Here is a 137,670-nt window from a genome sequence, read left to right as displayed (position 1 = left end):
TAAATACCATAACATTAGTGAATAAAGGAATAAATGTTGAATTTTCAAAATGGAGTTTGAAGATCTAGAAGGCATTCAAAGAAAAGGTAAAAATAGAAACTTGTTTTCAGAGAATTTGGACAAATATTTATATTTCAGAAGAATTTTTAAAATTTAAATAAAGGTAGCAAAGAGGGGGAATTCAATCAGTTATTACTAAGTAATGTTATTTCTATAATTATATATGTATACAAAAAGACTATTTGATAAACTTTTAAAAATATGAAGGGGCACCTGGGTGGCTCAGGCTGTTAAGCCGCTCAGGTCATGATCTCAGGGTCCCAGGACTGTGTCCTTCATTGGGTCCATGCTTAGTGGGGAGTCTGCTTGAGGATTCTCTCTCCCCCTACATCTGCCCCTCCCCCTTGCTCGTGCTATCTCTTTCTCTAAAATAAATAAATAAATCTTTAAAAAAATAAATAAAAATAAAAACATTTAAAACAGTTCTTAATATCCATAAATCCGTAATGTGATTCAAACTTACTTCTCAAAAACTTTATTTTATGCTTTCTTTATAAAGGCACAGGTTAAATGCTGAATTTCATTAATATCTCCTCCCTAATAGTTTGAGTATCCTATGCTTAAGAAAAAAATATTTCTTTCGTATCTATAGCAATATGTTTTATTAAACTGATGCTGAGCAAGGAAGAAAATGGCTAGGAAATTCCAAGAAATAAAAATATTGTCCTAGGATATATGGATTCAATTTGTAGGGAACTTTATCCTACCTCCTACTTTAAAAAGTTTTATAGGCCAGGAAGACATCTAAAATTAAAAAGAAAAAAAAGTTGACCAATGAAAGAAAGAAGGCCTACAGGTTTTTCCAACTCTGCTTGGTCCATAATAAAAACGAAGCGTAGAAATGAAGTGTAAGTCATTCAGGTGTGGAGAAAAATAGAAGCTAAAAACAAAACATGTTTTATTGAAACTGTCAACATTGTAATGTGGAAGATTATGGTTCATTTTGTTTCAGCCTAAACACTGATAAAATATTTATAGAAAGATTATAATTTTCTTAATTTTTTATATGTATATATATGTTGTGTTAAGATAGCCATAGACAAAGGGAAGAATGCCTAAATGAGCAACTGCAAAAATGAAAAAAAAAAATCCTTCTTTTCAAAGGGAAATTCCTGCTACAATTTTCTTAAGATAAAGACTTCAGTAATAGGTAAAAAGTGACTGAGATCTTTACATAAGAGATTCAGAGCAAGGCCAGCAGTCTGTTTGGGGAGAATAAAAAGGTACAGAGATCAGGAATGTTACCAGAGCGAGAAATTCAGCACATCTATAAACTTCTGAAGAACTGGTTTCCCTAAATATGAGTCTCTTCCCAGGTAAGGTGTCATTTCCTACTCGTGTTATTTAGCTTAACAGTAGAATTTTACCTTAATCGAAAGTGAAGTAGGCTTACTAAAATGCTTGAGTGTTTTGTTTTGGTGAATTCCGTAGTTACTATGATGCTGATTCAAAGGAGTCTGACATAAATGATACATAATGCTAGAAAATTGAGTTTAAAACACACTTCTCTTTTATATTCTCATTCCCATAATAGAATAGAAAATCCAGTCTGATGCTGCTGTGTTACTGACACTTCAAATAAGATTTAATTAGTTTCTCTGACAAAGCAGTAAATCTTTAAATTAAAGAGTTCAGGAGTGCTTAGCCCCATAAATTCTCTAAGGAAATTTAAATAGGAATAATAAGTTTCAAACACATCTTTCTTGGTGCTTTCCATGAGCCAGCCAATGTTGGTCCTTGACAAATGGCAAGAATAAATATACCTTGAATCTGTAAGAGTCCATTTTAGGCATTCTGTAAAATAAAGCTCCAATGTTAGGAAATTAAAAGTCAACTTCCAGAGAATGATATTGACAAACTATCAATTAATAAATGTCATATTCTTCTATAACAATAGCCAATATTTACTAAGTGCTTACGAAATGCTATGGCCTGTTTTAAGTGCTTTACATGGATTTAATATTTCTTTAATTCTTCTATCAACCTACGTATTTGGTGCTACTATAATTTCCATCTTAAAGATGAGGAAACAGGGGCATAACCAGGTTGAGTGACTTCCTAAGAATACAGTGCTAGAGGATGTCTGTAGCGAAGGTTGTGGATATGGCAACTCTATCCCCTTGGGTCTTATCAGTGTAGTGCACACCGAAGCCTCGCTTCTCACTTCCAGGGCCTGCAGCAGCCCACTTTGTGTTACACGCAAGACAGGCCAGAAAATCCAGAGCTAGAATCTGCACTGACCTCCTCCTGGGAGCCCTCAATCTGTGATGGGTTGGGATTTGGTATAAAATATCCCAGACAGGTCCCTCACTCCTCAGGTAGGGTAACTCAGAAACACAAGTGCTCTATTGGCTACTGAGAGTTCCCAAGGAGGATTAACCTTTTGGTACACACGTCATAACTTGCTTGAAAATTTATTATTTACAGGCGGTTTTCCCTCTCCTTTTTTATTTCCTCAACTCTTACTAGTGATTACTGGGATTACCTCCCAAATGAACTATTTTCACTCATATCTTTATCTTAGAGTCTGTTTCTGGGGGAACTCAAAATAAAAGAGGATTTTAACCTAGACATTCTGGCCACAGGGTCTATGTGTTTAATCACTATAGTATACGGCTCATTCTCCCAGAAAATGGCATATGTTTTATAAAAAATGGTCTCAAGATATGATGGGAGGTAGAATCTTTGTTTTCATTTTGCATCCCAACTTCTTGTCAAGAACTGTGAAGGGTCTGAGATTTTACTTTCCTTGCCAGCAACCAAGCTGGCATGTCTTTATATGATGAAGGCTGGTAGAAGACACGAGGCTCCTGGGTCAGAGACAAGAGACTGTATTACATACAACAGGAGCTAAAGAATTCACATTTGTGCCAGGTTCCTAAGGTTCATTACCCACCAGGCAACATGGACAAGCCCAGATAGATAATTGTATGTGCAGAGGGCACCTGGGTAGCTCAGTCAGTTAAGTGTCTGCCCTCAGCTCAAGTCATGATCTTGGGATCCTGGGATCCTGCATCGAGCTCCTTGCTCAGCAGGGAGCTGCTTCTCCCTAAGCCCCTCTCCCCTGCTTGTGCTCTCTCTCTCTATCAAATAAATAAATAAAATCTTTAAAAAAAAGAAACTCATAACTGTGCACATAGTGGACTGTGTTATGGGAGAAAACCACTGGGGTTAGGAACCCAAGTTTTTCATAGTAGACAATCAATATGCCTGCTCTTTGCTCCAGAGACACCATCTCTGTCTTTCAAGGCTATTAACTATACAAAAATCTTTGAAAGCATAGTCCATAGTAAAGGCAATCAATAACTCACTTGAAAGGTATGCAATATGCAAGCGACCCAGGGACAGTTGTCTTCTATGTTTTGAAATTAAAAATAAAAGTTCATGATTTCATCACCCAATGGAAACATGATTATACCTTACAGAAAATGGCAAAAACAGACAAATGACAAAATTTTAAAAATTGTTTATTGTGTCGTTCTTAGTTTTTATGTCTTTTCTTATTCCTCTGTCAAGTCCTAACTACATTTTCCTTTGATGTCCACACTAATCCTGTCAGGTAACTATTTTATAGCTGGTGGAAAAATGACTCAGAAGATAAGGAGCTTCACTGACACTCATCTAGTCAGTGCTGGAACCAAAAGTTACACTGAAGATTTCTAAACTCAAAGCTGCCAAACATTGGACTAGTAGCACTAGAGTAGATGGACAGCTGCCTGGAGCTCAAAACCTAAAAGATTTAGTGGATCCCTTCATTTCTTCAATGCCACACACACCCTTGCCAGAATTTTGGGAAAAGTGTTAAAGACATGAGCCAGGGTAAAGGGAGAGGTGCAAGCAGAGGAGAGGACATAAATACATCCTTTTTGTTTTTTAATGTTCAACTTCCCTTTTCTACATTTGTGTTTTTTTTTTAAAGTGGTTTGCACTGTGTAAATCAGTCACTGCTAACCTTAAAAATAAAAGTTGCAGAAAAGCCGTGGGTTTGGAATTGAGCTGTGAAAAACAAAATTCCAGAATTATCAGTATGGTAGCACTTCAACTCAAATGGATGCAGAATTTCATGTCTTTTTCCCACCAGGGAAACATGCATAATTTAAGTGCATTCAAAAGCTCAAACTAAATTGTTGGACATACTGTTTATTGCATCAGGGTGCCGTTGGTTATGACACATATGATACTTGAAAAAAAGTATATAGATCAAATTCTACTACATCAAATTACAATTAAAGTGCATTATGGACATTTGTTACTTAAAGGAATCCTATAGTGAATCCATTTTGTAACAAAAAACAAAACAACAACTGTTCTTAGAGAGACATTATGTTTAGAGGCAAAAGGTTTGGCCAAGAGTAGAAATTCTGGGATTCTAGTGCTACCGAGCCTTTGTGTCATTTATAGCACAGGGTGGGGAAATTAAACCAGATAATCTCTAAACATCCCCAATTCAGATTTCCCTTTCATGGAGCTCAGTGACTCAGAGACATGTGGTCTGACTCCCAGTTGTGCCGCTTACTGGATACACACTCTACCGCAAGTTAGGGAAACTTCTTACACTTTTTCCTAACCTGTAAAATAAGGATAGTAATACAGACTTCAAACAATACTTATGAGTATTAAATTAAATAGATAACACTTATTAAACACTTTGTCCACAGCCTGGCACATACTAAGCACTTAATAATTTGCAATCAATATCATTGTTAATTCTACAATTTCTCTCTCTCTCTCTTTTTAAAGATTATATGTATTTATTTGACACAGAGTAGGGGGCACACAACAGGGGGAGCAGCAGGCAGAGGGAGAGGGAGAAGCAGACTCTCTGCCGAGCAGGGAGCCTGACTCGGGGTTTGATCCTAGGACCCTGGGATCATGACCTGAGCCGAAGGTAGACGCGTAACCGACTGAACCACCTGCCCCTAATTCTATATTTTCATGTATCAAATTCGCTTCCTGTGTGACCTCCTGAACCATTCTTTTAAATAAAGTCTGACTATACCTAATTTAATCCACACATTCATGTTTTTCCAAAGTTTTATTGAAATTTTTCAAATCTGTTATAAAGTTGATAAAACTATGCAGTGACTATCTAGTTACCCACCACCTAGATCCTATAATTAACATTTCACTAGAGTGTTCTCACCTATCTGTCTGTCCATTCTTATAGCCTTCCAACAAACCTTTTTAATGCATTTCAAATGCAGTGGAAAGGATCAGTACACCTCTCTCCTAAATATATCAGCCTGCGTATTGTTAAACAGAGTCCAGGATTTGTTTGTGACCCTTTTTTTCCATTCGAGGTAAAACTCAACATATAATAAAAATAGGCATTTATTTGTATATTTTGGGGTGATTTAAATTTCCGAATTGACTCGTGTGGTGACTTCAATATTCAAAATCAAATCACCAATTATATTTGTTATAATCTGTCACATAATGCATGAGACAGAATTGTTGGGAAGACAAAGTGAGAAAAACTGAGTAGTGAACCAGACATGCAGTAAATGTTCAACGGTAGCCCTTCTTTCCTCTGTAAAAGTGCATCTGATTAGAACACCTGGAAAATGTACTTTAGATATTTTTTTTACTTTTAGTAACTTAATGAATGTAAAAAAAAAAAAAAGGCAATAAATTATGAAGAATAGATCTGACCTAAAATAGGAACTTCTGTCCCCAAAGAGAAGTCTCCTTGTTACACCATCTCTTTACATCTTTGGATATACACACACCTTTACTATCAAATAGTGAAGATGGGATCAAGAGCTTGGAAGGTTCCAGAATGATCAATAAATATTTTTTTCATCAAGTATAAACATTTCTCTCTCTCTTTTTTTTTTTTTTAAGGATTTTAGTTATTTATTTGACAGAGAGAGAGACAGCCAGCGAGAGAGGGAACACAAGCAGGGGGAGTGGGAGAGGAAGAAGCAGGCTCCCAGAGGAGGAGCCTGATGTGGGGCTCGATTCCAGAACGTTGGGATCACGCCCTGAGCCTAAGGCAGACGCTTAACGGCTGTGCCACCCAGGCGCCCCAAGTATAAACATTTCTGAGCTAAAAATCCCAATACAAAGTTCTCACATACCCACTCATTCCCTTGAGGAGGGGCTAAAATGAACCCCAGGCTATAGTTCATTCTTAGGAGATGTCTTTATTACTTTCCACTGCAACGTAGAGAGGAGCCATCCTCTTGTTCACAAGCAGATCATGGAGTGAAGAAAAGACTCTCAGGATCCCCGTCAGGAGCCAGGCTAGGAGAGGAGGAGCTCCCAGAGGGCCACACAGGCCCCTCTCCCTAGAGTTTTAATTTGATGCTTTCTTCCCCATCTATTGGCTCAAATAGGGCATGTGTGTGAATCCATTGGTCACATTACCTTCCTGTGTGCTTTATATAGAGATGCTTGTCTTGTTGGGAATACAGGCAAAATGATAAAGAAGTTGCTTTTCCCTGTTAAAAAGATCCTGCCTCTCTAGGGAATTTGCTTGTTTCCAGGTACACTTAGTTTCTATGATGTAATAATTAATGCTAAGGTGTTGGAGGTTTAATGTAGTCTTCTTCCCACAGCATTTACTTTTGAAAAGACCTCAGAGCCTAATGCTTTTAAACGATAGTGGGACTGTTTGTTGGCTTTGGGGCTCAGAGTGGAGTGTTATCAGGTTCAGAGAGACGACTCGGTGCCTCTCACACAATATTCCATGTCTAACTGTCTTGCCCACCTAAGTGGATAGCTAGTTTAATCCGTGTTTTTTGTCCATTTGACTTGCTTCATTTTGTTTTTAGCGGGGGGAGTTTGGAGGGTAACGGGGCCTCTTCATCACCTGTCAGATTGGCTTACGTGGACAACCACCTTGTCTTACTTGCCGGTGGCTACCCTTGTCTATAGATCTCACGAGGTAGGGAGCAAAGAATAAGGTTTCTCCAGCCCCCCCGAAAGAGAGCTTACAATCCCTGAAAGGAGTGTGCGCGTGTCTGTGCAAATGTGCACGCACATGGAATCTTTATGAAACAAGCTGCACCTTCCTGTGGGTCCCTCGCTCTGACGTTCTGTTTGATCTCCTTATCTGTGTTTAAGGTCTAGTTTTCCAGTATATTTCAGGGCCTGAGATTATGCTCCCTTGCCCCCCTCATTCACCAAACACCCTATTATTCACACACACACACACACACACACACACGCTCCCTACTGTACTTCCTCAAACACATTAATTTCCATGTAAAATCTCTTCAGAGATAACAAGTGTGCTCTGTACCAACAGGTGGTAGTAGTCGACTCCCAAGATCTATTCTACCACCCATTTGCCCTTTCCATGGTGTTGGTTAAAATGGACATGTAAGTCTTGGCCAGTGAGCCATGAGAGGGTCTCCGGGACTGGCTCTGGGAATAGTGTCCTAGCTGGTAACACAGAGCCCTAAACAAAGAGACAGTCTCTCCTCTTCTTCTAGTCTGGACTTTGTTGCATCTGGTGAAGAAATACCCACAATGCCTACAGCTGCTTTCCCCTGCCCTAGGCCAGGGCCCTGTTGGACTATGCCTGGGACCCATACAAATGCTGGACTGCTTTTATGTGAGATAATGGATTCGATTACTGCTGACGCCAATTTGAGTTAGGTTTTCTGTTACTGGAAGCAAAAAATAATTTAGCTAATTCAGATGCACTATTTTTATGAACAATTTTAGTTGTTAATAGTCATCTAATTTGATATATTTCCTCAGATGCTCACCTGCTTGATTGCTTTGATATAACCCTATGATAATTGCTAATCTTTGAGTCCAAACTACACGCCGGGTATGGATATAGAGGAGAGTCTGCTGGCTTGTTTTAAAAGGTCATGTTGCTTACACTCAGTTAATGTGCAATCCTTCCCTATTCCTACCCATAGTTACTCACTCCCATATATCACTGGTTAGTGTCACATTAGGTGGTAGCTGTGTAAATTCACCAAAAGCTGATGGTGAATGAGTTGATCCAGTAAGAGCCACATGGCCCATTTCTTTGGCTTCTAAAAGTCTGGACACAAATTATGGAAAGGGCTGCCTTCTTATCAGTAGACATAAAAATATTTCAGATAATACAGCATCATACTTTGATCAAAATCTCAAGGATGAATTTAATTTGCCATGTACTTATTTTTCAGTTATTGTAATGATGTAAGGCCCAGCTCAGCTGTCCTCTTGTGTATGACAAAAGTGATATGGCAGTGGGGAAGGGAATACCAAAGCACAAATGATAAATTGGACCCTATGTGATTTATAGATCCAAAATTTATCGTTTGTATGTTTTAGCAAGAGAGAACACAGTATAAGAAAGATCATGAGAAGTGACAGTCAGGATACATTGCTTTGTGTGTTTATTTTTAAAACTCCCTTATTTAACCTTAAAATAAACTTAGTAGATTAAAAGTTTTCATCCTAGCATTGTGGTGAAACCAAATCTCAAAGCGCCGAGAGGGTGTCTTAATAATTAAAAGCTTGTTGAAGATGCTGACCTGGTTTGAAAGCCAGAGTTCCCATCATTGCTTCTTCTTTTCATTTGTTTTTAGGGGCCTTGCTACTCCTAAGTCTATGAGGACAGTTAACTCGGGAACTTCCTCCACAGATAAGAGAAAGCTAGTGAATTGGCCAAAGGAAGCAAAAGTTGAAGGGGAGATGAATGCAGATCGGAAAATGATGCGATTGAGGGTGGAAGTGTAGGTACCAGATAAGGGTGATAGGGAGGCCCTCATGTAGGAGGTGATGGGGTTGGGCACTGGGGAACAGATGGAGCAAACCGGGTGTTGCGGTGACTGCATGAATGCAGAAACTAGTAAACACGTGTCTGTCATTTACCAAACCTAGACTAAAGGGTCAAAAATGGTATTAGTGGGGCACCTGAGTGGCACAGCCGGTTGAGCGTCAACTCTTGGTTTCAGATCAGGTCGTACGATTTAGGGGTCATGAGATCAAGCCCCACATCAGGCTCCATGCTCAGCATGGAGTCTACCCCTCCCCCTCATGCTTTCTCTCTCTCTAAAATAAATAAATCTTTTTAAAAAAATGGTATTAGTAATTAGCCATAAAATAATCATTAATATTCCTTGGATTCAAACTATGCGGCCAGTGTTATACAAAATACTTTATCTACATTATTCAATTTGATCCTCACACCAGCCTCATGAAGTTGGCACTACTATTAACCTAATTTTACCGATGAGAATAAATGGCACTGACTTGTTACATTGCAGAACTCAGATTAGAATCCAGGTAGTTTGATTTCAGAGCTGGCACTCTCACCCATGGTTCTGTATTATTTCACAGTCTAAAGTATTGGGAATGCACAGACACTGCTAGTGTATATGATGGTTTTCATGTGAATTAGAAAAGACCAAAGAACTCTGGCTACCACCCAGAGAAATCCAGCCCCATTCCCTCACAACTTAGAGGGCAGTTGGCATCTTTGACCAAGGAAACAGGTGCTCTTTCCATCAGGTAATGACAGCACTTGCCAGGGTACCTGTCTTGGATATCAGCCTCCATTTATTTCCTCAGCAAGTAAACTTCCTACAGTGTACTGATTCTATGACTATATGAGGGGCTTTAAACAAATTAATGTATAGGTCTATTTTACTTTATCAACCAAAAGTTTGTTTGCAAGCACTCTACATGGATATTCCCTGTTTGTCTCTCCAGATCTATTCTCACCCTTCTTTACTCTGCTCTGTGTCTTGGAAGGCTGACCTTTATGGGCTCCCTTGCCTTCTGGCTTCCTGTTAAGTTTATCCAATGGAAGCCACCAGCCAGAAGTCCAGGGGAAGCGAGGCTGAGGTATTTTCTCCCCTGGTTGTCTCCCTACTGTGCCAGTACCCTGGTTCCTCTCCTAAAGCCCCAGCTTGTTAGGCAGTCCTATGCCATAGCTACAGAGAGAATTCTCTCTCCAAGTCTGGTGGCCACTTCCTCTCGTAGCCCTTCTAACCTAGAAGTGCTGCAAGGTTCCTGACTGCTACTAGTCCTAGGATGCTTCATCATCCCTTGATCACTCCCTAACTCTGCCCGCACTTCTGTAAACAGACCCTGAATTAAACTCGCCTCAATTTCCCTGTTTGAGTGAGCCATCTGTTTCCTGTCAGGACCCTGACTGATACACAGCGGAAACAAATTTTGACTATTTTAAGCAAAAATGGAATTTGGAGAAGGCATGTTTGGAGTTACAGATATGAGGGGAGGTAGTAAAAAACAAAGGAATAAACAAACAAAAAGCAGAAACAGACCCATAAATACAGAGAACAAACTGATGGTTGTCAGAGGGGAAGACGGCAGGGGATGGGCAAAATGGTTGAAGGGGAGTGGGAAATACAGGCTTCCAGATATGGAATGAACAAGTCATGGGGATAAAAGGTCCAGCATATGGAATATAGCCAGTGATACTGTAACAGCATTGTATAGTGACAGATGATATCACACTTGGGGTGAGCATAGCATAACACGTCGACTTGTTGAATCACTACACTGTACACTTGAAACTAACATAGTGTATCAACTATACCTATATTTTAAAAATGTATAATAATGATAATAAAGAAATGAGGGAAGGTGGGAGGACCAGGGTTGGAGAACAAATAGGAACCAGGGGCCTGCTGGAAAGCTGAGGAGCAGGAATGACAGCTAGTCATTCAGGAGGAAGAGCCTACACCACCCATTGCCACTGTCTGCATGCTCACCAGCTGTCCCTGTGTCCTTCAGTCACCTACTCAAGAGTTTCTGGGAGAGAGGGTCTGACTGCCTGGGTCTATCTTATACCTCCCCAGGCTCAGCTGGGAAGTAGGCAGGAGCGGCTATTGTGATAGGAAGTGAACACCACTACCTACTAAGACCATACCCAATGGGTGAAACCTTTAAAACAAGAAATCAAGGTGGTAAGAGAAAGCACCCCCCCCAACAAAAGGACAAAAGTCATTACAATAATTAATTTTAAAGATGTGGAAGTGCCTTAACAATCCAGGCATCTAAGGCAACCTTTCCCCAAAGATAAAGGCTCATGAAGAGATAGGCGCTCCTCAGCAAGGATTTCAGTAGTAAAGAAGTACTACTTCTAAAGGTTTAATAAATGAAAATTCTTTAAAAGATTTTCTTTTTTTTAAAATAATAATATTTTTTATTATATTATGTTAGTCACCATACAGTACATCCCTGGTTTTTGATGTAAAGTTCCATGATTCATTACTTGTATGTAACACCCAGTGCACCATGCAATACGTGCCCTCCTTACTACCATCACCGGCCTATCCCATTCCCCCACCCCCCTCCCCCCTGAAGCCCTCAGTTTGTTTCTCAGAGTCCATAGTCTCTTATGCTTCATTCCAAGATTTTCAACTCGATTACAGTTGCTGGTTTCATTTTAACAAGGCGTTCATGTTGTCCCTTTCTCAAAACTGCCCATTCAGTGGGTCTTCTGCCCAATAACCAGCCACTCAAGAACTAGAAGATTCAGAAACCAGTAACTTCAAATCAACTTCTCTCTAGGAACTAATTCATTATATCAATATGCAGTGAGAAATTGGCCCAAACAATTTTTTTCTTATTTTTTAGTCTCTTAAAGGTTATTCTTCACCTCTACCAGTACTCCTTTGCTTTATCGTAGTTCAAGATATAGTAAAGAATACCATTTAACTATGAACTAAACATAGATAGCTTATTCAACAAGTCTGAAGATAATGCTATTTTATTACATTTACTGACTGTTGACTGTTGTATTTATAACTCACGCAATTACTATATCTAGCATAAAATTTAAACTATTTACTTTTATAGCTTCTTTGGAACCATGCTTTATCTCAACTCCAAAATTAACTTATTTCACAAAGACAAAGCTGATGAGTTATAAAATTCAACATATACTCTACTTATCTGAAGGAGAGCAATACATATTCATAATTGTCCCCTGGAGGTTTCTTGACACAGTTACTGCTATCGGTAAGAGGAAATTCTTTTTCCTCAAAATAAATTCTTTTTCTTCAAAATAAAATTACAAAATTGCATGCAATACCTATAATTTTAAATCGAGAATTTATATTCTGTTAAATTCAACTGGCTGTATAGATTATTTTTATTCCAAGATATTAACATACTTGATAAATGTGGAAGACAGAACACTGTCCAGGCTAACTACAAAGTTTCCAGAGCTGCCAGTGAGATGATTTTATTTAGCATGACAACGTGATGAAGAATGGAGATGGGTTTTTATGATATAACAGACATTTAAGATTTTTCTTTAATTCAAGATGTAACTTTTCTCATACGCCCTCACATCTTATATGCCTCTTGTTCTGAATATATACATATATTGGGTGAAGGGGAGTAAATACATATACTGTATACGTATATACTATTTATAGTGTATATGTATGTATATGTATATATATAGTAAATAGTAAGGACAAAGTAGAAAAGGTACATACAGAAAATCTACAGTTTTCATATATGTAAGTGTCTGGGATTACATTCTCAATGGGATACTCCTATAACATGTCCTCTTACAAGGCACATACGAATGCTACTACTCTAAATACATATAAATCTAGCGGCCCACAATACTTACTGGGTGCCTAGTGGAGACAAGCAAGAAAGTAGAGGAACTAGCCCTTATTTTCAAAGATGTGATAATATCTATAAATCTTCTCCTTCCAATTTGAAAAACATACATCTTTCCCTAACATGGTCTTTGTCTCTTCAAAACCATTGAACTGGTCTTTCTAATTGAATTGGTAGGCTGTCAGCTGTTTTAATAACCAATATCTACACAATCAAATCAGTGATGAAAGTGGGTTGGCATCCTGGATACCTAGAAACTCATGGTCAAGAAGAGGCTATTCCCTTTCGCTGGCTTCTCACAGCCTGTGCTGTCCATTTTAGACCGGGATGTAGAAAAGGCGCTGGCCCACTCAGCCTCCTGGCTTCTCTGTCTGCACGTGTTCCATACAAATAAATGGAAATGGGGCCACTGTTCTCCTGTGTCAGGACATGGTCAGCATAAGTAAGAACACCAACCGGCAGGCATGCAACATCCAGTGAGTTCCTATTGCAGCCCTGCTTTCTCTGCTAGATCAGATGGCAGTTGACAGAAAAGCTAATATTTTGAAAGTTCATTTCCTACTTGCAAATCAGGGAATACCCCTAGGTACAGAACAGTCTGCTGCTTTAGAGAATATTTCATACACGTTTTGAGATTGCTGGTTTTCTAGGCAGGAAAATCTCTGATTTCTGGACTGGGGTGTATAGGAAGTTGTTGCCGAATCCAACTTGGGTCTGTGGTTTCCAAATTCTGAGATGTGAAAAGGACTCTATGTTCAGTGATGGCAGGTCTCATGTGTCTTATTCCCCTTAGTGACTGACATCTAGCAGCCTTAAATAAACAGTTCTTGAGTAAATGATCAAATAAATTAGCAGATTTCTTAGTGTCAGTGGCAAATTCAGTTTGAAGCGTTTTTCTTGGCCTATTGTGGTTAAAAGCCTAACAAAAGATGCAGTTGACAGTGATTCTTTTAAGATGCAGCCAAAATTTGCTTGAGCAAAACCAGCATATGAAAAAATCTGGGTTCACAAAACAAATACTGTAAATTAAAGGGTGATTATATGCTTCACAATTACATGGAACTATTCCTTAATTCAGAAGGTTCCTAAATGCTGGCTCACGATTCTTTCTCAGGTTCACGAAGAAATAAGAAAAATCAGCTCACTGTATTATTTTTCATAAGGCTAAATTAATCAATTTAAAGAACCATCCTTTATTCAAAAATTACCTTCTCTTGTTTCCGTGGCTAAAATACTTCTTAAAAAAATAAGATAATGAGGCTAGTCTATGCTAATTATTCTTTTTTAATGCCCTTACTTGCCAAAGTAAAGTTGCCAACCCTGTATTAGTTCCCCAGCATTTTGAAAAATATTTTATTGGTTTGTGAAATCCAAGTGTTGGAGGATGACTTAGATTTAAAATAAGATTCATTTTAAAAGGATACAAGTATTTTTAAAAAAAAATGCACACTGAATGAAGGAAGATAGTACACCCTTGGCCTTAATTACCCATGATAATAGCCAACCAATGTTGAGTGGCTACTCTCTGCTGAGCACTGCTCCTAGGGCTTTTAAAAATGTGTTAATCATCTAAATTTCGTGGTAGCCCAAGAAGGAAGTATTATTTTTTCCCCACTTTACAGATGAGGACTCTTTCCCCCAAAGACAAAAAATACAGCTAGTAAACTGATACAGCTGGCTCTAGAATTTATGGTCTTATATTACAAAGAAACTGGGCCATATGACAGTGCAACCAACAGAAAAACATCAGTTGTTATTATATTCTGATGATTATGGAAATGGAGGTCCAATCAGCATACGGATTATAAACTCCTATCCAAGACTCCTACTATCTTATATTTAAATCAGAGCCCTTCCCAATCTTACCTTATCAACCCAGTTCTTGATGACCTATTTTTAGCTTCAGTATTTACAGAGGTATTGCTTCAAGCAATATCCTTATTTCTTAAACTCAAGTTTTAATTAGCAAATATCAGAAAACAAAGCAAAATACATTTACAAAGGGGTATTCAACCAAATAGAGGATGAAAGCATAACATTCCTAAATTTAGTCATCACGATTAAGTTAACTCAGGGCAAATTCAACCTTTACAGTACACAAAAAAGTTTGTTTACTTACTTAAAGAGTATAAAACCCCAGCTTCCAAACGAGATGAAAAAGTATTAACACCCTAGCTTTTAAAAAGGTATTAAAAAGTATTACAATAAGCAAATAAAGTATTAAAACCTCATGTAGATATCCATCCCAACAATAGGTTCTTATTTAAAAGATTACAGACTTTGGTGGGAACTCAGATATTTCTTTGCAGTGTCAGAAGTCCAAATACAATATTAATTCGGCAAAGAGGTAAATTAGGAAGTAAGATTCATAATAAATAAAAAGAAAAAAGGCAAAACTGATGAATCCAACTAGACTTCCGACTACAATGACAAAAACAAACAAAAAACTTCCAAAATTACAGCAAACTGGAGTCACAGACAAAAATTTTGGCTTTCATAACCGACAATACTCTTGGTAATGGTAAAAGTGATTTGGCAGGTTAAGACCGGTCTCTATCACCCTATCGTCTATTTTTCACCACTTACCAAAATATTGCATTACATGAAGGGAGTTGTCATTTTACTTCAATGATAACGAAAAAGAGATTTTAGCGCTATTAAGAAAGATCAATGAATCAAGAGGTCTGGGGCTTCTGCAGTTTAAGGAAATTCTGTTAATTAACATCTCCACCCCTCAGTCCTGAGAGGTGGGATGTGCACAGCCAATCCGAATACCTTGTATACATACAGCGCTCTAACTTCTAACAACTGCAGGTAATTCCTGCACAAACTCTTCTTTCAACTTTCTGGCTTCTGCTCAATTACCCCTCCCTAGCTCACATGCCCTAGAAAAGCACAGAACCAGTTCTAGGACTTAGCTATCCACCTAGCACCCCTAAGCTCCTCCCCGAGACTACCCTTCTCCCTCCCTGGCCCGGCCTCGGCCCGGCCCCGGCCCAACCCGGCCCAGCCCGGCCCAGCCCAGGAAGACCCACCCCACTACTGTCCCGCTCCGGCTCTCTGAACTTCCCCGCCCACTCCGTCCACGTGACCAGGACCCCCTCACCCCCTCTTTGCGATCCACCAATCAGCAACCACCTCCGCCCATAGTCCCGTCTCCGACGCTCCCCTTTCAAAAAGGCAGCTTTCTCCTCCCGCCTTCAGCCCCGCCCCTTTTCCAACTCCCCGCCCCGCTGGTCCCTCCCACTTCCCCAACTCCCCATTCCCCTCCTCCCCTCCTATTGACCCCTCCCGCTCCTAGGCTTCGCCCCGCCCCACTCGGGGCCCCGCGCTCGCCCTCTTCTCGCGAGATCTGAGCGTCCCCGCCGCGGCCGCCCGCCTCCCCCTCCCGTCCTCCCACCCCCCTCCCCCCAATCTCTCCACTCTCCGGCTCTCCTCCCTCCCTCCTCCCCCCTCCACCCTCTGGGCCGGATCTCGTCTCGCTGAGGCGGAGGAGGAGAAGGAGGAGGAGGACGTTCGGCCTGCGCAGTGAGATGTTTGTCCGTCGCCGCCGCCGCCGCCATCGCGGAGGAGCGCGATAAAGGGAGCCGAGCCGGGCGTGAGGGGGACCCCGCGGAGCCGCCGCGCCAGCGCAGCCCCCAGCGGAGCCCGAGCCGCCGGAGCCTGAGCCGCCGCCGCCCCCGCCGCGGCCACCCAGTGGCCGGCCAGCTCCCCAGCCCAGCCCGGGGGCCGCGCTGCCGCCGCCCCCAGCGTAGCCCCTCGCCTGCCCGCCCGCCTTAAATGTGACACCGGCGCCTCGGAGTGCGACCCGAAGCCGCCGCCGGGGAGGGGACGAGCACCATGTCGAATCTGAGCAAAGGCACGGGCAGCCGGAAGGACACCAAGATGCGGATCCGGGCCTTTCCGGTGAGTGTCTCCTCGGCGCCTCGGACCCCAGGGCCGGGGGCCCGGCGGAGAGCCGCACGCGAGGCCCGGGCTGAACTCCCCCAACAGGCCTCAGGCCCGGCCTCCCCTCCCCCACGCCGCCGGCCGCGGGGCGCGAGCCTTCCCGGCAACGGGGCGGCGCGGGGCCCCGGCGCGGCCGCCCTCCCGGGCCGTTCCCCGCGCCCAAGCCCGGCGCCGCGCACCGGCCCGGGAGCTGCTTCTCCGGCCAACCAGCGGGTGTCGGCTGCGGCCGGGGCCCCTTGGCCGGTCCCAGCACCTTCGCACGTTCCTGGGGTGTAGGCCCGGCCCCTAGTACACCTCTCCCTGCTCGTTTCCCGCAACCACCAGACCTGCAGGGACGAGGACTGTGGAAGTCCTCCGTGTATTGGGCGTGTGTGTAACTTTTCACGTGTGGTCTCGCTGCGGTTTAAAAAATAACCGAGCCTAAAAGATGGCCAGCCAGACCTTTAGGATGATGAAGGGGACTGTCCTCTCCCTCTCTCTCCGAGTCCTCAGGAAGGGTTTTGCCACCAACCTACCCCCGACGCAGTGACAGTGGTTCCATGTAATGCTCAGTAGTAACGTACTAACAACATCGGCTGTATTTATAGCCTCTTTCATCCACAGGCTTCCAAAGCACTTTACAAACTCTCTTGTGCAGGAATTGCCTCGCCACTCGTAAGGGTCAAGGGGAAGCAAGAGAAAGCAAATTGGACAATTGTTTCTCCATCTCTTAGCCATGGAAGCCCAAAAGAATGAGTAGTCACTACCCCGAGTTGCTCTACTCTATAGGTTTTAGTGACAGCAAACGTGTTCTGTTTAGAAACTTTCTTTTTTAGCATTACGTTGAGTCATATGCTTGCAGTATTTGGTGTATAGAGTATAACTTTGGATGTCATACCTGATTCAGATAGCCAATGGCAAGCAATTAAAATGTACTGTTGTAACAGAAACTGGACATACTTGCTCACGTCGCTACAGTAACAGGTATACGTCAAGATAGACAAACTAGCAATTGAACAGAAGGTTTTAAAACAGTAAAACTAGAGAAAGGTCTTGAATGTCTTAGAATCATAAACATATATCTTACGAAGGGATAAAGATGGGGTTTGAATTCACTTTTTTAAGCATTTTCTAAAGTGTAATTTACAGTGAGGGAAGACAATACAGAAGAGAACTAATGAAATCGATAAGCACGTTTTCCCTTAAAATGAAGTGAGCTGGGTTTATGAATTTTTGAGTAATGTTAGCTTTGCTACTAAATCAGTTGTGAACATTTTTACCAGAATTTAGAATTTTAAATAGTTTTATACAAGTTTTCTAGGAAAATTTGCTATTCTTGAAGTCTGAGTTCTTCTAATTCAGATTTATTACTAAAATGTGGGATAGCTCACATTTGACATTAACTCGCTTTTGTTGATACTGTGATTAACGTTGTACCTTTAAGTGCAATCAGCTTTTTCATCTCTTTAGGTTTACCTGTTTCTGCCTGGTCTTCATTCCCTCATTCATTCAGTAAATACTGAGTACTGTGTGCCAGGCGCTGTTCCAGGGGCTTGGAATAAGTACAGCTTGAAGAGTCAAGATCCCTTCTTTCTGGATGTTGTGTATTACTGGAAGAGGCAGGAGAGAATTTCATTATTTCTTTAGTGAAAGAGTATGATAATATGATAGATTAGCACATAGTGCTGAAAAACTGATTTTTTTTTTTAAATAGTGTTTATGATTGTGAGCTAATTTGGATCTTTTCTGTCCATAACTTGTTGCCATCTAAGATTTTCAAAATCTTTCAATGAAGTTTGTAAATAACAAGTGTTTGATACTCAGTTTAATATCTCCTAATTTTTAAAAGCATAGTTTTTCATTATTTTGTAAGTAGTAATCTTCACAAGTAGTTTCCACTGAAAACCGTTACATTTTAATATATAAATTTTTAAGTCCTAGTTCTTTGAGCCCTCATTAAGAATAGATATATGCCTCAGTGGTATGCTATTTCCCTGACTTACCCTTTGGTAAATGTCTGAGTACTTACAGACCTTCAGAGTTTCTCTATTCTTCCAGGTTAGCAGTCTTCTAATAGTAAATGTGTAGTATTCCCTAAAGAAAAAATAGTGTTTATGTGTGTACATACGTATAATATTTACAGCTATAGTATTTTGCATTAATCTTTGGACGTACTGTGTAGGTACTGTAGTTGCAGAAAATTGTAGTTTAACCAAATTCTCAGGTTCTGTTTTATGAAATTGATGTGTAAAAATATGTTTTGAGATTGTTTTGTTTTTATTGCAAAATAGAGTGGTAAGTGAACTTACAGGGTATTCTGTAGATATGTTAGCCTATTCCAGATATAGTCCCATCAGTAAAATCAGGTTCTTTTTAGCGTTTTGAGTACATATCCTAAGTGTGCCTTTATCATTGTTCACAAGAGTAAAAGTTATGCCATACCACAGTTCTATGCACAATTTGCATTTTAAGTAGAACTTTTCATAAAATTTTAAGAGAAATCAGTTCTTTTTAAGCTGGAAAACAATAGGGACTTTCTGGATTGAAAAATTGTTGATGGAGTTAGAGTTTATCCCAGTTTGTAAGCTTTCCTGCACTGCACAAAATAATGTCATTTTACATCTTTTTTTTTTTCCTTTGGTACCCAAAATTAACAGCAAGGGCCACAAAACTTATTTTAAGGAAGGAGGCTGTAGTTGCGAAACTCCTGGAAGCTATATGGATTTGGATCAGAGTGCTGCCCCAAGAAGTTCCTGCTCTGCTTTCTTTGCTGTTGCCGAATGTCTCACTCCTGAGCTTTTGTTCCTCTATGTAGGATTAGTTGCTGTCAGGTGAACCTTTTGTCCTTATCTTTGAAAAGCCATTCCTCACCATCTGTACTTTCCACATGGGCTTGAAAAACTTGATTGAATTGGAGGGGATATGTTTGAAAATACTCATCTCTGTTCTGATATTCCTTTCTTGACTTAGCCTTCAGAGTTTAGGAGTCATATTGTGGAACTAATTGTCTTTAGAGTGTGATCTGGAGAGGGTTTCAGTTATAGAAGCATGCTAAATTATGATGAAGAATCTTTGGTTCTGATGTCCACTCCATAATCCTAGATGAGCTTCACGGAGCTCCACCTGTGTGGCATGGACAGTGAGTGATGTGGAGGTTATTGTTAGATGGAAACCAGAGTGAATGACATTAGAAAGAGATGAGTTTAAAATCATTTGTGATGTACGTAAGAACACAAGAGTTTAATGACAATTGGGGACAGTTAATGTTTTTCTTTTTCCTACCTATAGTAAAATTTGCTAGATTTGGGGGAACAGCTTTGATCTTCATAATAGATTTCTCTTCCTTAGAGAAAGTAATTGTTGCCTAGGACTACCTGAACTATCTACAGGAAAGCTGAATAATAGTCTTGCAAATCACACAGGGTGGGGAATTAACTATATTTATTTTTCATTCTCTAACACAGAGAAATTGTGGAGTAAGGTATAACAGATTCATTAAAGTGTTGCTTGCACTTAGACTGATTCTGTTTAATAGTTTCAGGACAGCCAGCTATGTTGTAACTGTTAGTACCTCTCTCGCTTTAGAAGTTAAAAGTGTAAAGTAGTTACCTATAAAGTATTTATATTTTGCATTATCGTCCTAGATAGCAGTTCAGAGGAGCCTAGAAAATTACTACCAGTTTTGAATTTGAAAGTATTTTAGAGTATAAAATGTAATGTAGAATTTGGCCTTTTAAATAAGGTCAGTTCATTGAGACAAGATAGAGAAAGCTTCATTTGTTTGTAATCATTCATTCATTAGGTATAGCTAATAACAGTGTTTTTCTAGTTCATGAAGATTATATAGTGAAGACTTAAAAAAAAGTAGTATGCCTTCCCTTTGTATTCTAAATTGCTCCCAACAACAGATAATTTTTGCTCTTATTTTCACTGAAGATCATCTGATGTTCGTTAGCAATTTTGTTAAATTTTTGTGAAAGTTACTGGACAATCTGTAGTTTCAAATATGCAACTTTGGAAGTAGATCTCATTTATGCTTTGTAAATGCAGCAAAAAGGTAAAGGTGTTACTAGTAAGCACAAATCACTGAGGTATAATAAGAATTGCAATTAGTGTATCATTGTATTGTGAAAACTATTCCCATAATCTGTCAAAGCAATGAATTCATTTTAATAGATTTTCTAATAAAAATAATGCATATTCATGGTAGAAAACTTAAGTATCTAAATTTATAAATAAGGAAATAAAAATCAACTCTAACCCTGCTGCTTGGAAATAAGCAATATTTACATTTTGATGTATTTTCTTTTAATCTTTCATACACTTGTGAGCACCCAGTAAAATTGAGGTACTATGTCATTTTAAAAACTGCTTTTTAAAAACGTAGTATTCTCACATTAAATATATTAACAATATGATTTGTAAAGACTAGTACTCTATGGCACCTCAGTTTGCTTAACCATTTCCCGACTGCCAAGTATTTTGATTGATTCCAGTTAATTCGTATTTCCTCTGTTATAGATAATGCAACTGTGATTATTTAGGCACATAAATATTTGAGCCTATCCATGATATGTAGTTACTAAGCCAAACAAAATTGATATGTATTGCCAATTAACCTCCAGAAAGGTAGGAATAATAATAGCTAACACTCGGTGAGTGCTTATCATGGGCTACACACACTATTCTCTGTGCTTTGCATGTGTAAATTAATTTCATTTCCACAGCCCTGTAGAGTACTACTACTATCATCTGTTTTACAAAGGAGGCCTTGAGAATCTAAGAAATTTGCTTCAGGTCACTGTGCTTGTAAGTGGCAGAACTAGGATCCTAACCTGGCTCTAAAGTGAACGTTCTTCAGAATTAATTATAGCTGTCAGGGTTGTATCACTGTCTTTCTACTGTGTAGCAGTGTCTTAGCCAACATTTTATATCTTTAATTTCATAGGTGAAAAAATAGTACTTCAGTGATTTAGTTTGCATTTCTTTGACTACTTATTAAGAATAAAACTATGGATAGTCTTTAAGGGAATTTTCCTTTAGAATATTCAACTTCTGTGTTAGGAGTATGACTAAAAAATAGGCTGAGAGTGTAATCAAGTGTGGTGGGCTTTGTACTGCCAGATTTTGAATGTCATTTCCACCTTTTTCTAGCTGTATCAACTTTAACAAGTTACTTAACCCTTTCTAGCTTCAGTTTCCTCCTCTGAAATGAAATTATCAGTAGGACCTATGTTACAGGGTATTGTGAGATAAAGAAAATAAAGCATTAGAACACTACCTAGCACAAAGCTGTGGTTAATACCACTATTTTGCTGTGATTATGCCACAATTTAAATGTTGAAATTGAGTGTTATTTTTGCAGGTAGCTGTATTGTAATACTGTATGCTTATTTTGGTGATGCTGCCATTTTTTGGTACTGTTTCTCATTTCGAAAAGCCTGCAGGGCCAATTTGAACCGCACTAAGAAGTGAGTCTCAAAGGATTTGGTACCACTGGGGCACTTGAAAAGAAGGGTACTGGCTTTTCGGGGTACAGTCAAAAAAAGAAGTTCCAATAATCATTCTTACATAATCATTGGAGTACGTCTGTCACTTCTTTAGTAACTTTATTGAAAGAGTAAACATTCACTTGGTGTGTGCATTCTAATATGTACATTAAATGTTTGCCTAAAAATGCATTTTGCTTCTCTTTGTTTCCTCCCTTTCTCTTCCATACCTTTTTTTTTTTGTTTCACTCGTGAACTAGATTGTGATCCCTGCCCAAAGCTTATACCAGCCAGCCTTTTGAACCACAAAACACTTAGCATAGGGTTAGACACAGTGTGGGTGGTTAGTGAATGATTAAATGAGAAACTAGTCCTTTAAGCCAAACCGTAGTAATTGATTAATTGGGTAAGTTGATGCAAGTACTACTCTGAAATGTTTCAACTGTTTTTGCCACTATAAGTGAAGTGTTAAGATATAGTCAGTTGTTAATGATTTGAAGTTGGCCTAGTCCCCTGAAACAATGAGTTGAAAGTAAAGATAGTATGATGCATTGGCAGTAACCTTGGCTTGATCTTCAGAAGACTAAACCTGTGGCACAGTCTTTTCTGTTAACTAGCTGTACTCTGTTTTACTCCCTCTACCATGATTCCTTCTTCCTAGCCTGTTCGGCTGTCTGCTGTGATCTACTTCCATTGCAGATTGACTCTCCTGTATCTTTAACCTGTTCTCAGAGTCCTTTGCCGCCTTTTTCATCTGAAACCTGGCTTTGCCCTGAGAATACTGGCTTAGCTTCTTAAATCGAAATGTCTGTTTTCCTTGTAATCCTTGAACCATTGGGCCCAGATACAATTTATTACCACATGCAGCATCCTTTTTTTGTGGCTCTGGCCCTTGTGAACTGTTCTTTTATGCACACCCTCTGATTGTCTCCTAACTTCTTACAAGAACATGTTCCTTCGATCATTGAAGACTTTAATACTTTCCTCACATTCTTTCCAGTTCAGATCTTAGTTTTATCCACTACGTGTGGCATAGTCATTCATTTTAAAATACATTTATTATGTGTTCCTCCTGGAGGTCAGGCACTAGATATACAAGGATGATCAAATAGACCTGGCCTCTTCTTACTACAGTGGTCTTCACTCTGTCTTAGAGTTTGTCATTCCATTGCTTTAGAAATCTTCAACTCCAGTATTGCATTGGATCCTAGCTTCTTCATTTATTAGATGTAATAATGAGCAAATCACTTAACCTCTTTCCTCTTTTGTAAGGAGAAAACAATAGCGGCTACTTCGTAAGAGTAAAGTTAATATATGTAAAGCTCTTAGAATAGTGTCTGGCACAAAGTAGGCATTGTAAATAAATGCCAGTTGATATTATTTAATTATTCTGTCCTACTTGTTGATTGTTTCCTTCTCAAATTAATGTGCTCCTAGACCTCAAGAAGACCCCTTTCATTCTCCCAAACCATGATGCCTGTTACTAGTTGCCTGTTTTTTCTTACTACCTCCCTAGAGCAAGGCCAGACAGAGGTAGCACAAAGTGTCTTGGATCATTCCACCCATCTGCCTTAACTGCTTGTATTTTTTAGGCTGTTGTGCACTCCTGGGGAAAATTGAAAGATGGTGGTATCTAAGCTGGACTCCCAGGGCCTCTGGGCAGTTTTATGTTCGTGTGTGTGTCCCCAGTAAGCTCCCTCTCTCTCTTCCTGTGGGAGCTATTCCAAACTTTAATCACTGTCCTTAAGCTCTTTATTGAGAATTCTCTTATCTCCCTTCTTCCAGAAACTTAACTATTGCTTCACTGAGAAAAACTAATGTTATCTTGTGTAAGTTCCTTCAGCTTTCTTCCTTTTCAATTGTAGCCTTTAACCTGTATCTTTACTCATTCTCAGTGCCTTCCCTCAGGTCCCAGAGAAGGAAGATATTCTTTTCCTGTCTTCCCTGTCATGGTAACTACCATACTATTTTTCTTCATATCCAAAAGTCTTCAAAGAATAGTCTGTATCTCCTTTATTAGAACCTGATTTGTTTAGAGGAGGCATCAAGTCTTTTTGTGTTGATCCTTGTCAGTGCAGCACAATAGTATCCAACAATGTTGAATGAATGAACTAATACACTCCTAATTTGTTTTCTTTTTTTTTTTTTTTTAAGATTTTTTTATTTATTTGACAGAGATAGAGACAGCCAGCGAGAGAGGGAACACAAGCCAGGGGGAGTGGGAGAGGAAGAAGCAGGCTCATAGCAGAAGAGCCTGATGTGGGGCTCGATCCCAGATCGCCGGGATCACGCCCTGAGCCGAAGGCAGACGCTTAACCGCTGTGCCACCCAGGCACCCCCCTAATTTGTTTTCTAATCTTAAAGATGGGAAGTGTAGCAATCTTCCTCACAAGTTGTGAGGATTAAAAGGAACGTCAGAAGGTGCTTTCTTTCTTTTTTTTTTTTTAGTATTTTTTTTATTATATTATGTTAGTCACCATACAGTACATCCCTGGTTTTTGATGGAAAGTTCGATGGTTCATTAGTTGTGCATAACACCCAGTGCACCATGCAATACGTGCCCTCCTTACTACCCATCACCAGCCTATCCCATTCCCCCACCTCCCTCCCCTCTGAAGCCCTCAGTTTGTTTCTCAGAGTCCATAGTCTCTCATGCTTCATTCCCCCTTCTGATTGCCCCCCTTTCTTTATCCCTCTCTTCTCCTACCGATCTTAGTTCTTATGTTCCATAGATGAGAGAAACCGTATAATTGTCTTTCTCTGCTTGACTTATTTCACTTAGCATTCTAATAAACACTGGCATCGCTGAGACATTTGAACAAATTTCTAATCAAAAAGTCAGAATTTTCAACTTGAAGTGTATTATGTTTCATGTGGGACAATTATTTTCAAACTTGAGAGTCTCCAGGACCCTGGAGGCATAAGAGGAGTGGAATTAGGTGTATCTTCAAAAATCTCTTGTTATTTAAAGTTGTTCGAAAGTTGCCATTTGTATAAAAGATTTCATTTTGGAAAAGTTCTGTTAACCACTGCTTTAAAATCCAGCCTTAAGAAGTTGAGAGTCCTACTTGCCCAAGTTGAGACAATTAATAGTAAATCGAGAACTGATTCTTTAGTTGCCTTAACCCCTAATTCAGAGCTTTTGCTACTAGAAAGCATTACTTTATTTTTTTTAAGTCAGTTTGAAGTTGAAAATGTAGTTAAGTAAAATTTCTTAATTTGATTTTCATTCATTTTGTACTTGTGATCACTAAGAAAGGAATGGACCCAAATTTACTCTTTAAATGAGAAAGATAACTGCTAAGCAAATGAATAAAGACTTCAAAGGAATATCTTTACCTACTTTAAGAAAATACAAGCTTCTTATAAAAAAAAAAAGAAAATACAAGCTTCTTTAGAGATATTTTTCTATAAAAGCAAGACCTCATTGCTAAGAGGACTTCATTAACATAATGATTGCAAGTTATTCTTATCTGAAGCAACTCTTAACTGGACGACCTTACTCATCTGTTTGCCCTATCCTCTTGAAAGTAATCATGATAAATTCTTTTTCCTTTTTCTTTTCCAACTTATAGATAGTATGAGAAACTACTTTATAACATTAGGAACAACAACTTGTTCATTGTCTACCTTATGTTAGGTTGTGTTTTAGGTGCTTTGAACTATAATTATCTCAAATCCTTACAACCTTTAGATGTTGTTACTGTTTTAAATCTAAGGCTCAGAGAGACCTGGAAAGGTATGTGTAATATCACACGTCCACCTAAGAAAGGGCAGAGCTGGGATTTGGATCCCAGGTGCGTCTATTAAAAAATTCATGTTCTTCCCACTACGCCGCACTGCCTAGTTGTATTCTGTTAAGCATTTGCTAGATTCTGAAACATTTACTTTCTTAATAGGACTATATTGGAAAATTAATTCTAAGATTGCCATGCAGATTATTAGCTAGGGGCCGATCCAGGGGCCCTAAAGCTTATACAATGCAGTACTCTTTATAAAAAGAATTCAAAATTAGTTTTCGGCTCTTGGAAGGAGCTTTTGCAAGTGTAAGCCTCGCTAGATTCAAGGTAAATGCACTTCTTGTAAGAGAATAAAAGTTATTAAAAACTTCAAATCAGTGGAAGAATATTTTCAGTAAAATTTGAGTATATAAATTGCTTAAAGTATCCTAGTGTGTATTGACTTGACTAAAGCAAAGTCATAACCTATGAGAAAGACATTAGTTGGCATACTTGTGAATTAACACTTTCCTCTTTATAAGGCTGATAGCACACTTCTTTAACTTTTTCAATTAATAAAAATTTATCTTATTTAAGTATATGTTTTTAAAATGTGATTCTTTGAAGGTAACATGTTAAAGTACTTTAATATAATCTTCAATTTTTGTCTTTGAGAACATATTAAGAAATAGGTTAAACAGTAGAATGAATTTTGAAGTACAAGGATCAGATACTTTAAAATAATTCACTTTTTCACACATGGTGTATGCAAGTGAGACATGAAAGAAGTGGTTTTGGTGGGGGTTTTTTTTGATGAATGCTCTCTCTAGCCAAATAAACAAGTAATTTATTTACTCCTGTTTGTATTCATATTTTAATTTTTAAAAAGCTAATAGGGATTTTGAGAGACGCCAGCCTTTCCGATCTTACTTTAATAGATGACAAAAGGGAGGACTAGCGAGGATAGTTTATCCAGGGGATACTTTCAGGACTTGAATTTATGGAAGAACCGTGACTAGAAGCCTGATTTAAGTTAAAGGCTCTTTTCTCTAGACCGAACTGAAACATGCATATAGCCATAATAATTCATTGTTAACATTAGCCTATTCAATTATAAAAAGACATCTTAATATTGAGCACCTAGGTGATTTGAGTTGACCTGGGGTTAGCGGAAAGACACCTAGTTTAGGACGCTTGGATTTCTTCATTGCTCTAATTAGCTTTATGATCCTGGTGAAGCCACTTAGCCTCAGTTTCTTCATTTGTAAAATGAGGTTTTAATTTGTGATTATCTTTGGCTCATTCCAGCTCTAAAAATTTCATTTAATTAGGTGTATTTGTACATAAGTCTAGGAATGGAATGCTGGTGATTTCTCTTGTGGCATAAAACATTTTGTGTGCTGTTGGAAAAGTCACCTACCTATCTTGGATTTAGAATTTTCTTTAAAATAATTGTTTATTTCAGTGATGATGGTTAAATAGTAGTACGAAGCAGTGGGAAATTAGCTTTGTTTTTATATACTCTTTTTTTGTGTGAATTGGTAGTTTTAGAGAAATTTTGAACAGATTTGATACCAGCTTTTTGTAATAATTTCATACAGTGGGCTTTTGCTATGATATCACATTTGGTTACAGTTAGATTCATTCAAAGACAAAGCTAACTGGTAATTTATACTTTTTCACATGTTTTTTCCCTCTTCCTTTGGATTGTCTGTAGCTGATTCCAGTGTAAACTAATTTACAATTTGTAGAGCTTTTTACACATTATCATAGTTTTAGAAAAACAGGGTTTACCCATTTCAAAAAAAAGAGAAAAGTTACCTAAGCTAAAGAGAAGAAAATATTGTCACTTTTGATTAAAATTAATAATTTAAGATTGTAGGATGGAAACATGGAATTCAAATGTGCACTTAGATATAAAGTATAAGTAATTTTCTTAATAGGGAAGGCCTCTAATTATTATGTGTCAAGATTTCCAGTCAAGATGAATATTGTATTCTATGGATAAAATGTGTATCAGGGTGCCCAGTAGGTGCCCTCTTTTTTTTTTTTTTTTCATTAGCGAAAACAGCACCAATAGTAGGACAGTGACAGACTTCTTGCTTCAGTGAGAATATTTAAAATTGCATCTTACTGTGATTATCATCAGACCATGAAATGTTACACACATTTTTTCATATAAGCAAGTCATTCATGGAGATATATTTGAATCACATTGTCTGTACTCAAGTCATTTGTGACTTAACATGGGCTTTAATAGGCTAATCTGGAAGTTTGATCTTTGGTATTTGAAAAAAAAAATTGTTCCAAATTTTCAAATTGATTTTTGAACAGCCTGCTAACATTGAGGACTGAAATGCAGATTATAATTGAACCTTCTATTGATGATTTAGCTTTCGCATTATAAATTTACTGTTCCATAATGATACTAGAGTCCAAATGAATGTAGGTGAGACTTAGTTTGTGATTCCACAGAATTATCCCAGGCTTCTGTACTTTTCTAATTGATAATCTTTCTCTCTGCTCCCTTGACATCAGTTTTATTACTTTTGGCAGCACAGTTCTGCACCCATCTGATGTCCATTGTAACCACAGAAAAACCATTTAAACAAACATCAGTCTCAGCTTTACATTCAAGTTAAGTCATTAAGTAAGGCTTTATGTCAGTTTCGTGTGGTAAAGAAAGAAATGAACGTATTGAACAAGCGCTGTGTGCCAGATGCTTTCACAGACTTTGTTAACTGCTACATAGTCATCTCCTATTTCTTCTGCCACAAGCATCTGAGGAAAGTGAATTCTGGAAAGTTAAATAACTTGGGCAAAGTCTGAATGTATCCCATTGTACTGTTTTCCTTAACACTTGGGTCTTTGGTTATATTTTTGATGGTTGAAGTTGCTTAAAGATTAACTGATGGATAAATGGGATGCTTGCAGATGTTATAAGTCATTGTGTAGCTGTTGGTCATCAAATAAGATTCATCATCATTATTAACTGTAACTGGAGCACATTCAAGTCATATTTTTTGAAAGTCACGTAGGCATTGTGCCATGTATTATAAAGGGTGCAATAAAATAAAGGAAGAGAGACTTTATGTTATTCCAAGGTGCTTATAATCTGGGAGGGAGCTTCCTTACATAATTTATGGCTGAGTTGTATCCGACTAGAATACTGCCATTCCTCAGATATTTGTACCAGAGCAACCTTTTTTTGAGGCTGAAGCTCAAAATTAAGATCAAGCATTTTTCCTTGTTTATTTTTTTCTAGCTGTGTCATTCTGAATTGCCTGGAATTTCAAATTCTCACCCTTTTCCCCCACCCACCCTGTTCTAAATTTCTTGTCGAAAATTATTCACAGGGGACTAAGGACTTCTTGTGCTTTGTATATAGTGGATGTAAAGAATACAGTTCTCTTCATTTTAGTTTTAATTGGCTCATGCTGTAGTTCTCTCCAACTCTTGATTATTACAGAACCTTCAAGATGTGTAAGTATATAATAGACTGATATCCTTTCAAATTCAGGCATTTTTTTAAGATTTTATTTATTTGTCAGAGAGCGCGAGGACAGGCAGGGGGAGCGGCAGACAGAGGGAGAAGCAGGCTCCCTGCTAAGCAAGGAGCCCCATGCGGGACTTGATCACAGGACCCTGGGATATGACCTGAGCCGAAGGCAGACCCTTAACCGACTGAGCCACCCAGGTGTCCCCAAATTCAGGGATTTTAAAGGTTGTTTTTATATCATTTGAAATAGTGTAGATGAATAATCAAAAATGTTTTGAAAGAAAATAAAGACTGAGGGTTATTTTTGTTATTGATACTTACTAATGTGGAAATTGTAATCCTGGATTAGGAAGAGGCAAGGGGGTGGAGGTCACTTTTAAAAATTAAAGTCTTGATTTGGTTTTTAAAAGTCTCGTTAAACCATAAGCATTTAAGAATGCTTAATTATACCTTTCCTTTAAAAAGAGCTTTTGTTTCTTTTCTTGCTACATGAGTTTACCTTCCCTGCTGATCACTTTATAACTTGAACTTGTTGGACAATACTATATATGTCTAATAATTAGCAGACATTAAATGTGTGTGTGTGTTTTATTATGTTATTGTTTTGCTACAGATTATTATCAAAATTCCTTCCTGAGTGTATTTGCAATTAATGGAACCTAAGGAAATCGGTTTCATCAATGAGTTTAAAATCCTGCTTGAATAATTTATCCTGTTACTTTAAAAGTACGTTATTACTCTTTTTTAAAAAGTACACAGTCTTAAGGCCTTTAAGTTTTATGGCTCTGAGTGAAATACAGACTGATGTTTTTATGGTTAACATATTGATGACATTAGAGTTTAACATTTAGTCCTTTTAACTTTCATTGATAGTTAATAATATATTCTGTACCAAGGATGAGTGAGAAATTAAAGTTCATGAGTAACATAATTATTTTGCCACTGTTACTGACATGTTCACTTGATGCCAAGACCAAAGCATACATATGTAAGAATCTGCACTTGAAGCCCATTTCCTTTGGCATACTGTTTTTGGACTTGCTTAATTTAAGGAAAGATTGTAGTTTATGGATCCTCTCTTGAATGGCCTTTTCTGCCTATGATTTTCCTCCTAGTTAACATTTATTAATAAAATTAATGACTAAACAGTTAAGTGAATAGGAAAATCTGAAAATACTACTTGATAAATGAAATTTAAGAGTCCGTTGCTTGCACGTTATTGTATTTTATTTGAAAATTTGATTATTTAAAATTACACTAATTGCTGTAGATAAGCACATTAAAATATTTTTCCATATCTTTGTGCTTACTAATTTAAAGGTTCAAAATTGCATTAATATAATATAGGTAAAGCAATATTCATTCACCAGACATTTGTTTATGGCTGTCTAAGTGACATTAAAGAACAGTGCATAACCCCTTAAGTATCTCTTAGTATACTGGAGGAAAAAGATGCACGGATAATTATGAATCAGTATAAAGTGTAGTGATAAGATATGACCTGAGTATTAGTGAAAGTGCTGAGAAGGAGTCCACTTTGCTTGAGGAAGTCAGGGAAGGATTCCTAGAAGATGCGACATACGAGCTGTGTTCAGAGATTATGTAAAGAATTGGATAAAGAAGACAAAGGAGGATGGCGAATGAGGGGGTGGTGTGTCATTGGATGGGAAAAACCATTGATTTAATGTTGTCAGGGAATAAATGTAAGATAGGTAGTAGTGAGTGAAAGTAGTGAGTAGAGTTAGAGAAGTAGGCATAGACTAGATTTGAGTAGTTTTAAAGTACCTCCTTCCACCCCTGTTACTAATGAGAGTTGGGTTTTGATCAGGGCTACAGTGCTCATGTTTATTTTTTAAATGGTGATTCTGAGGACGATCAATTCTAAGAGGTTATTGGAGTTCATGATAGTTGGAAGGCTGTCATGGTGATCTAGATGCAGGCTTTAGGACAATAGTATGCAGGATGAAAGAATGGGAACATTTGAGAAATATCTTGGGCCTGCTGTTAGCAGCACTTGGTGTTTGAATGAAAGGGGGATGAGAGATGAAACAAGAAAAGTTAAAGCATAGGCTTCTAACATGTATAACTAGGTGGCTTGTGAATTAGAGAATACAGAAGGAAGATATGTGTGTGTTTGGAGGATGAGTTTAACAGGGTTTTTGGACCTGATAAGTTTGATCTTCAGAACCTTTGGTTTTAGATGTCCAGCAGGCAGTTGAATGTGGTAGTTTTAGACTTTGGGGGAACATCTGGGCTGGCAATGCAGATTTGGGAGCAATTAACATTTAAATCAGTAATTTATTCTTTGAGATGTGGGCTAGATTTCTTGGGAAATCTGATAAGAGCTCAGGACTCATCATCCAGGAAAAAGAAATGCACACATTTGCAAAATTTTGTGTACAGTTTTAGGTGGCTCCAGAATCTCTTGCTAATCTGGTGTCTTGTAAATTTTAGAACTTTAGATGTGTGGGTAGTAATTGTAACCATGATAATAGTTGGAAACACATAGTGACCCAGTGAAAAGAGCCAAGGACAGAGCTCTGGGGATTAAAATGCTTTAAATGGCACTGGAGGAATAGGAGATAGGAAGTAGGGAATAGTGTTTCCAAAAGAAGGCTTCATTATACTGACTTGTATTTAGCATCCTTGTACCCTTAAGGTACTTTTGTTTTAGCTCATATCTGTTTATCTATTAAGCTTGAAAAGTTATTTTTTTCTTTCTGACAGTTGATGCCCATAGATGACAGTTTGGAGACGTGTGAGGGATTCTGCTGTGCCCTGGACTGGTTTAAATTCTACTGACATTCTTTCTTATTTAATCTTTATGATACTCCCCTGACATAGATACTGTTGTTAAACCTGCTTTACAAGTGAGGAAATAAAGATTTTGAAGAGTTAAGTAATTTACCCAATGTCACATGGCCTGTTAGTTTAGCAAAGCCATGACACCAAACCAGACCTTTTAGACAGCAGAACTTAAGTTTTCTACTAGTATACCACACTGTGTTTACCAAGATAATCAGTGACACACTGTGATATGACTATACTATATTAGCACGATGTAATGTAATGTGAGTCCAGCGGTTTGGACTAGATTTGGGGATATATAAATTCTAATCTCTGCTCTGAGATTTGGGGTAAGTCATTTAATGCCTCTGGATTTATTTTTTCATTTACTTGAAAATTTTTATACCTAAACATTGTTGTCTGTGGTTACATCTCTGCTCTTGTCTATAAAACATGAATACTGAGGAAAGTACTGTATAGAATCTTGGATTATAAATCAACTCTTGATTTATATATATGAGAAATGATTTATTATCATGTAAGGGTATTTCTGCAACATTCGAAGTGTTTGGTTTATGTTTTTTAAATTCTTTAGTTTTTAATAGAAAATTTACTAATTCATGATGGGTAGGAACCTTTTTGTATATTTTCTAGCTTTCATGGACTCTTTTTATACAGCCTGAAAAGATCATTTGTTGAAGTTTTGCTCAAGTATTCACAGTATAGTTACCTCTGGAGTTTATAGTCCACATTAACTTTGGTCTTTCTCTGGAATTGTTCTGAATGTTCTGCTTTATATGTTCATTATTTAATATTGAGAGATGATGTCTTAGTCTGCTTTTTTATAACCTCTGTATATGGAGTACTTGAGGCCATCATTATCATGTGGACTTGTATCTTTTATTTTTGAAAACTTATGAACAGCTACATCTTATTTAAAATATTTTATATGGATGGCATCCTGTGTATCAGGACATCTGATAAAAATAGATTGTAGTCTCAACCTAGGGGTAAATTCTCTTAAGGCCTTTTCAGAAAAGTCTCTACTAGACCTGGGATTTGAATAAGATTTAAGTAATAAAAAAGAAGTTCTTTTACAGAATTCCTTTTAAGCACTCCAGAAAAGATTAGAATAATAAGGCTCTGTTTGAGTCACCTGCTTAAGAATCCTCTATGATTGAGGGTTGAACTGATATTTTACTGCTACGGTAACTGAAAGAACTATTTTGCCTATCTACATTCCTCACTCTTTCACATTCATACCCATTGGACATAGCTTGGAAGGAGTGTGGTTTTTTTTTTTTTTCATTAACCACTTTATCGAGGTTTGATTGACATGCAAATAGCTGTACATATATTTAACGTATGCAACTTGATGAGTTTGGAGGTAAGTATTCACTTGGGAAGCCGTCACTATAATCTGTGCAATAAACATATTCATCACCTGCAAAAGTTTCTTCCTACCCTCTTTGGAGAGGATTCCACTCAGTAATTTCTGTCCATTCCAGGTCAGAAATACGTGTAAAGCTGATGAGTAATTGTTGCCATGTTTCCCAGGTTGTGAGTGCAGAACACGTGGGTTTTATGTGGCGTAATAACAGCTCCTTAGTCATAGATTATAAGGAAATCATTCCATCAGCAAGTATGAATGTCTGTTATATGCCATGTATTACTTCAGTGGCTGAGGGATTCCTCAGTGAAAAAAATCCTTGCCTTCATAGAGCTGACATTTGGATGGGAGGAGAGAGGCCAGGAAATGAAATAAGGAAAAAGAAATAAGGAATGTGGTGTTGGAATTTGGGGGTGACTAGTAGGAGGAGACTGCTATTTTAAATGGAGTGTGAAAACTTCATTTTCTGGTGATTGTTGAACAGAGTTTTGAGATTGGTAAGGTGAATAAGCCATGTAGATACCTGAGGGAAGAACATTTGAGAGACAGAGAGAGTAGCAAATACAAACACCTTGAAACAAACCTGGTTGACATAGTCCAAAGAATAGCAAAGAGAGTCCAGTGTGGCTGGAACAGTGAACAAGGAGGAAGAATAGATGAAGTCAGATTATCAGATCGAATAATGTTTTGTAGTTTGTATAAGAACTTTGACTTCAGCTCCAAGAGAAATGAAAAGTCACTTGAGGGTTGTGAGCAGAAAAGTGACATTTATGTCACTTTTAGAAGGTCACTGGTTAGTACTCTGTGATAGTGGGCCAGGAGCAGAAACAGACAAATTAGGGGGCTGTTGGAGATCTGAGAGATGACGGTGGTTTGGACAAGGTTAGTAGTAGTGGAAGAAGTGAGTAGGAGTTTGATTCTGGGTACATTTTGGAGGTAGAGACAACAGAATTTCCTTTTGGATTAGAATCAAAGTGAGGGAATAAAGGGGATTACAAGCTTTTTTGGCCTTAACAACTGGAAGGACGGAGTGGACGTTTGCTCCTTTGGAGAAGACAGCTGGGGAAGACGACTTAAGGGCAAAGATTTGGATTTCTGTTTCGGACTAGATAAGTTTGAGATGCCTAGTAGGTATTCAGGTGAAAACATTGAAAACATGGCTGAATATAGGACTCTGGTATCAAGGGGAGAGGGGTTAACTTAAGCCATGAGCATAGATGAAATCAGCTTCACCTGAAAATTGAATTGTGGCTAGACAAAGAACTTTGTTCAGGTTTGGAGGTTGCTGTGAGGGGAAAGAAGTGGTAAGCAGGCTGACAAATAGGATCTAGAGGAATGGGAAGAAAAACGGAGATTGTAGTGCTTGGAAGGCAAGTGAGGAAATCTGTTTCAAGTAGTAGGAGTGATCCGCTCTTTCATTTGCTGCCAGATAGGTCAAGAATGATGAGAACTAAGACTGACCATTTAGATTTAACAGGACGGAAGTCACTGGTGACCTTCTTGAGTAGTTTCAGTGAAACAGTAGAGATGAAAGCCTTATTGGAATAGATTCAAGATATGAGAAAAATGGGACTTGGAGACAGCGAATGTAGAAATGTCTCAAGTCCTATGATTTTACTGTAAATGGAAAAGACAGAGATTGGATGATACTGGAGAAATGGTGGGTTTGTGAGGATTTGTTTTTAGGATGGGAAACTGATGATTTTGAATGCAGATGGAAATTGTTTAGCAGAGAGGAAAGAATGTGATGATGCTGAGAATGGAGATTGATAAAGGGAGGTCCTTGAAAAGGTGAGTTGGGATGGAACTAAACTTCATTCTGTATAGGTATCACCTGGGATCACAGTGCAGATTTTGGTTCTGTAGGTCTGGGTGGAGCCTGAAATTCTGCATTTCTAGTAAGTCCTTGATGATGCCTGTGTTTCTGGTCCCTGTCTATTATTTGAGTATAAGAACTTGGTACTTTGAGCACAAGAACAGTACAGTAGAATATTGATACATAATCATATAGATTGGTGGATATTCTTGGGGTTTGTACAGTGTGTCTTCAGATTGTTTCTGTTTTCTCAGTGGAACAGGAAGCAAGTCATTATCCTAGAGCGAGGATGGAGGAGATGGCGTAAAATCATCTAGGAAGGTAGAGTCAGTAGTCTAGAATGTAGGATTATGGGGTTGCACCCAGGGCCCCCTGTGGTTAGTGGTTATGAATTTAAACTGAGATGTATTGAATATGGGTGTATGTACGTTATACATTTACTTTCAGCTACACACGTGGGTGCGTGTGAAGAGTAGGTGGGCAGATGGGGTTTAGAATGGCAAGTATTTTGGTGGGGGGAGGGGCAAGAGATTCATGGGTGTGTACAAGGTAGCTACAAATGATGGACTGTGGAATCTAAACTGGGAAAGGAAGAAAATAAGAATGCTAGGTTAAACAGAAAATGTGGGGGTTTTTTGTTTGTTTTGTTTTTAATTGTAGGTCTTCCTCCAATCTTTAATTTGCTAAGGAGCTCTGTAAATCTTCAGGAGAGGAAAATAGTGTTCATGTCCTCAATTTTTTTTTTTTTTTAAGATTTATTTATTTTAGGAAGAGAGCAGGGAGGACAAGGAGAGGGGCAGAGGGAGTGGGAGAGAGAAACCTAAGCAGATACTGCCCAGAGTGTGGAGCCAGACGCGGGGCTTGACCTCACTACCCTGAGATCACGACCTGAGCCGAAACCAAGAGTCAGAGGCTTAAGCGACTGTGACACCCAGGCACCCCCTAAATCATTTCTTAAATCACGGAAGTCTTTCTGTCTGAGGATCTCTCTGAGCTTGTATTCTACTAAATAAACTAAGGAAAAGGGTGCCTTACACTTTTGGCTAAAGCAAGTATTAACATCGGGGATTATGATTTCATTTAAATTGGAGGGTTTTAATGCATATAAGAAGGGAGGGAGGTCTTAAAGGATTTTTTTTAAAAAATTGCTCTGTCAGCTCTAAAAACTATTCTTAAATGTATCCCTTTATTTTTGTTAAAACAGACTGTTAACATCCTTATAAGTCATGCAGATTTATAATCGTAGCCATATAATAAGATAATTACTATATGGATAAATACAGAAAGATTTTCAACCATTGGTGTTTTTTTTTTGTCTCTTTTTCTCTCTTGGATATTACAGATGACCATGGATGAAAAATATGTAAACAGCATTTGGGACCTTCTGAAAAATGCAATTCAAGAAATCCAGCGTAAGAATAACAGTGGTCTTAGTTTTGAGGAGCTCTATAGAAATGCTTATACAATGGTTTTGCATAAACATGGAGAAAAGCTCTACACTGGACTAAGAGAAGTTGTTACCGAACATCTCATAAATAAGGTATCCAACTTTAAAGGACTATTGCTAATTATATGGAATCTAGAAAATCCTTTATATATTATATTATACTTTGACTAGAAGTATTAGTTTTAAAGGCTCCCAGAAGCCTATAGAAATAGTAATCAGTTAATGGCTGTATTATAAAACCTCACTCAAAACTTATAATCAGCTAAATCACAATTTTTGATAATTGAGGGAAGATGAAGTTTGTGATTTATAATATATTCTCTGTAATTATAATTAAGGAAACAAACTTTTATTAGTTTACAAATGCTTGTTTATTAATGTATGAGTTACAGATCATTATTTTTTCCTTAAAATGCTTAAACAGTCCATTTTATCTTTCTCTGCTTTTTCTGTATATTTGAAAATAGTAAAACTACATTGTTTAAAAAATATTGTCTAAGACTTCACATCACTTGAAATTGACATTATTTTAACTGAGTTTTATAGTAAATGTGAATTTTTTAAAAAAAACATAAGTTAGTGTTGGGCTATTAAAATTATAAACTATTTCTTTGGTTCTAAAAAGATGTTTTTGCTTTTTTGAAATAAATGTTTATATAGAGCAGACTCTTCTACTGCAAGTATGTCTTGCTTTAAGATTGTCAGATAAAATGTAAAATACCACAGATAAATAAAAACTTCTCACAGTTTTTGTGTGGTATTAGGGTTTTGTTTTTTAAATTTTATTTTGAAAAAAATGGAAAAGTTGTACCAAATAGTACAATGCTTTCTTGTATTGTAGATTCACCAGTTGTTAACATTTTGCCACATTTTTGCTAATCTTTCTATTGATACTTATTATTACTATTACTGATATTACTATTATTGCTGAAGAATTACAGAATAAGTTTTTAATTCATTTACCCTCAAATACTTTGGATGTTTCTCCTAAGAACAAGGAAATTGTCTCACTTAACCAAAGACTAATGTTCAAAATCAGGCAGTTTAACATTAATATAATACTGTTACCTAATATAGTCCACATTCAAATTCATCAGTTGTCCTGTGTAGCAGTGATGTCCTTTATAGCAGTTTGTTTTCTGATCCAGGATCCAATCCGGGATCACACATTCAGTTCCTCAGCTTCTTGTCTTTCAGCACATTGACATTTTTGAAGAGTATAGGTCAGTTGTTTTGTAGATTGTCCCTCGGTTTTTGGTTTGTCTGATTGTTTCCTCATGACTAGTTTCAGGTTATGCATTTTTGGCAGGAATAATACATAAGTGATGTTGTGTCCTCAGTGCATCACATCAGGAGGCACATGATGTCAGTTTATCCCATTATTGGTGATGTTAACTTTGATCACTTGGTGTCCGCCAGATTTCTCCACTGTGAAGGTACCTTTTTTCCCTTTGTAATTCATAAGTAATTTGTTCAGATATATTTTGAGACTGTATAAATAATCCTGTTCCCCAAGAAACTTTCATATGATGGTTCTAGCATCCATTGATGATTCTTGCATGAATCATTATTACTGTGGTGGTTACGAAATAGTTACTTTCTATTTCTACTATTCCTTCCATAATTTCTTTCTCTTACATGGGATTACATGAGCAGGTAGTTAGTATCTCATGAAGCAAGGTGATTGTGTTCTTCATGCAACCAGCAGTTTCTTTAGTGCCTACTCTGCACAGCTTTCTAGAAAAATACAGTGGGTACAGAGATATGATATTCCTTGTTTGTACTGTCATGTGAGAGATGATGCAGACATTAGATAACATTATGAGGCATTATATAATTAAGTGGCACGTGAATTGAATAGGCACTAAATGGCTTAGGAATTCAAATGAGGGAGAGATTATCCTGGGCTGTAAGGTTAAATGGGAAAGTATCAAATTGAACTGAGCCATGAGACATTTGGGATCTAAGTGAACAATGTGGAAGGCATTCCAGGATGGCAGCTGTCATGTGATTATATGGAAATAAATTGGGTATACTTAGGTGGTAAATAGAGTTTGATTGAGGTATGTAATAATTTATAGGGATTAGTGGATTCTAATATAAAGGTGGTTTGGGAACAGATTGGAGAAAAACTTGAATGCCAAGCTAAGGAATTTGGGCTTAACAGTAGAGGTTTATTGGAGGTTTTTAAGTGAATGATAATGTGACAGAATATTTTAAGATTAAGATAAAAATGATATAAATGTAGAATTGGGAGGATGTTTGCTAGAAGCTGGGGAGGACCTGGAAATATTTGAGTAAAGTGATAGGCTAGAAATGAATGGATAGAGGAGATGACAGATACTATTTTAGATAATATTGGAGATTTTTATAGTTGGAGGGTACCTTAGAAGTCATTGTATATGTGAGGGAAATTGAGTGTGAGATCATCATAAAATGCTCAGGTAGAAATATCCTGTGTTTAGAGATACACAGGCTTAGAGCTTGAGCAGGAACTCAAACTGAAGATCAAGATTGGATGTTTGGTAGCACGTACTCTGAGGAATAAGTATTGGACTTCAGAGAACAAAAATCCTGGAGCCAAAGGACGAATCTTCAAAAGCAAGCTATGGTATGAAGGTGTGGGAAATGAAGACGACTAATTTAAGAAACTTGGCATCAAAAGGAAGAAGAAATGTAGAGTGCGAGAGTTTTGCTTTAGAGCTGTTGAAGGGGAGATGATTGGAGCAACTGAGTTCTTGGGTATGGAGAGAGGATGGAATTGAGACCAGAGAAGTAAGAGTGGAATAGAGGCATGTTCTCATTTGCCAGAGGTTCCATAGTGAATGATGGTAGTGGTCACAACTCTTATTTAGCATTTCTGTGTTCTAGGTTCAGTTCCAGTGCTTTTACGTGTGTTAGTGGTCACAACCTAGTGAGCTGGATATGACTATTCTATTTTACAAGTGGAGAAACCAAGGCACAGAGAATTCGTGATTTGTCGAGATGCACATAGGTAGTATAAGTGGCCTAGCTGGAACAGTATTTGGGCAGTGTGGTTTCAGGCTGAGTCCTTGACTCCTTTGTAGATCTGCTCCTGAGGCATGACAAATGGATCAAGGTGCAATAAACATGGTGAAATTGAGGGTGCAGGAGAGGCTTCAAGTAAATTGGCTCAGTGTTTGTAAAGCTATAGTCCTTTAAATTCTAGTTCTTGGTTTATTTATAATTAAAATGAAGGAGCTAGCAGTAATATCTCCTGAGATTCTTTAGTTCTAAAACTATTATAAATCTAATAATTAAGCCATGCATCTTCTGAAAATCAGATGAAGAGACTTGGAGTAGCCCTTCTTGGGAATATACTAAGGAATTGGCAAGTAGGAGTTGGCCTGAATGTGTGATTTGCCTTTATTGTTCATTTTGAAGTATTGTTTTGCAGTTTGGGCACAGATGCAGAAAAAACATCTATAGTTATGTGCTGTGTTGAGAATTGGTTTATCCAAAAAGTGAGGAGAGGAGGGAAGACCAGAGTGGGAAGTCATTGTTTAAGTGATTTTTGGACTCTGAAACATGGTTAGGTAGAAATTGAAGTCATGTGAACAATAATTCTATGGTAACTCTAAGAGCTTCAGCATATTTGTGAGTTGCTTAAAGTGGTCCCATATCTCAGGTTAACTGTACGTCAGAATATAGGCAGTTCCCTGTAATATGTTCCAGAGAACATGTATTCAGGTTAATTGTGCTAAAGAAATTATATACACTAAATTCTTTTTTTCTCTTACATAGGCATTAGTCATACATCACCAGCATCTGAAAATGTTCTTTAATTGTTTGTTTCTTTCACAAATGCTCATTTAAACTAGTCAATTTCTGACTAGGAAATGTACCAGTACCAGTATATCTAATGATTGATTTCATTATTTTGGTTGAATTAAGTCTTTTAACCTCTGCTAGTATCTATGCTTTCATTTTTGTGTTTTCTATTTATCTTATTTCATTCTTACTCTTGTGAAAACTTTCAATAACCATACAAATACAGTACTACTGTATGAAGGGGACACGGCCCAAAGAAATTTGTTAACTGACAGGCAGAGCCATTATACAGTAGCCTGAATGTGCTCTGAGGTAGGAAGTCTCAGTTTTTTCTCCCAAGTATGCAGAAGTGTAGTTTGCATAAAAATTGATATTACCTGTTTGTACATTGCACTTTCTGACTAGAAGGTGAGAGAATGGTTCCGGGTTCTGTGGTATGAAAGTAACTGTCTTCAGCCTCACAGATTGTATTCCTTTTTGTGGTTCTGAAAGCCTTACTGTGTAGTCTAGTCATCAGGTTTTTTGTTGTTGTTCACTCTGCTTTTAGCATTTTGCTGAACTATGTAAGCAATAATACTTTTTTTTAAAACAAAGTTATTTTCTACTGAAGTGAACATTTTAGAGCTGTGGTGTATAGGCAGCCAGGACTTTTCTTTTCATGTTGAAGGATTCCAGTGAAATACAGTTTTTATGCACAGAGTTGGTTGCTAGTACTCTGGTTGCAAGATGAGAGTAGTAAACATATGAGCAACATTTTTGGTAAAGCAGAGTGGCACAAACTATCAGGGCGGATGAATGGAGGAACTTCTCTGAGATGAAGGTAGCTGATTGTTGGCTTCAGAAGTAAGTTCACAAAATTGAAGCAGGCATAGAAAAGCTAAATGCTTTTCTCTTAACTTGGTAATATATTCTTCCTACCTCTAGAAGAATGTTCCCTTTGAGGAAACTGAGACCCAAAGGAATTCAGTGAATTTCTCTAGACCACAAAGCAAAACTCAGAGTGTGATATGGCCCTTGTGCCTCTCCATAAGGAAAAAAAAAAATCTCATTTTGGTAAATATGAAAACATTTCAGAATTCACAGGGATTATCTTTTCTTTAATACTTGTTTCTAAAGTATGCTGGGGGAAAAAAGTTCTGCTTTCCAGTTTTAAGGATTTTTAAATTATAGATCATTTTGTCAAAGCCTCAAAAGTACCCATGTAAGACTTCTTATTACATAAGTCAACATTCAAAAGAATGTCATTTGCCAGCCTCTGACTTGGGTATAAAAAATATGTTGAAATGCATTTGATCCCTGCAGTCATAGAACAGTTAAACAAGTAAACAAACGTTTAGCTATAAAACATGGTGAAGAAAACAGGATACAGTGATAGAGAAAAACGACGTGGGCAACTACATAGGCCAAGAAAGGACTCTTAGAGGGGACTTGAAGAATGAGAAGGTGCTCATGAGAAAAGTGCTCATAAGAGCATTCCAGGCAGGGGCGCCTGGGTGGCGCAGTCGTTAAAGCGTCTGCCTTCGGCTCAGGGCGTGATCCTGGCGATCCGGGATCGAGTCCCACATCAGGCTCTTCCGCTGTGAGCCTGCTTCTTCCTCTCCCACTCCCCCTGCTGTGTTCCCTCTCTCGCTGGCTATCTCTCTGTCACATAAATAAATAAAATCTTAAAAAAAAAAAAAAAAAAGAGCATTCCAGGCAAAGGGGATGGCTGTAGAACATTTTTTCTTAACAGGACCAGATAGTCAATATTTTCAGCTTTCTGAGCCATACATTCTGTCGGCAGTTCCTCAACTCTGTCCTGTTGTAGCACCAGAGGAGCAATAGACCATATGTAATGAATGAATGTGGCAGTTTTCCAATACAACTTTATTTTAAAAAGACAGCAGGCCATCCTTTGCCAATCCCTGGAATAGAGAAATTGAAAACAAAGCCTGTTGTGAATGGGGAATGAAGTATTGGCAGTGGGGAAAAATGGGACCAAGATAAGGTTTGGAGAGAGAGGCATTGAGGCCATGGTATAAGGGCTTCATACTTAATTATATGTACATTAGGAAGCCATTCAAGAATTTTAAACACGACAGTGACATGATCTGATGTAGGTTTTTAAAATAATACTCGGGTTGCTGTGTGATGCATAAATTAGAGGGCCCAGGAGTTGAAGTGAGGTGAGTAGGAAGGAATCATCCAGTAACTCAGGTGAGCGATAGTAGTGATTTATACCAATATAGTGACAGTGGGAATAGAAGATTTCAGATTCAGGATACTTTGAATGTAGGGAATGAGGAAGAGGAAAGAATCCAAGAGGACTTCTAGGTTTTTGGTTCTTGGGCAACAAGGTGTTTCCATTTTTTTAATAGAGGTTTGGGGTAGAAAAAGGAGCTCCATTTGAACAGTTTAATTTTAAGATGCTAATGAAATTGGATATACAAATCTAGTTCTCTGAGAAATTTGAACTGGAAATGTGAATTTGGGGATCATGAGCATATAGATGAAGTCACACAGAAAAGAGAAATGAGGAATTTAATCCTGAGGAATTAAAACATTTTAGGTAGATTTGAGGATTGCAGTGGAAACTGAAAAACGACCAGATTCAGCTCTAACCTTAAGTTATAAAATAATGTCCACATCTATTTAGCAGAGTTGTGGTTTTCATAACCATTTTGTTTCTGTGTGTTTGTGTGTGTGTTTAATGGCTAAAGACCATTTTAAATTTAACTGTAGTGCTAATCAGTTGTTACTTGTGGGATGGGTTAGGTAAGGGAGGAGCCATCTTTGGCTTTATTGAGGTGTAACTGAAAATAAAATTGCAAGATACTTAAAGGGTCTTGTTCATTTTTTTGGAGTCATTTTTGAAAGGATTCCTGTTTGGGATTTAAACTTGACAGAAAGTCTTTAAGCTCATAGTAAAGTCACTGAGAACTTGCTTTTGCTTCTTCTGTCCACTGTTGAACACTTCATGTTTAATAATAAGAAATAATTTAGAATTAGCTGCAGTGGAAAAAGTACTGAGTAGAAAGTAGGGAGAACCGGGCTTTAGGCCTAATTCTGCTACTAACAGTCTTGAACAAATTAGACTTTTTTGGACTTCAGATTATTAATTTATAAAATGAGATTGGGATTGGTTTTGTTAACCTAAATGAGCTTTAAAATTATATAATTATGTATCTTGATAATTTTGGTTTTTTAAGACTTAGGAAGATTATAGTTTTAAAGTTTGCTGTTGTCCTTTCCTGTGCCATAATATATTTAGAATAAAAATATTTCCATTTTGAATTGTTTCTTAAAATCAGGGGATAAATTTTCTTTAGTTTTAATGTGGCAAGAACTTTATTCCAATTTTATGATGCTTAATAGGTTTCTAGATTTGCCTTATGCTTAATTTTCTCTTCTCTCTCAAATTATTACTCTATAGTAATAATTGAACAGTAATACGGTAGCCTCATAAATGAGCTAATTCTTGTACTTTGAAAGTTTGAACAAAAAAGATGTTGACTTTTTAGCTCTACTAGAAACAGCTTCTTATTGCTAAGAACATTTAATTCAGTGGTTTTTAAAGTCTTTCTACGAGCACTGGGTGTTATATTTAAGTGATGAATCACTACATTCTACGCCTGAAACTAGTATTATACTATACGTTAACTAACTGGAATTTAAATAAAAACTGAAAGATTAAAAAAAAAAAGAATTCATCCTATAGATATGTTTAAATATGTGTATAAAAAGTGTTTATACTAATATTTATTTTAACATTGCATTTATATTCTTAAAAAGGCTGAAAACTATCTAAATGTTCACTAATAGACTGTTGAGTAAGTGGAATTACATCCACACAATGAAAAAAAAAGTCTTTCTATTCATATATCCTGTTCTTCAAATAATCTCTTACTTTGGGCGGAAGGCAAAATAAGAGAGCTTGATCGTGCTGACTTTTCATTCATTTAGAAAACTCCTATCAAGGACCTCTTATGTACCAGGCACTTGCGTTATATCAAAGGTCCTTGCCTTTGGGGAACCTATGTTTTTAGACTTAAAGCACTTGAATCTGTGCCTAGTAATTTGATCAGTTCTAATAAGCACTTTGTTTTACAGGTAGAGAAACTGAAGCTTTGAAGAATAGTTTGAATTTTTATTTATTTTTATTTTTATATTTTTATTATAATTATATTTTTATTATGTTAGTCACCATACAGTACATCCCTGGTTTCTGATGTAAAGTTCGATGATTCATTACTTGCATATAACACCCAGTGCACCATGCAATACGTGCCCTCCTTACTACCCATCACCAGCCTATCCCATTCCCCCACCCCACCTCCTCTGAAGCCCTCAGTTTGTTTCTCAGAGTTCATAGTCTCTCATGCTTCATTCCCCCTTCTGATTACCCCCCCTTTCTTTATCCCTTTCTTCTCCTACCGATCTTCCTAGTTGGAGAATAGTTTAAATTTTTAAATGGCTTTCTTGTTTGAGGTTTTTTGGGGTTTTTTTGTTTGTGTGGTAAACTGAAAAAAAAGTCTTCTTGTGAAACAACACCATGTTTTCTGTATGTGGGGTTTCATTTGCTGAAAATGATGTCTCTATGTAAAGTGTTTTTTGAATATATTGATTTTTCTCCCCATTTTTGGGGTTTCATTTGCTGAAAATGATGTCTCTATGTAAAGTGTTTTTTGAATATATTGATTTTTCTCCCCATTTTTGGGGTTTCATTTGCTGAAAATGATGTCTCTATGTAAAGTGTTTTTTGAATATATTGATTTTTCTCCCCATTTTTGAAGGGAGAAAGAAAAGAGCCAGAATTTTAAATATTATGTTTATTCACCAGTAAATTAAAGTATTTCTGTGAGGGTACTAATTACATGTGGAAATGAAGTTGGTATTCTTGGTAAGCTCTAGACTATTTTGTAAGCCAATTACTTAATAGACTTAGCTTTTATAATAAAGCTTTTTTAGTGCCTTTCCTTTCTTTCTAGGCAAATGTGAATGAATGTAGAGGGTTTTTTTTTTTTTAATGGCATTTAAGTATAAAATATAAATATAACGGTTGCAGTGAATTACAAAAGGACATTGATAGAAACACTCAGGAATACGATTTTTGTTAGCAAAGACAAGATTCAGTTCAGAGGCCCACAGATATTGAGTCTCTTGTGTTTCATCTACCAAAAAGACACTATGCCTGTCAGCAAGAATCTCCCAATTTTAGTGAGGTAATCAGATTTGAAGGAGAATTATTTTGCTGGAGGAATTCAGGACAAAGTAGAAAGAGGAGGTCGCTTTCGATGAGCCTTAAAGGATGATTAAAGATTCACCATGTGAACAAAGGCAAAAGATAGGTCAAGAAAATGGCATGAGTAAAAAAGGCAGGTAGGCATGAGCATAACCAGGTAAGATCAGTGTACATGGAATGTAAAAGGCTTCAAATACATTTGTTGGGAATGAAAGTGGTAAAGTAGGTTGGACTAGGTTTTGAAAAACATAGGGGATTTGGGTTTTATCCTGTGGGTGGTGGGAGCCATTGGTTTTAGTCTTCCAAAAGAGACTGACTAAGGTGAAGGTGGAGGGAAATATTTAGTAGGCGTGCTGTCTTCAGTGCTTCATTGTTGCAGATCTTTTGTTCTCCTGCCATCTTGTTCTTTTTTTTTTTCTAACTTTAAGCTGTTGAAGGAAACAGAGCCTGTTACATTTGAATATTGGAGTTGCTTAGGGTGATGACAGGAGGAAGGCTCTGCCTGAGCTGGGGGTACAAACCCTTAATGAATATGATTTGGAAGAGTGACTTGAATATGAATTGAGTACGATGGCAACCCTGGGATGGGCATGAGAAATTGAGTAGCTTCTACTTTGAAAGGATTGGAAGAGAAATGATCTTGGGGGGAGCCAAGCTTAAGCTGTTGCTTTTTAAGGTAAATTCACCCATTTGTTAAATATCAGCTATTCCCACATAAATTGTGTAAACTGTAAGCACTGTGAGGACAGATACCCCTATCTTGTTTTCTGTTGTATTTTCTGGTGATGTTCTTTTAATATTTACAAAAAAAGCAAGTGACCAACCCAGGACCTGTTTTATTCATCTTTTTCCCTTTCCTTCATATAGTTGACACTCAATAATTGTCTATTGAAATCCTGAAAATACTAGCAGTCAGGTGGAAACCATGCTTTGTATTCACCAGCTGCCAAATTCTGTTTTGTCTTCCAAAGTGCTTCTACCTACCCAAGTTATTTGCTGAATACAAACCTTGTTTAAGCAGAGTGTATTTCACCGCTTAAAAGCACAGTGAAAATTTTGAGCTATAATCTCTCATTTTTTGAGATGAGTTTGTCTGTCTGCTGTGGGCTAGATCATGTAGTACTGTGGAAATATAGGGTTTTTCTTTCCCCGTGTTACTCAAAAGAACAAAAAGATTAATTGCCGTATTGCCATGCTTTGTGTGTTTCACTGCTTAGTCTGTCGTGGCCTTGTCCGAAGTTTAATTATGGTACTAATGCTGTAGTGGTTTTTAATGTATGTCTTTTGTCTTAACCATTGTGAATGTAGTACTAAACAAGTGATAGAAAATTCATGTTCTGCTGTAGTATACTACTTTGTTTCGGTTTTCCTTTCCAACCATTAGGTAAAAAGCTACTGGTTTTCATGGCACTACTTTGTACTCAGAGAGAAATCCTGATTTTTCCAACTTTTTTTTTAAGTTAGTATTTGAACTAAGGACAAATATTTTTTAAAAAACAATGCCAAATCTAGATGATTTCTTACTTGCTTTAACACATAGCACATATTCTTTATGTATGAAATTATAAAGGTACGTTGTCCTAATTCCCACTGTGTGCCCCTGCTTTGAGCCTCCTCATTCTCTAGTGCTATTCATTGTACTCTACTTTGTATTAAGGTCACATGAATGCTAGTATTAGGCTCCTCTTTTCTCCCTTCCCCCATAGAGATTGTAAAGTGGTTGAATGCATTTTCTCTCCCCTGTAGTGGCTAGCACCCTGCTTTGCTTGTTGGAAGTAATCATTAAATATCTGAATTGACAGATAGTTTGAAGAAAGATTTTTATGTATTCTTTTGAATTAAGAGCTTCATTTTGGACACTTACGGACTGAGTGGGGAAATATTGCCACTAGGAATGAATTTTATGTTGAAATTACAAGTAGTGTGCTCTTTGTAAAATGCTTAAACTTATACATTAACTATATATGTTAGTAAAATTACTTATATTCTGACAGCAGTCAAGAAACAAGTTTTCCCTGTAGTAGCTATCTTACTCTTTTGTCAGTGATACTGGTATGATTCTGATCAAGACTGCAGCCTTTTTTTCTAAAAGTTATTGAAAATAATGATAAACAATACTGTCTAGAAAATATCAAGAGGGTAGTGAATTTTATATCATTCAGGAATCTCTTGTCATTAGTGAATTCTTGGAAAGTTTAAGATATCTACAAAAGTTAAGATTCATGCTCCTAAGCTTAGTAGTTTACTTTGAAATACAGAGATCTTAAGGTTGTTCTGTATTATGAGAGAGAGCAACATCTAGTCACCAAACTTATATTGAATATACAGATAATAGGATATTGGCTGCTTTACAAACTCCTCAACTTATAAAGTAAAAGGATCCCTTACAGTTAACGGAGAAATTTCTGTTTTTTAGAAGAAAGGAAAGCAAGAATCAAGTGGAAACTGAGAGTTTAGGAAGTACTGTATAAAGTATGTAACCATATATGTTTTGTGTCACATGTTTCTTAAAATCTAAGGCACGTGGGAATGCAGATCCTGATGCAGTAGGACTGACCTAGGACTGGAGATTGTGCGTTTCTAACAAGCTCCAAGGTGGTGATGATGATAATGGTGGTGGTGGTGACAGCCTTGAACACGATCCTGTTCTGCAGACAACACTTATTATAGAGTAGCAAGATCAAATATTTATGTGATAATATTATGAATATGTAATACCAGTAATGTGGTTGTAGCAAATGCTTATATGGCATTTACTGTGGGCTGGGCCCTGTTGTAGGCATTATTTGTATATTAACTCATTTTATCCACACAACAGCTCCTTGAAGTAGGTGTTGTTATTACTCCTCTTTTGAAAAAACTTGATACTCAAGTTACTGGTGGTTATGTATCTACTAAGTGTTGGGTCTGTGATTTGCATCAGGCAGGCAAGCTTTTAAGCACCTGTACTCCTGTGCTGCCCCTATTCACTATATATGACTGTTACATAAAAATAGCAAAATCTTACACTGTTTCTTTTTAAGCTCTTAAATCAAGAGTTCTCAGGAGAAAGGAAAGAGCTATGTAGCTTTTTAAAAACTATTTGTGTCCGATAAGGAGAGATGTCTTCTATGCTCCATGGTTTGGCTTCTGTGGAGATTGACTTCTGTAGGTAGCCACTTTTATTGACAGGTTTATGTCACATCACTCTGATGTGATGAAAGTTTCTTGAGCTCTTCAAGAATAACTCTTCAGCGACATTACTTAGAAAAATGGTTTATGTAACTGGTAAAGTGTCTAAAGTGACAAGTCCCCACATCACATGTGTGGGACCCTGAAAAAATTCAGATGTAAGTGGAAACTTAAATGCTATTTTTGATCATGTAAATATTGCATATGTATGTAAATAGTTTAGTTGGATGAAATAAGCAATATTTGTTTCAGAATTTAGAGCCAGAAAGGTACTTAACAGACATCCTGTGGTTCTCAATTTTTTTTTCAAACAATGGAAAAGTCCACTTTTTAAATCCTACAAAAACAATATAAATCGTATTTACCCAGGGGAAATGGAGCCTGCCCTGTAGTAGTACTAAGTCATCTTAGTGGAGCAGGATGTGAATGCCATTGTTCTAGTCAACCCCAGTGATAATAGGGGTAAGAGGAGCTACAGCCAGATAGGTTAACTAACTTATTGAAAGTCCTAGTTAGTAAACTGCCCTGGAAAGTTGTCTTCAAATACTAATTTGATTGTTTTAATTTTGAGTGATTGTTAAAATACTACAGATTTCCAGATTACACCTTTTAAAGTTTTAGTTTCTCTGTGATACTTTGTAAATATTTTTTTTGTATAATTAGCATGTGCTCCATGTTATTCATGACCTACTTTGTGTTTTTAATGCACAATGTGTATTTCAATGCAAAATAATGCTAAATATAATTTTCTGTACTTCAGAGATTTGTCTGTGTTTGAGTTAAATATTGTCCTGAGTTTTGAGACTTTCTAAGAAGGAAGTCATTAATTTTCAGTAGTCCATATCATCATTAATCGTATGGCTCATTTCTGGTTTCAGTGGACTTTAGAGCTAAAATCTTTATAATTAGCTTTAGCCAATGAATTTCTTTGTGTTACCTAAACATTTAATTAGGATTGGCTGGGATTTTGCCCAGGCATTGAAACTTAGAGGTGAAAAAAAATTGTAATTAATGATTTAATTGTGTGTGTTGGCGGCGGGGGTGGGGGCAGAGACTGCAAATCATTAATGTCTTTTGACTCTCCAACAGCCAAGAGCTCCTGGCCCAGGCTTGGCCTCCTTGTCAGTCCGTGAAGGTATTTGGATAAGAAAACTCAAGGGCAGAGACTGGGAGCTTGTAGGTGTTAGGCATGCTCATGCCTCCTGGCCTCTCCTGTCATCCTCCTTTCCATCCCCCCCTTTCTTTTGCTAGTAATTTGATTGATTTGAAGATGGGTTTCTTGCAACTTGGACATTATCAGTGAACAGATTTTACCACAATGTTGAAAAATAAACATTTTCTTTTGATTTAGTAATTCCACTTTAATCTTTGCTGAGGATGTAATTAAAAGGACAGGAAAAGCTATGTTCACAGAAATGAAGAATGTAGTATGCCAATTTGAATTATTCCAGAGTCATTCATAAGTTGACTCTCCTGAAGAAATTAACAATTCTTTCATTGTTTGGCATTCAAGTTGCTTTTTTTTTCTTTTTTTTTTTTTTTTTTTTTTTAAGATTTTATTTATTTATTAGAGAGCAGAAGAGAGCACAAACTGGAAGGAGGGGCAGAGGGAGATAGAGAAGCCGACCTTTGTGAGCAGGGAGCCCATCTGTGCTGGGGCTCTATGCCATGACCCCAGGATCGTGACCTGAGCTGAAGGCAGATGCTTAACCAACTGAGCCACCAAAGCCCCCCTGAGTTTGCTTTTAAGAGTAAACATTGTGGCATCCTAGCTTATGTTTATGACATATAATAATAAAACGGCCCAACTTGGAATCATAATTGTTGCTAGTTTTAAAAAGTCGATATCAACAAAATTAGCCTTTTATTTTCATATACAGTTCTATGAATTTTAACCCTTGTGTATAGATTCATATAAATGCTGTTATAATTAGTACAGAACATTTCTTCACCCCAGAACACTCCCTCTTTTCCCTTTATAGTCACATCCTACTCCTACCCCAAGATCTGGCAACCACTGATCTCTTCTGTCACTATAGTTTTGTTTTCTCAAGAATGTCATGTAACTGGAATAATACAGTCTGTAACCTTTTGAGACAAATGTCTGTCATTCAGCATAATTATTTTGAGATTGAGCTGAGGTGTTGTATGTGTGCCAGTTTGTTCCTTTTTATTACTGAATGATACATTCTGTTGTATGGATGTTCACAGTTTACATATCCATTTACCTATTTACTTGTTGAACGAGTTTTGGATTGTATGTAGTTTTTTGTGATTGTGAAGAGAGCTCCTGTGAACATTCGTATATAGGTTTTGTGTGACTATAAGTTTTCATTTCTCTAGGATAAGTACCTAGGAGTAGGGTTGCTAGGTCACATGCCAAACTGTTTTCCTCTAGGGCTGTACCATTTTGCATTCTCACTAGCAATGTATAAGAAGAGTTCTGGTTGCCTTCATTTTTGCCAGCACTTGGTATTGTCAGTATATTTTATTTTAGCTATTACAATGGATTTATAGTAGTATCTCATTTTTTAAATTTCATTTCCTTAATGGCCAGTGTTGTTGGACATCTTTTCATGTGTAAAATTGCCTTTATATAACCTCTTCCGTGAAGTGTCCATGTCTTTTGCCCATTTCTTAATTGTTTGCTTTCTTTACGGAGTTGTAAGAGTTTTTATATCTATAGAGGGGGAGAGACCTATATATATATATATATATATATATATATATATATATATATATATATATATATATATATATATATATATATATATAAAAAGAGAGATTCTGGATACAGATCATTTGATATTATCTCCCAGTCTGTAGCTTGTTTATTTATTGTTTTAACAGTGTCTGCAAAACAGAAGTTTCCAGTTTATTATATTTTCCTTTTATAAATCGTGCTTTTGTTTTTATGTTGGTAGTTGCTTAAAATCTCAGATGACTTTTTCTTCCTATATTTTATTCTAATAGAACTTTTTTCTTTGGATTACTATCATGCTTTGAAGTGCTATAACTAGATATTTTTCTCCTAAAGCAGAGATTAATATTACATGTTAACTGTTCTTTAAAAAAATCAGGATTCAGAATTGTATCAATATTACTATAGCTATACAAAAACACAACTTGTGTTGAAGAAAGTGTGCAGAGGGAAGGAACAGAAATGGCTAGTGTGTGGCTCCTGAAGCAGTGGTTTCCTGATCCTGGCTGTTGTAGGAGAATCTCCTGAGTAGCTTTAAAAAAGAGATGGTCTTTTCTTGGTCTTGGGTCAGCCCCAAAATCTTTTTTTTTTTTAAATAGACTTTATTTTTTAAATCAGTTTTAGATTCATAGCAGAATTGAGGAGAAGATACAGACATCTTCCATGGTCCCACTGTCAGCATCCCCTACCACAGTGCTACATTTGTTACAGTGACCTGTCATTATCACCCAGAGTCCATAGTTTATGTTGTGTATTCTGTAGATTTTAATGAATGTATATGAAATGTAGCTACCATTGTAGTACCATATGGAATAGTTGCATTCCCCTAAAAATCCTCTATGCTCTGCCTATTCATCCCTCCCTCCACCCTAACTCCTAGCACCTGATCTTTTTCTTCTTTTGATCTTTTTATTGTCTTTTTAGTTTTGCCTTTTCCAGATTGTCATGTAGTTGGAATGATGTAGTAGCCTTTTCAGATTGTGTTCTTTCACTTGGTAAAATGCACTTAAGGTGCCTCCATCTCTTTTCATGACTTGATGGATCATTTCTTTTTAGTGCTGAATAATATTCTGTTGTCTGGATGTACCACAGTTTATTATTTCACCTGCTGAAGGAAATTTTGGTTGCTTCCAAGTTTTGGCAGTTATGAATAAAGCTGCTGTAAAATCTGAGTGTGGGGTTTTGTTTGGACATAAGTTGTCAGCTCCTTTAGTATTTATAGCAAGGAGCCTAATTGCTGGATCGTATGGTAGGAGTATATGTGGTTTTGTAAGAAACTACTAAACTGTCCTCCAGAGTGGCTATGTATCAATTTCCATTCCCACCAGCAGTGAGCAAAAGAATTTGTTCACTGTATCCTCAGCGGCATTTGGTGTAGTCAGTGTTCTGGATTTTGGCCATTCTGATAAATGTATAAGGGTATCCCATTGTTGTTTTAATTTGCAGTTTCTTTCTTTCTTTCTTTTTAAAGATTTTATTTTTAAGTGCTCTCTACACCCATCATAGGGCTTGAACATACAACCCCAAGATCAAGAGTTGCACACTCTATGGACTGAGTCACCCAGGCGCCCCTCAATTTGTAATTTCTCAGTCAGATGTTGGACATCTTTCAGTATGCTTATTTGCCGTCGGGTTATCTTTTTTGGTGAGGTGGCCAGGTCTTTTGCCAATATTTTAGATTGGGTTTTCTTGGTGAGTTTTATTAATTCCTTGTATATATGGGTAACAGTCCTTTACCAGATACGCCTTTTGCAAATATTTTCTCCCAGTCTGTGTCTTGTCATCTCATTCTCTTGAGCGAAATCTGTTGCTCTTCAAGTGATTCTAATTCTCTGCCAGGTTCGTGATCTACTGCTCTTGACTACTGTCTGTATCTTGCTTTTTACAAGGCTAAGTGCCGTGAACAAGCCATCAGTTTTCGACTACTCATTTTAGCTTTGTCGTCACAGCTGGTCCCATCCTACTCTCATTTTCATGGCTTTGTTGCTTGTTTTTCTTTGTCTCGCCCTTCAAATTCCAGCTCTTCGCCTGGATAACCTTCATGTAGCTTTTCTTGTATAATAATGCTGGATATACCTGATCCGCAGGCCCCCTTTGGTACTGGTACCACCTCTATTGTAGGGTTCCTTCCTGTTCGCCTTTGCTGATGCCCACACTTGTGGTTATTAGGGTGTGAGATTAACAATGTTATTCACACACAAACTGACCCCAGTTCCTATCTTTTGCAAATTTTCTGTATTCTGTTAACAATTTGTAAAATAAGGGTTAAATCTTTTCATCCCCTGCTTAATGTGTTTTTTGGTTTATATGCAAACTTATCTTTTAAAAGGCCCATTTTAATCTTCATGAAGATTGAATTTTCATCTCATTCCTACCTTTTATTATGTATATTTGAACAAATATTTGTTCACTTTTCATGTATCAGAGTAGAAGGACAGTTTTCTGAGACAGCATTAGAAGAATTATTTGTTCATAGAGTGATCTGAATAATTAGGAGAATGCAGCAAGTGTATCTAAAGCATTTATTTTATGTCTTACAGTCCTGTGTCTGTGTGTGTGTTCATAATCATTCAAAAATAAATATGACAGTGTATGTCTGACAAACAGGAGATCTTCTGGGGCACCTCTTAGAACTCCCATGTCCCGCGATAGAGGTTAATTGTTGTGAATGTATTTAATACCACTGAATTTTACACTTAAAAATTACTAAGATGGTAAAGTTTACATTGTGTAAAAATGATGCATCATTTTTGCTTAGGTCATTGGCCAAAGCAGATCCATGACCACATCTAAATTTCCAACAGTAAAGAACAAACTAAATATAACAAAGTTAATAGCAGCTATTTTCTGCTAAGTAAAATTCATTGTTATTTATTTGTCAGGATAATTTTTTGAAGTATGCACATAAAGCAGTTTTATCATTTATGACACGTGCTGGTTGATCACATTTTTATTTTGTTGAAAGGCAGGTGCAAGTATAAATATTACATAAATACTTGAGGTGTTTTATTTTAAAGTGTATATAAATCAGTGATTTTAGGACACCCGTCTTCTTTTATAACTTTTAAAAATGTAAGTAGTCAGTTTTTCATTCATCTAACAGATAATACCAAGCACATTTTTGCATTCCAAAATTAGGGTGACTTTGTTAACATGTAACTTGTCTTTATAACAAAGGGGTATACAGAAGTTCACTTAAGTCCTTAAGAATAATTAATTGCTAGATATTCTGATGTTCAGAATAAATAAATTTTTTGGTCATATAGTACAGTTTCTCTAGTATTGTCATTATTTTAATTGGTACTCAAAATTTAGTGGTTCACTGAAAGAATATGAAGATTGATGAAGAATTTTGTAAATAGGCCTATTTTCAGTTTGTAGGATGTTTTAGTGTTAGCTGTCATGGGAATTTGCATGTGACAAGTGCCAGACTTAACAAGTTGGAATAAATGATTTAGTATTCACTTTACAAAAAAGTATTTGTTTAACACAGTACTGTCTATGAACCTACATGAGTGTTTATCATTTTTTATATAGTCAGCATACATATGGGTGACGTATTTTGAAGTCAAGGAGCTTATAGTTTTATGAACAAAAGATTATATATAATATTACGTGTGGTATAGTCTAGTGGTTTTCATACTACACATTTAATAGAACAGACATAAAATCTCTTAATGGCCATTTTCCTCTAATGTATAAGAAAAATTAGATACAGTTTTCTCAATTTGAATTTGTTCTCTCATTTGTTGGGAATAGTGTGTTTTTTGTTTTTTTTGGTTTTTTGGGGTTTTTTTTTGTCTTTGGCACTTGGCAACCACTTGTTTATACTCGTTTATGTTGTGCTAATTTGCAATGACATTTACTATTTATAATTTAAGTTTATAGATATCTATATATCTCACACACATCTTAAATAATTTGTTTCTCACAAAACACCATGACTTCAGATTCTCCCCAACCTAAAAATGTCTAATCATTCCTGCAGGTGTTTGGAGCTAGAACATGTCTGGTTAGGCTGGAGTTACAAGCTGAGCTAGACCATGGAGGATTGGGTGGGTTGGAATAATTAGAGAGGTTGGCAGTATAGTCCCAAAGTGTTAGAAGAACTTAGAGGACAAACTGCTTCTTCATCATAAAGCTAGAACCAGAGTCTGAATTCTGTTTTCTAGTCAGTAGTCTTACCATTGGACAGATAGCATAGCAGGAAGTAGTAGTAGTCAGGAACCTCTTATTGGGGAAGGTGGCAGTATGCTTGTAGACTATGGAAAGGAATTCTTGAAGTCTGAGTAGTCTTAGCAGGATTGCATTAGGAAGGCATTTCAGACTCAAGGCAACTTGATGTGCAAAGATAGATATCCTGAAAAAGCTTACGATGGTGGTGATGGGTCATGGTGTTGGAGGGTACGATGAATGAAGTAAAGGGTCTTCTAGATGCCAGGCGCTGTTCTGGGTGTGGGAAGCACACAGGGAAAAGACAAAATCCCTGCTGTTGTGAATCTTGCATTTTAGTGAGAGGAACAGTAAATGGATAAGTATGTAAAACAGTAGGCAGTGATAAGTACTGTGAGAAACAGTAAAGAGTGGAGATAGAAGTTGTTGTTTGAAATAGAGTGGTTAGGAAAGACCTCTCTGTGGAAGTGAAACTTGGGCAGAAAAAAGTGAGGGTGTAAGCTGTGTGGAACGTGCAGAAGAAAGGGTAGAACACAGTTGCTGTGTGCAGCTCCGCTGTAGCTGAAGTGTACTGAGTTAACAGTTTATGCTCAGTAAGTGTTGACTGAGTGCCAGACACTGTTCTAAGTATGTCACTAGTATTCATTTAGCCCTTACGACAGTTCTATGAAATGGATACAGTTTCACATGTAAGGAAACTTAGGCACAGAGACGAAATAATTTACCCAGGGTGACACAGCTAGTCAGGGAGCTGGAGTTGAGCCCGGTAGTTTGACTCTAAAGTTGACATTTTCAGCCGTTCTACAAAGATGGGGAAGGGGAGATGTAGTAGGAAATTTAGTTGGAGCCATAGCTTGGGGCCAGTTCTGTGGGGCTCTGTAGTTCCTTATAAGTATTTAGGATTTTATTTTGACTGTGATGTTAGTTTGTTGGAGGGTTGAGAAATGCCCAGGAGGTTGCATTATGATTCTGGAGATCAGGAGATGGGTCTGGACTATACAACACATTTGTTAGTTACCTGTATTTAGGATATATTGTAGCTTAAAATATTTCTACTGGCCTATAACCTATTTCTTTGATGTAAAATTGAAGATTCCACATCATTATTTTATTGAACAGATATGTGCATGTGTACATATGAGAGTGCATGTGTGTGTGTGTTTGTGTGTGTAAACAAACCTTAATGAACTCTTCTGTTAATAGGTGCGAGAAGATGTACTAAATTCATTGAATAACAACTTTCTTCAAACGCTAAATCAAGCTTGGAATGATCATCAAACAGCTATGGTGATGATTAGAGACATACTAATGTATATGGTAAGTAGAGCTTTTTTGTTTTCCCTTTAAGAAGTTAGGCATTTCAAAACACAATGTCTTTATTCTTTCTATCATATTTAGTTGGATGGTATAGGTCAGTGTGGAAGGTGGTTTTTTTTTTTTTTTTTTTTAATAAAACAATATTTCCTTTGCAGGGACCAGCCTTTTAGCTTATATGAAGTAGAATTTTAATTGTTCTTATTTTTAATGATTAGAAAGGAAGACTGAAAGAGAAAGGTCTATTTTTTTCTCAGTATACAGCACTTGTACTTCAAAATGGAACAGGTCGAAAAACCTTACTTAACATCTCTTTTTGAGTAACAGTGATTGAATGACAGCATGAGAGATGAAAGCTTAATATTCTCTTAACTAAAATCTAATGCCCTTATATCTTCAGTGATGGGGGTATCATTTTATACAAATAATGCTTGTAATATTTACACTCTTAACAGCTGCTGTCTAAATAGTGAATCTTTGCTGTATATAATGTTATTCAGATACATATTCCATTTCTTACCTATTATTACTGTTTTCTGTTTTTGTCCGTCCAGGAAAATATCTTATTCAGCAAGGCAGTTTGGAAAACATTAACATGAGCTAAGCTGTTTAATAACTTTCAAGGAGATTAACCTATCAAGTTTTTTCTTACCTTTGTGTGATTATAGAATGGAGCTAGATTCATCAAGCTTAATTACTGTGTCAGTGCAAAATTAATACTGATAACTTTTCTTGTTGCTTCAGTGTTTATATTTGGGAATTGGACATGATTTTCTTCTAAGGTTTCACTCTCTGCTTTTCAAATATTTATTTTCAGTTTCTTTAGTTTGATTTTAGCTCTAGTGGTGAGAGCATGTCCTAGTTTTCTTTCACTTGATAGAATAAAGCAATGGTTGGAAAGAATTTCCAGTGAGAGCAAACAGCTGTGGAGTTTTTTGTTCTGCTTAGAGAATGCAGTCAGGCCTATTACCCCTGGTTTTATAGGGCTTAGTGGCAAGGGGGTCAGGGAGAGGCTACTTCATTTTTCAGGGGTTGATAAAAAGTTTAACAGTATTTAGCCTTTCTGATCCTCATTTTCCTCTTCAGGATATAGATTCATCCTGTGCTGACATTTTGAGGTAAATGAGATAGCATGTGAAAACATATAGTGTCTGGGTTGTAAATGTGAAATAAGTTAACTTATACTGTTCTCATTAAGTTCTAGATTTGATGAGTCTTTAAATTTTAACGCTAACAAACACTAAGAAAACCACTTGTAATTTCATGGTCTATTACTCTGTTGATAAAAGAAGTATTTAAAAATTAAAACCACACTCTTACATAATGTTGTTTTAAAAATTTCTGTTTTATTTCAGTTCCCTTTTTGGGGGCGGGGGTGGGGGAGAGGGTTCCCAAATGAAATGTCAAACCTTGAATCCTGACTGTTAATGTGACCATAGTCAAGAAACTAATTCGTTTATTCCTCAGCTTCCTCATTTATAAAATGAAAATAATATTGGCTACCTGGGTAGGATAGCCACGAGGCTCGAAGGTGCCATTCATGTATAGCACCTAATAGCACCTGAATCATAGTAGTGTGCTCGGTAAAAATTCCCTAGGATTAAGGTTTCTTGTCCCTTCATCCTTTCATCAAACCCGTCTTGGTAGTACCACAGCCCTGGATAAACCCAGCAGCTTACCTTTCCTGAGCCTCTGCTGGAGGAAACTCCACACAGGGTAGGTCTGTGCTGCTGTTTCTCCTTTGTCACAAGCCTCCAGTTGACCCTTCACACTGTCCTGTGGTCTCATTTTCCCTTTACTAGTTTCTCTTCAAACCTCCAGCTCTCCTGCTGGCCTCCTCACTCTTAAATGATCTTGCCTTCCACTTCTCAGAGAAAAGAGCAAGCATCAGGTGGGACCTATGTTCGTTGCTTACCACTGTTTCTACATTTTTGTCTGTATTTTCTCCCTTTTGTGTTTTTCCTTTTCCCTCCTGTTTGACGGGAGGCATTGTCTCCCCTCATGTTAAAGGCCGGTTTTTCCTCCTGTGCTAAGCTGGGTCACATCCCTTTCTCCCTTGTCAAAAACCTGAAGTATTTTCACGTTCTACCTTTTTACTGAGTCTTACTCATCAGCATGGAACACGTTCAGGCCACTCACATCCTCAAAATAAAATTCCACTGAATTTTCTCTTGGACCTCTGCGCTGCCTCCCAGGGTGTCTCATTGCCATTCACAGGCAAATGTCTCATCAGAAATGTCGACTGTTGGCTACCTCCCTTTTCTCATCTTTCATTCGCTGTGAATATGTTCCAGGTTAGCTTCTTCCTCAGTTATGCTGTTCAGTCTTGCTCTTAGGAGGATCACCATGTCTGCACATCTCCGAAGGCAGAGATCACTGCGAATCCTCATGCTCCTCGATTTTTTTCCTGCAGCATTGGGCACAGTTGACTACTCTTTTCTTCTCACATGCTGGGTCCTCAGTTTCAGTGACCTAGCACTCCCTCGGTACACCTCCTACCTTTCCGACTCTTCCTTCTCAGCCTCTCCTCCTTCTCTGCCCTTTAAATAGAGGCATTCTTAAGGCTTAGTAACCTGGACTTCCTCATCCTGGTTCACCTCACTTACTACCGTAGCTTCAGTTAGTGCCTCTGTGTAGATGATTCCCAGATCGCATCTCCAGCCTTATTTTTTTGAGATTCAGATTTGTTATGTTCATTTGGCAAGTTGATGGCTACCTTTGTTGTCTGAGAGTTCCTCCAAACTTGCATTTCCAAATGACCGTATAATCGATATCATTCCATTTGTTCATGCCAGAGACCTGGGAATTACTCTCATCAGTTTTTTCTCCTCTTCTCCCTACATCATATACTTCTAGAATCTGCAGTTTTTCCATTTTCGTAACTACCAGTAAGAAAGCACCTTCATTTCTCTCTTGGAGTACTCAGTGACTAGTCTTATAACAATCACTGTGCTCCTTGCTCTTCTCTTTTCCATATTGCTCCTAGAGTTATCATCTGAAACCACATGATCAAGTTACTGCCCTGCTGAAATTCTTATTGTTCATCTTGAAATCTTCATGCATGTCTTCTGTGTGGAAATGTTTCTAGAATGTTTGCTCTCTTTATGTGATTTGCTCCTACTTATCCTTTAAGTCTTAGCTCAAATTTCTGGTAAGCTTTCCCTGACCTGCACTGTGTACTGCCTACAGGCTGCAATTCCTCTCATTGTATCCAGTGCTCTTCCTCTGTAGCATTTATCACAATCATTATTAACAACTGTTTAGGGCCTCGTTTCCCCATTAGACTGAACTTTATGAGGCGGGGCCAGTGTCTTGTCACCACTGTGTTCTCAACACCTAGCACGGCTCCTTGCACAAACTAGGCACTCATGTGTAACTTGAATAAATAAATGTACACAGAATCTTTTTAATGATTATAGATTACACTTTTGCAAAATGCTTTTTAAAAATATGCTGCTGTTTGTCTGCCTTCGGCTCATGTCATGATCTTAGTGTCCTGGGATGGAGCCCCACGGGCTCCCTGCTCAGTGGGGAGTCTGCTTTTCCCTCTGCCCCTCCTGCCTTGTGCTCCCTTGGGCCCACACGTGCACTCTCTTTCTCAAATAAATAATCTTTAAAAAAAAATATGCAATTGTTGGAGTTTCTGGGTGGCTCAGTCAGTTAAGCGTCCTACTCTTGATTTTGCTCAGCTCGTGATCTCAGGATCCTAGGATCCATCCGCATAGGTCTCTGCGCTCAGCAGGGAGTCTGCTTGTCTCTCTGTGCCTCCCCCTGCTCTTGCTCTCTCTCTCTCTCAAGTAATAAAATCTTTAAAAAATATATGCTATGGAGGATTTGAAGAGAAATTAAAGTGTTGTTGATAAGATATCTTCACGTTCCACGAGATAGAATTCTTTTCATTTTCATAGTCTTCATTGTCTTTATTTTGCCTTTTTATGTGTAATATTCTGGGCTTAATTAAATAAGTGCTTTTTAAAATTAGGGTAAAATTTTAAAATTAAGGTAAAATTTTATACATTGAATTGTTCAGGACTGGAGTTAGAAAATTATTTTGACAAACATATGTATTTATGTAACCAATACTTTGGTCAAGAAATATAAATGCTTTTAACTGCCAAAAATCTAAAGACTTTTTCCTGTTGACATCTACATTTTCTTTGGAGTTTTACCCTCGTTCCAGACTTCTCAGGTGACATAACCTGCTAGATAGGGCATATATCTGAAGCGTACTGGTTGTACTGTCATGGATCCTAGACAGGTATCTTCTGACGATGAATACAGGTTGTAACTTGGAATTTTAGATCTCAGGCTCAGAGCGGGAGGAGAGAAGATGCTTCACTGTCTACCCACCTACCACCACCTACTCAGCTGAATTTTATTCTTAACAAGGAGGTATATGTATATAAAATGTCCTGCATCAGCCTCGATGTGTAGATACTATGGGACACACTGACCCTTGAAAATGAAAATGGAATCATTGGTTACATGGAGGCAGACACTGGTCACACTTTGTTCCACATAATTTTGTTGTGTGGCATGTGCAGTGTTTCAAAAAGAAAGGTGTACATGTCTCTAGATGGAACATATCACCTCTAGTTTCTGCCACTCCACCCCTTCCTAATGTTTGAAACTTGGATGTTGAACTTCTAAGATTGGTTTGGGGCTACTTAGTAAAAGTTTCGTTTTCAATTTTAATTGTTTAAAAGATTAATGATTGGGGAAAGATTTGAGCATTTTACAAGAAAATTTGTCCTGGTTCTATAATAGCTTTAATTGTCAGTATAATTCATAAATACATGTTACTATTCAATTAATTTTTCTTTTTAAACTATAAAAATGAATGTAATATGAAGGGAAATTAAGTTTATGGGTGGTATTCTATAGGCTACTTTTGAGCAATTAGAATTAATGGCAAAGGAAATAGAAAAACATTTTCTATTGTGATGTATAGGGTTACTGGAAGGTTAGTAGAGAAATTTTCTGCGTAAAACTACGGCGACTTTATTTTCATGTTTTTACTTGAGTTTGTCCATATTTCCAGTCATTTTCACAAATAGAGCTGTCGTGAGGTTTTCCTTAAAGGTTGGAGGCTGTCAATTCATAGGCACAGGGTGAGAGTTAACCCAGGAAGGGGGGAGGGTCACTGCTGCTTTTTGAGCTATTTACTTGGAAAGTCATTAAGGATGAGTAAAGAGGCCAAGCAGAATGTAGCAACAACTTTGTGAAGAGGAGAGAAGCTGAGGAACTTTTGATGCTCTTGGTCTCCTTTGTAAAGTAGAACCATTGGTTTAGGGTGACTGAAGTATGTGAGGGGTTAAAGAATGTGATAGGCTGAATAATGATCCCCCAGACATGCCCATAAGTTCTATCTGGAACTTAGGGATTGTTACCTTATAGGGCAGAAGGAGCTTTGCAGGTATGATTAGGTTAAGGATTTTGAGATGAGGAGATCGTCCTAGGTTATCCCAGTGGGCCCAGTGGAATCACGGGGTCATTACAGAAGGAGGGTCGGTAGGAGATGGAGGTGATGTGATGACGGACGCAGAGATTGGAGTGATAGGCTTTGAAGATGAAGGAGGGGCTGCAGCTAAGGAATACAGGTAGCCACTAGAAGCTGAAAAAGGCAAAGAAGTGGGCTCCCCCCCTCAGCTCCTCTAAAAGGAATCAGCCCTGCTGACAGTTTGACTTTAGTCCAGGGAAACTGATTTTAGTCTTCTGAACTCTGGAGCTGTGAAAAAGTGGTAAGCTGCTAAATTTGTGGTTATGTATTCAGCAATAATAGGACTCTAACGCAAGGAAAAAGTTTGGAGTATCCCCTGTACTGGGGTCAGTTCTCTGTAAATAAATGGATCATCTGTAGTTGTGAGGGGATAATTTAGGTGAGTTGGCACAAAGTTTATATAGTAGAGATGATCGGCAGAGTTTGTACTTTTTCCAGGTGTATTTGGCAGTCTTAGACAAAATGTTCAGAGAGAATTAGCCTTATTGGGCTTGGGGGAGAATTCTAAGGTAGTAGCGTTATTGAAATGGTCGATTGTGGGTCTGTGCTCTTTAATAAGTAGGCATCTGAATCATAAGATCCCAGGAAATGGAGGTATTAGGTATTAGGGATCAGTAGACCTGGAGACCCAGTGAGAGTGAGGAGCAGGTTCCTTTCAGTGTAACAAAGTAGGAAAGGTAGGAGGAAAAAGAAGATCTCTAGTGCCAGAGATATTTGGTGTCTTCTAGTGATGAGGTTCAGGGTTTGCCCGTATCAATATGTGGGTGAAGGGAATCCTGATAAAGATGGGGGTGAATATTTAGGCACCTGTAAACAATGTGTGTCGGATTGGTCAGTCTTGTCAGTGTTTTGGAGTTACCAATGGTAATAGGTGGCAGGAAGCAGGGTTGAGAGAAATAAGTAAGCTGTTCGCTGAAGCTACCAAGGATTTGTGTGTTTTGGGAAGTCAGATGATAGGATGAGAACATGGAGATGATGAAATTCATGTCCATGTTTTCTCCTGTAGGTTTTGAGGCTTTAAGTTCAAAAAACATTTCTTCTTTACAGCATTCTAGATTACACATTTAGAGAAGTTTGAAAATAGCTTTATTTTTGGAAGAGCACAGATAGGTTGCTTAAGAGTCTTTTTGGCACCTTCTCTGCTTTTAAAATGACATCTTAAATACAAAATCATGGAAAATAGGATCCAGTGGCTTTGAGATTATTAAGCTTCACACCTGTTCAATATTTTTCCTGACTCTGGAAAGACACGCTTTCCCCATCTGTGCTGTAGTTTTTGCATTTGTGACTGACGATATAAATACCTTGGCATCTTTTTGTGGTTAGATCCCAAGCCAGGTACTAGACCTTTATGTTAACAAAAAAAAAAAACAACCAACCAGGGCATCATCAGAAATACTCTAAAGGTCAAGAGTGTTGTGCTTGATAATTAGGATTTCTTCCTTGCCTTCCATCTCAGTTACTGTTTCTAACAAATTGATAGACCCATAAACCCCTTGATTACCATACCCTATGAACTGTTTCTGTGTGTGCGCATGGTGATGTAGCAATCCAGGTTGACTTTAGGGAGGTAAGTGTTTATTCAGCATGAAGGTAGGCCCTGTGGTGTAGTCAGAAATAGAGCACATATTTCTTGAGGTAGTAAAGGAAATGAAACTTTTGTTCATAAAGGGGACTGTCCCATATTGTATGTATGTGTACAAATTTCTTATGTGTACAGATTTCCTGTGTGTGTGTGTTTCCTGTCGGAAATTGGGAGTAGTGGAGAAAAAATATTTAATGATGAATCAAGAGACACTTGGCTTTAGTTCCTACGTTGTCATTAATTTGCTTAAGTTAGTTTCTCTAGGTAAAACTCTTATTTCTTTATTTATAAGGAAAATAGATTTACTGGATAAGAGCTCTCATTTTTATCTTCTTGGGGTTTTTAGACTCTTGGAAGAATGGTCAAAATTCATGGACCCTCTACTAAAAGTAGATATCTATGCATCTACATATCACACAACGTATACTTTTATATGTAATTTCACGTGGTTTATGGGTTTCCAGAGGCCTGTCTATGGGATCTGATTGGGGATGTGTTGGTTAGATCATTTTAAATTTTCAAGTTCTTTCGACTCTGAACTCGTTTTAAAACTGAAAGTGAACTGTTACTTGTTTGTAATGAAGGAAAAACAAAAGGTGAGGCTAGATTAGTATTAAGTTGATAACCGCTTAAGAACTCTTAAAATGGGTTGACAGAGCCTCGGTTGGCTAGGAGTCTACCCAATACTATCCCTTATAATATGCATAACACTTTCAAAGCCCTTAGTGTGTGCCTGGCACTGTTTTAAGCATATTTAAGTATATTTCATTTAATCCTTACAATATATTTTTATTGCTGTTATTTTTAAGCAGTAGTTTGGGAAAACAAAAATTTTTATTTTTTTATTAATAGAATTTTTTAAATCTCTTTTAAAAAGTAAAAATACTTTTCTGAATACGTAACAACAGAAACTGTTTATTACATGGCTATATCCCTGTGCTAAATGTTTTAAATACCTGACCTTCCAGATGAGCATTGTAACTCTCCATTTCACAAATGAAGAAATGGAAGTTACAGAGATTAGCTAACCTAACAAGATCACACAGTTACTGTATTACTGGAGTAGTTAATTCAAGTCTTTTTTGAATTCAAAGCCCATGGTCTTCACCATTTTGCCTGTACCACCTCAGTGCAGAAGAATTATGTATATTGACTCTGCTTAACAGAATTTATGATAATTTTTAAAAAGATTTTATTTATTTATTTTAGAGAAAGAGCGTGCATGGACACGCAGGGGGAGGAGCAGAGGGAGAGGGAGATAATCTCTAGCTGACTCTGCACCAAGTGCAGAGCCCAGCTCGGGGCTCGATCCCAGGACCCTGAGATCATGACCTGAGCCAAAACCAAGAGTCGGATGCCTAACCAACTGGGCCACCCAGGTGCCCCCAGAATTCATGATAATTTACCCCATAGTTGAGCTAACATTCATTCATTCACCTTTGTGCTTATGAGGATAAATTCATTCATTCAGCAAGTATACAATGAGTGTATTATGTATCAAGCATTGCTCTAAACAACTGTGATTTCTTTTTCCAATTTCTGTCATTGGGCACTTTTATGATGTAGACATCTGTTCGGGCAGATAATCTTGGTTCCCCAAGTGGAAGAACAGTGACTTTTTCCATGGTCCACCTGTAAGCTATTGAAGCATATTAGAATAGTATTTTGGTTTCTTTTCTTATTATTTTATTTGAATCTGATACTAAAATCCTCCTTAAAGAGTGACTTGGCAAGACTTTAGTTTCCTAATTGTCATCAGAAGTTACCTAACACCATCATTACTGGAATATTTAGAAAATCACCAAAAATATTAGATGCTTTAGTGGTTATTCTATCCACTTGATAGTACTCTAGCCCTATAGTAATTTAAAAGTCATCTTCTAATTTTTTTTTGGCATTTTTGTTGATACGTAATGTAAATAAAAGTGGAAAAGTCTTTTCTGTCCATTTTTTAAAATGTGGGTTTTCTAGGATTTTTGTTTGTTTTTCACTAATTTGTGGGAGATTTTTATGTATCCTGGGTAAAAGTTCTTTGTAGATACATGATTTTTTGGTCTGTTTTTAAGTAGAGCCCAATGCAGGGCTTAAACTCACGATCCAAGATCAAGACCTGAGCTGAGATCAAGAGTCAGACGCTTAACCGACTGAGCCACCCAGGTGCCCCTGTAGATATATTTTATATAGTTTAAGAGATATTGTCTTCCATTCTATGCTTGCCTTTTGTCTCTCTTAATGGTGTCTCTGAAGAGGAGCTTTAAATTTCAGTTAATTACAGTTTTTCAGTCTGCAGTTGTTAAAGTATTGTATACATATCTAGTCAAATTTGTTAACCATATTCAAACCATCCACATCTTTACTGAATATTTTTGTCTGCTTGTTCTGTCAGCTCCTGAGAAATGCTAAATTCTTCAGATTTGATGATGGATTTGTCTTTTTCTTCTTTTAGTTGATATATTTTGAGGTTTTGTCATAAAATGAATATACATTTAGGGCTATTTGATTTTCCTGTTGTTCACTCTTGTATTTTTATGAAATATCCTTCTTTATTTCCTATACTTTTTGCCTTCAAGTCTACTTTGTGTAGTATTACTATATGAGTTTTCTTTTGGTTAGTGTTTGGCAAATTTCTACCCATCCTTTCCTTTCCATCTTTTTATCCTCTTATCATTTATAAGCACCATACAGTAATAGGCTTTTTAACCCCATCTGATAATCTTTGCTTTTAAATTGAAGCATATGGCTTATTTATGTTTAATATAATTATTAATACATTTGGGTTTAAGTTTGCCATCATACTAGATTTTATTTTCTGTTTGTCTCACCTGTTTTTTTAATTGATTTTTTTTTTTCCCAACTTCATTGCCTTTTTTACATGAACGGAGTATTTTTTATTATCCATTCCCCTTCCCTGTTAGCTGTTACTTATATTTACATATTCTTTTATTATTATTTTAGTGGTTACTTTAGAGATTGCAACATAGATCCTTGACTTACAGTTTACCTTACATATGTGTATATTTTAAACCACTTCCTAGGTAGGAGTCTTAGAATACTTTGACTTCCTGGAGTTTTTTTCCCCTTGGCTTTTAGGTATTTGGTCCTGGGTGTTTGTTTTGGTGTGGGGGACAAACCTGCAAATTTTGTCAACATTGTATGTGAAAAATTGGGGAGACCCTGGGTGGTATCTTCCTCCAAAGGAAATGTTATTTTCTTCTGGCAGGCAAGCACAATATGGGCAAATCACCATGATCTAGTTGAAGTTGACTTTTAGGCTCGGTTAAGGTTGGTCTGTTTTGAGTTTGCCTTTATTTCTGGGGCATATCTTTACTCACAGGCAATAGCCATCTGGGGTCTAGAAGCCTGAGGTGTTTACCAGTTTGGTTTCCATGTTACTGTGCCTTGAATTCCATCTTTTGTCTCCTCACCACTGTAAGTCTATCAGCAGTCTCTGTTCAGCTCTTTAGTCTTCCAGTGCTGCTTTGTCTTCGGTGTTTGGTGTCTTGCCCATGCTTAGGTGGTGTGTCAGTAAACATCTCGAAAATTGCTTGCAGAAGTTATGGTTCTTCTTTGTGTTGCTTTCTTTTCAGACTTTGGCTTCGTAAGTCCTAGCTGCTTGATAGCCAGCTATCTGTGACTTTCTGCTTACCCTCTCATTTCCAGTCCTCCAAATAAAACATGACCCAAGGGAACGAGTGAGAGTGAATGTTGTCTCTTTTCAGTGTACTTGTCTTTTCTCCAGAATCTTGGCCCCACAAGTCCAGGTTGCCTTTGTTGCTCTTTGATGCTTTTAAACAGTTGGTGTTTATTTGCTTAAATTGTTGTAAAATGCACTTAACATGCAATTTAATATCTTAACCAATTTTAAGTGTACACATGGTGATAAGTACATTCATACTGTTGTGCAACCATTACCTCCATCCACTTCCAGCACTTTTCATCTTGTAAAACTAAAACTTTGTACCCATTAAAGTGTGACTTCCCATTCCCCTCTCCCCTGAGCCCGTGATCACCATCATTGTATTTTCTATTTATGTGAACTTGATCACTCTAGATACCTCATACAAATGGAATTACAGAGTATTTGTCCTTTTGTGACTCAGGGTTCATCCATGTTGTAGCATGTGTCAGAATTCCCTTCATTTTTAAGGCTGAATAATGTTCTGTTGTATGTGTATACCTCATTTTGCTTATCCATTCATCTATTAGTGAACACTTGGGTTGTTTCCACCTTTTGGCTATTTTGAATGATGCTGCTATGAACATGGATGTACAAATGTTTCATTAAGACCCGGTTTTCAATTATTTTGAATATATACCCAGATAGTGGAATTGGCTGGATCATATGGCAGTTCCATTTTTAATTTTTGAATAACCACCATGCTGTTTTCCATAGCAATGACACCATTTTGCATTTCCACCAGCAATGCTCAAGAGTTCCAATTTCTTCATATCCTTGCCAGCACTTGTTATTTTCTGTTTTTGTTTTGTTTTCTGATAGTAGCTATTTTGATGGGTGTGAAGAGGTGTGGTAGCTTTTTATTTCCATCCAGCTTTTATAGTTGTTTTTGCCGGAGGCGTTGGTCTTGTAAAAGCTATTCTTTCAAGAGTATTAGAAGCGGAAGTAAGTGGAATAGCATTTTAAGGTAGGTATTACTATGAAGATGAGGAAACAGACACAGGTGTTAAAGTCACACCTAGTAAATGACAGAGATAGGATTGAAGTAACCTATCTGGTTCTTAAGTTTGAGCTCTTCCCCACTGAATTCTATTGCTTCTTTAATACAGGTCTTCCTTTCTAAAGTCTTACAATCTCATTGTTCCAAGACCTTGATTTTTTTAAAAATTTTATTTATTTGCGAGAGAGAGATAGCAAGAGAGAGCAAGAGCGATGGAAGGGGGCCAGGAGAGGGAGAAGCAGACTCCCTGCTGAGCAGGGAGCCTGATGCAGAGCTCGATTCCAGGACCCTGGGATCATGACCTGAGCCGAAGGCAGATACACTTAACTGACTGAGCCACCCAGGCGACCCAAGATCTTGATTTCTGTTACTTGATTACTCTTATGGTTCTAATAGGGACTGTTTTCTAGTGTTGGTGGGTTTTTTTCCCCTACCGTTAGTTCTTGAATTTTGGAGTAGGGAACAGTGCTTTTATTTTAGGATGTGGTGCAGTTTACGCAGCTTTAGAGAAACACGACCAAGGTTTTGATTTGTCAGATATCCTAGGATACAATTCTTAAAATAAATGAAATTTATTTTTAAGTAGAATTTCTTACAACTACATTGTTTTAAAAACTTTGACAGCCCTGAGAGATTTTGGACCCATTTTACAGTGGTGGAAACTATGACTTTGAGCTTTAGTCATGGATCTAAGTTTTCAAGCCAGCTGTATTCTATGCTTTTCCATGTACTTTACCCAATAACATTGTTAAATTCAGAAATGTTACTCTGAGCAGTTTACTATTTCATCTCTTACTGGTGCCCTTTCCACAGTGTAGTCAGGCACTGGCATTGTGGAAAATACTGGGACAGTTCTTTAAACTTTGCTCTAATTAGACTTTTTTTTTTTTTTTTTTTTTTAAACTATAACTCTGCACTAGAAACTCTTTGTTACTTTTCCCAGGTTTTGGGTTTTTTAAAATTTTCTATTTCTGTCCTTATAGTGTTAAGCTTTCTTAACTTGTATTTATTTCATGGCTTGAAAGTGAACCTGTTTGAAAATACTCATATTTATTACTTGCTGATAGAAGATTGTCTAGTGATTAAGCTTGGGAAAGCAGGTTCAAACATGTAGACGGTAGCTGCTTGTTACAGGGTTATTTGCTTTGGTTTTCGTTTCGTTTTTTTTTTTTTTTTTTTTTTAAATGAGCTAAACTTTTCAGGGTTTATCTCTAGTTTATGAGTGGGACAGATATTTACTATTTGTAAAAATTTTTACGCCGTTTGCATTCTTCATCTCTCCTATCCTCTTTTTAAAAAATAAACAAACCCCTGTTGGTTAAAAAATTCGCTGAACTATTTCTTGCAAGTAAAATAAGTAGTAAGAGTTAATGTTATTTTTTGAACTTCATGATCGTGTTTTTGTTTTATTTTGATTGTTTTAATACCATTTCTGAGTAATGAAGCTCTTTAACTCACTCACAAAGTCACTCCTTGACTTTGCACAGGCTTAGCTTTTGTAAGTTCTGTATGTCCGCATAGCATGTCTTGATACCTCTAAGAATACCCTTGCATGCTGAGTTTGATCTCATAGTTAAAATATTTAGCATCTTGGTAAAGCCATCAGTTAAGGGGGAAAGGCAGATATTTCCCAAGATGGTGGGAGTAGTAATTAGCACCTCGTAGGCTGATGTCCTCTTGTCGACTGGTAATGTGAAGAGCCCTAGGTCACCAGTAGGCATTTGCTAAAGGAGATTTATGTGGAGATCAGTTGTTTGAGGTCTCCTTTTTTTGTGGCAGAGGAAGAAAGACTTCAGTCTCTGTCTACCTCAGTTCCTAGAGACCTGCCTCCCGTGGTTGATGCCTTTAAGCAGGTGGTACTTTATAATATCTTACCAGCTTTTATAGTTGTTCTTGGCAGGGAAGTTAGCCTTTCAGAAGTATTCTTTCAAGACTAGAGGTGGAAATAAGTGGGATAGCATTGTGAGAGGTAGGGTGTTGGGTTGCAGTTGAAGTCAGATGCAAAAGCAGTCTGGCTTTTCCCCAGGTTTGTGAAAACAGGGCCAACGAGATGGTCCCATCATTAGTTACTCCTCCTCACCCCTGGGTTCATCTAGCTCTTGAAGAGGCTTGCTTGTTACAGGTTTGCTTGGCCTAGGAATAGCAACCCCTGAGAGAGAACCGTAAATAGAGATTGAATATATAGTTTATCTCTAGCGATGAAACTCCTATCCCTTTAGTAACTCTGATGTTTGACTCAGACATTAAGCTTTCAAACGTGTTTTTTTAGAACATTTTATATTTAAAATGCCGTATTTTGGCTTAAAAAGGCAAATAGAAGCCTCCATCAATTTTCTGTCTCTGCTTTGCTTTCTTCAATAGATAAATGACCAATGTTGGGCTCATACAAACTATATATTTTGGTCAAAAAGCCTGAGATTAAAAGATTGCTTTTAGGTTATTCTTTAATATTTTTTCTCTCTTTTGGGATGATTTCATCTTGTCCTTACTTTGAGGTTGTATTCTTTCAGCTAATTAGAGGCTAGCTAGAGGTGGGATTTTAGATCTTTTTAAATTAAATATTCATGTAGAAACATATACAAAATAAAAGTCTTACAGTGATTTAAATAATTAGAACTACGTTAATATTGCATTACATAAATTCAGCCACTTATTTTTTTAAGATTTGATTTGATTTTTTAAGTAATCTGTACCCTCAACCTGGGGCTCAAACCTGTAACCCCAAGATCAAAAGTCACATGTTCACCAACTGAGCCACCCAGGCAACCCCAGCTACTTATTTTTTAACAAAGAGATTCCTTTGGAATCTATTAGGAAAATGCTATTGTGTACCCCCAGGCTGAATTCCTTCTGATAGTGCCATTAAGCAGGAAACAGAAGATTCAGCATGTTTATTTAGCAAATATTTTAATATATATCATGCAGATCACAAGTTTATTGTGAATGTGTGCATGCATTTCTGTTTAACATATGTACATATAAACACTTGAGTATATGTATATATATGTTTTACTTTGCTTGATGGTAATTATACATATATAACGTTTAATATAAGTAACTAGTATTACTAGTTTAAATAGCCGCAGATTTTGTGGGTTTTCTCTTATCCGTTTATTAGCGCTCTCTTATCTATAATCAAATTTCAGGGATAACAGGTTTTCTTAATATTATATGTCATTTAATTACATTCATTATATTCACCTTGAGAGAGTCTCATTAAAGACAAAGGTTTAGGTCTTATACTACAACATCTTATACTACAACATTTCTTTTGTCTCCAGTCATTTTCCATGGACTTGAGTGTTCTGTGCCCTACTCAAAACACTCTGACCATGTGTTCCCATCATACCTGGCTTCCTTTACTAAAGCATTGTTTCTCCCCATACAGAATATACCTAAAGAGTTCATTAGTTGCAACCAACCCTTTCCCTGTGTTTTTGCCAGAGGACTTGAGCTAGACAGAATTACCGGCCAAAAGGTTATAGATTCACCCATGTCACTGTGCTTAGGATTGGGAGGAGGGAAACCCAGGCCAGGGAGACTGGTGACAAATAGAAAGGGAAGAAGTGATAGTGAAGTATATCTTGATCCTTCATATATGTTAATTTTTGATCAGAGAGTTAAGCTTCGTAGGAAATCATACTAGAGTTTTAGAGATTATCTTTACCATGCCTTTGGGTTGCCCAGGACCAGAGAGGATAAATGACTTACTTAAAGTCATACAGCCAAGTTAGTGGTACAGCCAGAGCTCATATGAAGAATTCTTAACTCCACATCTACTATTTTTGCATTCAAAAATCGGCTGTAACGGATACATCCACTTTAGAAAAGTTTAGCAATTTCCATATGACCTAATACTTCCACTTCTAGAAATCTATCCCAAGAAAAAGAAAAGCATATGTCCACCAAAGGATTGTACCCAAATGTTCATAGTAAGTAGCAACATTACTCATAGCAGACAAAAACTGGACACAGCCTCAAATATCCATCAGCTGATGAATTAACTGTGGCATATCCATACGGTGGAGTACTATTTGGCACTACAGAGGAATGAAATACTGATAAATGTTAACACCATTAATGAACCTTAGCAACTTTATGCTTGGTGAAAAGTCAGACATGAAAGATTACATATGATTCAATTATATTAAATGACCTGAAAAGGAAATTTGTAAAAAGAGAAAGCAGGGGTGCTGGAAGTGGGATTGACTACAAACGGGCTGAAAGGATTTCTTTGGGGTGATGGAAATAGTTCTAGAACTGGATTGTGGCCATGGTTGAACAACTGTAGAAATGTACTATAAATTATTGAACTATACTCTTAAAATGAGTGAATTTTATGGCATATAAATTATACTTCAGTAAAGTCAAAAAAGGGAGAACATTAACAAATTTTCACTGTAAAATTCATAATTTACTCTGAAGATTACGTTATATGTGCCTTCGTTTGTAATTCTTACAGTTAGTGCCCTTTCACCAAAAACAATAAAATCTGACCTAATTCTTTTGACATCTGTCTTAATTAAGAACATTTGGTTTCTTAAGAAAGAGGTTAAACTTACTAATGTCATATGTATGTCATATATGATAGGTATCTGACCCCCACACACCCTACAAGTCCCATAGGCATGTAGTAGAGTTGGAACTTACACTGCTTGCCAGAATTACCAGTATTTTCTATTCTGTGAAACAGCCTGATGCAGAATTCTTTCATTGCTGTTTCACTGCTTTCACTATCTCTTCTCTGTTTTGCTCTTACTAATTGAGCTTTGTATTTACAGAGTCAGTTGTATTTATTTTCAAGCCTGTTTATGCCAGTTGTACTTGTTATTAATACATAATTTGATATTCTGTAAATCAATAAAATGGGGTTAAAAATGACAGAATTTGTTCTTTGGTAAACTAGATTGAATGCTTTAGAAAGACTTGACAAAGGCAAATCACTAAATTTGGTTCGAATTAGGTGTGGGTAATTTAGGGGCGCCTGGGTGGCGCAGTCGTTAAGCGTCTGCCTTCAGCTCAGGGCGTGATCCCGGCGTTCTTGGGATCAAGCCCCACATCAGGCTTCTCCACTAGGAGCCTGCTTCTTCCTCTCCCACTTCCCCTGCTTGTGTTCCCTCTCTCGCTGGCTGTCTCTCTCTCTGTCAAATAAATAAATAAAATCTTTAAAAAAAAGAAAAAAACACAATGATGTGGGTAATTTAAAAGAATGGAGCAGAGATTGTAAAAATCTGGAAGGACTTTTTTACATTCAGATTGCTTCATAAATGTCTCTAGTTCTCATGCTCCCTCTTAATGAAACAAAGTAGAAAAGTTACTTTATTAGGTGAGAGTGTATGTAAGAAAGAGAACACTGAACTCCACTCACAGGATTCATGTTCAGAGACAAAAGTCTTGATATCTCAATGAACATGTAATATGTTTTAATTTAAAATTTTTAAGATGCAAATATGTATATTTGTTTCTCTCTTTTACCACCTGTGTTCAGTTAAGCAGCCAGTTAGTGGTTTTGATCACTTAAGGTGAGAGTGCTACTGTATATGGTAGTATTCAAAACTAAACATCAAATTTATAAGTAATTTATGCAGTGGAATAATTATTTTTATAATAAAAAAGATTCGTGGTTCTTTTTAAATTTTTAGATTTATACCAGATTTTATTGAATGCATCTTGTTTCATGCTGAAAAGTAAGGCTCCTGGGTGGCTCAGTTGGTTGAGCATCGACTCCTGGTTTGGGCAGGTAGTGATCTCAGGGTCATGAGATTCAGCTGTATTGGGCCCCACGCTCAGCGGGACCCTGCTTAAGATTCTCTCTCTCTCTCTCAGGGCACCTGGGTGGCACAGCAGTTAAGCGTCTGCCTTCGGCTCAGGGCGTGATCCCGGCGTTCTGGGATCGAGCCCCACATCAGGCTCCTCTGCTATGAGCCTGCTTCTTCCTCTCCCACTCCCCCTGCTGTGTTCCCTCTCTTGCTGGCTGTCTCTATTTCTGTCAAATAAATAAATAAAATCTTTAAAAAAAAAAAGATTCTCTCTCTCTCAATCTCTCTCTCCTCTGCGTCCTGTCTGTCTCCACCCCAGTCAGGGAAGACACAGAATTTAAGATCTTGAGGTGGACGTGTGAAGCCTAAGAATTTACTGGAGAGAAAACACCAAATGGAGGATGACCCCAGTGCTGCTGGAGGGTGCAGGGATGGGTCCTGGAATGGGAGGCCGCAACAGCTTCCTCACAAGCTTTGGCAGCCTGTGGTTGAGGGGCTAGGGCTGAGTCCAAGGCCGTGGAGCTTTCAGAGGCAAGGCCCAGACAAGAAGTGGATCCCCATCACCAAGCTGAGCTGCCTGGTCAATGACCTGGAAATCAAGTTCCGAGAGGAGATCTGTTTTCTCCCTGCCCGTCAAGGAATATGAGATTATTGACTTTTTCCTGGGGGCATCCCTCAGGGATGAGGTTTTGAAGGTAATGCCCGTGCAAAAGCAGACCTGTGCCGGCCAGCAGACCAGGTTCAAGGCATTTGTTGCCATCAGACATTATAGTAGATACGTTGGTCTGGGTATTAAGTGCTACGATGAGATAGCCACTGATGTCCAGGGTCCATCACCCTGGACCAAGCTTTCCAGTGTCCCCATGTGGCAAGGCTGCTGGGGAACAAAATCGATGAGCCCCACACTGTCCCATGCAGGGTGACTGGCCGCTGTGGCTCTGTGCTGGTGTGCCTCGTCCCTGCCCCCTGTGGCACCTGCATTGTCTCAGCCCCTGTGCTCAGGAAGCTACTGATGATGGCTGTTACTGATGACTGCTCCCCCTCAGCCAGGGACTGCACTGCCACCCTGGGCAGCTTCGCCAGAGGCCACTTTTGATGCAATTTCCAAGACCTACAGCTGTTTCACCCCTGACCTCTGGAAAGACTGTGTTCACCAAGTCTCCCTATCAGAAACTCACCTGTATCTTGTAAAGACCCACACGGGAATCTCCATGCAGAGGACCCAGGCTCCAGACGTGGACACCACATAGTTTTATACAAAGGAAAAAAAGTGAAAACCTGTTTAAAAAAAAAAAATTACCAGGGAGTCATCTGTGAAAATTTTGAACCTACTGAATTTGATGCACGATCTTGAAAATGTGAGCTTGTGCCAAGATGATACAGAATGTAGAAATGTGAGCAGTGAAGATACTAATCGAAGAGCGGCTTTCCTTGTAGCCATGAGGGGTGTGCCCTGGAGGAACTGAATGGAGGAGGGTTGCAGGAGTGACGTCACATGAAGGGAATGCTACTCCTGGAGAATTTAGTCAGCAGTTGTTGGTCGGTGCCATTTCAGTTGCATCACTGATACAGCTGAGCTTCTGTTTATGTTCATCTGGTAGCTTTGCCTGGTGTTGCTTGTAATGACAGTGTTCCTTATAAAAGTTCCAGAATCACAGTGTGCAGTGGTTCTTAACTGGTTTTGGATCATAAATGCCTTTAAGAATCTGGTGAAACCTATGGGCTTTGTTTCCAAAGTACTTTTGCACCAGCAAACTACACAGTAATTTTATAATTTTGGAAGTTCAGAGACCCACCGAGGCCCAGATAGGTCCTGGTTAAGAACGGAAAGGAATTCTGTTACTAATCCTTTTGTGAATTAAAAACTTAGTAGTTTTATTCCAGTGTATTTTGATGTAAATGTGGATTTTCATATAATGCATAAAATAGGACTTGTGTAGCCAAGAATTCTGGATTATATGTGCTCTGTAAAGTGAGACACACTTCTAATCCAGTTGGCAAGAATTTGAAAATAAGATGACTACAAGTAATCTGTTTGAAATGACAGTAACTAGGTGTTTTAATTATGTAATACTTAGTGCTGCTGTATTATAGGCATTAGAGCCTCTTAATATTTACCAGTAAGCAGTCAGCTTAAGTTACATGGATCTGTATTTCATTCGGCTCTTAATTGTACTTCAGAGAATATGATCTTTAAGTATAGTATTTAAGAAAGTAAGAACCATGTTCAGGCGTGGTATGGCTCTGGAGAGAAAGGAAGATGTGTCTACCTTGCTGTCTACCTTTCCCTGCTTTCTGCTCACCTGCCTTTCCCTGGGTAGGGTGCTTCCCCCCCCACCACCTTTTTCTTCAGGTTAAATGGGTGACCACTTATAGCCAGTTGTTTGTAAATTATACAGTTGTAAACTGTAAAGACTAACTTTTATATAGTTTGGGAGGTGCTAGAAAATTCCATGGTGCTTAAACTAGTTTGAAGTGTTTCTCACCTGAAAAATTGGCTGCTTCTAGAATGTTGTTCTCTGTATATTATTGTAGCTCACAGTGATTGTTTTTATGTTTGCAGGAGTTGTGCTCATGTTTCTGTGATTTTGTTTTCACCGCAGGACCGTGTATATGTACAACAAAATAATGTGGAGAATGTCTACAATTTGGGATTAATTATTTTTCGAGATCAAGTTGTACGTTATGGGTGTATTAGGGATCATCTACGACAAACGCTTTTGGACATGATTGCGAGAGAGCGGAAAGGAGAAGTTGTAGATCGGTATAATCATCTTTTTATATTTCAGTGTTTGGTTTTTTAGTGGTTATACCTTGAGAACCGATATACTATCATAATCTTATTACAATAAATAAAAATGTTATTGTCCAGGACATTATGAAAATCTTCAGAAACCTTTTCACAATTAACAGAGTTACTTAGGTTTTAATTTAAAAGCACACGTCTAGTGTTAAAAGAGACCGACCATCCTGAGCTTTTATTTAATATACTTTTAAAAAACAAATCAGCCATTAGTCTTCCTTTTTGGTTTTCATGTGTTTTTTATGCTGGCATTTTATTCCTTTTTTGCTGTGTGATAACATTTTTTGTTCTCTTTGTCTTTTTCTTTAAAAGGCTCTGGGCTAGCCTTCATTCTTAACACATTGGAAGAAAAGTGTTGAACATAATGTATGATGACTAAGAACTCTCGTGCCCCTTCTGTTAGGTCACATTGCCTCCCCTTACATGGTTGCAGTACCATTTTTGTGACTGCAGCTAGAGCTTTTTGAAGCATGGAAGACTGCTTTCTCTGTGTGTCTGTACTGAGAGCAGCTATTAGAGGAAGACTCGTAAAGTTCTTTCTATTTCAGCTTTGGTGCTTGGGCAGGGTTGCCCCAAAGCCTTTGCATGTATATATATTTTTATATATATATTTGGTTGCCCCAAAGCCTTTGCATTTATTTATATATATATATATATATATATATATATATATATATATATAAAAATGCCTTGGGGTAGCTGTGTGTTGTATCCATGTCAAGCAGTATAGCCTCCTTCTCTCCTTATTGCTTTCTGATAAATCTTTTCATTGTCTGTGTTTTTAACTACACAGAAATATTTAGACATTTTAAGTGTATTTTCTTTCAAATTTTAAAGTTCTAACAGTATGAGAACAACTTGAGATAAATGGCTGTATAGTCAAGATACGCTTTCTAATTAAAATTTTCTAAATTCTTATGTTAAAAATGAGTTGCTTATGGGAGCTGGGTTACTGTGGAAAAAAAGTTCTTAAAGTCTTTCTAGCTACTTCTGTTGCATTTTTTGCAATCTTTAATACAACTTGATTATCAAGTGGTTTAACTTTTTTTGACAGAGGCGCAATAAGAAATGCTTGCCAGATGTTAATGATTTTAGGTCTCGAAGGACGATCCGTCTATGAAGAAGATTTTGAGGCTCCTTTTTTGGAAATGTCTGCAGAATTTTTTCAGGTAATCAGTGAAGATATAAATAAATGCTCTTTTAAGATATTCTCAAAGTTTGATTTGAACATTTGGCCTTCCTCTGCTGAGGCCCTTTGGGAAGGAAGGGTGCAAAAAATACCCTTCAGACTACCTGCTCCCCATGCTCACATTCTAGGGAAGGAACCCATTGGAAAAAAAATTGTGTTTGGACTTAACACGTATGATTTTTTAAATTGTGTTACAAAACATACAAACTTAGAAATGACCTTAGTATTTTATTATATTTACATGTTACAAATTATTTACCGTAAATTCACAGGCAATGCATCACTAATAAAGTCTTACTATTCAGGCTTTTGGTAGTATTAAGGTACTAGTAAAATAAGTACAGAAATATGCGTGATCTCATGGTGCATATATATTTTAAAGACTGCTGAGGAAATTAAAGGTCAGTAAGTACAATTGATACAATTTTGAGGCAGTATAACAGCCCAGAACCAACTAAATTGCTAAAAGTGAAGTTAAACTAGTACTAATTTGTAATGAAATTAAAAAATGTAAGATAGTATTAATAAGGTAATGATAACCAGGCACCGCCCTAAAAACCTCAACTATAGTAGGAGCTTTGTAGTGTTAAAACAGACTTAGCTGAATACTAAGAAACTCCAGTAATAGACTTTTTAAAAAATGAATGAATACAAAGTTGTAATAATCTTTAATAGTTCAGTAGGTCATTCGTAAGAGCCATTCGATGTATATTAAGATGGAACTCGGGTTTTGGTGTCATTTACACATAAAGAAACAAAGAATGGACTTGCTGCCTTTTTTTTTTTTTAATTAGTTTGTAGCCCATCAGAAAGACCTTTGAGGCCTGCACTGATGAACCTGGACCATGCTTTATGAACTATTAATTTTGTCATGTAGGAGGCAGGCTATATTTTCCAATAATGCAGCAACTGATGCTATTTGACAATATTTTTACCTTTACATTCGTTTTAATTTCCTTCATATCACTGTAGACCTACTAGACGATTAATTGTTAAGATTTCAAAATGTGCTGCAGTGATATGTATATGCATGTGCATATGTACATAACGCATACTATTTTTAACAGTGAGTGGAGACATGGTCTCACCAGGAGTTTTGTTTGGTGTGTTAATGTCTGTTCTTAGAAACTTTATTCTCAAGGATTAAAACTACTTTTTATTAAGAAAGTGGGAGGTATTATTAAATTTTATACATAGTTAATATATCAACATGTCTTCTGTTTTCTAAATCTTAGATGTATTAGTTAATCCTGCTGTCAAATAGGTTAAAATCATTTGGATTAACATTTATAATTTAGTGGAATTTCTGTAAGGCTGGTGTTAGCAGACAAGATTAAGAGTTACTTAAAAACTCAAAACTTCATTGTGTGTGTGCACACGTACTCCTTTGAGATTGGGAGTGGGGTGGCAGTTGGACTTTAGTAACTAGCGGTATGTCAGCAAAACTATGGTAAACACGATGAATCTTTCTAGGCATAATTATACATTAAAACAAATCAAAAAAGAATTTTCCACTCTGACTTGGGGTCAGATACTTCATTGTATATTTTTGACCCTTACTGGCATGTGCTTACTTTTTCTGCTATTTGAAGTACATTGGCAAAGTTTGAAAAACACTGCTAAAGGATAATGTATTGATTTATCTTATGTGATCAGTGCTTTAAAGGATGTAACTCAGACTATGTGAATATGTATGATAAGAAACTATAAAATGTTAATAGTGCTTATGATAATTTAGTTTGTCTTATGATAAACATTATAGAAACCCAGTTAAAAGGAGAAACACATTTTGCTTCTATGTTTAAAAAAAACTCATGCTTTTTATTTGCAGATGGAAAGCCAGAAATTTTTAGCAGAAAACAGTGCTTCAGTATATATAAAGAAAGTAGAAGCTAGAATTAATGAAGAAATAGAACGGGTGATGCACTGCCTTGACAAATCAACCGAAGAGCCAATAGTAAAGGTGGTCGAGAGGGAGCTCATTTCCAAGCACATGAAAACCATAGTAGAAATGGAAAATTCTGGGCTAGTACATATGTTGAAAAATGGAAAGACAGAAGGTAAGTGTCAGCAATTGAAATATAATGAAATCATTATTAATTCTTAGGTTCTTAGTAATTTTTTTAATTTTCCTATAATTAAAATAGATTATCAATGTCAGTCTTAAAGTTGTGTGTGTCATTAATTTATTAACTGTTGTTACTTTGATAGGATTTAAGAGTAGAGCTTTACACTTTATTAATGAGGATTTTTGGCGTTTCTTGTTAATTGAACGGCTCTTTTTTCCTTTCATTTTAGTCTCCTCACTTTTTGTGTTTTTCTTAGCCGGAAGTCTAATATTCCTGTCCTTTTTGTAGACAAGAGAGTTGGACTCTTCATCACCACATACTCTCTATGTGATTTTTTTTTTTGTGGTTCTTCTAAGATGTGACATTCCAGTCATGAAATTTCTGTAGGCTTTCCTTTGGGAGTTAGTTGTGATAAGGGGCTGAAAATGCAAAAGTAGTGTCTTTCTTGTGACATTTCAGATAAATTAAGTAGATTGGTTTTGGGAGCTCTGAAGTTACTTCAGAGAAAGGAGAATTGCTTTATAAAAGTGAAAGTACACAGTTTTGAGATAACTGTAGCATTCTTATTGGCTATTTACCCTTTTTTTCTAAAAACAGTGTTTTGTGATTTCCTATGAGAAATTATAAATAAAAGAGTAGTAGTCATGTTGTCCTTGTTTTCAAGTTCTGAAGTTTTACTTCAAAACTACGACTTTAGAGATCACTGATATGCTATTAAAAAATAAACAAACATGCTACTCTTGCTATTTTCTTGCTTCTTAGATGGTGTCTTAAGCAGTATTTTGCTACTTACTTCTTATAAAAGAAACACATATTGCCCGTTGAAGTTAAGAGCTTGGCAGAGAATGAAAAACAATTTTTAAGTGAACAATTTAAAGGAGAAGGGAGATATAAGAGGAGAGAACAGTAAGATGGTAGGAAAGGAGGTTGTTTTCTATGCTTCCTTTAGTGTAGTCCTTGCTTTGTGTTTTGAAATGCTTATATTTCTGTATATTTCTTCCTGAAAGTTGTATATAAATTTGTTGTTTCATTAAACCAGAGAAAGTTACTTTTTTAAAAGACCCTTCTTGGGGTGCTAGGTGGCTTAGTCGGTTAAGCACCCAGCTCTTGATTTCGGCTAAGGTCATGATCTCAGGGTTCTGGAATCAAGCCCCACATTGGGCTCCGTGCTCAGTGTGGTGTCTGCTTGAGATTCTCTCCCTCTGCCCCTCATGCCACTCATGCTCGTGCTCTTTGTCTCTCTCAAAGTAATTAAAATCTTTTAAAAAAATAATTTTTTTGGTTATAATTTGTGCCAAATGTGAGAAACTGTAAGATTTGCTGTATGTAGTTTACTTTGGACATATATTATTGCTGAAAACTTATTTTTAATACAATTTGATTTTGAAAGTCACTGAAACAATTTTTAGAAGCCCTTTTTGTAAAACTTGCTTCTAAGTATTTTTTAAATGCATACAACTTTAGTTTTAGGATCTAGATAGCTGTTAAAATGCAGTCCTGGGTACGTAAATTATAGCCCATCAAATGTGGCCCACCAACAGTTTGGTTAGGGGGAAAAAATTCAAAAGAAGAATGATATTTCATTGCATATGAAAATTACATGAAGTTTTAGATACCAGTGTCCTTAAAGTTTTATGGGAGCACAATCATGCCCATTCATTTCTGTGTTATCTGTGGCTTCTTTCTTGTTACAGTGGCAAAACTGAAGTAGTTGCAGCAGAGACCATATGGCCCACAAGTGTATAAAATATTTACTCTCTGACACTGTACAGAAAAAAATTTCCCAGCCCCTATCTAGAAACTGGTATTCTAACTCCATTTTCAAAAGTTCTCGGTCATAAAGCTTTTTTAGATCATTGTACAGTTTTGGCATAGTCTCGGTAAGTTCTTATTTCAAAGAAACACCAGACACATGGGAAAGCAGATTTTAGCTCCACATTTTAATCTTGTGAAAAATGATATAAAGAATGGACAGAATCCAGAATTACCATTCTAAGTAAGAATAATCTAGCGAGATAAACCAATTTTTAGAATACAGGTATTGGCCTAGGAAATCACCTGGGAAATATTAGAGATTGCTCTGAGGAAAATACTAAGGAATAGCAATATATGCTAAAAGTTTCATATAAACTTTGTCATGGTGTATAATGAAATAAATTCTAGTATATTTTATTTTATTTATTGTCATATTTGAGCTTTGAGATAAACGTACCCAAAAATACCTGTAAGATACTTAATTGGTTTTTATATTTCTTTCTTATTATGTTGACTACTAATTACACGATAATTAAAGTTCTTCTTTGGTAGACATTGTGTAGTATTACTGGGTTCTAGATTAGAATTGTATAGGAACTCAGAGCTGCAGTGTTCATTTTTTTGTGGCTTTTTTGTTAATGCAGTAAGGGCATCTTCCATGTAAACTAAAAGGTACTGAGACATTTTATTGATGCTCTCAAAGCATCTTATCTGAAAGCTGTATTTCATAAGTTGTAATAATAACCATTAACTAGCCTAATTTATTTCCTTTTGTCTTTCTTGCTGGATGTTTTTTCATAATTTTTCACATGATCAGCAAGTGGTAGTGATGGAAAAATAAGCTTAAGTTCACAAATCAGAATAAACAGAGATTCACATTTTTCCCTTAATCCTTAATGTAGTCGATTTGTATGTTCTTTCTGATTGCAGACCTTGCTTGCATGTACAAGTTATTTAGTCGTGTGCCAAATGGCTTGAAAACAATGTGTGAGTGTATGAGTTCCTATTTGAGGGAGCAAGGTAAAGCCCTTGTTTCTGAGGAAGGAGAAGGAAAGAATCCTGTTGACTATATCCAGGTAAGCGAATACAGAAGATTCTCTTTAAGTTTGTGATAAAATAATTTTGACACATGGTAATAAAAAGATCACTTTTACTAAGCTGTACGTGTTTTGTATTTTTTTTTAATAATAATATTTTTTATTATGTTAGTCACCATACAGTACATCCCTAGTTTTTGATGTAAAGTTCCATGATTCATTACTTGCGTATAACACCCAGTGCACCATGCAATATGTGCCCTCCTCAATACCCATCACCAGCCTAACCCATTTCCCCCCACCCTGAAGCCCTCAGTTTGTTTCCCAGAGTCCATAGTCTCTCATGGTTCATTCCCCCTTCTGTTTACCCCCCCCTTTCTTTATCCCTTTCTTCCCCTACCGATCTTCCTACTTCCTATGTTCCATAAATGAGTGAAACCATATGATAGTTGTCTTTCTCTGCTTGACTTATTTCACTTAGCATTATCTCCTCCAGTCCCACCCATGTTGCAGCAAATGTTGAGAATCGTTCTTTTTGATGGCTGAGTAATATTCCATTGTATATATGGACCACAGCTTCTTAATCCAGTCATCTGTTGAAGGGCATCTCGGCTCCTTCCACGATTTAGCTATTGTGGACAATGCTGCTATGAACATTGGGCTGCATATGGCCTTTCTCTTCATTCTGTCTGTATCTTTGGGGTAAATACCCAGTAGTGCAATGGCTGGATCATAGGGTAGCTCAATTTTTAACTTTTTAAGGGACCTCCACACTGTTTTCCAAAGTGGCTGTACCAACTTGAAATCCCACCAAAAATGTAGGAGGGCTCCCCTTTCTCCGCATCCTCTCCAACATTTGTTGTTCCTGCCTTGTCAATTTTTGCCATTCTAACTGGCGTAAGGTGGTATCTTAGTGTGGTTTTGATTTGAATTTCCCTGATGGCTAATGATTTTGAACATTTTTTCATGTGTCTGTTAGCCATTTGTATGTCTTCATTAGAAAAGTGTTCATATCATCTGCCCATTTTATGATTTATTTGTTTCTTGTGTATTGAGTTTGAGAAGTTCTTTGTAGACCTTGGATACCGGTCTTTTATCTGTAGTGTCATTCACAAATATTTTCTCCCATTCCGTGGGCTGCCTCTTAGTTTTTTTGACTGTTTCCTTTGCTGTGCAGAAGCTTTTTATCTTGATGAAGTCCCACAAGTTCATTTTTTCTTTTGTTTCTCTTGCCTTTGGAGATGTGTCATGAAAAAAGTTGCTGTGGCCGATGTCAAAGAGATTGCTGCCTATGTTCTCCTCTAGGATTTTGATGGATTCCTATCTCACATCAAGGTCTTTCATCCATTTGGAGTTTATCTGTGTGTATGGTGTGAGAGAGTGGTCAAGTTTCATTCTTTTGCATGTAGCTGTCCAATTTTCCCAGCACCATTTATTGAAGAGACTTGTCTTTTTTCCGCAGGATGTTTTTTCCTGCTTTGTCAAAGATTAGTTGACCATAGAGCCGAGGGTCCATTTCTGGAGTCTTTATCCTGTTCCGTTGGTCTATGTGTCTGTTTTTGTGCCAGTACCATGCTGTCTTTGTGATCACAGCTTTGTGGTACAGCTTGAAATCTGGCAGTGTGATGCCCCCAGCTTTGTTTTTCCTTTTCAGCAATTCCTTTGAAATTCGGGGCCTTTTCTGGTTCCACACAAATTTAAGGGCTGTTTGTTCCAGTTCTTTGAAAAATGTCATTGGTATTTTGATCGGGATGGCATTGAAAGTGTAGATTGCTCTGGGTAGCATAGACATTTTAACTATGTTAATTCTTCCGATCCATGAGTATGAATATTTTTCCATCTTTTTGTGTCTTCAATGTCTATCAAAGTGATTTGTAGTTTCTAGAATATAGATCCTTTGCATCTCTGGTTAAGTTAATTCCGAGATAACGTATGATTTTTGGTGCTAATGGAATGGTGTAAATGGAATGGATTCCCTAATTTCTCTTTCTTCAGTCTGAGCATTGATTTTGTATCCCGCCACATTGCTGAATTGCTCTATAACTTCTAGTAGTTTGGGGGTGGATTCTTTTGGGTTTTCCATATAGAGTATCATGTCATCTGCGAAGAGAGACAGTTTGACGACTTCTTTGCTGATTTGGATACCTTTTATCCCTTTTTGTCGTCTGATTGCTGTTGCAAGGACTTCTAGTACTATGTTGAATAATAATGGCGAGAGTGGGCATCCTTGTCGTGTTCCTGATCTTAAGGGAAAGGCTTCTAGCTTTTCCCCATTGAGAATGATATTTGCTGTAGGCTTTTCATAGATGGTTTTTATGAAATTGAGGAATGTACCCTCTAGCCCTACACTCTGAAGTGTTTTAATCAGGAAAGGATGCTGTATTTTGTCAAATGCTTTTTCTGCATCAATTGAGAGGATCATATGGTTCTTGACTCTTTTCTTGTTGATATGAGTTATCACACTGATCGATTTTAACTTTAATTTTCTCAATGAAAAAAGAATACATGTAGGGGCGCCTGGGTGACACAGCGGTTAAGCGTCTGCCTTCAGCTCAGGGCGTGATCCCAGCGTGTGGGATCGAGCCCCACATCAGGCTCCTCCGCTATGAGCCTGCTTCTTCCTCTCGCACTCCCCCTGCTTGTGTTCCCTCTCTCGCTGGCTGTCTCTATCTCTGTCGAGTAAATAAATAAAATCTTTAAAAAAAAAAAGAAAAAAGAATACATGTAATTATCCTAAATATTTCAGAATTTTTGCAAAGTATGTATCTTTTATATCAGGGAACCAAACTCAACTGCTGCTTTTCATTTGTTAACCTGTTTGATGAAGACCTTGTTAAAATGGTTTCAGGAATGAAAATCACTGCTTTTTTGTATGCTTTAGTGTTCATATACTTCGGGGTATTAGAAAAAAATAACTGTTTTCAGTTAAATACTTTTTGTTCAAAATGTGCTTTCAGGCAATACTATGGATAGATTATGCCCCAAGTTTTTCATGTTTCAGTATAAATAATCACTTTTTGGTGCATCTTTAAAGGTGATTTTCTTGGGCTTTACCCATTCAGTCAAGACAGAGAAGGGTGTAAAGAAATAGTTCAGAGGTTCTTTAGTTCATCTTCAAAAGAGTAATATATAAGTGGAAAATACACTACTTCCCTCATTGCTGACATGTTTAATACAGCCTTAGGTAAAGTCTTGAAAATAATAATACAGAACCGGTAAGTTTAACACCAAGTGCACCCTTTATTACCAGCAAAGTTAAGATAAACATACCTGATTGTAAGTGTATTGTTTATAGAAAAAATTATTATAATGTATCCTGAATTTCTTTGTTTCTATTTGGAAGGGCTTATTGGATCTGAAGAGTAGGTTTGATCGCTTCCTCCAGGAATCGTTCAATAATGACCGGCTCTTTAAACAAACTATTGCGGGTGACTTTGAGTATTTTCTCAACCTCAACTCCAGGTCCCCTGAATACCTCTCATTATTTATTGATGATAAGCTGAAGAAGGGAGTCAAAGGGGTAAGTATTAAAGCATTTGAACACATTACATTTTATTTGTACATTTAAAATTGGATATAAAATTAGGAAATACAAAAGTAGGAAATTTTGTAGATACGAAATTAAGCCTGTTCCTTTGCTGTGCTTTAAATGTGTGCTGTGATTGAAAAGGATTATTTAAGGTATCTGAAATGGTCAAAAGTACTTTGGCATTTCACCTATGCATAATTTACATCAGAACCAAACAACTACACAGCCACAATTGTTGAACAGTCTTTATGGACTGTGAGGATTTGATATGCTATAGAGATAGAGATAATAGGGAACTAGAAGACAACTGTCATAGCATGGAATGTTGCTCGCTGTCCTCTGGTTCTGGGAGTTACATATCAAACAATAATACTTGGATGCCAAGAATGTGAAGGAGTAGATTAGAACTGCTATCAGAAAGTAGTTTGAAAGCCTTTATTATATATCTGGGATCTTACAGTGTAGAAAATCAAATTAAGCATATTGTGATCACAAATAGATTGGTCTTTTTAACTTCGTCTTAGAATTTGTGAAACAAAAGGGAAAAGCAGCAAATAGCCATAGGATTTCCAGCCAGCTATAACAACGAAGAAACAAACAAGAGGAAGATCATGATAGGAAAGACAACATCCATTTAGTCTTCATATTTTTAAATATATGCTTAATAAAATCTACAGTATCATCTTGCCCTTATTTAAGAGATAAAGACAGGGGCCTTTTTAGTCTTTGAGTTATATAACCAATTATTACTCTTCTGTTTGCACAACGTAGATTTTGAATGAGCTGAAATGAAAATACCTCTTTTGTCTGTATTAAGTTTCTCCCTAAATGCTATTGAAGAGCATTATAACATTCTATTTTGTGATTAAAATTTCATTTCAGGGGCACCTGGGTGGCTCAGTCGGTTAAGCATCTGCCTTCAGCTCAGGTCATGATTCCAGGGTCCTGGCGATCAAGCCCCACATCGGGCTCCCTGCTCAGCGGAGAGTCTGCTTCTCCCTCTGCCCCTCACCCTCTGCCCCAGCTCATGCTCTCTCTCTCACTTGCTCGCTCTCAAATAAATAAAATCTTAAGAAAAAAAAAGTTTCGTTTCATTTGTTCTCAGTCATCCTTTAATCCAGCCATTATCCCCTCATTTCCTCCATTCAGTGGTTGGTAGCCCTTTAGGGGAGGGAACTCCAGTCCCTGATCCATGGTGCTACTCTGTGAAGTAGGAGGCACATTCTCAAACTAGGTTGCTCCTGACAGCATCTCTCAACCAGACTATTTACGTTTGTTCAAGTCTTGTTTTTGTTCTTTAGAGAGGTAGGGGGAGGGAGGGGGGCAGAGAGGGGGAGAGTGAGAATGAGAATTCCAAGCAGGCTCCATGCCCAGCACAGAGCCTAACACAGGGCTCAATCTTACAACCTTGAGATCATGACCTGAGCTGAAATCAAGAGTCAGACGCTCAATGCACTGAGCCACCTAGGCGCCCCAGTCTTGTTTTTCAACTGCAGATGAACTGTGGTACTACTTTTGTAGAACTAAAGTTCTATAATTATTAAATTGTCTTTTCATTGATTTTGCAGCTAACAGAACAAGAAGTAGAAACAATATTGGATAAGGCAATGGTCCTTTTTAGGTTTATGCAAGAAAAAGATGTATTTGAACGTTATTATAAACAACACTTGGCAAGGAGACTTCTCACAAATAAAAGTGTTTCTGATGACTCTGAAAAAAATATGATCTCTAAGTTAAAGGTAAGGTGTATATAAGCTGGAATGATGCGCTCCTAACTAATGTTTATCGCATGATTGAACACCACAACATGTGATTAGAAAATATTTATAATTAATTTAAAATACTTATTTCTATAAATTAATAAAGCTGGATTTTTTGAGCAGGTTGCACTTAGATTTGTTTAGGTTCTGGGACATTCAGAGTTTGTTGGAATATCTCTTGGTGTGGCAGGATACATTCATGGAGATCTGGGGGAGGATTAGTGTAAGGGAAATGGGAAAGGAAGTGTCACCATTTAGTTCGATTTCACAAAGTGTGGCCATAGACTACGTGTACTCCTATCACCTGAGCTGTCTATTAAACACGTAGAGTGTTGGTCCGTGCCTTTAGTGAGGTGTATTGGGATCTCCAAGACAGTCTGTGAACCTGCATTTTAAAATAAAATCCATGGGTTACTCTTAAACACACTGAAGTCTGGTAGCCACAGGTGTAGAGCAACTACTGGAAAGATTTAGAAAGGATGTCAGTTACATGGAAGAGTTTATTTCTTTGTATATTTGCTCATAGAAAAATCCATTGTTTATTTGTGTATATTTGCATTTTTCTTCCAGACTGAATGCGGATGTCAGTTCACATCAAAACTGGAAGGAATGTTTAGGGATATGAGCATCTCAAACACAACTATGGATGAATTCAGGCAGCATCTACAGGCAACTGGGGTAAGATTCTCCATTGACTTCTACTTATGTGTGAAGTCTTTTGTAATGGCTCTTTCATCCATGTTAAGCTGAACTGCTGGTGTCATTTCTTTAAATGTTGTTAGTGACAACATTTGTATTGTCTGTGTGTACTTTAAAAATTATTCTACCCCGTATTAAACCCCTTTTTTAGCTATTAACTTTAAAATATTTTTCTCTTATTCTCCTAAAACTTAGTTTATCCTCTCCGCGTGACGAAATGTGCTGAAAATTTAATAGAATGATTCCACTGTTATAACTATTATAGATTGTGGAAAGAAGACAGGGCTTTGGCAAGCTTGCTGAGTTTAGTACTCTTCCTCTCACTTTTATCCCCCAGGATTGTGCAATCTTAGAATTGTAACCTGACCTGCCTCTATATACTCTAGTATTCTCATCTGTAAGAAGATCAGCATAAAAGGAGTCTGACGTTCTCAGAGCCCGTGGGAGATGAACAAGAGTATAAAAACGCTGACGTTAGTGTGTTTATAAATAAGGTTTTGTATTGTGACTCCCAGAAGGCAGTAAAGCTGCAGCTTACATGGCTTTGGAGTCAGATGGGGTTTTTGTGAGGATTTAATGAAGTTCAGAATTTTGTTTCTTTTTTTTTTTTTTTTTTTTTTTTTTTTTTACTGTTTTTCAACTTCACCTTAAGTTTAGAGAAATCCACGGGTTTTCTTTATAAAAGTTTTCTTTCTCAAGTGGCCATATACAACTTCATGATTAAGACCTGTAACAGCCATTTAAAAACTTTGGAGGTCATTCCTCTGATTTTCTTCTCTATCTCGCTCTTTTTGAGAGAGAGAGAGCATTCAGGGCAGGGAGTGGTGGGAAAGGGCAGAGGAAGGGAGAGAATCTTAAGCAGGCTGCATGCCCAGGAGCCTGACAGGGGGCTGGATCTCATGACCCTGAGATCATGACCTGAACTGAAGCTAAGAGTCAGATGCTTAACCAACTGAGGCACCCAGAGTGCCCCCATTCCTTTGATATTTAGATATGAAACCATCACTTATACTGCTCCCAGTCTCATCATAGACCAGTTACAGATACACACACACACACACACACACACACACACACGCACACACACATATATAAAGGCATTCTGACTCAGAGGGACTTCTGGTCTCTCTCCATTGTAAATAGTTATATGATTTGCTTCATAAAGTTTATTGTGGAGAAGGGCTGAGAGCAGGAAAGATACAACAAGTCTGACAAATGGAAATCTTGTTGGGCATGAACTGAATAATGTGGTTATCCTAGGTACCTTTTTTCTTTTTTAGATTTAGAGATTTGTGTTTGATTCTGTCTGATACATTAATATAATTATATTTTCATGCGATAGAATTATTTTTCCTGTTTATTTTTTTCTTCCACTAATCCTACACATATTGAGTGCTGTAGGGATATAACCTGGTCTGAGTAAATAGTTTGTTGAAATAAACCATCTGTAAGAGAAATGTTCTTGTATGGGTTCCCACTTTTACTATTTAAGTGTCTAATTACCTTGTCTGTGATTGGTGAAGGTCTTTTGATAGGAAAATTATATTCTTTACTCTTGACTACTTTGTTGCCTTTCTTCATTTTTAAAAAGGGGCGGGGGTTAGTTGTTCAGCATGATGATTTTATCAGATCCTGTTTGCCTTTCTTTTCTGTTACAAAGTTTGTAACTTTTTCATTTATCTTAATAATTCAAATATATCTCGCACTCTGTGGTAGAATATTTGTTTAATAATTTGCTAACTGCAGTAAGTTAGATGCTCAGAGTTACGTATCTGCTAATCTGGTTGCAGTTTCCACTTAGTGAAAGGCCATTATTTGCCTACAGTTATTGGCTTTTTATAATTGTTTATGCTAAGGATCTTAAGCTTTAAGTCTTTCTAAGCCTTAATCTACATTAGAAAGATTTGATGAAAAGTGGCAAAATAATCAGAACAAATATTGAGATTTCTGAAATCTTTGAGCCCTTTTAAAATATCACCAATGCTCAAGCAGATCTTTCTCTGTAACTTTATTAGTTGCTCTTGGCCTGTTGAAGTATATCAAGAGAGTGGCTCTTCCATTTACTTTTAGAAGTAACATGAAAGTGCTTTCTTAAAATTCAAATAATACTTGTGGTGTATTTTATTTAGATAAATCTTAATTATTATGCTGAAGGAAATTTTATGTACTTGTCCATTTTTTCCTGTGTTTTTATTTAAAAAACTAGGACAGGGGCAGGGAAGCCAGGCTTTCTATTATATTTCTGTTGACTTATATCAGCAAGTCATATTATATCCCAGCAGACTTTTCTGATACCTCAGTCTCTCTCTCCTCCTCCCAGTCATGTACTGTCTTTGAATATAAGTTGAATGTCTTCAAAATATTACTAAAAAAGCTATAGGAAGAGGAGATAGAAACCACTAAAGCAATAGTTCTTTGAGTTTCTTTGTTTTGGGGGTTTTTTGTTTTGTTTTGTTTTTTTGGGTTTTTTTCCCCCATTTAACAAATAATTAAGCGCTTTCCATACCAAGCATTGTTTGGGTACTGGTTATATAGCAGAGAATGGAAGAGACTTAATTCCCTTCCATGACGGAACTTCCATTCTAATCTGGGAGACAAATGACAAACGAGATAAGCACATAGCACCTTAGCTGGCGATAGGTGATATGGAGGAAATCTGTAGTGGCAAAGTGGTGAGGGAAGGCTTCCTTTAAAAACTGACATTTTGAGGAAAGATAGGGAGCAGGCTGTGTGGGTACATGGGAGAAAGGAGAAAAGACTATTGTCTTGGTTGGATTGAATCAAGTTATGATAACATTCCTGCCACTTGAAAATGCACCACTCCCACTGCCAACCTCTGCTCTTCATCTAAGAGTCTCTTCTGTGGCCCTGTCTCCTCTGCAGCATCTAAGGGTACTGGTTCAACTTCTGTTTGTTCATTCGTTTGTTTAAGATTTTATCTATTTATTTATTTACCTATTTATTTGAGAGACCCTGCACAAGCAGGGTCAGGGGCAGAGGGAGAAGTAGAATCCCGGCTGAGCAGGGAGCCCAACGTGGGGCTTGATCCCAGAACTCCAGGATCAAGGCCTTGAGCCAAAGGCAGCCACTTAACCGACTGAGCCACCCAGGCGCCCCCCCCCCCCCGCCCACGCCGTTCAACTTCTTTAAAATTGAGTAGTCATTTAGTAGATACTTGTGAAGAAATCTGAGTGTGGCATACTTCTTGATAATTATGAAGTTTAGCCTTCCCTTTAAAAAAATCTGTATCACTAATCATCCAGGTTAGATAAACATGGAAAAATGGTTAGAACAAGCTGTGAATATCAATAATAAAGATAATATTTCACCCTGAGGAATTCCTATTAATGTGTTTTCTAGTTTTCTTAAAAATTTATGTATAAAGAAGAAAATCTCTAACTGCGACAGTAATGCTAGCATATATTTTGTAGAGGTGGTTATCCGTTACCCAGTATTTATAGAGCACACTGTGTAGAACTGGATCTACAGTGTCCTGTGCAGAGGTCATTAAAATAAGAACTACATGTGAAAGCCTCAAAGTTCCCATCAGTGTAGTTGAAATGTGAACGGGATATTAGAAATAGGTTGTTAACATGGTAAAAATATTTAAAAGCTAAGATGAAAGATTAATATCCTTAAGATGAAAGATTTAGAATTCTTTCTAAAATGATACTGATAGGGCCCATTGGCATTTTATCTAAAAAAACATAAGGGTCAAAACTTCACTTTTCTCAGTGACACCAGTAAGACTTTGTTCATATACTAAGAACAATGCTTTGGTCATTATTTTAAAATCAGTATCTTAAGCAATAATTATAGATATTTGCCAAGATAGTTAAAATTTGGAAAATACTGATCTAATCTTTAAGAAGATAAGTTTTATTTGCTAGATTTTGGACATGGAACTAACTACTTGGATAACTCTAATGCAGTGTCTGTATGGAATGGAAAACAAATCCTAGTTGATTTGAGGGGACATCATTTTATCTTTTACACAGGTATCTTTAGGTGGTGTTGATCTCACAGTCCGGGTGCTCACGACAGGATATTGGCCCACTCAGTCAGCCACACCAAAGTGCAACATCCCACCAGCACCAAGACATGCTTTTGAGATATTCAGAAGGTAAACATAAATCAAACTTTGTGTTTGTACGTACAAATAGTTGTCCAGAATTGAAATAAACTTGAGCATTAGTGGTGTCCCTGATTGAGGATGAATTTATGCTGTTTTTTACCTCGTGTTCAAAAGGAGAAGTTGTTCTTTATGCTTTTTAATATGTAAAAATGAGTTGCATAAACTCTTTGAAGAGGACTATTTTCCATGGTTAAGAGTGTAGTTTGCATTGTTGATGTGTGCCCCTGGCTTAGAGCAAATTGATGACTGGGTTACTATGGAGAAAAGTGATCTTATGAATAGTAGCAGCTTAGCAGCAGGCCAAAGGGCAAAGTATACTAATAGAAATTAATGTTTCCCTTATACATAGACGCTTGTTAAGGGTTGTTATCCTGTAGTTTTAATTCCAAATGTGTCAATTACATGACTCTCTAAAACCTGGTTTGATTTGCTAAAGGTTTTACTTAGCCAAACACAGTGGTCGACAGCTCACACTCCAGCATCATATGGGTTCTGCAGATCTCAATGCCACATTTTATGGACCAGTTAAAAAGGTAAATATTGATAGCTTGAACATATTTACATTAAGTAATCTAAAGTTAGTTTATAGAATTGATTTCTGATTCTTGTTGACCTGGGTAAATTATGTATTTCTCTTTACTTTACTACTTATCTGAAGTACTCAAAAGGGGAAACTGGCTTTAACTTCTGTTCTCTCAGTTGGTTAGCTTCATTGGACGGTATGAAGACTATATCAGTAGCCTTCCTTCAGGAATATATAAGACAATTGTGCATTTTATTTACAAGATTAAATTTGAGACTGTTGCATAAGATAATGAAATGTAAATTGATTTGAGAGCATACAGAGCTGTGAGTCCCTTTTCAAAATCCCTGATCAGTCTTTTATAATCCTTATTTCCAATACATCAAAACCAGGAAAATTAACACGAGATTTGTGAGATAGACAAAATAATTATTAAAGTGGTTATTATACAAATTAGCAAGGCACTAGTGAATTGCCTTCATTTAAAAAATGTAATTTCTTTCTTATATCGAAAATTGTGAGGTTTAGGCTAACAATTTACTTTCATTACTTAGGTATAAATCAAATCAGTCATTTGCCTTCAAATAGAAAAATAACATCCCACCAGCACCAATAATAAGCTTTTAGAAAAACATACCCAAGGAAAAATACCCAAGTTGTTATTGAGGCAGCAAATAACGGTTTTATTCTATATTTTAATAATAGCGCTACTGGTTTCATATGTCACTGTAACACTCTTTTTTTTAATATTGTCAATGTCTACACATATTCTGATTTTTAGATTTAATTGAAATGGGAAGTATTCTTTACAATTCATTTAATTGAATTATGTTTGATACTGTCATATGAGTGTAAGTGGGAAAGTTAAGGATACTAAACACTCAGCTTTTAATTATTGCTTACTTTTGTTTTAGAGGAGAGGGTTTTTCCCTAAATAATCATGTTTTCTTTTGAAGTCTTATTAAACAGATCAGTGGGTTCTAAAAACAGTTCGTATGTTAATTACTAAAGACTTAAATTTCTATTTTGTACTTAAATCGTAGAGCAGGAACAGACTTAAGGATGGCAGAGATCTTTTCCCCCCATCCTGTGGTGTTACTTGATCTCTTGCTGTGATCAGACCACAAAGAAGGAAACCCCTACTGCTTTTGGTAGCTTGTAAAATGGCGGTGTTGTCTTTAAAGTCCAGTATCCCATCGTGTACTGTTAAAATAATTTTTGGTAAAACTATAAGGACTTGTTGATTCATTATTTGCTCAGATACAATAAAATGTTCGTAATGGGGAAAGAAAAGACAGTCCTTAAAGATTTATTGTACGTGTGTGTATGTGTGTGTACACATAGCCATACACATACCCATTTTTTTAAGTGACATTTCCTTTTTATGGAATAAGTTATGTAGTTTTGCTAAGGGGAGAGTTGGATATTACAGTGCTTATTTTTGAAAAACATACGGTTAAAGTTATCAGGAGATAATTTTATCTTGTTTATATTTCTTAAAAAATGAAACAGGAAGATGGATCCGAAGTTGGTGTTGGAGGGGCGCAAGTAACGGGCTCTAATACACGGAAGCACATATTGCAGGTCTCCACTTTCCAGATGACCATATTAATGCTCTTTAATAATAGAGAAAAATACACGTTTGAGGTATGGGTTGGTTATATAAATTTTAAGCATTTGTATTATTTCTGATTCTCACCTGTTACTGGAGTCTTTCTTATTTGAGTAACCTTTAAAGTTATTATTATTTGAATATTACTATTATTGTTATTATTAAGTAACCTTTGAGTACTACTAGGGAAAACAGCATAAAACTGGGCTTTGGAACTGTATGAACACCATACACATATTGGGTCACATTTCATTTAGTTAGTTAAAAATCAACTGTATTGAAGCATAAGTTTTACTTGATAAAACATGTCCCATCTAAGTGCATAATTTGATGAGTTTTAACAGATCTGCGCACCTGTATTAAGTGCCATCACAATCAAGGTACAGAATATTACCCCCTAAATTTTTATACCTCTTTGCAGTCATTTCCCTCCCCCTTCCTCAGACTGCCGGTGATCTGCTTTATATTGCTGTAGATTTGTTTTGCCTTACTAGAATTTCAGATAAATGGAATCCTAGAATATGTGTTGCTGTTGTCCATTTTCTCTCACATCACATACTTCTGAAATTCCCCCATGTTGGTAGTTCATTCCTTTTTTATTGCTGAGTGATATTCTAATATATGGATTTACTCTGTTTTCTTTATCCATTCACCTATTGATGGGCTTTTGGGTTGTTCCCAGATTTAGGGTGTTATGAATAGAGAGCTATGTTGAGCTTTTTAGGAGACCCAAGCTGTGTCCCAAAGTGTTGTGCTAGTTTACATTCCTGCCAGCAGTGTAGGGGAGAGTTCCAGTTGCCCCACATCCTCTGCAAAATTTTAATAGTCTTTTAATTTTAACTGTTTAACTTGGTGCGTAATTGTATGTCATTGTGGATTTAATTTGCCTTTCCTTGACTGGGAAGATGTTGAGCATCCCCTCTGTTCCTGTGCCACTTATATGTCTTGTTTGGTGAAGTGTCTATTCCTACTTTTATTGGATTGTTAAAAAGCTTTTTATAAATTTGGGGTGCAAATCCTTTGTCAGACCTATGTGCTGTGAATATTTTCACAGTCTGTCATTTGCCTTTTCATTTTCTTTAAATGATATTTTTTGAAGAGCAGAAGTTTTTAATATTGAAAAAGTCCAGTTGCCACTTCTTTCGTTTTGTAGTTCATGCTTTTGATATCCTAGCTAGGAAATTATTGGCTACCTTAAGGTCACAAAGATTTTCTTCTATATTTTCTTCTAAGCAGCTTTTTAGTTTTTGCTTTCACATTTAGATCTATGATCAGTTTCAGGCTAATTTTTTTTATGTGGTTAAGATTAATGTTTAAGAATTATTTCCCCACCTTGGGGTGGCTGGCTGGCTCAGTCAGTAGAACATATACCTGGATCCACAGTCATGAGTTTGAGCCCCCGTTGGGGGTGGAGTTTATTTTAAAAAAATAAAAATAAAGATTTATTTCCCCCCACACACAGATATTCAGTTGTTCATTCCATCATCATTTGTTAAAAAGACTGTTCTTTTCCCTTTAAATTACGTTGGCACCTTTATGAAAAAAATCAATTGACCATATATTTGTGGGTCTGTTTCTGCACTCTGAGCTGTTTCATTGATTTCTGCGTCTGTCCTCAGGCTAGTTTGACATTACCTTGATAGTGTCAAATTTCTTTTGTATATTCATCATCTTTTTTTATTTCCTCCTCTAAGTCCTTTGATTACTTGGTCTTCTCCCTTACCTTTATCGGGTCTGTTGGAGTTGCAATAAAAATCATGTCATTCTTAAGTTTAAATTTAAGATAAAGAATAAATACTTTGAAAAGCTGTAAAATTACTGCCGTACTTATACTTAATTGAAAGTGAGTTTTCAGATACACGCGAACATAGAAATAAGTTAAAGTTCGAAATTTAGAGGAAAATTAAATTAAATTGTAGGCCTATTTTAATACCTGCCTCCATACTTCCATTTATATAGTGGATATAATTGAGAGAGATCATTTTTATTATTTTATTTCTTTCAAGGAAATATTTTGAAACCCAAGTGTGACTAAGTCAAGAAGTTTTGTTCTTACCTGTTTCCAGATGTGTTTTACCTAGGGAGCAATGTTAATTGTCAAGCACAAGTTACCTGTGATTTAGTCCTAAGGATATTGATTAAGCAAGTATTGAGTACCTTACTCAAGTCGTAAGCCTCTTCAAACAGAGGTGGAATTAAATTATCTCTAACAGCTTGAATGTTTTAATCTGCAGCTGCCTTGGGTAATATATTTTAAGCAAAATAAACTGCTCGATAAATGCTAATGTTGGTTTTCAGAGTCCTGCTTTGTAAAGAGCTGGTGAAAATAATGAGAGAAACAAAAATATAAACTAATTTTCTAAAGCCATTATTAGAATTACTAGTAATTTTATTGGTTCAGGCTTACTCTTCCCTTTCCCAAACGGCTTGGGATCACTAATGCTAATGAGCATCATTAGGTAGAGGATAAAATTAAGCAGAACATTCCTCTAATATTTCACATTTTAGCTAAGTCACAAAGCAGATGCCTGAGCATAAATGGCATATGTAGGATGCTATTCCTGTGGCTCCCAAAATCTTCTGGCTGCTTGCATCTTGAACAGGGGTCATTGTGAGAAGTCACTTCAAGTTTGTACTCATACCATGTGTTACATTGTAGTCTGCTGCGTAAGTTATTAGTCTGCTCTTTTACAGAAATCATCTCCACAAATTAGAGAAGACAGTTAATACTTTTTAAAAGGAAGCTGATTTTTAAACTTCAATATTCTTTCTTTTATGAGTTCAGTAAAATGGTAATATTAGTTATTTAATGCTACATAACACATCTTAAAACTTAGTGGTTAAAACAACCAGTAACAATTTATTCTCTTCCCTGGTTTCTGTGGGTTAAAGATTTAGGTAGGGCTGGATTGGGTAGTTTTGGCTCAGTTTCTCATGAGGTTGTAAAGATGTCAGCTGGTGTGTCAGTCATCTAATGTTTTTGTCTGGGCTGGAAAATGCACTTCCAGGCTATTGCTTTACTCTTCCTTCCATAAGGCTGACAAGTTCATTTCACCTATTGATAAAGAGGTCTTAGTTTCTCTTCACATGGGCCTTACCACATGGTTGTCCTTGCGTCCTGTTGGCTAATTCTCCTCCCTAAAGTGAGCCATCCAAGAGACCCAGGCAGAACCTGAAATGCCTTTATGACCTAGTCTTAGAAGTCACATATTGTCATTTTCTGATTTTCTTGATCACCCAAGTCAGCCCTGATATGCTGAGGGGATCACACAGTTAAAACGTACCAGGATCAGGGGCACCTGGGTGGCTCAGTCGTTAAGCATCTACCTTTGGCTGAGGGCGTGATCCCAGCGTTCTGGGATCGAGCCCCACATCAGGCTTCTCTGCTGGGAGCCTGCTTCTTCCCCTCCCACTCCCCCTGCCTGTGTTGCCTCTCTCACTGGCTGTCTCTCTGTCAAATAAATAAATAAAATCTTAAAAACAAACAAACAAAAAACATACCAGGATCATTACAGGCCATCTTAGAAGCTGCCTGGAAAAGGTGGCACTTATTCGTAGTGTCACATTCATCCACAGTAGTCAGGCCGCTAAAGCTTTTTCCTCTTTTTATGTATTTCTTTAATTAATAGAAGTATGTATTATTTAAAACAGCTAAAATCAGGACAGACATAAAGTGGATAGTATAGTTTGGATTATTGTAACTAATATTTGGTTTTTGAAAGAGATGTGGGTATTAATACATATTTTTCTGAATGTTTATTATAGTTCTTAAATTTTTCTGAGAATGAGTATGAAGTATAAAAACTAATGGAAAATAGCAAAATTAATGTCAGGCAGTAGAATATAAATAGAAAATGATCAAACAACATTGATAATTAATACTTCATTAAGAAGTTGTAACAATCATTAATGACATAACTTCACATCATGTAAAGGAAAATGGTTGGAAGTACAAGGTGAAATAGACAGTTCACAATCACAGAAGTGCCTCACAGATGTACTGACTAACCAGACAACAAAAAAGAAGATCTCATAATTAAGATTTCATAATTACCAAATTAAAATTGAAAGCTTTACAGAGAACTTCGAACTCAGAAACAAAATACCCATATTGCTCTTAGGAAATATCTGAGGGTGGCATAACCTTATTACTAAAAATGAACAAGAATACAAAAAAGAAAAAGCGGTAGGTTATTCAACTTTAAATGTACAAATCTTGAATAAAATACTAGCAAGTCCTATTCAGCGGTGTGTTGAAAGAATGATTCATGTGTCCAAATAGGATTTATTCCTGGAATACAAAGAAGAAATTTGTTAATATAGTTAAGATTTTATTATAATAATAATTAAGTGACCACTTGCTATCTTGCCAGACTTCAAGGAGAAAGTCAATTAATGATTTCTACAGATGTACAAAAAGCATTTGTGGAAGTCAGTCTTCGTTTCATATTTCCAGGATATGGGGGACCCTTAACCACCTAACTATGGAATGAAATGCCTTTAATGTTACAGGGTATATCTGATGAGAGACCTAAGCAAGCAGTAGTTAGTAGTAAAATATTAGGCCCCTTCCCATTAAAGTTAGGAACAAGCTTCAGGATATCTGCCTTTATCACTGTTCCTCAGTATTATTCTATAGTTCCTAACTGACACACCAAGAAAAAAAAAAGTTTTATACAATATCTGGAGTTGACAAAATTTGTAGACAATGTGTTACCAACTGAGAACATTGTCTGAGGAGAGTTCAGTTGAAAAATCAACTTTTCTATAAATCAGAGTTAATCAGAAAATGAGATGAGGAAAGTTATATTTTAAATAAGAATCATAATCTTCCTAGGAATCATTCTAACAAGAAAGGTAGAAGACTTCTACCAAAAGGGCAATAAAAGCAAAAGAATATAAAAGGGTAAATGTGCCCAGATGGGAAATTTACATGTTATAGAGGAGGTGTCCCATTTATGTTCAGCATTAATACCATTGTATGAATGGGCATGTTCATGTACATACATACGTATTTGTATTCCTGTGTGTGTATGTATATATGTAGGAAAAGTCTTAAAGGATGCACACTGAATTGCAGTAGTCCCCTCTGGGAATGATCTGTAATATAAAATATCACCTTAAAAGGTATTTCTAGTTCTTTGAATATGATTAAGCAATCGCATATGTAAATAAGTCACTTTTAGCATGTACATAAAAATTATAATGAATATTCTAATAACAGCACCTATTTAATTTGCTGGAATTAACATAGCATTTGAAATGACTAACAAAGGTAGAAATACAGAGATCATTTGAGGCAAAGGAATGCCTCATCACTAAATTCACATTTCTCTCAATCCTCACTTACCTGACAGTCCTTTAGAGCAACCTGAGCTATTGCTCACATTTGTGAAAGAGAGAATGACTCTGCAGATCAGGTATATCATCAGTGTCCCCATTTTCATGCCCATTTTTCCTGAGCTGCTTTTGAGAAAGAAATAGCTCTGTACAGAATATCAGAGCGACATATCTGGTGGAAACATACATCCCTGTAGATGTGTAGGAACTAAATCATATACGTGTGCAATTCTCTTACTGTCCCATAGACCTAAGAGGTGTATAATGAACCAAAAAATTACACATGCATTCTTTCTTTCCCACACTGCTTTTTTTTCAGTATTACATTTTATTCATACCATAATATGTAGCAAAAAATATCACTTGCACTTCAAAACAGATTTCTTAAGTGTTTTTTGTGTTTAGAATTAATTATCAGGTATATAATTTTTTTTTTCATTTGGTCATACAGGCAGTAAATACGGTCAACTTGGATTATAAATTTTTATTGTATGATTGAAGGCCTTAGCTCAGGCTCACTTTGCTTCTATCTATGAAGGAAGTTGCTGAGCAGAAGTAGTGTTTATCAATTTGAGGGGAAGATTATAGAGTATTTCTAAAATTAGCAGTCCTATGTTGGTTAACACTTTATTTTTACCTAAATATTAAAGCAGGTCAGTAGTAACCTCTGCTGGATGACATTTTTAGACCAGGCCTTGTATTTCCTGAAACAAAAAAGTACATGTCTTTTCAATATTTTATAACTTGAATCACCTTTTCTTCAGTTTCTCCAAATAAGTGAGATTTTAGTGAAGGGTCCTAATTCTTTGTCATAAACTCTTTGTTGCAAAGGGAGTTCTTTGTTGTTAATTATCTCTTTAATGGAATTACCTCTCTCTAACTACTTTCTGCTTGGTCAGTTTTACTTATTAATCTACTGTAATCTTTCAAAAGTTTAATTATGTCAATCTGATGGAATTTCAGGAAATTCAGCAAGAGACGGATATCCCCGAAAGAGAACTTGTGAGAGCTCTGCAGTCCCTTGCCTGTGGTAAACCAACACAGCGGGTTCTTACAAAAGAGCCCAAATCCAAGGAAATAGAAAATGGCCACATATTCACAGTTAATGATCAGTTCACATCCAAACTACACAGAGTCAAGATTCAAACAGGTATCTGGAATTATGTTTCCTCTTAAAAAAATGATACTTTTTCTTCTAAAGAAATTATTATCTGTTGGATTTCTGTCTTTAAAAAAAGTAATGCTTTTCTGGTGCTGCATGACAAATAGGCTTAAGGAATAAAGTTTTTATTCATATGTGTTCCTGTCAAAATACAGTTGAATCCAAGTAGAGTAAGCATTTAAAAAAGTAATCGGTAGTGTGAACAGGGTACTTCTTTCTATATGGTTTTCAAGAAGGAAATACAATTTTATTAATATATTGGTAGTTACAAAATAACTTTTTAATTGGCCGAGTTAACTAATAATGGACATCTATTTTTAAAACTGATTTACAGATTTCTCAAAGTCGGGGTTATCTGTCTAGTGTGATTTTTAAATGCAGCTATTTATGTTTTGATAGATAATCTTCTAAGTTTCAAAACCTTAAAATGCATATTATCTCTCTACTTTAAAAACATAGAAATGATCCTATTGTAACAATTTTTAGTGTTTTTATTTTTAATTAATAATGAACATCCTAATATATATTTAACATAATGTATGATATGTGTTTTCTGTGTTTTTAAGGGGGAAAAGGCAATTTACCTTTGCTGATGTTTAAGTTTCTAAACTAGTTTGTTCCCTGATTTCAGATTTAGGGTTAGATAAACTTCCCAGGGCTGACTTCATCCATTACAGCTATGTATGTAGTCTATGTAGTAAAACAGTATTTTAAAATAAGTATTTAAAATGTTTGCGGTTCTTTTGTTTTTAAAAAATTGTGTTTACATTTACATTAATAAAAAGATGAAGTCTTTTAAAAATTATTTTTATGTCAGATAGCTTTTTAAAAAAGCATTGCCTGTTTTGTCCCATAGTTGCAGACCATATCATATCATTGTATCTTCATCACCAAAATGGCTCCATGTTTGGACACAGATGTAAATTGAAAATAAAATAAAACTACACTAAAGAGAGTCATGGAATAAAATATCTTGTTTTCCCTAGTGTAAGACATAACTTTATAGTTTTGGGCAGATGCAGGTTTTGAATTTCAGGACTTGTTTGTATCCTAGATTTAGAGGAAGATGTGTGGTGATATACATATATCTGAATTACCAAACCTCACCCTGCTTTACCCTAAATAAGTAACTCTTGGTAATCCCACATTCCATCATGTCCAGCAGTCATATTTTCAGGTACTATTATTGTTATCAAAAAAATACTCTTCTCTTCATGGATTTTTTTTTTTTTTAAGATTTTATTTATTTGACAGAGATAGAGACAGCCAGCAAGAGAGGGAACACAAGCAGGGGGAGTGGGAGAGGAAGAAGCAGGCTCATAGCAGAGGAGCCTGATGTGGGGCTCGATCCCATAACGCCAGGATCACGCCCTGAGCCGAAGGCAGACGCTTAACCGCTGTGCCACCCAGGCGCCCCTCTTCATGGATTTTTAATTCTGGGTGGTGGTGGTCTTTGTTAGTATTTTAGATCTAATTAAAATAGAATTTTTAGGGGTGCCTGGGTAAGTGTCCAACTCGCAATTTCGGCTCAGGTCATGATCTCGGGGTTGTGAGATTGAGCCCCGAATGAGGCTCTGTGCTGGGCGTGGAGCCTGTTTGGGATACTCTCTCCCTCCCCCGTTCCCCCTCCCCACTCTCACTCACTTTCTCTCTCTCCAATAAATCTTTTTAAAAAACAGGAAGTTTTGATGTTAACTGTTTGTGTGTATAGTACTTTAAATCTAATTAAAATAGAAATACAGTTATATATGATAAGGTATTCATCTAGATCTCTTAAAGTTCTTTTCAGCTATAAAATCTATAAAATTCTGTAAAGAAATAATGTTTTCATTTTGGAATATTACTTAGATTATCATGATGCTTAAAAATATTTTGTGTAAGTTAAAATTTTCTCTCCGGTGAGAAACTATTTTGACCACATAGGTTTTCTTAAGTTGTCAAAATACATCTTGCCTTTTGGCTCATTATCAAAGATGCAGAGACTTTGTCCTTACCTAATTCTGCCTTTACTATAGTCAGTAAAAGAAGTTCAAACAAAGAAGTTAAATATATTACTCAAATAACACAGCCTTTGAAAAGAATTAGATTCATTGTAATCTACAGCAGTTTCTATAGTTCACAGTCCTCCCTGACACCACCAGTCATGTTTCCCTTTCCCTTTCCCTGATACAGTTAGGTACATATGTACCCCATTGCAAGAGCAAATGCCTCTGTTATCTTTTTCGTAAAGGGAAGGGTATGGTGTGAGGCTCTGGGAGTGAGCTCCTGCCCTCATATTTTAAAAAAATCGTAACTCTTGTGTGTATCACCAAGGTCTTCCCATTTATCTTGGAATGTACCTCTTTAGGTGGCCAAATCCAAAGAACAAAATAGATTGTTTTAAAAAATTATTTCTTCCTCCAACTTTTCAAATCCATAGAAAAAGTTAGAAACACCGTAGTGGACGAAGGTATATCGCCATCACCAGTATTTATGAGTCATTAAGCTTTGTGCCCCATTTGCTCTGGTGCCTTTGACCCCACCCTCCCCCTCTCCCTCCAATTGCTACAGCATTATAAATGAAACAGCAAACATCACACTTCTCCCCACCCCAAATACTTCAGCATACATTTATTTCTTTATTTTCTAAAATAATTGTAATCCTGTGTCACACCCAAGAAAGTTAATAACTTCATACATATTTATTTGTATAAATAAATATTTGTGCACCACCCATATTTGTCCACAGTTGTCTCAAAAATGCCTTTCAGGAGAACCTGGGTGGCTCAGTGGTTAAGCATCTGACTCTTGATTTCAGCTCAAGTCATGAACTCGGGGTCATGGGATCAAGCCCTGAATTGGGCTCTGCGCTCAGTGGGGAGTCTGCTTGAGATTCTTTCTTCTCCTCCTCCCTCCCTGCACTCTCTTCATTCTCTCTTTAAAATAAATAAATCTTTTTTAAAAAATAGCTTTCATATCTTACTTTTTAAATCCAGGATTCAGTCATGGTTTCCCCATTAAATTGATTTTTATGTCTTATTTCTATTTACTCTAAAACAGTATCTCTTTTTTTTTTTTTAAATGACATTGACTTTTTTGAGGAAAGGCATTATTCTTTCTTAGTAAGTCATCTTAATCTAATTTTACTCTTTTTTGTTAAGATATTAATTAACTTGGGAAAGGATACTGAAAATAGAATTCTTAACCAAGGGGTTCTAAATAGAAATAGATGAATGGATATGCATACCAGAATGATGTTCTACTAAACTGTTCAGTCCGCTATCTCGTGGGTGTGTCTGTGCCTAAGTCACAATGTCTTATGTGCTTCTTTGTAATTTTCCAGTTTCTGCCTCCAGAAATTTCATATCTATTTCTCATTGATGACCAAATAAATAAAAAATCAGTTGCCATTTTTCTTTCCCTGTTATTTCAATCAGAGCAGAGTTGGTAAGAGAAAGGGACTTCTACGTTTAATCCCTGAGCAATTGCCTTGAAGATGGTAGGCAATAACACAGAAAGACTTCTCTTCTCCAGAAGGTTGGAGTAGAATATGCGTTAGTGATAATGAGATTGTGATGGAAAAAAATTAATAAGATATATGATAAGAAATTTTTTGGTAGTCTGTGACACGTACAAATAAATTATTTGTTCCTTTAACTGACACCTCAGTGGTACTTTCTAACTATTGAGCTAACTACATCTTGGCAACAAATAACTCTTTCCTCCTCTTAAAATATCTTGGCGTGATGTTAGTAAAGTATTAGTTGGCCCCACAATGAAAATTATTTACTGGTAATTTTTCTACTAAATATATCCAGCGACCATTTTTCTTCCAGGAGAGGAATCCTTGTATTTTATAAAAAATAAAATTGGCTTTATTATCTCTATAAAATTAAATTCCTAGTGTTTAAAAAGAGTAAGTTAGAATTGCAAGATTTTTATACCTACGATCGTTAGTTATTTAAATATTTGTTAAAATATGGCACCTTTTGAATGTTTACTTGAATTAATAAGTCTGTGTGTATACTCAGGTTGAAATTGTTTTTTCTATGTGGATAATACTAAATTATATTGTTTGTTTATAAACTGCATTTTTCATTACGTGGTAATTACATGGTAAGTGTCTTTTTCTTTTAGTTGCTGCCAAACAAGGTGAATCTGACCCGGAAAGGAAAGAAACGAGGCAGAAAGTGGATGACGACAGAAAACATGAGATCGAAGCTGCTATTGTGCGGATAATGAAATCCAGAAAGAAGATGCAGCACAATGTATTAGTAGCAGAGGTGAGGGCGCTTCAGAACTAGATTAATGTCGGAAAAGCAAAATAATATTAACAGTTCAAATTTAGGAAATTACTATATTCAAATGTTTAAAATATAATTTTAAAATTAGGAAATCAGAGTCAGGTAACACTTAATCATTAAAAGTATGGCACTTGATAATTAAACACAGCAGTACATCCAAATATGTGCACACTTTAAGAACTAATAATTTATAATAAAAAATAATAGAATATTGTCACACAAAGAATAAAAAATTTTCCCTGCTACTTAATATTTTTGTGTTAAACAAGCTACTTTTATTTCTAAAAATAAGTGTTGCCGTTGAAATAGGTAAGAAATGATTAAGGCTGAATAAAGTGTTGGTAGAGGATAGAGAGCTGAGTGAAGAGGAGTGGGAAGTAGAATCGACAGGACTTACTGGTCATGGGAAACGAGGGGAGTCAAGGACTCGTAGGTTTCTGGCTTGGAGGCTGAATGGAGAAGGAAGGGCCGCGTGCTGCTGTGTTCTGCATAAGCAGTATTTTACATCACATGGCAGAGGAAGAGAATTACATGATAGACTGGTCAGTCATTTCAGAACTCATGACATGTTGGCAGTTAGGTTAACTCATTAGTTTTCCCAGCCATTTTCATGGCTCTGGTAGAGTGACATTGATGGCAGTGCCTCGAGAAGGAAGTGGAGCTGAAAGCACCAAGAGAGGGCCTCGTCCTTCAAGATGCTGGCTCGTGGGAAGAGGCGGAGAGCAGTAGTAGGGGACTGAGTGTTAATTTGAGGTATCCTGGATTTTGTTTTTCTGATGGAAAGATATTCAGTATGTTTATATCCTAAGGATAAAGAGGAATACTTGAAAGAAAATGGGGTTGAGGGACAGTTGAAAGGTGAGAGGACTGTGTAGGGAACACAGGTGGGTGGTAGATGTGTTGACAAAGATATTACTGACTCTGCCTCTCTCTAGAACCCAGGGCAGGGTGCGGGGGGTGTGCTAAGCAAGGGTGGATACAAGTTTGAATAAGTGTGGTGGGAGTGTGAGGAATTGCAGACTGAAACGGGATATGAGATGTTGGTGCTCAGGAACTTGGTCAGCTCGAACATACTAGTTTTGTGTTATCAGCGTATACCAGAGATTGGCAGACTTTTTTTTAATGTTCAATTGTAGTGTGAGAGCAGCCACCGATAACAAAGGAGTGTGGCTGTGTTCCAGTAAGGATTTACAGAATAGGCCACGGGGCTGTGTTTGGCCTGTGGGCAGCATCTTGTTATCTCCTGGTCTTCCCCAAAGGTGTAAAAACGACAACTTTACTCAGCAAGGAACCAAGTAGTAGGTTTTGAATGATGTAGTAAATGTGGAGCGGGTGTTTGTCGAAGAGGACCAGGGGAGCCTGGGAGTTGAGAGTGCTGTTGAGAGTGTAGCTGAAAGTGATCTTGCATGCAGTCTGGGCCCCGTCAAGAAGGAGGTGGGTCAAAAGAAGTTGTAAGTAGCTTAGAAGAAAGGGTCATAGGCTGGGAGATCTCACATGGGCTGAGGACAAGTTTGTTGATGCTGGAGCAATAATACTAGAAGGGAGGTGGATTTTAGCTGGAGGCAGAAGTACTGAAGTTCAGATGTCAGAGAATTGTCAATCCGTTGTGGCCTTGGAAAGCGAACTGTCCAACAGGAGTAAAAGGAAAGCTGGCTTGTGGATGGGTGGGTGTTCTGCAAGAGAGGCAGGCAGGGTGGATCAGTGGGGAGAGCGTGAACCTTGGGGCCAGAAAGGTTTAGATTCTCATCTCTAACTATGGGCTCTGTTGACTTTTAGTGCATGTCAGTCTTCCTCTCTGGCTATTTTCCTCATTTGTAAAAGGAGACAACCTACTTTGCAGGATTAAGAGCATTAAATAAATTAATCTATACAGAGTGACCAGTACACAGTGCACAGTCAGACTTCGGCTGCTGCAGTGGTTACCATTTTATTTTTACCGGTGTCAAAGTACCCAGAATTCTGACAGCAGCTGGAGAAAAGAATGACAACAGTAGCACTTAACCAGGCCCAGGCCACACCATTAATTCATTTAGTTTATGCAACAACTTGATGACGTTCATTTACTTTCCCAGGGGCCCAGTGCTCATAAATGGGAGAGCTGGCATTTGAATCTAGGTACTCTGGGGTCCAGAGTATGTGCTCTTAAATACATTATGCTTCTCAGATGTGTGACTTGGGAGAGTAACCCAGAAGTTAGTAGACTAACAGTATCAAAATGGTTAAACCATAATGTGCTATTCATTCATGCTAATATATTCCAGCTAATTCTTAACTACCAACCCACTTCAGCATTCATATTCTAATGTGAAGGAGGCATGTTCTAACCCATATATTACATTTTCAAATAAAACATTTTTAATTAAAGTTAAATTTTTGACTTAGGTAATCAAATTATTAGAGTTTGATCTGAATCTTAAAGTGACATATCAGTTCTCTTCAAAGATAAGTTTTGTGTGTTTATATGGAAATTTAAAAATTTTCTGGTAAGAATTAGTTTTTTTTACTTTCTCTTTTAGGTAACTCAGCAGTTGAAGGCTCGATTCTTACCAAGTCCAGTTGTTATTAAGAAACGTATTGAAGGACTTATTGAGAGAGAATATTTGGCACGAACACCTGAGGATCGCAAAGTATACACATATGTAGCATAAAATGCGTTCAGAAATTTGATTTATTCTTGGACTGTACTCTTCCGCATGGACTGAGACGTTCTTTTAAATCATTAAATATTAAGACGACCATCTCTTCTATTAAATTACAGTACATGTTCTAGACCATTCAGATCAAGCCTTTACTCCCTTTGAGAGTTTTCAACATCAATTGATTGAGCTTCAGGCTTTACAACGTTTATCCCTGTAGAGATCATCTTTACAGTTCCTCGGGAAAATGTGAATGTGCCGCGTTTTGTTTTCAATACTGTATGAAAACAGGAAAAAATAAAACAAAAATTTAGAAAATACAGCTCATTAAAATAAAATTGTTGGATTTCATTTCCCCAGGTCTTCAGTGTTGATGTAAACGTGTTTTTGTAGTGTTGCTTAGCACTTTGCGCATTGTATAAGTTGGGTAACAAAAATGGTAAAAGAAATGACGCAGTTCCCGGTTATCTTGCTCTGCTTAAGACACTTCTTTAGCTAGTCTTGTTTAATTTAAAGGTTTGATAAATATACAAAGACCCAAACATACATTTGAGCATGCTTTATTCTACCACTTGCACTTACTAATCTTCTAGCCTTATGACCAGGAACCTTTATTTTGGGCTCTATACACTCCCTGATTTGGTTTTCCCCTGTTGTATTTTGAGATTTCCCAAATTAAGTCCTAACGATTAGGTTTTGTTCTACGTTATCTCTAGAGAGAGAGAAAATATTTTAGTATGTATAAATTGTACGATAATTTTTTGCTGTTGTACTCACTGCTAATAGTGGATTGTATAGGGCAGTGTTTTTATTTCATTTATTGTAGACAAAAATAAATGATTTAGTATACACACACCCACTAATTCAAGTATGTCAGAGCACAAAGTTGGCAGCTGGTTGTATTTAATTCAGACCCTTTGAAAAGCACATACAGCCGATACTTTGTTTATAAATATCTTAGGTTGCCCCTCTCTTAAATATATATTTTGGTGAAGCTGGGGTGCACTGTTAATTTTCTGTTTGAAATGCATTCTAAAGATGCAATAAATATGATTACCTTGATATTTTTTAATGAGATCTTCAGTTCTTGCAGCTAACTGTGTTTTGGGAAGTGATTAAGCAATATTTTTCAAACCTGATGATTCTTGGGTATTTAGCTATTGTCCTCCAAAGAGTCATCGTTTCATGTTTTCAAAGATGTACTTTGTGCTGAAGATTCATGTCAGTTATCCTGTGCTTCCAACTTTCACCAATGTTTTTTACCTGTTTGATCCGCCAAGGATTATAGTTTGCTTTAACTTCAGAGTATTTTTATCTTCAATTTTATTTAATTTTGTTTCATTTTGTTTTCATAAGACAGTGTTTCAGCCATGTAATTGGGGCAAACCACTACAGGTTTATGTTGGGTAGAAAAGTGAAATGTTACTTAGTCATGAGTCGAAATAACCAACTCTTGGTTGACTATCAGGACTGTTGACACATATATTAGAATGTACGTCTCAGAAGATGGCTTCTGTTTAAATTTATGGTCAAGTTACAACAACCGAATTCTAATATGGATTAAAAACTCCACATAAATATTTTTCCCCATGCGTCTCTTGGGTTATACTTTTCCTTTCAGACTTGGCAAATATGCTCTTACTGCATTTAATTTTATCTCCATTTGTACTGTAGAATTACAAGCCTTACACTCTTAATCTCTACATTTTCCACTTTTACATGATGCAGTAAAGATGCAGATGAAAACTATCATGACGTTATTCTCAGGACACTTTTACCTGCTTGAGCAATAGTAGGGCAGGTGTAGAATGGAAAGCCGGAGGGTTCCACTCTCCAGTTTTTACATAATTGGATTTCTGTCACGGGAGGGTGTTTGTCTACAGGAAGATACTGGTAGTGTAGGTGGCACAGTTGTTTCGTTGCTCTCAATCCCCAATTAAATAATTATGACACCTTGGGAAATACAACAACTCAGATTGTCGAGTTAATAAATACGAAAGGTGTAAAAACTTCATATGAATTCTCAGTAAACGCAAATTTAAGTGCTACTTTAAGCCACTAAAAATCAGTAAAGTTAAATTTACCTTTTGTCTCAAGTGTGGTTGTACAAATCGAATCTAGATCTAGAGCTTGGAGATGCTTGTTAGTTTGGGAGCACAGGTTTCATATTTATGCTTCTAAATGCTTATAAATCTATTGAAACACATTTCTGAACTGCAGTTGAGTTGAATGGCCAGAGAATGATACTGCACTGAAAAACAAAACTGGGTCACCTAACACAGTTATTGTATGTTTTAGCTCTTAAGCATTATTTTAGCTCATAATGGTACATGTTGACATTGCTTTCTTTTCAGCAAGAGGTCATTCATGCTGTTTTTCTCAGTTTTTTAATGTCTTAATTTCAAAGAATAATACATCCTAATCATTTAATCCTGTTGATGTGAATAAATTTTGATGACTTACTTGAAGAATTTTGAGGGTGGATACATAGTTTTCTAACTGCAAAAATGATGTAATCTTTGTTCACTTGTTAAGTTGTAATTCTCTGCTATCATTTTCAAATCCAGGACAGTGTTTATTTTGAATTGTTATATAGTTATTATTTAAAGATTGAAAATTCATTGCAATTAGGGAACACAGCCTCACAAAATAAAATGTGGTTGTGAATACAAGGATTCTTTATGTCAGTGAATTTTAAAATGGGATGGGGGAAGGGAGGCATGTCTCTCTAGAGGATGCATTAGAATCACCTGTGAAGCATTGTATACCTAGACATGTACGACTCCCAAACCCCCAGGATGCTGATAGACCTTCTTGGTAAGAATCCTTGTCCTAGTAAAGCACTTGATGTTCCATTTCCCCCAGTGTGTATGTTAGGTATCAAGAAAGGCTTGGGAGACAACCAGTGAGTTATCTTAAGATTATGCCTACCTCCCCAGAAAACTAGCACATTGGCATCATCTCAGGCTTCTAAATATTATTTAGTTCCTCAATTTGGAAAATAATTTCAAAACGTTCAATCCAGATGATGCTATTTTTGTTACAGTTGTAGATACTTATTTTGAATGACTAGTATACAGGGTTTTATTTTTGCCGATATACTGTAACTTAAGACTCAATTTTTATAGCCTAATTTTATATAAGCTATCTGACATTTACTGCTATTAGATTGTCTCCATTTGGGGAGGGAAACTGTTAGATATGAAAACCGAAGATCATTTATTTTACTATATGGTGCATGTAAGTCAGTAAATACGTTTTTTTGTACTCAATGGATATGACATTAAAACATTTCAGGTTAGCAAAATTATTATGAATTATTTCTATTCCCCAAAGCAGGGATAATTAGAAGTGATAAGCAGTTAATAACAACATTTAAGTCCTTATTACCACGTGCCAGACACTGTGCTGAGTGGTTTATGTGCATTATTTAACTTAGTCGTCACATGAGCTCTGTAAGATGGGAATTGTCTGTTATGTTGGTGTTGTCTAAGGGTAGTGCTAAGAAATGGCAGAGCTGAGAAGTTAGACCTGGGTTTGATACTCTGTGTTCTGACTCCCGAGCCTATATTCCATGGTGTCGTTTGCCATGACTTTTTGTTCATAAATTCATTATTTTACTCCATATCTCATTCACAGGAAGGAAAGAGGATCTAGCAAAATTATTCTTACTTAGAAACTAAAAGATAATACACAAACCATCTCAATATGGAGCTTGAGATATTTTATCTTATTTACTGATCATCAGTTTTGGGTAGGAAAGGAAATGGAAGGTAATGCCTGCTATTCTGGAATCTCAGTGAAAGTTTTACATATTTTAGTGGGTCACATGGATGGACGCTTAAATTGAACTTAAATTCAAATCTTCAATTCTAAAAGACGTTTACTCCATTGTGTGCCTTCCTTGTACCAAATCCATTATCTAGCCAGAAGTAAGAGGAGACGTAAGAGAGACAGTGACTTTAACAGGGGACAGTGCAGAGATGGATCATGAAGCTAGCGCTCAGGAGAATGTGAACGAAGAGCTAGAAAGTCTTGGAAAGTCCTTGACAAATTTTAGAAATAGCAAACACTTAAGTGTTTGATCCTCATATTAGGGCCTAAACTGAACCTCCGATGAGTCATGCAAACGTGGCCTTGTAATTCTATGGGAGGAGCTCAAAATAATCTTGCGTATTTTTTTAGTAACGTCAAATTTGAATAGTTGGATAACAAAGTACAGTTCAAATAACGCAAAACTGTATAAGAATTCTTTCAGTGTGGGAAAATTAAAATTCGAAGTCTCAAAATTCCTTTTGCAGTCGTGCTGCTTCAGTGCCTCAGCACAGTATCTGGCACGTGGCGGGTGTAGGCAGCTCTCAAAGTCTCAGATGAAGGCGCTGCATGGTCACCAAGTGTCCCAACAAAGTTTTAAAAGAATTCAGCTTCAGAAATTAAAATGTAGGCTGCGTTATTGGAGGTATGACAAATAATATGGTATAAGCGTGATGTTTTTTACTTTCGTAAGTAGAAATGATTTGGTCTTTGGTTTTCAAGTAGGTAAAAAGTGGAAAATGTAGACCAACCGCTCAGTTGTTCAGATGACATTTAATGCTGATTTTAAAGCCCTCTTGACTCTCACAACATCCTATAAAAAACTCAAACCTAATGATACAAAAACTCAATAGTTAATGGGGTGTGGGGATTTGGGCCCAAATCTGTCTGATTCCAGAACCTACGCTTTAATGAGTGTTAATGTGTCCCTAGTAACTGATTGATTTGGTAAACTGTGGACATAATTTTATAAATTGAATTAGAATCTGAAAGTAGATCGTGTGTATTTTGGTGGAAGTTTGTGTGGATTTATTAGAAAGTATTCCTTGGAGAATTCGATTTCGTGAAACCTATAGATTGTGCACAAGAGAAAAATTGGTGATACCAGCTGTGTGTATTGGTGTATATGGTATATTCAAATTATTGTGCTTACAATAAGTTTATACAACTGATGTCTGATATCAATATCTGTAGAATTAATCCTAACTTTTATTTCCTATATTGATGCTGTCCTCTGTATTAAAAAATAACCACTAGACCAATTTTTTAAATGGAATGGGTTTGTAGGCCAAAAGAGAACACTTACCAGAAGGGCATGGAATCCAGTGGGGAAAAGGACAGAATCTGCATTCCAGTGTAGCTGAAGCAATAGGCAGCCAGTGTGTGTAACTATGAAGTCGTCTGTTGAAAACTTATTGTAACTTATGCGTCTAAATGAAGAAGGAAGAGGGAGGGGAATGGCCTTCAAAGTATGAAAACTTACATACACTATGTTCATCACATTCTCTCATGTTTGCCTGCAAACCCATTTTGCAGTACTCCTGAGCATTGTTAATGATTTTTTAACCAAAATCGGTATTATCCAAATTTGTAATAAGGCATCCGTATTCACCGAACTGACTTGAGCTAATTAAAAAATAATGCAGTCCATTTTCAAAGAAATGAAGGGTTGCGGTCATTACAGTTATACGACTGTACTACAGAATTAAAAAAATAAAAAATAAAATAAACTGTTCCAAAAGCAGAGCAGCAAATGCACTGGTGTTTTAAAACCTAGCTGCACACCAGAATTTTCTAGGGAAGCTTTAAAAGAAAACTAATGCCTCTTGTGGATTTTGATTTAGTAGGTCTGAGGTGATTGTTTTGTTCAGCTAAATTTGGGAACCATTGCTTTTGATTATAGGTATTAAAGCATATAAATTCCCGATTTGACTAAGAAGAGAATGTTCATTTGATATGCAAGTTGGGAGATTTTTCTTTAACCCCTTCCATGTACTTACTACACCTCAGCTTAGGTTAAGGTGATGTTGGTCGAGTCAAGAGTTTTGATTCCAAAGTGGGCCGGTTAGTCGTGGTCACAGATAACAGTATTAATCACAACCCGCCAGTTGTCATTACTGGATCCTCTTGGGGGGGCGGGGAGTGGGGAGGATGAGTCTGTAATCGTGCCCTCATAGTCAAAGAGCAACCTGTGGTCTTCCCAGTTTTCATCAGGCATTCCCACTGGGAGAAATTGAATCCAGAAACCAAGTATTCAAAGTTCGGTTACGTTTATGCCACTAGTCTAAGAACCATTGGTTGTGAAGCAGTTGAGTGAGTTCTGGGTAACAGAAATGGGTATGTTTGTGCTGCCAGCTTTGTGAGATCATAAAGTATAAGCCACAGTCCCAGCTATTATCAGTGTGATCCAAATGGTGTCGTGTTTCCAGTGGAATTTAGTCTTTTGTTTGACAGTCATCCACTTAATCTGACGTGAGGTGACTCCCTTAAGAACATGGTACTCGTAATTCCCTAATACCAAATCTGACTTTTGGATTATTTCTCAGTAATGAGCTTTACACAATCATCCATATTCTCTTCCTGTACCAGTAATTTAGCAAAATACACGTTTTTAATTGTTTTTCTCATTCTTGAAAACAACGTTGAGACTCCTAAAAATCGCTCCATCAGATTGGTGCGTAGAGTAAGTAAGATGTTAAGTGTAGAAGGAAATAAATCCACAAGCTCCTCCCCCCGCAAGCCCCATTCTCAAGGTTGGTAAAAGAGGGAGGGCCCCCTCCCGGCTTGTACGCTGGTCCCTGAAGGTGTGCTTTGGAGATTCCTCGGTATTGCTCTTGTGCTCGTGTCTCTGGCCACAATGACTGCTGCTTCAACCCGAGTGTGGATACACAGCCTATCAGTGTTCCCTTGTCTTTATAACTTTTACTTCTCCATAGGCCTCAACTATGAATCCGGTGGTAGATCTGGGTGACAAACAGCATTACTGCTCCTGAGGGAGGATGTGCCTCTGTAGCTTCTCTTAGAAGATTTGGAGCTTGAATTTAGCAAAGGAGCAGCAGGTAGCGTGCTCTCACTCTCACAGCTCTTACCTGCCTGGGACTTAGTTCTCAATAAATGCTAACTTCATTCCCACCCACTAATAACAACAGCGCACCCCCTTCTGTATAGTTACGAGCCCTGCATATTAACCCAAGCTGTTGCATTCGCCTTATTAAATACATCATGCTCTGATCAACTGAGTTTATGGTCTAGAAACTTGCATTTATAAGCTAAACTCATTCATACTATTCTCCCCTCTCCTTTGAGCTAGTGTAACTTCTTGAGATATAATGCTTATCTAAATTGTGAACTTCCCGCAGCCCTTCCTTTTTAAAAGGCCCATTTTCCCTACTTATTTTTTGCAATCAAGATGACCAAAAAGCGAGTTTACTAAAACAGTTACAATCCAATCACATTGTTGAAATGCAGTTCTGTGCAGATGATCTGCACGTGTATATGTGACACGGATATGGGCGCACGTGCACATGGGGTGTGCACAGTTGTGTATGCACGATGAGTGACATTAGGGCTTTGCAGTAGTACATAGCTGACGTGTAGACTGATAATTTCTGTACTCAATTACTAGGTACATAGTTTATCAAATGGGAAACCACTTAATAAAGTAATAAAATGAGTTAAACTTGTTTTATTTCACTACCTTTGCTAAGAAGCAGTGTATTATTAAATATTAATAAAATTCTATGTTGGGCAAAAAATGTACAGGTACATGCAAGCCTACATAGATGGAACTCTTTAGGAAATTTGTTGACTAAGAAATAAAGTTGTATTTATAAGTTAGATACCCCATGGTTAAGTGTGTCATTGTCAGATATAACGGTGTAAAGAACTCCCCTCTTTGGTAAAAAAAAAAAATGTACTAGAAACAGATAAATATATAAAGATGTCTCCACATAAACAAAAATGTGATATTTAGTGCAACCAGAGACGGACATAATTTATATTCTTTTTATAATTTCAGATGTCGGCTTTCTGCAACTGATACTCATGTCTACAGCTTTTTGAAAAGAGGTGGGTGCGTACATAACCTGATCTGTCTCTAACGACTCTGAGTCCGTGGGCATCAACTTCAGTAGTTCAAGTTCTGTGCCTTTCGGATCATCTGGCTTTCCTCCCAGTCTGGCTGTGAGTTGCCTCCTTTTTCGGGGTGCTCACCTCTGACAGCCCCCTTACTTCCCCTGTACTAGAGAAGAAACAAAAGAACTGCCGAGCACAGTTGCTATCTAGGAGTGAATGAGGCTAAAACAAGAGGCAGGGACGAGGAGAGGGCCTGGCTCTGTGAGAGTTTGCCTAGATGTTAGGAGGGAATTTGGGTTTGGGTTCTGAAGTGTAGGGGAAATCCAACCTTCAGAATAAGGACATGTAATGTTGTAGTGTGAAATTGCCTCTCTATCCTGAGTTCTAATTCTTCAAATTTCAGCCATTCTGGGTTTACGAAGAAAACAAACAGAAAACTTCTTTAAAAAGGAGTGAACACATTGAAAAGGGACCATGGAAGATAGGGTGATAAGACTAAATCCCGCAAAGAATTCTAATTCATTCTTTAATTCACTCAAGGCAGAGTATGTGCAATTTGTAAAATACACATCTTTTCAGAAGTTATCAATGTAAGTGGTGGGATATCCCACTCATCCCCAGGTGGAACTGGGATATTATTGCTGAATGAACATTCCCCATCTGTTACATAGTGTATCATGCATAACCTACTATATTTAAAGAATATGAATGCCATGAAATATGTTTACACTATATTGAATGACATTTTTTTATAGAATTCATTTGTGTAACCATTTATTATGTGTCTTTAAATATTTAGCCATATTTAATATATATTTTCATATGTATTTATCTATACATCTATGTGCCAGATAGAGTTTTAGACACTGGAGACTCAACAGTGAACAAAACAGACAAAAGGCTTTGCCCTAAAGAAGAGTACATTGGGGAGAATTGCCAATTATGATAAATTCTATAATGTGCAGCATGTATAGGACTATGAGGAAAAATTAAGCAACTCAAGGACATGAGGAGTGGCATGGTGGAGGGGAGGTCACACTGTAATTCTAAACAGGATGATCAGCACAGACCTTCTTCAGAAGGTTATACTTGAGTTAGATACACCCTGAAGGAAGTAAAGGAGCAAGCAGGCCATGCCACTGTCAGGGAAGAAAGCTCCAGGCAGAGAAGCAGGACAGTTCAAAGCCTGCCTAGAGTGTTCAAGCAACAGGGAGGAGGCTGACATCACTGGGTCAGGGTGGAGGAGGGAGAAAGAAGTAGATGTTGGGGATCCAAGGGGGCAGGAACCTGGAGGGCTTTGCAGGCCTTTAAAGACTGGCTTTTACTGGACGGGATTGGAGAACTGTTGCCGGGGCATCAGCAGGGCCATGACACAAATCTCGCTCACGCTTTAGAAAGATCACTCAAGCCACTGTGTTTTATGGCTATTGTAACAGTCGCAAGGTGAAGACAGTGGGAGCTTGGACCCAGGTGGCTGGCACGGCTGTGTTGACAAGTGATTAGATCCTGCATGTATTTCACACACAGAATCTGAGGAATAGGGTGTGGGCTCTGAGAGAAAGAGGTGTCACCAAGGCTCTGGGTCTGAGGAAGGGACCGACGAGATAGTCTTGCTGGGTGAGTGAGGTAGTTTTGTCTTCCTTTCCCTTTCCCTTCCTCTCCCCCTCTCCTTTCCTTCCCTTCCTTCCTTCCTTCCTTCCTTCCTTCCTTCCTTCCTTCCTTCCTTCCTTCCTTCCTTCCCTCCCTCCCTCCCCCATCCCTCCCTCTTTCTTTCTTTCTTTCTTTCTTTCTTTCTTTCTTTCTTTCTTTCTTTCTTTCGGTTTTTGACTTACTTTTTTTTTAATAGTCATTTTTATTTATTTACTTATTTATTTTTTAAAGATTTTATTTATTTATTTGACAGAGAGAGAGACAGCCAGCGAGAGAGGGAACACAGGCAGGGGATGCAGGAGAGGAAGAAGCAGGCTCCCAGTGGATGAGCCTGATGTGGGGCTCGATCCCAGGACTCTGGGATCACGCCCTGAGCCAAAGGCAGACGCTTAATGACTGAGCCACCCAGGCGCCCCATTAGTCATTTTTAGAGCAGTTTTAGGTTCACAGCAACATTGGTCGTTTCATTTTGAGGGAGGGGTGAGCTGTGGTCGGTTTAGCGCCTGCTAAGTTTCAGTGTCTAGGAGACAACCAAGTGTGGACATCAAGTAGGAGCTGAAGCTACCCATCAGCGGTTTAGGGCGGGGGTGTGGGCTGGGAATATGAAATCCAGAGTTGGAAGTATGGAGATAGTATGTATAGCCATGAGACCGGGGGACTCACCAAGGATGTGGTCAGTTATCAGCTCACCTTTCCATCTGCGCCAGTGGGTCCAAGTCCTTTAATGGTTTTCCTTTGCCAGGTGACACAGTGTTAAACTTTGTCAGTAGAAAGTACTAATAGGCATCACAAGAGGAATGGTTTCCTGTCCTGGGTCTGGTGTTCACCCACCAGGTTTTGGGAGGGCACTTTTTGTTTTTTTCATCCAGTGCCCCACTTGCATGGTTTTCCCAGCATTTGGTATCCCAGCGTCTAGTTCTCCCCAGCATTCAGCCACCCCATCCCCGCCCCAGTGCTTTCTTGAGCCCCTGACCCAGTCGTGGCCATTTGGCTGCAGCCCCCAGACAGTGTGGGCCTGTACCACAGCACAGACCACTGCTCCTCAATTCTCTCCTCAGCCTACCCACCTCCATGCACACTTGCTGGGAGGCATGACCACCCTCCCACACAGCAGTCCAGCCCTCTGGGCTGAGTCTGGCATGAAGGGTACTAGGTCCCAGCAGAGCCAGGCCTTTCTAGCTCCTGGTTCCAGCAGTGCCTGCAGTAGCACCCCAAACCCTTCTGTGCACTCAGTCCCCTTTGTCCTACCGATCCTCTGTTATCCCGTCATTAGCCCCAGCTCATCTGCACCTGGGGATTTGTTTCTCATGGCCTTCCCAACGCAGACACCCAACACCAATGCACATGTGCCTATCAGCCTCAGCTCACCTGCATCCCAGAGGGTTGTTCCTGCTTGCCCGGTGACGAGCCAACAACTTTCTCCTCCTTCCAGTGGGCTGCAGTTTCACCTTCTTCAGTGAGGGATGACCCCCCTTCCGAGCCTGTCCTTCTTCAAGCATTCTCCCTTGGCCTAAGCTGTCCCTTACAGTTCTCTTGAAATCTTCACAATTAGTCTTCCAAAATGGCTTACTAATTCCTTATTTTAAACTTCCTTCATTTAAATTACTGTGTGGTATCCATCACCCGAGTGGGCCCAAACTGACAGAGGAGTTGATAGTAAAGAGAAGAAGAGGTTGAGCGATTTGAACTCTGGGCACCTCACTGTTAAGAGGTTGGGAAGAGGAACTAAGGTGAGACAGAGTAAGCCAAGTGGCCAAGGAAGGAGGAAAATCAAAAGAACATGGTATTGTAGCCAAGTGGAAGATTCTTACAAAACACAAGGCATTGGATAGAATCCTCAGAAGGATGTCAACTTAGTAGTGAAGCAAACTCAGCTGTAGAAAAGGCTGCACTAGACCTACACCAATAAGGATCAAAAGCAAACCTCAAAAGATCCAACTGAGTCCAAGTACTTTTTTTTTTTTAAAGATATTTGTTTATTGGACAGAGAGAGACAGCGAGAGAGAGAGAGAGAGAGAGAGAGAGAGAACACCAGCAGGGGGAGTGGGAGAGGGAGAAGCAGGCTTCCTGCTGAGCAGGGAGCCCGACGTGGGGCTCAATCCCAGGACCAGAGGATCATGACCTGAGCCGAAGGCAGACGCTTAACGACAACCAGCCAGGCGCCCCAAGAGTCCAAGTACTTTAACTGTGAACCAGTATGTAAAGGAATACAACAAAACCTGCAATCCAGACATAAAATTCACAACATCTAGCATCTAATAAGAAAAAATTACTAGAGGGGTGCCTGGCTGGCTCAGTCAGTGGAGCGTGTGACTCTTGATCTCAGGGTTGTAAACTCAAGCCCCACCTTGGGTGTAGAGATTACTTAAAAATAAAATCTTAAAATACTAGACATGCAAGTAAATGAAATATGACCCCTAATCAGCAGAAAAATAAAAGCAGCAGACCCATAAAGTGGAGGTGGTGCAACTATCAGCTCTTATAAATACAGCCCACGCATTCAGAAAGGAGAGAAAAACAAGATCATAAAGAGGAGAGAAATAGATGATGTAAAAAAGACTCTAATGGAACATTGAGAGATGAAAAATCCAGCATTTGAAATGAAAAATGTATTGGATGACGTTAAAGCAGGAAAGTTCAGTTGAAGACATAGCAGTAGAAGCTACCCTGGCAGTACGGAAACAAAACAAAACAAGAACAAAACACCAATGACTTTCAGCACAATATTAAATGATCTAAAATATGTCTAATTAAAGCCCCGGTAGGAGGGCTAAGGAGACAGGGACTAAAAACATATTTAGGAAATAATCAACAAAATTTTTCAAAATCTTATAACTATAAATCAGTGGTCGGGAAACTATCACTTGTGGGCCAAATCTGGCCTGATGCCTATTTTGTAATTAAATTTTTAATTGGACGGGTGCCTGGGTGGCTCAGTTGGTTAAGGTCTGACTCTTATTTTGGTTCAGGTTATGATCTCAGGGTCCTGAGACCCAGCCCTGTGTCAGGCTCGCCACATAGTGGGGAGATTCTCTCTCTTCGTCTCCCTCTGCCCCTCCTCCACGTGTACACGCATGCGCCCTCTCTCTCTTTCAAATAAATAACTCTTTAAAAAATTTTATTGGAACACAGCTATGCTCTTTCATGTATTGCCATTTATGTATTATGGCTGCTTTTGAGTAGTTGTGATAGAAACTCTTCGGGGTGCAAAACCTAAATTATTTACTATCTAACCCTTTCCAGAAAAAAATTGCCGGGAGATTGGGGCAGGAGATTAACTGTAAGGGACCAGAGGGAAATTTTGGGTTGATGGCATTGTTCTATATCATGAGTGTATTTGTCCAAGCTCATTGACTTGTACCCTTAAAACTGGTAAATTTCATTGTATATAAATTGTGCTTCAATAAAGCTAATTTCTCAAAACACAATAGGTAAAGGACTAGTTCAACATCTTGCAGCCTTTGATAAAGAGATTGGCTTGTGTTTTAAATGTAATCAGTGGGGAGCCAATGGAGAATTTTAATGAGAGGAAGGACAATTTGGAAGTTTAAAGGGTCATTTAAACAGTAGTGTGGTGAATGAGGGACAAGATCCTGATTTCAAGGGTTTTGTAGTATTCTCCTGAAAAGATGAGGGTGGCTTTTGAACTCTCATGACGAGGTGGATTGGTGATGTGTTTTTGAGGGAGATCCAGGAATCTTGCTGATTGAATATGGAAGCCAAGCCTGGAACCCCTAGCACAGACAAAGCTTTAAGGGCTTGGACAAGGTGGTAGGCGGTGGTGCTCTTTACTGGGATAGGCAAGACCGGGGGAAGGCAAAATCCAGAAAGTGAACAGCAAATCTTGTCTGACTCGTCGTGTGTATGCCGGATAAACTATAATGTTCTACATACATAATCCTTTTGCTTTTGCAGTTGAATCCAGGCATTCCTAACTGGGCAATAAATTCACTTGCACTCTGGTCTAATGCTTTTAGAGAAAAACCAGCATTTTGACAATTGACAGTTGTATAAAAAATGAAAGATTCCTGTTTTAGATCTAGTTTAGATCATTGTGAACTCTTGCATAATTCCTCTTCCCAGAAGATATTTAAAATTATGTTGAAGCAAAATTAAAACACAATCAGCGAGGAGGCGTTTTGAATGGCAACTCCACTCACTATAAAAATGATCCATAAGGAGATTAAGTAAGATAATTTTACATATTAATCTTCAGCAAAGTCACTCTCCTTTCACACCTTGAATTCTCATTTCCCAAAACACCTTATTACTCCAAAGATTCTGACATTCAAACTCTACCATTTGCATGCTCATTGCCTCTAAGGGTGTGCTAAATTGTATTTGGAAAAATGATTAACCCATATGCATCTTTTTAATTTTTATCATAAAAGGAATTTTCTGATGAGCTAAATGTATAGTATGTGTCTTATTAATTATTCATGCACTTTATTTTGTGAAAATCAATACCAGCAAATCAAATGCTTAATGTTTAGAGGGATCTCTCCTTTATATGTTTACTCTTTGAAAATGAATCCTGCTTTTCTATCCAAACTTCTCCTGCCTCCCTCCTCTGCAGCAAAACCCTCACCAATGACCTCGGTCTTCTAGGGTATGGCCACGCGATATACGTGAAGCAAAGCAGAGCCAAGAAAATTAGTTCCAAGTCTGCTGATGTCTGGAAGCACCTTGTCACCTGGAGGTAGGACCCTAACTGAATGAGTATGTTGGTTTCACCCCAGCCTGGCTCCAGCTTGGATCCTTCAACTCCTTTTCTGAGTCAGATGTGTCCCTTCATCTTATGAGGTTCCTGATTGCTACTCCTACGCATCTGGTTTAACCCTCCCAGTATAGTTTCCACACCTAAGCTTTCCCTTGCTGCTCCTCTCCTTTCTCCCACCTGTTGAACTTGAGATAATGTATATTTCTTTTGTCTCCAAAGAGAAGAGGAAATTGGTGCTTCTTAAGGGAGTGAAGTCCTGAGGTGCCTGGGTGGCTCAATGGATTAAGCATCTGCCTTCGGCTCGGGTCACGATCCCAGGGTCATGGCATCAAGCCCACACTGGGCTCCCTGCTCAGCGGGGAGTCTGTTTCTACCTCTCCCTCTGCCCCTCTGCCTGCTTGTGTTCTCTCTCTCTCAAATAAATATACAAAACCTTAAAAAAAAAAGAGTGAGCTCCCTTAAAAAACATTTTCTGCAGGCTGGATATGTGCATTCTCACCACTCAGAAGTCAAATCAAGACTTTACAACCATGTAAAAGGGACAACTGCCAAATATAGTCTTCTGGTCTCCAGCTCATGGAATTGGACATTTCAGCCACACATTTCATTCTTCCACTAATTGGCATTTTCCTTTATTTTATTTTATTTTTTAAAGATTTTATTTGTTTTTTTGACAGAGGGAAAGCACAAGTGGGGTGAGCGGCAGAGAGAATCAGGCTCCCCACTGAGCAGGAAGCCCAACATGGGACTCGATCCCAGGACCCTGGGATCATGACCCAAGCTGAAGGCAGATAGATGCTCAACTGACTGAGCCACCCAGGCACCCCTGGCATTTTCCTTTAAAAATCTGATCTACAAAGAGTCACAAATATTTGCATTTTTCTTGATTTTAATCTAAGTCCAATCATTATAAATCAACTCCTTTTAGTTGGGCATGAGTTGTTTCCCGAAGTAGAATCCAAGACTCCTGGATATCTCCTAGTGCTTACCCAGCAGAGTTTCAATCTCCTGGAGTCCATGAGTCGACTGGACATATTTTCATGTACACACACACACGGACACAAACAAATCCTTTTGCTGTTTTCTTCATTTCAAATCAGCTTTTTCCAGAATGAAAACTACTACAAGATGGATTATCTCTGCCTGGGTGTATGAGTTTCTGTGGTAATCAATTACCACAGAATAGTGGCTTAAATTTATTATCTTAGAGTTCTGGAGGCCGGGAGTCCAAAGTCAGTGTCACTGGTGTAAAATCAATATACCAGCAGGGTTGTGGCCTTATAGGCCCTACGGGAGAGAGTCCATTTCTTTGCCTTCACTAGCTTCTGAAGGATGCCTACCTTCCTTGGCATTCTTTGAAATTCCTACATTCCTTGGGAGAGGCTCCTTCCACCTGCAAGGCCAGCATGGAACACCCTCAAAACTCTCTCCTCCTCCCCTATCGCCTCCATCAATCACACCCCCTTGTCTTGGACTCTGACCTCTCTGCTTCCCTCTTACAGGAACCCTGTCATCACAGCGGGCCTACCCTGATGACTCAGGATAGTCTTCCCTCTCAAGATTTTTAACTTGATTCTATCTGTGAAGTTCCTTTTGCCCTATAAAGTAACATATCCATAGGTTCCCGGGATTAGGATCTGGACATCTTGGGTTGGGGTGGGGAGGCATAATTCAGCCTGCCACACCAAGTAAACCATTTTATCTTGTTCTTCTTTATCTTGTTGTAATTAGTTAAATAATCAATATTTATTTTCTTTATGGATAGAAGCCCAGGGAGTTTAAAGACCTCTACAGTGGTGTGATGAGCGTTGGTTAGTGAAAACTCAGAGGAGCTTATAGGTCCCCTTTGTTTTTTGTTTCGTTTTGTTTTTAAAGATTTTATTTATTTGTTTGTCAGAGAGAGAACACAAGCAGGGGAAACAGCAGGCAGAGGGAGAAGCAGGCTCTCCGCTGAGGAGGGAGCCCGATGTGGGACTCAATCCCAAGACTCCGGCATCATGACCTGAGCTGAAGGCAAATGCTTAACCAACCAAGCCACCCAGGCGTCCCATCCCCTTCGTTTTTTTGTCACATTGACCAGCTCCTTTTCTTCTGTCACTCCACAGTATAAAACATTATTTCTGAATTATTAAAAAGCCATCCTTTAATCAGGCTGAACAATTCATTTGAAGAAGGCCATGTAAAAGTGTTTTGCAGGTAGAAAATTTATGTGAAGTTAAGGCCAACAGGATGATTTTATGTCTTAATTCTTTCCATGCTGATGGCAGTGTGTTTGCTAATGTATTATCTTTGGGTTTGAGGTAGCAAAAGTAATTTGAAGAGCTGGTGTAAGATTAAGCTGATTTAGGGGCGCCTGGGTGGCACAGCGGTTAAGCGTCTGCCTTCGGCTCAGGGCGTGATCCCGGTGTTCTGGGATCGAGCCCCACATCAGGCTCTTCCACTGTGAGCCTGCTTCTTCCTCTCCCACTCCCCCTGCTTGTGTTCCCTCTCTCGCTGGCTGTCTCTATCTCTGTCAAATAAATAAATAAAATCTTTAAAAAAAAAAAAAAAGATTAAGCTGATTTAACTGGTAGCTATCTGGAATAGCTAACTAGAATCTGCCACATGCAAGATGCCTAACGAAGTACCTTAAAGCACATGCCATACAAATAAAGAGTAAGACAAGTCACATGAATACTCAGCCATGTCGGGAGCGCAGGTGTCCCTGCAGAGACGGCCAATACATCCAGAAAGACGTCTGTGTTCTTTCTTGCTCCTTCAGTATTCCATTTGAATCACTTTTCACTTGGGGAAATTTGAAGAGTAGGGGATGGGTAGGAAGGTCCAGTTTTGTTTTGCTGTATTTTAAGCAATACTTTTCACAGGAGTTTTAGGTTTACAAAAAATTTAACAAAGTTCAGAGAGTTTCCGCATATCCCTTCTTCTCTGCCCACCATTTCCCGAATATTAATGGCTTGCGTGCGTGCGCGAGCGTGCTACATTTGTCACCACTAACGAACCAGTATACATGCACGATTATTAACGAGCATCCGCATCTTACATTAGGGTCCACTCTGTGTGGTGAGTGCAATGGGTTTTGGGTTTTGACAAATGCGTAATGTTAGGTATCCACCATCCCACCATCATACAGAATAGTTTCACTCCCGTAAAAGTCCCCTGGGTTCCATTTATTCACCCCTCTTGCTTCCCTCAAACTTCTGAGAACGACTAATTTTTTACTCTCTCTATAGATTTACGTTTTCCAGAAAAGTCATACGGTTCGACTCAAATAGCAGGTTGCCTTTTACAACTGACTTTATTCACTTAGCAATATTATTGGCAATATTAGCAAAAACATATTTAAGTTTCTTCCATGTCCTTTCATGACTTGACAACTGATTTATTTTTATCACTGGATAAGATTCCGTCGTATCGGTGGCCCTCTGTTTATCCATTCCCCTCTTAAAGGACGTCTTAGTTGCTTCCAGCTTTTCCCAACTATGGATAAAGCTGCTATAAACATTAGTATACAGGTTTTGAATGGACAGAAGTTTTCAACTCTTTTGGGTAAATACCAAGGATTTCTGGATCATATCTTCAGACTATGTTGAGCTTTGTAAGAATCTGTCAAACTGTCCTCCAAAGTGACTGCACCATTTTGCGTTCCCACCAGCAATGAGAGTTCTTGCTGTTCCACACCCTCGCAGACATTTGTTTTTTCAGTATTTGGGTCTTAGTCATTCCAAAAGCCGTGTGGTTATATCTCATCATTATTTTTTTTTATTATGTTCAGTTAGCCAACATACAGTCCATCATTAGTTTCTGATGTAGTGTTCAGTGATTCATTAGTTGCATATAACACCCAGTGCTCATCACAACACGTGCCCTCCTTAATGCCCATCACCCTGTTACCCCTTCTCCCTACCCCTCCCCTCTGAAACCCTCAGTTTGTTGCCTTTAGTTAAGAGTCTCTCATGGTTTGTCTCCCTCTCTGATTTCTTCCCCTTCAATTTTCCCTCCCTTCCCCAATGGTCTTCTGTGCTGTTCCTTACATTCCACGTATGAGTGAAACCGTATGACAATTGTCTTTCTCTGTTTGACTTACTTCACTTAGCATAATCCCCTCCAGTTCCATCCATGTCGATGCAAATGGTAACTATTCATCCTTTCTGATGGCTGCGTAATATTCCATTGTATCTACGGACCACATCTTCTTTATCCAGTCATCTGTTGAAGAGCATCTCTCGGCTCCTTCCAGTTTGGCTATTGTGGACATTGCTGCTATGAACATTGGGGTGCACGTGCCCCTTCTTTTCACTACATCTGTATCTTTGGGGTAAATACCCAGTAGTGCAATTGCTGGGTCGTAGGGTAGCTCTAGTTTTAACTGTTTAAGGGACCTCCACGCTCATTGTTAATTTTAATTTGCAATTTCCTAGTGACGTATGAAGAGGAGCATCTTCTCTTATGCTCACCTGCCACCTGTATATCTTCTTTGGAGAGGTGTCTATACGGTGTTTCACCCACTTAAAAAGTGGATTGTTTTCTTATTGCTTGATTTTTAGAGTTCAGTGCATGTTTTGGATATAAGTCCTTTATTGGATAGGTGTTTTGCAAATACTTTCTCCCAGTTTGCAGCTTATCTTTTCATCCTTTTAACCATGTGTGTTGCAGAGCAAAAGTTTAAAATCTGGTGAAGTCCAACTTACCAGTTTTTTTCTCATGGATCAAGCTTTTGGTGTTGAGTCTAAAAGTTCACTGCCAAACCTGAGGTCACATAGATTTTCCCCTGTGTTATCTTCCAGATGGTTTATAATTTCAAGTTTTATTGTTAGCTACATGGTCCATTTGAGTTCATTTTTGTGAATGGTGCAAGATCTGTGTTGAGACTCACTTTTTTTTTTTTTTGCATGAGGATGTCCAATTCTGGCACTGTTTATTGAAAAAATGATCTCTTCCCCATTGAATTGCCTTTGCTCCTTTGTCAAAAATCAATTGACTATGCTTGTGTGGGTCTGCGTCAAGACTCTCTATTCTGTTCCATTGGTCTATTCATCTATTCTTTCCCCAGTGTCAGCCTGTCTTGCTTATTACAGCTCTATAGTCGGTCTTGAAGGCACATGGTGTCAGGTCTTCAGCTAGAGCTGACAGGTTTTAGTACAGCCCACACATGCTTCCGTGAAATATGGCCATTTAGATGAAGTTCTTTCCTTGCAATTTTAAATCTTTTCTTTGTTCATGAACGCCATCCTGTTACATTTCATTATAGCTCCAAATTCTAGGAGGTTTTACTTTCCAATGTCTTTCACATGCAGAACAATTTGCAGGTATTGATGGACTTTGGGTAGGAAATTATTATTACCTAGTAAGGGAAACAAGGACTTCCTCTTTCTAAACTATGAGTGCATAAAATTGGTTATATGATCATACACTACACTGAAGGTGGTATGCCTCAGTCCCTCCCAAACCCAGTTATTAGTGATCGGGTACTTGTCAGCCGGGGTGAAGCCTAGACACATGTCGTCTTGATCTCTGTCCCTTTCCTGTCTCCTCACCCAGAAATCTCAGCTAATGTGGAAGGAGACTACTCTCTCACCACGAAAGCCAGAGATGGGTGCCATCTACGGCTCTGGGGCCACAGGTATCAACCGAGATGATACAAATGAGATGGAGATGTTTGCCATCAGTTCTCCTGCCAGGGAAGCTTAGGTACCCAGGAAATTCCCTGTGGCATCATGGGAAGAGAATAATCCCCACAGGCTTCCAAAGCTCAGGAGGATCCCCTTTAGCTCCCAAGAGATAAAATCACCCCAACATCTTCCCTGGACCTAAGCTAGGGCCTCTGGTAGTCAGACTAACATGGATAAAAACAGATCACGTATCTCCAACAATACAACTGGGCTGTGGCATCACATGTGAAAACAAAGGGCACCTGGGTGGCTCAGTAGGTTAAGTGTCTCTGCCTTCAGCTCAGGTCATGATTCCAGGGTCCCGGGATGGAGCTCCCTGTTCAGCGGGGAGTCTGCTTCTCTCTCTCCCTCTGCCCCTCCCCCTGCTCATGCTCTCTCTTTCTCTCACACTCTCAAATAAATAAATAATCTTAAAGAAAAAAAAAAATAGAGACAGGGAGCAAGAATAGGACTTGAGCAGAATCAGCCACTTGAAACTCTGATGCCACACCGAATTGTGGATAAATGGCCCCGAGAAGACAGGATTAATGTAGAAAGCAGAAGACAACTTAACAGTATTTAAACATGTGTCGTCTTGCTGATTTCAGGGATATTGCAGTAATAAATCAATCTTGTCATAAGAAAGGACTACTTACAAAAATAAGAAAGACTTCTTGGAAATAAGAAAAGAGCCATAACTGTCAAAATATTTTAACGTATTAGAAGCACTGATGGGGAGACCATTCCCCAAAATGGAAACAATGATTTAGAAGGGTAAAGAATTCTTCCAGGGTGCAAAGCAAAAAGATCAAGGAAGGGAATTTCTAAAAGAAGGAATGAGACAGAAAGAAGAGACCAAAGAGACTTCATATTCGTGAATAAGAGTGCTAGGAAACCAGCAAGCAGATGGAGGATAAGCAAAAACAAAACAAATCCCCAAAGAAAATTTCCCCACGTTTAAGAATTCTGTGAATTCTGACTCAGAATGCCTCACAAATGTTTGGCAGGATTATTGAAAAAGTGGAAACAAATTGAAAAACATGTATTTTGATTTCTAAGGATAAAATAAGCATTCTCCAAAATAGATACAAAATATAGTTTGCCTGCAAAGGCAAGAGAATCAGGCTCCCACCAGAATTCTCACTTGCAGTATCAAATGCCAGGTGCCCTGCAGAGCTACGCTGGCAAATTTCTGAGGAAGCGTTTTCTGAGGGCTCATATCCAGGGACCGGTGGGCCCTGTTCCCTCCCCGCTTAGCTCAGCAATCCACCCCCCAGCCTGCCCCTTGCCTGCTGCTTCTCGGCTCTGCATCCCCCACCCCTTGGCATGTGAACAAGGGTGAAGACCACAGATTTAGACCCTCCTGTCCTGTAACCACATGGCCCTCCCTCCTTAGAGCGGATCCACCCTGCACCTCAGGCTCCTTCCATGGTTCCCGGGGAAAGAGAGGCCCCCTCACCATCTTAGTACGTTTCTCTCACCAAGCCTCACCTTGTGTCCAAGCAAAATCGGACACACATTTGACCCCCTCCTCCTGGAATGTCCCAATCCCCCCCCCCCCCGGGCTCTTTGTCTTGCTCTTCCAACTGCTCCCCCCAGGACCAGAACGGACAGACTCCTCTTTCACTTCCTCTGCTTTAACATCAGACACCTTGCTCCTTCCAGTTTCCCTAATCCCTCCTGGTGGACAGAACTATTTTCTGTGAACTTTGGGAGAATTACTGCTTTGTGGTCCCAGCCTAGCATTTGATACATTAAGTAGAAGCAAAGGAATTTAGACACGTCTTTGTTTTCAACAGACTTTCAAGCATATTTGCCTATTGTCTTCTTGCAAAATGCCATTTAAATGTCAGAAACTGAAAACTCTTTGTTCATCATTATATTTCTTCTCCACAAATGAATCTTAATAATTCTCATTTTCCAGCATTTCTTGGTGGCCCATGAACACCTTGGGTTTACATGCGTGGAAAGGCAGAAGAGAAAAGCATGTTAAGTATTTTTAAAAACATTGTCTCCACGACGCTACATGAACTTTACAGTTAAACCTAAAGAGTTTTCATAAGGGAGTTATGAAGTTTAAAGGCAAAAATATTTTTTAACAGAGGCATAATATAAAAAGTAATTTTAGTAAAATTTTATAGTTCTACTTTCTCTCATGTTCAGTGAAGCAAGATTAAACATTAATAAAGAAAAAGATAACAAAATTAATCCCATTTGGAAACTTAAGACTGCTCTTCTAAGTAAGTCCTGTCAGCAAGAAAATCAAAATTGAAATTACAAGCTCCTTAAAATTGAATAGCAATGGGAATATTAGATATTAACAGCTACAGAATTTGGCCACAGTCATACACTGAAGAAAATTCAAGATTCAATGCTTCTATTATTTAATAAGAGACAAAGCATTCAATTCAAGCACATAATAAAAACAACCAGAAAACAAATCAAAAGGAAAGAAAAGAAAAGAGTAAATATAAAACTAGAAATTAATTGATAAACTGAAGTAGAAGTAATGGGTAAAATGAAGAGTTTGACCTTTGGTGGGAGTGAGTGGATTAATGACAGATATGTTTTTAGCAAAACAAACTGGTTCTCAGGTTCCTCTGAGAATATATGAGGACCACCGTTAAAGATACCCGATTGGACACACGTTATTTAACCTCCACTCCCTCCTGAAATCCTACAAAAATAAGAGTAAAGGTGTTTTTCTTTGACTTTTGCAGAATTCCTCAAGACCAGAGGGCAGAAAAAGCAACAGCCAATGTTCGGATCGCAAAACAGATGGATAATGGCAGCTGACTCGCCGCTCCTTGAAATCCAAACCTGAAGAGGAGAAAATCCAGAAGCAATCTAATTTACCCTACAGACCTTTCAAAGTCTCAGGAACTGGACATATCAGGAGCCTATAAAAGTGGATGAAAAAGTGTAGCTTAAAAGCCAGAGAGGATTGGTTCCCAGTCTGTTTAAGAAATTAGAACTCCAATATGCCCTCCCCAGTCTCCACAGAGCCTGTTTCCTGGCTCTCTCCCACCCCCAAACTGGACTAGAGTTGTTTGTTTTCCTGTGGAGAACGTACCAGAACACGTTGAATGTGGGCATATTTTGCTGAGAACAGGGGAGGTGAATGCAAGTTGACACAACGGGGATGAGACTTTCAGCTTTCTTCCCCAAAGGAGCCCCCAGAATGCTGGCAGCCAGGCAGACATCCTGAAGGCAGGATAGACTGAACTCCTCCAGGCAGGGAAATGTACCAACCAAGAGAAGAGACACAAAGATACAGATATCAAGGGTTTTCCTAAAGAAACAATCCAGCCAGAATTTCTCAAAATGAAGACCACAGTCGACAAGTGTCACATAGGCATTCAGAGCTTCCAGTCTAGCAGCCAAAGAGCAAAGCATATAGTATGAGAAACCAAGACAAACAGGGAAAAGCTACTTGGAAGGCACAGGGAAAAGAGAATTTCAGAAGAGCCATCAGACTCTTCAGAGGGCTAAGAGAAGATGCAGTATTAACAGAGTAAGAACAGGGGGCTCTAAGAAAAAGAGCATTTAGAGAGTAAAGAGGATTTCTTAGAAATTAAAAATACCACCACCGGGCTGACAGACCCAGAGGAAGAAGGATTGAAGATACAGTTGAGGAAATTTACCAGGAAATAGGGAGAAAACAGGGGAGACAGGTGATCCATAGACTGGTCCAGGAGGGGATCTAAGTAGACAAGTTCCAGAATGAGAGGCAGACACGAACAAAGACAGGGGAAGACTATCAAATAATTTAGAAAAACGTTCCTACCACTGAATGATACAAGTTGTCAGATGAGACGGCCTAAACCAATTGCTCAAAGTAGAGCCCATCCAATATACATCATCATGAAATGAAAGTTCAGAATGCTGGGAACAAAGAAAAGACAGTACAAGTTTCCGGACAAAGAAAGAAACATTTCACACACAGCTCAAACATCAGAATGAATAATATTTCTTAACAGCAGCTTTGAAAGATAGAACACAATGAAGGAGTCCATTCCAAATTCACAGAAGAAAGGCCGTTTCCCAAAAAATATGAGAAAATTACTCCATAACAGTAATGAAAAAAGGAAAATTAAAACAGCAATGCCTTTTGTCCATTTTGGAAAAAGTTAAAAATATTGATCCTGTTCAGTATTGCAAAAGATAATAGGAAAACAGACACAATGTGCAGTTGTCTGAACAACTGAAATACCCCGGGGTCCACACCTGTCGGAAGGACCAAAGGTCATTCTGTGTCACATTGTCTCATTCTGGATCTGGAATTGGATGTGGGAACTAGAAGATCCAGCAGTCATTTAATTCATTCATCATTCACCCTAACAAACTTGATGTATTTTATACTTTTGATGTCCCAAGGATTATGCCCAGGTTTGTGATGAGAAGATTCAATCCCACCCTCACGGAGATCTTGAGGTTCCTCTGAGTTTGGGCTTCACTTACCCCATCTGTAGGATGAAGGTTTCATTGGGCTTTAGAGAATTAGATGGTTTCTAAGGTGTCTTACAGCCCTACAGTATGACATTCCTCAATAGCTAACGCATGTTTTGTGAGCACTATGGCGCCTAACAAAACTTTGCATTGCTGTAGCGCAAAGCGCCATGTTTATAGTTGTCTTACTCATAGTCAATCGGTGGTAGAGTGGAGTTCAAGTGATTCATGATATCCCATCTCTCTCTACTTTTCCAACAGAAGGTCAGCCTTGCTGAGTCTTCTGTGATTGGGAGATACTCTAAGGAGAGAAAATTTGTGTCAAAATTCTGACATCCATAGTTTGAGGGAAAAAAGTAGTCTTCCCTGAAGTCCGTATAATATTGACCTCCAAAGCGTCATGGGGTATATCCAATGGGAATTCCAGAATCAGGTAATTCCTGTATTTCATTACTTATTCTTTTTTTTTTTTTTTAAAGATTTTATTTATTTATGTGACAGAGAGACAGCCAGCGAGAGAGGGTACAGAGCAGGCGAGTGAGAGAGGAAGAAGCAGGCTCCCAGCAGAGGAGCCCGATGTGGGACTCGATCCCGGAACGCCGGGATCACGCCCTGAGCGGAAGGCAGACGCTTTAACGACTGCGCTACCCAGGCGCCCCTCATTACTTATTCTAAATCCAATGGAAATATACCAAGGAGGTACCTGGGTGACTCATCAGTTGATGTTCACCTTTGGTTCAAGTCAGGATCTCAGAGTCCTGGGATCAGGCCTAAAGTAGCTCCCCACTCAGTGGGAGGTCTGCTTGTCCTGCTCCCTCTGCCCCTCCCCCTGGTTGTGCTCTCTCTCCTGTGCACGTGCTCTCTCTCTCAAGTAAATAAATAAAATCTTGAAAAAGAAATACCAAAGAAAATGAATGGTAAACTTTTTTCATATATTCAGAAGTGCTCTTTGTTGGCATATTTTTTAGAGATTCTAGGATGCAGACTAAAATATTTCTGGTAATTAAATAAATGAAAAAATCTGCTAGGTCTTTTAGTAAATGACAAGGCTATAAATGAAAACCTAATTAAGAGAATTTTAAGTGGCATTTTAAAAAATGCAAACAATATATTTAAAAAATCCAAAATTTGGTAAGACCGAAGATTTTGAAATTTACGTTTTATAGTGTTTTTAATTTTGGTTATGGAATAAGCACATCATTTAAAAAACACAGAAACAGGAAAAGTATTGCTTTATTTGGGGAAAAAATATTTCTTTCCGCAGTGTTTCTAAGTTTCTTGGAATTACCTGTGATGCTTGCTAAAGCCCTGCTCTCTGGACTTCTCCTCATACCACGGAGTCAGACATTCTGCAGGGGGGGCCTGGGAATTTTCACTTTCAACAATAGCCACAAGGTTTTCTACTGTACACGAAAATGTGAAGCCACCTTCTTAAAACGCTATGAAAGTTTGTGTGTAGACGTCAGGGGCACCTGGCATTTGTACACATTCGAGTGCACCTGTACGTGTTATTATTTTAAATGGAGATACTTCCGAATCACTGTATAAAATTTGCATATTTTATTTTACTCTCAATAATTTCTCTTAGACATTTAAGACATCAAAAATATATGCATGTATTTGTATATATGTAGATATATGTGCATGTGCACATACTTATGTCTATACGTGTGTGTATACAAGTACACACATACAAGTATATACAAGTACACACACACACACACACAGAAACTATTTGTGAAATTTCTTATTCTGCCATAAACTTTTGTCGAGAGCTTCAGTGGCTGTGAGTGAGACTCTCAACAGAAAGCAACGGCATGTCAAGGGAGTCGCGTGTGAGGCAAGGAGCAGAATCAAGAGCCCCACCTTGGCTGCCCTTGAAGACTGAATTGGGGATTTGCACTGGGAAGGCTGCACTCCCTTTCTTTACTCTCATATGAAGCATGAGGAAGGCTCGGGTTGAGAATATGATACCCTTCATGAGAGCGGCAGGCAGATTTTCTTGAATGGCACCGTGAATATCAGAAACATGGTGGTTAAAACAGAGGGAATCCTGATGGGGCTTGGCAGGCTGAAAATTTGTGATTTAACATGGCACGTAAGAAGCCAACGATGTTTTGAAGTGGTACATTACCGATCCTGGAAAAGAATTGGGTAAGTAAGTTTAAATCAATTAGAAAAAGCCAATTAGAATTAAAATTAATCAAAACATCCTTTATAGAACTGTAATTTGGATTTTTCCAAAGTATTTGGACAAAGTATTTGGTTCTAGACCATCACTACTCTGGCCACTCTTACATGATTCACTCTTATTCTCTCGAATTATGCTCTCCAGTTAAAAATGTAGCAACTTGAGACTAGTTTCTGATTTTAAATTCTTCAGCTTCAAGTTGACTGCATTAAAAAGCAGATAGAAAAATTTTAACTAGTATAACATTTAATGTTTTAAAATAACGAGTTTCTTTGTACAGTGTCTCAACTAATATATGCATACATGGTTTTTACTTAAAACACAGAAATGATACATGAAATTCACTTAAAGATGAATAGTCTTCCCCATTGGGTCTTTCAACAAATGTCTAACTTGATTTAACAAAAATAGCCCATTATAGCATTGTTGAGTATTTTGCTGCATTTTTGGGAAGCAAGCGTGGATCGTGGGAAGAGCATTCGTTATTAATTTACAAACCAAGTTGTAATGTGATTTCCGCCAAGACAGAGGCTTACCCCACGCTAACTTAAATATGGAAAGTTGGGCTAAACTGATGGGCCCAGTCAAGCTCTCACGCTGGGTTTCTTTCGTGCGTGTGTGTGTGTGTCTGTGTGTTGCCAATATATATATATTTTAATTGAGTTTATATGCCTTTGGTGGAGCCTGCATTTTCCAGTTTTACTGTACTTGACACCATGATCTATTGTCCTATACAGGATTACTCGATACATGTATGTAACATATCTACCTCTGAAGGTGTTTGAGTCTGTGACTCCTGAAATAAGATCTATTCTAGCTCCAAAAATTGTAATAAATAGGCACTTGCTGAATCCACCAGGGGTCAGCACATAGCATTATCACTCCAGTATCAGTATGAGTTAAACCAAAAAAAAAAAAAAAAGAAAAGTTAGAAAAGCCAAATACCTTTTGATACTTGCATACGCCTATAAGAAAAAACAAAAAACAAAAAGAAAAGAAAAGAAAAAAAATTTCTTTTTCAGGCAATTTGCCATAATTGCTTGCTTTGAACTGCTTTGATCCTTCCCTCTGAGGACCAGGAACTCAGTAGCCATTAACTCTGATTTCTAGTCAAGATGACTCCATAAATTAGCTTCTTAACTCATCCCCTGTGCTCCAAACCCATAGCAAAGACAGGCCATAAAAAAGAAAAACCATTAAGATGGATCAAAACCAAAATACATTATTTCATGGACCAGAAATGCAAGGCTATGAACAGAGTGAAAGCCACGCAAAGACCTGCACTAAAATAATTATTAAAGAATATACTTCATTCAATAGGAAGAAAAAGGAGCCTAGAGGAAAGGTATGGGTTACAAAAAAACGGGGAAGCAGGGAAATTGATAAAGTGTAAGCAAATGTTTATTAACTGTAAAAAGAATTCTTTATTTTTAAATTAATTTTGTTTCATTTTGGTTCAGAAACACAAAGCTAAAATTCTAGATAACAATAAATTGAAGAGAAAATGTCCACAACAGTTAAAATGCGCTAATGTCTTTTTCGCTATTGCTTTTCAGAAAAAAAAAATTACTGAGCATTTCGGATTATTTAGAAAAATGTATGATCTAATATGTATGTTAAAAAAAATAAAGGTAAGTGGTAAAAAAATGAAAACATTGTCACTGGTTTCCTAATCATGAAGGGGGGGAGTAGGTTTCCTAATCATGAAGGGGGGGGTATAGAAAGCTTTCCTGGTTCAAGAGAACACAGGAAAGGGGGAAGAAAAGAAACAAAGACAAAGGACAGTGAACAGAAAATCAAAAACCAAGAGAGTAGAAGTAATTTTAAATCAATCAATAATCCAAAAATTTGAACCTGGAATAAACTCACTGTAAAAAAAAATAAGAGATTACATGAAGAAATTAAAATTAAAAATCTGGTCATAGTCTTAAAGAATATACGCACAGAATAAAAACCACCTAGATAAGCTAAAACTAAAGAGGTGGAAAAACTTGACGCATACAAGT

The 137,670-nt window shown here is 37.7% G+C and overlaps 1 protein-coding gene across 2 annotated transcripts; it reads left to right on the top strand.

Annotated features, from left to right (window-relative positions):
- The first annotated feature begins 16,046 nt into the window (after positions 1–16,046).
- CUL3 (cullin 3) lies at positions 16,047–111,794 on the top strand. Of its 2 annotated transcripts, XM_026491820.4 has the most exons (16): positions 16,047–16,527; positions 36,591–36,788; positions 56,957–57,070; positions 77,191–77,351; positions 78,445–78,559; positions 80,411–80,639; positions 83,334–83,479; positions 86,784–86,960; positions 88,538–88,708; positions 89,300–89,407; positions 93,427–93,551; positions 94,000–94,096; positions 95,599–95,733; positions 102,002–102,188; positions 106,317–106,462; positions 109,000–111,794. In XM_026491820.4, exons 1-16 carry the CDS (start codon positions 16,462–16,464, stop codon positions 109,129–109,131), a joined length of 2,307 nt encoding a protein of 768 aa, XP_026347605.1. In that variant the 5' UTR covers positions 16,047–16,461; the 3' UTR covers positions 109,132–111,794. The 2 variants fall into 2 exon arrangements, with proteins under 2 accessions (XP_026347605.1, XP_057161093.1); XM_057305110.1 differs by lacking the exons at positions 16,047–16,527; positions 36,591–36,788 and adding an exon at positions 37,768–38,131.
- Positions 111,795–137,670: the final 25,876 nt, after the last annotated feature.

This window comes from Ursus arctos, unplaced genomic scaffold (genome assembly GCF_023065955.2).
Source record: "Ursus arctos isolate Adak ecotype North America unplaced genomic scaffold, UrsArc2.0 scaffold_1, whole genome shotgun sequence".
Lineage (NCBI taxonomy): Eukaryota > Metazoa > Chordata > Mammalia > Carnivora > Ursidae > Ursus > Ursus arctos.
The sequence above is the reverse complement of the archived record's forward strand: the minus strand, read 5'-3'. Positions and strand labels throughout refer to the sequence as shown.

Coding starts and splice junctions, on each gene's coding strand:
- CUL3 (XM_026491820.4), top strand. CDS start 16,462: ATGTCGAATCTGAGCAAAGGCACGGGCAGCCGGAAGGACACCAAGATG. Junction 57,071..77,190: donor GAGACATACTAATGTATATG/GTAAGTAGAGCT, acceptor TTTTCACCGCAG/GACCGTGTATATGTACAACA. Junction 78,560..80,410: donor TGTCTGCAGAATTTTTTCAG/GTAATCAGTGAA, acceptor TTTTATTTGCAG/ATGGAAAGCCAGAAATTTTT.